This window comes from Culicoides brevitarsis, chromosome 3 (assembly GCF_036172545.1).
Source record: "Culicoides brevitarsis isolate CSIRO-B50_1 chromosome 3, AGI_CSIRO_Cbre_v1, whole genome shotgun sequence".
Lineage (NCBI taxonomy): Eukaryota > Metazoa > Arthropoda > Insecta > Diptera > Ceratopogonidae > Culicoides > Culicoides brevitarsis.
Window position 1 is genome coordinate 26,648,358 of NC_087087.1, and position 141,073 is coordinate 26,789,430.

General features: G+C 29.4%; 15 protein-coding genes across 20 annotated transcripts; 6 read left to right on the plus strand and 9 right to left on the minus strand.

The window, feature by feature from the left end:
* Positions 1 to 516: 516 nt before the first annotated feature.
* On the minus strand, positions 517 to 3,581 carry LOC134833770 (bifunctional phosphoribosylaminoimidazole carboxylase/phosphoribosylaminoimidazole succinocarboxamide synthetase). Its single transcript, XM_063848211.1, has 4 exons — positions 3,428 to 3,581; positions 3,163 to 3,366; positions 2,794 to 3,051; positions 517 to 1,391 (listed from the first exon to the last, which is right to left on the minus strand). Exons 1-4 carry the CDS (start codon positions 3,444 to 3,446, stop codon positions 586 to 588), a joined length of 1,287 nt encoding a protein of 428 aa, XP_063704281.1. The 5' UTR covers positions 3,447 to 3,581; the 3' UTR covers positions 517 to 585.
* Positions 3,582 to 4,074: 493 nt separating this feature from the next.
* On the plus strand, positions 4,075 to 11,003 carry LOC134833768 (amidophosphoribosyltransferase-like). Of its 2 annotated transcripts, XM_063848207.1 has the most exons (5): positions 4,075 to 4,228; positions 6,535 to 7,038; positions 8,412 to 8,498; positions 8,716 to 9,646; positions 10,441 to 11,003. In XM_063848207.1, exons 2-5 carry the CDS (start codon positions 6,541 to 6,543, stop codon positions 10,590 to 10,592), a joined length of 1,668 nt encoding a protein of 555 aa, XP_063704277.1. In that variant the 5' UTR covers positions 4,075 to 4,228; positions 6,535 to 6,540; the 3' UTR covers positions 10,593 to 11,003. The 2 variants fall into 2 exon arrangements, with proteins under 2 accessions (XP_063704277.1, XP_063704278.1); XM_063848208.1 differs by lacking the exon at positions 4,075 to 4,228 and having other exon boundaries at positions 6,475 to 7,038.
* A 415-nt stretch (positions 11,004 to 11,418) lies between these two features.
* Positions 11,419 to 13,665, minus strand: LOC134833769 (fumarate hydratase, mitochondrial-like). The gene is made up of 4 exons (XM_063848209.1): positions 13,619 to 13,665; positions 13,525 to 13,549; positions 12,956 to 13,465; positions 11,419 to 12,896 (listed from the first exon to the last, which is right to left on the minus strand). The coding sequence occupies exons 3-4, from the start codon at positions 13,385 to 13,387 to the stop codon at positions 11,820 to 11,822; spliced, it is 1,509 nt and encodes a 502-aa protein (XP_063704279.1). The 5' UTR covers positions 13,388 to 13,465; positions 13,525 to 13,549; positions 13,619 to 13,665; the 3' UTR covers positions 11,419 to 11,819.
* A 3,227-nt stretch (positions 13,666 to 16,892) lies between these two features.
* On the plus strand, positions 16,893 to 18,296 carry LOC134834835 (pre-mRNA-splicing factor RBM22). The gene is made up of 3 exons (XM_063849625.1): positions 16,893 to 17,012; positions 17,077 to 17,130; positions 17,185 to 18,296. The coding sequence occupies exons 1-3, from the start codon at positions 16,959 to 16,961 to the stop codon at positions 18,256 to 18,258; spliced, it is 1,182 nt and encodes a 393-aa protein (XP_063705695.1). The 5' UTR covers positions 16,893 to 16,958; the 3' UTR covers positions 18,259 to 18,296.
* Positions 18,297 to 18,926: 630 nt separating this feature from the next.
* On the minus strand, positions 18,927 to 20,472 carry LOC134835437 (uncharacterized). Its single transcript, XM_063850316.1, has 2 exons — positions 20,299 to 20,472; positions 18,927 to 20,244 (listed from the first exon to the last, which is right to left on the minus strand). The coding sequence occupies exons 1-2, from the start codon at positions 20,470 to 20,472 to the stop codon at positions 18,937 to 18,939; spliced, it is 1,482 nt and encodes a 493-aa protein (XP_063706386.1). The 3' UTR covers positions 18,927 to 18,936.
* Positions 20,473 to 20,639: 167 nt separating this feature from the next.
* On the minus strand, positions 20,640 to 21,696 carry LOC134835438 (histidine protein methyltransferase 1 homolog). The gene is made up of 3 exons (XM_063850317.1): positions 21,654 to 21,696; positions 21,103 to 21,488; positions 20,640 to 21,047 (listed from the first exon to the last, which is right to left on the minus strand). The coding sequence occupies exons 1-3, from the start codon at positions 21,694 to 21,696 to the stop codon at positions 20,640 to 20,642; spliced, it is 837 nt and encodes a 278-aa protein (XP_063706387.1).
* A 1,528-nt stretch (positions 21,697 to 23,224) lies between these two features.
* Positions 23,225 to 48,760, minus strand: LOC134835439 (mucin-2-like). Its single transcript, XM_063850318.1, has 9 exons — positions 47,588 to 48,760; positions 37,324 to 37,384; positions 34,563 to 35,263; positions 34,314 to 34,499; positions 33,711 to 34,239; positions 33,426 to 33,651; positions 27,494 to 32,159; positions 26,518 to 26,611; positions 23,225 to 23,895 (listed from the first exon to the last, which is right to left on the minus strand). Exons 1-9 carry the CDS (start codon positions 48,758 to 48,760, stop codon positions 23,564 to 23,566), a joined length of 7,968 nt encoding a protein of 2,655 aa, XP_063706388.1. The 3' UTR covers positions 23,225 to 23,563.
* On the minus strand, positions 23,886 to 24,938 carry LOC134835716 (X-box-binding protein 1). Its single transcript, XM_063850642.1, has one exon. It carries the CDS (start codon positions 24,728 to 24,730, stop codon positions 23,921 to 23,923), a length of 810 nt encoding a protein of 269 aa, XP_063706712.1. The 5' UTR covers positions 24,731 to 24,938; the 3' UTR covers positions 23,886 to 23,920.
* Positions 48,761 to 55,988: 7,228 nt separating the features above from the next.
* Positions 55,989 to 58,271, plus strand: LOC134833614 (KAT8 regulatory NSL complex subunit 2). Its single transcript, XM_063847991.1, has 2 exons — positions 55,989 to 56,821; positions 57,390 to 58,271. Exons 1-2 carry the CDS (start codon positions 56,142 to 56,144, stop codon positions 58,189 to 58,191), a joined length of 1,482 nt encoding a protein of 493 aa, XP_063704061.1. The 5' UTR covers positions 55,989 to 56,141; the 3' UTR covers positions 58,192 to 58,271.
* A 2,742-nt stretch (positions 58,272 to 61,013) lies between these two features.
* On the minus strand, positions 61,014 to 67,105 carry LOC134835715 (uncharacterized). The gene is made up of 8 exons (XM_063850641.1): positions 66,799 to 67,105; positions 65,844 to 65,940; positions 64,885 to 65,785; positions 63,937 to 64,395; positions 62,958 to 63,245; positions 62,104 to 62,903; positions 61,188 to 61,434; positions 61,014 to 61,122 (listed from the first exon to the last, which is right to left on the minus strand). The coding sequence occupies exons 1-8, from the start codon at positions 67,075 to 67,077 to the stop codon at positions 61,059 to 61,061; spliced, it is 3,135 nt and encodes a 1,044-aa protein (XP_063706711.1). The 5' UTR covers positions 67,078 to 67,105; the 3' UTR covers positions 61,014 to 61,058.
* Positions 67,106 to 77,409: 10,304 nt separating this feature from the next.
* On the plus strand, positions 77,410 to 82,876 carry LOC134833320 (ceramide kinase). Of its 5 annotated transcripts, none has more exons than XR_010162119.1 (5): positions 77,410 to 77,581; positions 79,053 to 79,499; positions 79,580 to 79,777; positions 80,861 to 81,947; positions 82,755 to 82,876. XR_010162119.1 is itself a non-coding variant. In XM_063847604.1 (4 exons), exons 2-4 carry the CDS (start codon positions 79,064 to 79,066, stop codon positions 81,838 to 81,840), a joined length of 1,614 nt encoding a protein of 537 aa, XP_063703674.1. In that variant the 5' UTR covers positions 77,410 to 77,581; positions 79,053 to 79,063; the 3' UTR covers positions 81,841 to 82,245. The 5 variants fall into 5 exon arrangements, 2 of the variants coding, with proteins under 2 accessions (XP_063703674.1, XP_063703675.1); XR_010162120.1 differs by having other exon boundaries at positions 80,861 to 81,943; XR_010162121.1 differs by having other exon boundaries at positions 80,861 to 81,943; positions 82,797 to 82,870.
* Positions 82,877 to 82,918: 42 nt separating this feature from the next.
* On the minus strand, positions 82,919 to 83,350 carry LOC134835440 (protein UXT homolog). Its single transcript, XM_063850319.1, has one exon. It carries the CDS (start codon positions 83,348 to 83,350, stop codon positions 82,919 to 82,921), a length of 432 nt encoding a protein of 143 aa, XP_063706389.1.
* Positions 83,351 to 85,742: 2,392 nt separating this feature from the next.
* On the plus strand, positions 85,743 to 87,557 carry LOC134833294 (surfeit locus protein 4 homolog). Its single transcript, XM_063847566.1, has 6 exons — positions 85,743 to 85,900; positions 86,322 to 86,462; positions 86,530 to 86,652; positions 86,716 to 86,946; positions 87,003 to 87,182; positions 87,241 to 87,557. Exons 1-6 carry the CDS (start codon positions 85,850 to 85,852, stop codon positions 87,325 to 87,327), a joined length of 813 nt encoding a protein of 270 aa, XP_063703636.1. The 5' UTR covers positions 85,743 to 85,849; the 3' UTR covers positions 87,328 to 87,557.
* A 1,414-nt stretch (positions 87,558 to 88,971) lies between these two features.
* Positions 88,972 to 89,472, plus strand: LOC134835441 (calcium channel flower-like). The gene has a single exon (XM_063850320.1). It carries the CDS (start codon positions 88,972 to 88,974, stop codon positions 89,470 to 89,472), a length of 501 nt encoding a protein of 166 aa, XP_063706390.1.
* A 1,292-nt stretch (positions 89,473 to 90,764) lies between these two features.
* Positions 90,765 to 91,383, minus strand: LOC134834954 (uncharacterized). Its single transcript, XM_063849787.1, has 2 exons — positions 91,005 to 91,383; positions 90,765 to 90,944 (listed from the first exon to the last, which is right to left on the minus strand). Exons 1-2 carry the CDS (start codon positions 91,332 to 91,334, stop codon positions 90,924 to 90,926), a joined length of 351 nt encoding a protein of 116 aa, XP_063705857.1. The 5' UTR covers positions 91,335 to 91,383; the 3' UTR covers positions 90,765 to 90,923.
* Between the last annotated feature and the right edge of the window lie 49,690 nt (positions 91,384 to 141,073).

Sequence of the window (141,073 nt, forward strand, 5' to 3'; positions counted from 1 at the left end):
TTGCCAATTATTTTATTATTTTCTCAGATTTTTTGAAAATTTAACGAATTTTTAGAAAAAATCAAAATAAAAAAAAAATTAATAAAAAAAATAAATTTAAAAAAAGATAATTATTTTTATTTTTTAAAGATATTATTTTTTGGTTTTAATAATTTAAATTTAAAAAAAAAATATTTTTTTTGATACAAAATAATTAAATAATTTATTTAATTTTTTTTAAATTTAATATTTAGATTAATTATTTTTTTAGTTTTTGATAGTTTCAGTTCAATTTATATGAGAAAATTTGTTTACAATTTTCTCACGTCCCAAGTTTAGACTTTTAATTTTTATATTATTTTTTTTTTATATTTTTTTATTAATTTTTATATCATTTTTTTTTTATTATAATAATTATGATTCCAATTTTAAAAAATTATTCAAATTATTTTTTTTAATTTTTATATCAAATCTCACCTATTTTTGCCTCAAAAATAATTTTTTTTAGATTTTTAGAAAAATTAATACCCAGTTAAATAATTTTTTAACAAATATATTTTTTTATTTAAAGAAAAAGAAAACAAATTTTAAAAAAGATTCAATTTTTCACTCAACTTTTCTAACGCCACGCAATTCCTTGTCGCCCTTCTTCAACGTCAACAAGTTCTCGTTCATTTTGACGCGCAATTTGGACCAAATCAAGTAATTTGTGAGTCCCAAGGTTTGTGCGGCATTCAAGGCAGCCGCTTCCGGATACAAAACAGTTCCGCAACCCAATCCGCTTGGCACATTCAAACTCGACCACAAGTCAACTTGCATATTTCCCGCATTAACTGGCGGACAATTGATCACGGGATACGACGTATTGCCCGAAAGCACGGGTCCCAAGCCATTCGAACGTCCCGCCACACAAATAAAGACCAAATTATCGAACAAACTTTCGTATTCGGCGACAATTTGCAACGTGCCAGCAGTTCCTTTGTGCGCCGACGACACCCGAAGTTCCGTATTCAAGCCCAAAGCCGCGCAGTGACGCGCAATTTTCTCGCAATGTTCCTTGTCCGAAGCACTTCCCATGAGAATGACGACAAGATGATCGTTTTTCGGCAGGATGTTGTCAAGTTGCTCGCTCACCCAGTTGAAATTCCGCTTGACAGTATCGAGTTCCGTTTGTGTGACTTCAACGAGATTCCGGTAAACTTGTTTGTCGACCATGAGACGCTTGTCGCCGGCGGGCCATAAGCGCCACGAATCCGAATCGATGACATCGGCGACGAGAATTTGGCCTTTTTCGTCGACTCCGAACTCGATTTTCATGTCGATGAGGGCGCAATTGCGCGTTTTCCAGGCCTTTTCGAGAATCTCGAAGACGAGAATTGTCGTTTCACGCATGATATCAACTTCATCTTGACCTGAAAAAGGCGGAAAGTAAACAAATTTAATGACGATTAGATAGACGACGGTAGACAACACCCGTTCCTTGGCAACGTCATATCAAGATGTTTTTCGTGTGTGTGAGGAAAAAAACAAGAAAACGCAAATAAACAAAGATTCGGGTCAGGCAGGTTAAGAATTGATAAGATGTTGCATCGGAAAGTATTTACATTGCCAAGTTACAAGTTACAACAGTGACGTAGCTGTTAGTTAAAAAAAAGGGCAAAAAAATTAAACTTTTTAAAGATTTGACAAAAAAAAGTAAATTTTTTTCCGGACTCTGAGTCGAATTTAGCAAAATTCTTTCAAAAAAAGTCAAATTTTTAAACAAATTTTCTAAATTATTTTAAAAATTTTGAAAAATTGCAAAATTTTTAAAAAAATGTTAATATTTCTACTAAAACAACTACAAGTTTTTTAAAAATTGGTTTCAAAATTTATGAAAAACTGATTAAAAATTCTTGGAGAATTTTTTTAAAAATTAAATTTTATCAAAAAAAGGCTCATCTCGAGTAAAAATTTGTTTAAAATTTACAAATTTTTATAAAAAAAGGCAAATTTTGAGTCAAAATTTAAAAATTTATTTAAAAATTGGCACATTTTATGACAAACTTTATAAATTTTTATCAAAACTTTCATGTTTTTTTAAAGTCGAACTCATTTTTTAGGCAAGACAATAAAATTTTTTCAAAACTGGACTCTTTTAGAGTCAAAAAGTATGAAATTTTTTAAAAATGTTTGAATCTTTATCAAAAAGTATCCATCTTGAACTATGTTGAAGCAAATTTTATAAGCTTCTATCGAAAAGTATCCAATTTATTTCAAAACTTGAACAAAAAAAAATTAAAATGCACAAGTTTCCATCATAAAAGGTTCCAATTTAAACAAAAAATTAATAAAAACGGCTTATTTTAATCAAAATTCTTATAAAAAAGGACAAACTTTTAATCAAAGTGTAAAAACTCTTCTTGAAAACGATTTTTGAGACAAATTTTTAAAAATATTCTATTAAAAAGAACCAATTTTGATTTAAAATTTATGAAATTCTTTTGAAAATTCCAACTTTCTATTCAAATAGATCCATTTTTGATAAAAATTTACTAAAAATGTTCCAAATCTTAAATAATTTTTTTTTTAAAAAAGTCGCAATTTTGAGTAAAAATTTATAAAATTCTCATCAAAAAATAAATTTAAAGTTAAAAACTTTCAATTTTTCATTTAAAATAGGCACATTTTGAGTCAAAATTTAACGATTTTTCTCAAAAATTAAATTTTTGAATCAAATTGCATTCTTTCTACCAACATAGGTACCATTTTTGCCCCAAATGCCATATATTTCTCAACTACGTCACTGAACTAATGTTATCACTCATCACTTACCAATAACAAGTCCGTTGACTTTAAACCCGGCAGAGACAATTTGCTCTTCGCACCATTGCGGATCGTGATTTTCGTCGTCTTTGAAGAAGGTTTCCTGCTTTGGCGGTGCAAATCTAAATCCCTCTTTGATGCCCGGATTGCGTTTCAAGTACGACCCGGTTGCCAAGCGACGCGTTACCCATTCAATTGGCACCATGTCACATTTCTTCGCTAAAAAGGCTTTATCTGAGACACATTTGACAAAAGCCGTACGAACCCCTTTAAATAAAAAAAATTTTTTTTTTTTTGATTAATTTCGAGTTCAAGGTCGTCAAGGTCGTCCGAAAATTGAATGAATCACATGTGCGATAATTTTTTTTTAAATCTTACCGGCAGCATTTAAAATTCCAAAAACTTTTGCATTAGTTTTGTTGGAAATTTCAGCTTTTCCTTCCAAATCGTGGGCACGAGCACCATCGCCAGCGGTAATGCGATCCTTGTTCAACAGCAAAACCAATTCTGGGTTATCGACTAACTCGAAAACTTGCTTCGTTTTTCCTTCGTAGACTTTTTTGCCGAGTTTGTAACCAGCGACTAATGAAAAAAAAAATTAAAATAATTTTTTTTAAATTTTTAATGAATTTGAAAGACTTACTTTCTTTGGGAGTTGCCATGATTCTTATTGGAATGTCTCGAAAATTCGATTTTAATTGAATATTTAAATTAGAGCGTGTAAAATATGCTTCTTCTCACTCCGAATGCTGTCACAACAATAAAAGAGTACTCAAAACCAGAGGTTCTCTTTATTCAAAAAACATGTTTTTATTATCAACATCTTATTTGCTCACTTCAAGCATGTACTTTACATGCGGAACATGTTTTCCAAATACCACTACACTCACTTTTTGAAGTTTTCTGGAGTTACAATGCGTTTCTCTCTTCCCAAACTGCTCGAAATTTCAATTTCTAATTGGATTGAAAGCAGTGACATCTCGTAATGACTTCCAAATTTGACCTTCACGTGACCTTGAGACCATTTCAGGACGTATTTCGTCATACAAACTCATCCAAAGCCGGCATTTCGTCCACAGGACTCACGAAATGTGCGTTTGTATTGGTTTTCGGCGCAACTTCACATGGCACGATCATCTATCAGTCACTCAGTTCTCGTGTTTACTTTAAATAACGCTACATATTATTATTAATAAAGTGCCCGTGCGAGTTTTATGTTGTATGTGTACTCTCATTTATCACTTTTTTTTCGGAGTATTTAATAGTTGTTGTCTCGCATCGCCATAAAATTCGATTTAAAGTCATTCAGGAGCTCGTCGTGGCTAGTGGTTGATTTGTACTGCGAATAAATCGAATAAAATATCAATTAAAAAAAGAGTGAAAAGTGTAATTCAACGAAAAATCTCAATTTTATAGATTATTGTTTAAAGTGAAAAGCAAATATGTGAGTAATTATGAAATATTTAGAACATTATCAGTAAAATTTAATCAAAACAAGCCTACACGTGATAAAAAATATTACAAAAAATTAATTACAATGTTCAACATAAAAAAAACCTGTCTAAAAAATCTATTTTTAGTAACAAAAAGTGAACTTGTTGATATTTATGTAGGTCTCAAATGTTGTCAGACAGTGTCAAGCATGTAAACATAAATAAATTTATTTAAAAAAAAAAAGTGAATTTCAACACTTTACATCATTTTTGACATTAAAAATGGGAACAAAACATTTTTTGTTTGATTATCACGTGCAAAATTTTTTCTGTCTGGTTATTTCTCTAAAAATTAAAGATCAAAGGTCGATTTTTTTCTTAAAAATAGACAACATTTTTTGTTGTTGTTATGAGGGACAATATTGTGCGTGCGTATGCGTTTTCTCGTATGTTCTTCACAGATGTTTGTTTTTTTTTTGTGTTGAAAGCTGTTTAGGTAAATAGACTCATTTATTAGGAAAAAGGTTCCAAAAAAACTGGATTTTTGTTTACAGTCCATTGTTTGTGGTGAGAAGCCGGATTTTACCGGTTTAATGATTTTTTGAATGATTTATGAGGCTCAAAAGTTTCCATTTTATTATTTTATTGGGTGAGGTTTCAGGGTTTTTGATAAAAAGTTTTATATATTTTTTTAAAATTTAATTAGTCAAATTTTTAATTAATTTTATTTTAAATTTGCCTGATAATTGCTCAAAAAGAATTTTATTTTTAAGATAAATAATTATTTTATAACCGATTATTACCGATTTGAATTAGCGGGTCAGCGATTTTCAAATTTTTACGGTTATTTTTATCTGGAACCAATATTTGTTTTAGTTAGAGATTTTCTAAAGTTTAAAATGTTCAGAAAAAAATTATTTATTAAAAAATTTAACTAAGCCTGAATCAATAAAAAATTGATTTTAATTAAACAGAAATTAAATCATTAAATATTTTGAAAAATTTTTGAACGATATAAGTTGTTTTAGTTTTATGTTCTTCTTCAAATTAAAAATTTAAATTTTTTATTTTTTTTTTCTTGTAGAAACTTTTTTTATTTTAATTTATTCAAAAATTTCAGAAAACTTCAAGCTTCAAAAATAACCGTAAAAATTTGAAAATCGCTAACCTGCTTATTCAAATCGGTAATAATCGGTTATAAAGCTTTTTAACTTTAAAAATAAAGTACTTTCAAAGCTTTTGTGTATTTATAAAATTAAATTTACTTTTTATTCAGATTTTAATTATCAAAATTCAAAATTAATTTTTTAAATTTTTTTTAAAACCAAAATATTATTTAAATTATTTAATTAAGTTTTAATTTAAGAAATTTCTTTAAAAAAAATGAAAATAATTATTTTTAACTTAAAAACTATTTATAAAAATGCCAAATTTTCATCGAATTGTTTTTTTTTACATTGGATGAAAAATTAAATAATTTTTTAAAATTTTTTTTAGAAAATCTAATCAAAAATTATGCAAAAATTCCTGTTCATTACATCATCAAATAATGAAAATTTTGCATTTCTTATCGCCAAGGAATGCTCGAGAGACCTTCTGACTGATGTTTAGTCTCCTCTCATTAAACGCTGATCAGCTGAAAGATTTAGCGATAATGCAGCATGACCCCAATTATTCAAATTATTTTGATTTGTTGTTCGAATTATGCAAGAATTTGAGTTGGTAACCGAAATGCCCTTTTTGAAAATTTCTCACAAACAATACGATTTGAAAAAAAAAAAATCATAAATAATAATAATCTCTTGTGACACTTGTTTACATTCTACTTTTACAAAAACAACTAATTGTTTATTATTTATTATTTTGCTTATTGAGCATTTTTTTCTTCCACTATTTGTTTATTCGTTCTGAATTCTTTATGTTTTGATGCTTACTTGATACTTTTCCATCAATAAAAATATTTTTAACGTCGCTTATCACTGCGAGTTTCTAAGGGGAATGCCTCGTTATGGTCGAAAAATGCGTCATCAAGTTGTTTTTCGCTCCAATTTCAGCAAAAAAGACAGTTTCTAGATCAAGGAATGATCATTTTTGAGTCTAAAAAAAAGTTTGCTTTGCAAAAGTGATGATCATGCGCGAATCATGAACCACAACTTCGTATTGGAAACAAGATTGACGATGATAACTTGTTTTTGCGACAACAACGTGTGTGTTTGTGGAAAAATTTTACTGATAATACCGTCGAGCCCCTCAATTTTTGCTTAATTACCGTCGAAACTTCAAACTAATCGGACGGATTTTGATTATTTCGCTGCAGATTAACATGGATTCGTGCAACAAGTGTCCCGCAAGTGGATGTTCCTCAACTGAAAACTCGTCGTTGGCTGAAAAGAAATTCGAAATTAAGGGAAAACGGTTTGGGCGAGGTGCCGTTCAGTCGGGACTTACGCACGAATGTGGCGTTTTCGGTGCCATCGGTACAGGTGAATGGCCTACGGAGCTAGATATTGCGCAATCTATCACGCTGGGCTTGGTGGCCTTGCAACATCGTGGACAGGAATCCGCGGGAATTGTCACGTCAGAGGGAAAATGCGCGAAACACTTTAACGTGCACAAAGGCATGGGAATGATCAACAATATTTTCAACGAGGAAGCCATCCGGAAGTTGAAGGGAAATTTGGGAATTGGTCACACGCGTTATTCGACGTCGGCGGCATCGGAAGAGGTCAATTGTCAACCCTTTGTGGTCCATACGGCACATGGAGTACTTGCTCTTGCGCACAACGGAGAGTTGGTGAACTGTGAAAGTTTGAGAAAACAGGTGAGTTAGTGAAACATTATTTTGAAATATTTTTTTTTAATGATTTAGAAAGTTAATGAATATTTTTTAGTTGATTTTAAAGATTTTTGCAATAAAAATATTAAATAAGAAATATTTTAGAATAATATTCAAGAAAAATTTTATAAATTAACATAAAATTGGGCCAGTTTTTAAGAAAAAAAAAATTAAATTATTTTCTAATCTTTTTAAATTAAAAAATTTAAGTATTAAATTTAGTCGAAAAATAAAAAAAAATCTATCAAAAAAATTTAAAAATTAAAATAATAATAAAAGAACTGCATTTTAAAATAAAAATATATTATAAAATTTCTATCAATTTTTTATAATTTAAACTAAAAAAAAATAATTTAATTTTAAATTATTTTTTTTTGTTATCAAAATTTTTTGTCCAAATTTTAAAGACTTTATTTAATAAATTAAAAAAAATATTTAATATAATTTCTGAAATTTCAGTAATTTTTAATCATTTTTTTAAGGCAATCTTATGACATTTAAATTTTTAAGAATTTAAATTGAATATTTTTTATTTAATTTTCTTATTCAAATATTAGAAGTTTAAATTTTAAATTATTTTATTTTTTATTATTAATAATTAATAATTTTATGTTTATTTTGTGAACATTTTCAAGTGAATACATTTATTTTTTTAAATCGCATCTTTTTAATTTCTAAAAAACTAAATTTTTCAAAAGCTTTTTTACGAGCTAAAAATTTATAAAAAAATTAAATTGAAACTTTAATTTTTTTTTTTAATTTGAATTAAAAATAAGGAAATTAAATAAAATTCAAATAATATTAACAATAACAGTATTTAAAAATTGAAAATATTTAATAATTTTTTAATTAATAATTTTTTAATTTAATAATTTTTAATTTTTTTTATCAATTTTTATTTTTTTTTTTATAAATTTTTAAATATTTCATTATTTTTTTTTAAATTATAAAAATTTTATTTAAAAATCCATATCAAATTTCCATAATTTTTATCATTTTTTTTTAATCCAAAATAAAATAAAATTTACTTTTTTTTATTTTTTTTTTATCGAATTTTTATCAATTTTAGACATTTTTTATCACAGTTTGATTTTTAACCACAAAATTTACCGTTTTTATTTATTGTTAATTTTTTTTAAATTATTTTATTTTATTTTTTTAAATTAAAAAAAAAAATAAATAAAAAATATTAAAAAAAAATTTTTCATAAAAAAATAAAATCATTTTTTTTAATTTCGACTTCTTGAATGTTAAAAAATAATTTTAAATAATTATTTTTAATTAAATTTAATTTCATAATTTTATTTTTTCATAAATTCGAATATGTCGCAAAAATTAATTTTAAATATTTATTTTAGGTACTTGCACGTGGAGTCGGCTTATCAACTCACAGCGACTCAGAATTGATAACGCAAGCGTTATGTTTGAATCCACCAGAAGGAGAAGTGAGTAATATTTCATTCCTATAAAAATCTAAAAAAAAAAATAAATAAAACGGAAATTTGCGTCAAAATGCGTCACTGAACTACTTGTTGATTGATTAAACGCGTTACGATGCATCGTAATTATTGACACAAAATAAATAAATAAATAATAATCACATGATATTGGCTTCGTTCTGAAATAATCAATGAACTTTTTTTTTCTCTCTCGTAAAATTAGGTAAATGGACCAGATTGGCCTGCACGCATTCGTCATCTTATGACGCTCGCTCCCTTATCGTATTCCTTGGTAATCATGTTGAAGGACAGAATTTACGGCGTTCGTGACCCCTACGGAAATCGTCCTTTGTGCTTGGGAAAAATCGTGCCTCTGAAGAAATCCGGCAAATATTCCAACGGCACATCGCACACAAATGGCAGCTCGAATGGGCATCAAAACGGTCAAAATGGACACGACATTAACGATGACGATGCCGAAGGTTGGGTCGTTTCGAGCGAAAGTTGCGGCTTTTTGTCGATTGGCGCTCGTTACGTTCGCGAAGTTTTGCCCGGAGAAATTATCGAAATGACACGAGATGGCGTTCGCACTGTTGACATCGTTGAACGTCCCGAGAACAAAAAACAAGCTTTCTGCATTTTCGAGTACGTTTATTTCGCACGCAGTGACAGCATCTTCGAGGGACAAATGGTTTACTCGGTTCGCATGAATTGCGGTCGGCAGTTGGCACGTGAAGCTCTCGTCGATGCCGATATCGTTAGTTCCGTGCCGGAATCAGGAACTGCAGCAGCTCATGGATATGCGCGTGAAAGTGGATTGCCCTTCGCGGAAGTTTTGTGCAAAAATCGGTATGTGGGACGTACCTTCATTCAGCCGTCAGCGCGTTTGAGACAACTTGGCGTCGCGAAAAAGTTCGGAGCTTTGTCGGAAAATGTCGAGGGAAAGCGTTTAATTTTGATTGATGACTCGATCGTTAGAGGAAACACAATTGGACCGATTATTAAGTTGCTGCGAGATGCCGGAGCACGAGAAGTTCACATTCGTATTGCCAGTCCGCCACTTTTGTATCCTTGCTACATGGGTATTAATATTCCGACGAGACAGGAACTCATCGCTAATCGACTTGATAACAAACAACTAGCGGAATATGTTGGTAAGTAAATTTTTTAAATACTTTTTGAGGAAATTTTCTGCCCTATTGCACATTTTTGAATTTTTGACCCAATGCAAATTCTGAATTTTTGTCCCAATGCACATTCTGATTTTTAGTCCCAAAGCACATTTTAATATTTATATGAAAAATTAGACAAAAAGAAAAGATAGCGTTCTATATTTTTATCGGATTTGAAAGAAAAAACTTTACCCCATTGCACATTTTTATTTCTCGGCCCAATGTACATTTCGAAATTTCATCTCAATACACATTTCGATAGAGGAAATTGTATAAAAACCCATAAAAATGAAAAATGAGACTAAAGGAAAGCATATTTTTCAATAATTCTTGACAAATTTCGAAGAAAAAATATTTCCCAATGCACATTTTGAAATTTTACTTCAAAAAATTTAAAATTTTTGAGCTTTTGACATTATGTACATTTTATGTTCTTTAAATTTTCAGTTTCTGACCCAAAAAAAAAATTTTTTTTTGCCCAAGTGCAATTTTAAATTTTTAACCCAATGCACATTTTGATTTTTTAAAATCCCGATGCATAATTTTTTATAAAAAATACGATAAAATATGAAAAATTAGATTAATTTTAGATTTTTACCACATTTCGAAGTAAAAAAAATAACCTAATGCGCGTTTTAAACATTAGTCCCAGTGCACATTTTAATAATTTTTTTAACCCAATGCACATTTTAAACTTTCTAATGAGCTAAAAACACATTTTTATAATTTTTAATTTTTTTCAAAATAATTTTTAACCCAAAATTTCCCTCTTTCAGGTGCCGACAGTTTAGAATATCTCAGTGTCGATGGTCTCGTAAAAGCCGTCCAGCAAAACATGAAGATCAAAGATGCATCGCAAGCTGGTCATTGCACAGCCTGTCTCACCGGCGAATATCCCGGAGGTCTTCCAGAGGACTTGGATTGGTAGAAAAGCGAAAATTAATATTTAAAAAAAAATCAAATGCAATCAAAAAATTATGTTTAATTATTATTTTATATTATTAGAAGTAGTTTTCTTTTATTAAGTTTAAGGGAATCTCTGAATCTTGAAATTTATTCGACAAAAAAAAACCGAGTAAATGCTCTTTAATTGTATAATTTTTTATACCAATCTAAAAAAAAACGTTGTAAGAAGTAATAAAATAAATTTATTTAATAAAATAATTTTTTTTCATCGTCTAACCTTGTCGGGCAGCTTGGAGATAAGAGTGAAATAAAAAGATGAGAGATATTATAAATAAACATGAAGCTTATGACGAAGTACGATCAGGGATGAAAAAATTTTTTTTTTTTTTTTTTTTTTTTTTGAAAAAATTGAGTTTACATTTTTAAATAATTTTTAAAGCATTTAAAGATTTTTTGTATAAAAATAAAATTATTGCCTATTTTTTTTAAACGATGAAAAAAATTCTTAAAATATTTTAATGTGAAAATTGAGATTTAAGTAAAAATATTTAATTCTTTGAAAATATAGAAAAAATTAATATTTTTGATTTAATTAAATAATTAATTTTTAAATATTTTTTATGACAAAATTCTTAAAAAAATGCCAAAATATTTTATTTTTTTAAAAATCCAGTTAAAAATTTTTTATCTAAAATTTTTGAATTTTATTTTTTTTTTACTTAATTTTTAAATAATTTTTTTTTTGTAAGATAAGAAAATTTTTTTAAATATTTTTATTGTAAAATTTTACAAAAAATGCAAAAATATTTTTTTTCTCTAAAATTTATTTAGTTTTTTTTTTTAATATATTTTTTAATTAAGTATTTAATTTAATTTATTTTTTTACTTAAATATTTTTTCAATTTTTTTAAAAATATTTATTTAAAATATTTATTTTTAAAAATTAATACAAGTTTATTTTTTATTTTTTAAATAATATTTTTTTAATTTAATTTTTAAATATTTTTTTTTTAAATTAAATTTTAAAAATTTTTTGAAATATTTTTTTCCATCCCTGTTAATGACGAACACAGCAGACTTTGCTTCGTAACAACAATGATTGGAAGACAACAGTTGCTAATAAAAAAAAAATTAACACACTTTTGTCACATTTTCAAAATCTATAATTTATTTGTTTTTTGACTCGAAAAAATAATTTAATTTAATTTAAAGCATATCAAATGAAAAATTCCAACAAAACTTCAGTTTTTTACTTGGGTCCCAACATATTTTCGGGCTTGACCCATTCGTTGAATTGTTGTTCGGTCAAATATCCCAATTTCAAAGCAGATTCCTTCAACGTTGTTCCCTCTTTATGAGCCGTTTTCGCAATTTTCGCGGCTTTATCATACCCAATGTGCGGATTAAGTGCCGTCACCAACATCAAACTCTCATTCATGATCTTCTTAATATTTTCTTCGTTCGCTTGGATACCAACGACGCAATTTTTGGTGAATGCCTTGCTGCTGTCGGTCAACAAACGAATCGACCGCAAAACATTCGACACAATCAATGGCTTAAAAACGTTCAATTCAAAGTGTCCGTTTGATCCGCCGACTGAAACAGCAACGTTGTTGCCCATAACTTGAGCGCAAACCATCGTAAGAGCTTCGCATTGCGTCGGATTGACTTTTCCGGGCATAATGGAGCTGCCTGGCTCATTTTCGGGCAAGGAAAGTTCTCCCAAGCCACAACGTGGTCCCGATCCGAGGAAACGAATGTCATTGGCGATTTTCATTAAACTGCAAGCGATCGTGTTCAAAACGCCCGACGCTTCAACCATGGCGTCTTTTGCAGCCAAAGCTTCAAATTTGTTGGGCGCCGTCTTGAAAGGCAATCCCGTGAGTTTGGAAATTTCGTCGGCGCATTTTTCGGCGAAACCGATACGAGTGTTCAAGCCAGTGCCGACAGCGGTGCCTCCTAGGGCCAAATAATAAACGCGCGGCAAACAAGCGTCGATACGTTCAAGAGCAAAGGCAACTTGTTGCACATATCCCGAAAATTCTTGACCCAGGGTCAATGGAACGGCATCTTGGGTGTGAGTTCGACCGATTTTGATGATGTCCTTGAACTCGTTCGACTTTGCTTGTAGGGCGTCATGCAATTCCTTCAACGCTGGCTTCAAATGTCCCGTTAATTCACGAGCGACGGCGATATGCATGGCAGTGGGGAAGGTATCGTTTGAACTTTGACTCTTATTCACGTGATCATTGGGGTGAACGGGATCCTTTGATCCGAGTTTTCCACCGAGCAATTCAATCGCACGATTACTGATGACCTCGTTGACCTTGAAAAAGCAAAAAATGTCGTTAAAATACGAAAAAATCGAATTTTCTCGAAACTTACGTTCATGTTAGATTGCGTGCCAGAACCTGTTTGCCAAATAACCAACGGGAAATGCTCTTCATACAATTTTCCCGAGATAACGTCGTCAGCTGCCTTGCTAATTGCATCGGAAATTTTGGGATCTAAGCCATAATCCTTGTTAACAATCGCAGCAGCTTTCTTCAAAATGCCAAAAGCTTCGACGACAGGTCGTGGCATGCGTTCCGTCGGACCTCCAATGGGAAAATTGATCGTCGAACGGACCGTTTGTGCTCCGTAATACTTGTCATTTGGTACTTTGAGCTCCCCGAAGGTGTCGGCTTCCGTGCGATAACCCACATCTTTTGCAGTTGCCATGGTTACGTGAAAATTACGGCGAGACTGAAGAGTAGCGACTTGCTTCGTTAAGCGAAGAACGCGATCTGCCGTCTTAATTCCACGTCTTATCATCATGAGAGGTGAGCTTAACTCGTTTTACAACTTTCAAAACAACACGCACCGCGAGAGAGAATGAGAATTTTTTTGGAGTTCCTGAGTGCAAAGGAATTTGTTAGATGAGATTTTTTTTGAATTTTTAGCGAGTGGCTTACCTGAGATTATGGGCAGCTTGATTTGCTGAAAATAAAAGGGAAATTCAGGAGGAAAATTAATTTAATGGAAAATCGGCAGGAAAATGTTACTTACATAATTTGGAAAAATCTCCTTCTGCTTATTCAAAATGTTAAAAGAGGCGTTCGGAAATGTGAATTTTATCGTATTAGGCCGTTACAATATTCAAAAATGTTTCTTCTTGATATTTTTGAAAGTTCAATTTTTGGTACATTTATGGGTTCAAAATATGAAAAATTGACAAAATTTGTTTCAAAAGTCAAAATTATCTTGCTTTTTTTAAATTTTATTAAAAATCTTTAATTTTGTAAAAAAAATTATTCAAAAACCTTTAAAATCATAATTTTGAAAATAATGAAAAATTTAAATTTTTTAGTTAAAATTGTTCGAAAATTTTAATTTATACCTTTATGGTAGGTAATTGAAAATGTTTAAAATTACTGAAAATTTTGAACTGCAAATAATATTTTCTCTGATGTAGTTTTTTTTATGAAAACCACATCAAGAGCAATATTTGTGTAGTACAAGTAGTAACAAGTAGTTATTTTGTGAATACTGTGTCAAAGCCATTTTTGTCAAATCTTGCTCCAAATGGATAAAAATTTGTCAGAGGCTCTAATTTATCATTTTTAATCATTTTATAACTCAAATTTAAATCAAAAACTGTGTCAAAAACTGTGTCAAAGCCCAAATGGATAAAAATTTCAGCAGAGTATCATTTTTTTTTTAAAATTGAAATTTTTTTTTCTTTGACATAGTTTTGTTTTGAAAACTAAATCAAGAGCAAAAAAACTGTGTCAAAAACTGTGTCAAAGCTTTTTTTTGTCAAATCTTGCTCCAAATGGATAAAAATTGTCAAAGGGCTCTAATTTATCATTTTTAATCATTTTATAACTCAAAAATGCCAAAAAATTGAAACTGAAAAAAAATTTTTTTTTGACATAGTTTTGTTTTGAAAACTAAATCAAAAACTGTGTCAAAAACTGTGTCAAAGCTTTTTTTTGTCAAATCTTGCTCCAAATGGATAAAAATTCAGCAGAGGGCTCTAATTTATCATTTTTAATCATTTTATAACTCAAAACTGCAAAAAAATTGAAACTGAAAAAAATTTTTTTCTTTGACATAGTTTTGTTTTAAAAACTAAATCAAGAGCAAAAAAACTATGTCAAAAACTGTGTCAAAGCTTTTTTTTGTCAAATCTTGCTCCAAATGGATAAAAATTCAGCAGAGGGCTCTAATTTATCATTTTTAATCATTTTATAACTCAAAACTGCCAAAAAATTAAAACTGAAAAAAAAAAATTCTTTGACATAGTTTTGTTTTGAAAACTAAATCAAGAGCAAAACTAAATCAAAAACTGTGTCAAAGCCATTTTTGTCAAATCTTGCTCCAAATGGATAAAAATTCAGCAGAGGGCTCTAATTTATCATTTTTAATCATTTTATAACTCAAAACTGCCAAAAAATTGAAACTGAAAAAAAATTTTTTCTTTGACATAGTTTTGTTTTAAAAACTAAATCAAGAGCAAAAAAAAACTGTGTCAAAAACTGTGTCAAAGCCATTTTTGTCAAATCTTGCTCTAAATGGATAAAAATTTGTCAGAGGGCTTTAATTTATCATTTTTAATCATTTTTTAAAACTCAAAACTGCCAAAAAATTGAAACTGAAAAAAAAAGTTTTGTTTTTTTTCTTTGACATAGTTTTGTTTTAAAAACTAAATCAAGAGCAAAAAAACTGTGTCAAAAACTGTGTCAAAGCTTTTTTTTGTCAAATCTTGCTCCAAATGGATAAAAATTCAGCAGAGGGCTCTAATTTATCATTTTTAATCATTTTATAACTCAAAACTGCCAAAAAATTGAAACTGAAAAAAAATTTTTTCTTTGACATAGTTTTGTTTTAAAAACTAAATCAAGAGCATTTTATAGCTGAAAACTGCAAAACAATTGAAACTGAAAAAAAACTATGTCAAAAACTGTGTCAAAGCTTTTTTTTGTCAAATCTTGCTCCAAATGGATAAAAATTCAGCAGAGGGCTCTAATTTATCATTTTTAATCATTTTATAACTCAAAACTGCCAAAAAATTGAAACTGAAAAAAAATTTTTTCTTTGACATAGTTTTGTTTTAAAAACTAAATCAAGAGCAAAAAAACTGTGTCAAAAACTGTGTCAAAGCTTTTTTTTGTCAAATCTTGCTCCAAATGGATAAAAATTCAGCAGAGGGCTCTAATTTATCATTTTTAATCATTTTATAACTCAAAACTGCAAAACAATTGAAACTGAAAAAAAATTTTTTCTTTGACATAGTTTTGTTTTAAAAACTAAATCAAGAGCAAAAAAACTGTGTCAAATTTTTTTCTTTGACATAGTTTTGTTTTAAAAACTAAATCAAGAGCAAAAAAACTGTGTCAAAAACTGTGTCAAAGCTTTTTTTTGTCAAATCTTGCTCCAAATGGATAAAAATTCAAATGGATAAAAAGCAGAGGGCTCTAATTTATCATTTTTAATCATTTTATAACTCAAAACTGCAAAAAATTGAAACTGAAAAAAAATTTTTTCTTTGACATAGTTTTGTTTTAAAAACTAAATCAAGAGCAAAAAAACTGTGTCAAAAACTGTGTCAAAGCTTTTTTTTGTCAAATCTTGCTCCAAATGGATAAAAATTCAGCAGAGGGCTCTAATTTATCATTTTTAATCATTTTATAACTCAAAACTGCCAAAAAATTGAAACTGAAAAAAAATTTTTTCTTTGACATAGTTTTGTTTTAAAAACTAAATCAAGAGCAAAAAAACTGTGTCAAAAACTGTGTCAAAGCTTTTTTTTGTCAAATCTTGCTCCAAATGGATAAAAATTCAGCAGAGGGCTCTAATTTATCATTTTTAATCATTTTATAACTCAAAACTGCCAAAAAATTGAAACTGAAAAAAAATTTTTTCTTTGACATAGTTTTGTTTTGAAAACTAAATCAAGAGCAAAACTAAATCAAAAATTAAAACTGAAAAAAAAAAAATTCTTTGACATAGTTTTGTTTTGAAAACTAAATCAAGAGCAAAACTAAATCAAAAACTGTGTCGAAGCAATTTTTGTCAAATATTGCTCCAATTGGATAAAAACTTAACAAAAATGTATCATTTTATCATCTTCAACATTTTTATAACTTAAAACCACTTAAAGATTGAAATTGAAAAAAATCAACTTTTAAATTTTCAGAACATTTTTGACGAAAATTATTTTATTTACTTAACTCTTTTTTTTAAATTTGTTCAAAAGTCTTAAAAATCTTATAAATAAAAATTAAAAAAAAAATAAAATCTGAAACATTTTTGACTTTTGTACCGGCCTCATCACTTTCAGTCGTCTCACCAAACACTTCAATTCCCAACAAAGCTCCCGTAAATAAACAATATTTCCTGAAAAATGGCTATGTCAAAGACGACCAACACCTACAATCGTCAAAATTGGGAGGACTCGGTAAGTTTTGAGCATAAAATCATCCCCTAAAATGCCCAATTAATTCGTTTTTTTCGATTTTCAGGAATTTCCCATACTTTGTCAGACTTGTTTGGGTGACAATCCCTACGTGCGAATGGTAAACATTTAATTTTTTGTAATTTTTCATCATTTTAATTGAATTTTTTCGCAGATCAAGGAGAAATTCGGCAAAGAATGCAAGATCTGCTCGCGTCCCTTCACCGTATTTCGTTGGTGCCCGGGAGCTCGGATGCGTTTCAAGAAGACCGAAGTGTGTCAGACGTGTTGCAAGCTGAAAAACGTTTGTCAAACGTGTCTCCTTGACTTGGAATATGGCTTGCCAACGCAAGTACGTGACGCAGCGCTTAAAATTCAAGACGATTTACCACAAAGCGATGTCAACAAAGAGTTTTACATTCAAAATATCGACGCGCAATTGGCGCAAACTGATGGAACTGTCGCTGCGGGCACCGTTGGGAAATCTCTCGCTGCCAGCGACATGTTGGCAAAACTGGCACGAACGCAACCCTACTACAAACGGAATCGGCCTCACATTTGCTCCTTTTGGGTCAAGGGCGAATGCAAACGTGGCGAGGAATGTCCCTATCGTCACGACAAACCAAACGAACCGGATGACCCGTTATCCGAACAAAACATTCGCGATCGTTATTACGGCGTAAACGACCCCGTTGCGGACAAATTATTGAAACGGGCAGCTTCCTTGCCACGCTTAAACCCGCCCGAGGATAAAACTATCACGACGCTGTACGTGGGAAATTTGGGCGAACACATTACCGAAGTCGACATTCGTGACAATTTCTATCAATTTGGGGAGATTCGAACAGTTTCCCTTGTCCCGCGGCAACAATGCGCCTTTGTTCAGTTCACGAAACGAGCTTCGGCAGAAATGGCAGCTGAAAAAACTTTTAATAAACTCGTGATGGGCGGCAAGAAACTCTCCATTAAATGGGCACATTCACAGGCGAAACAAGGACCGCCGAAAGTTCCCAAGGGAAATCCCGCTGTGGAAAATATTCCGGGATTGCCGCCACAAATCCCACTTCCGCCGCCAATTCATGCGTCGGATTATGTCGTAATGCCGTCGGGCATGAAGCTACATTCTCTGCCGAGCTCTTATGGCGGCGCAGGACCAAGCACGAGTTATGTGCCCCCTATGGAAGGACAAGGACCGGGGATTCATTATCCGAGTCAGAATCCGAATCGACTTGGCGCGACACAAAAGTAACTTTGGACGAATGAATTCAATAAATTTATTAAAAATTAGAGGACCCATTGTATTCATACCATGGAAGCCAGAGACAAGAAAGCCAATTGAGCCTTTTTCAACAATTTTGGGGCCTATTTTAAAGAATTTTGTTCTACAGAATGCTCGGAGCCTAAGGCTGTAGCCTTATTAGCCTATGCGATAATGACTCGCACCGCGGTCTCTAAAGAGTCCTATTGTACTTCATACTGTGAAATCGTAAGCTTCCTCAGTAAACGCCGAGAAATGGGTTTTAGCTTTTTACCTGTCATCCCAAGCAAGCGCCCTCAAAATTCACTCAGCTCCTCCAAAAGATCCCAAAGAGTTTCTAAAAGATCTTAGTAAATTTTAAGCACGATTGGAGTCAGAAAAATGTTTCATGATTTTGAGTCTCGAACCTCCCTTCAGGATCCCATGACTTAAAAAAATGCAATTCTTAACGAAAATTCTATTCTGAGCCTCCTTTGGGTATGCAATGAACATCACTTACGTTTTTCTTAATTTTCCACGAATTTTTTAAAGCTTTTTCCAATTTTCTTGCACAGAAACCTTCTCATAGCTGATCTTGACACACTACAAAAAACCCCAAAGAGTATTCGAAAAGCAAAATTTGAGTTATTGCGTTACAAAATTTGTACGAATTTTCCGTTTCAACTTTAATTATCTAACTTTTTTGCTTAAATTTTCAACTTTTTCATGCAAAGGACTTTTGCTGCGTCTCTTTTTTGATCCTGAACTGCCGTCAGTGTCACTTCCGCTTTGACCTTTTGCCAAAAGGACACATTCTTTGAGATCCATGAAGTCTCGTGAGCTTAACAGGACATCAAGTTCATCGTCGCTGTCATCTTCAATGACTATCACATCTTCATTTTCAACGTCGTCGTCACTTAATTCGCCCGATTCTCGACTCGCATTTGAACATCGAGACGCAGGACGTGAAGTTTTTTCAATTTTTTCCGTTTCATCCAGGAGTTGATCCAAAATGTCAATATCCCCTAAAATTTCTTTTTCTTGTTTAGTTTTGATTTTTGCTTCTTTTATTGCTGTTTCGATCATTTTTTGTTCCGCTAATTCCGTTTCTTCTTTAATTTTTGTCTCTTCTTCCAGTTTTCGTCGGTTTTTCTCTTTTTCAAGTTTAATTTTACTCGATATCCGTGGATCTCCAAAGTGTTCCTTGCCTTTTATGAAACTAAAAGGATTAACAAGTAGCCGTGGGTCACTCTGAAGGTCAGAAAATATCGGAGATAAACTTCTTTCTCGTGTTTCTTCCTGCAATCGAGGGTCTAAAGGATCCGTAGTTTTGAGTTTTCTCATAATTTTTGTCAATTCTTCTTGTTGTTTCTTGTGCTGATAGGCAATTATGTCGTCAACTTCGGGTATTTCTCGTTTTACGGGTCGCAAAGTTGATAAATCGAAGTGAACGGGTTCTTGTTTGATGAGAATCGGATTGACAGGTATCGAAATTTGTCGTGGTTCGGATCCAAATTCGGTTTTTATGACAAAATCTTCAGAATTTTCATGAATTTCTTGTTTAATTTCATCTTTTTGTGATGTTTCATCCTCAGAATTGCCATTTTCAAGCCTTTCTATTGGTTTATTTTTAATTTCTTTCCTATTTTTGAGGTTTTTTCGCTCATTGCCGTGTAAAATGAACTCTAAATCCTCTTCTGTTAGTGTAATTCTACCTTCCTCAGCATCCATGATCATTTGTAGTCGCTTCTTTTCAAAATTGTAGAATTGTCTTTTCTCATTTTTTGACCCTCCAATGATTTTTCGAGCAAATGGCTTACAAGCATTTACAATTTTTGGGTCATAACCACCTTTTCCAACCATATCGTCCCAATTTTCATCATCTTTGTACTCAGGAATGACAATTTCTTTTGGTTTTTGTCTCTTCCATGGACCAATTTCGATGTCATTCATGTATTTTTCGAACGCTAATCGATCAGGGCATTGAATTTTATGAACCTAAAATGAATTTTTGGTGATATTTTTGCAAATTTTTGAAGCACAATTACTTACAGCGAATAATTCTGGCTTAATGTGATGCGTAGAATTAAAGGGACAGACTTCCAATTTGATATGAGGATGCTGCCGAGCACATTTAATGATGTGTTTTTGGTAACGACACGGAATTAGTTGATGAGTCACATCGTAAGGGCATGAAATTAGTCCGGGATTTGTTGTTGTACTCATTTTTTGAGTAGAAAATCTTAAAACTAACTAAAACTATGAGGTAAAAAATTGTTTTTGTTTACTTTTTGATGAGCGCTAATACTTGACATCTGTCAAATTGGCAAAAATATTCAAATTTTCTAAAATTGCAAAAACCGTTGCGAATTTAAATCGCAAAAAAATCATTTTCATGAAGAAATTTTATTAATTTTTAATATTTCTCGTAAAACTCCGACCTCAGATTTCCACACAACGTCAGATTTGAACTCTTTTGTGTCTGTCAAGGCCTTTTCGAAGGATCTCATGCCTCCGCCAACTCCAAAATAAATCGTTTTCGCAGCCAAAAATACCGTTCCGTCATCCGCTAACAGCTCTCGGAACACATTCAGCAGTTTTTTGTAATATTTCTCATTATAAATCGTCTCCGATGTTAAAATATAATCAAATTTCGTGCCCGCATGCTTTTCTTTCATCACGTCTACGAAGCTGTCCCAATCGCCGGAAAAGAGATTAACATTATTCAAATCCATTTCTTCGTAGATGCTCTTGTTACACAAAATCGTAGAGATTGTCGTTGTCTCGATGACCTCTTTGTTCTACAAAAAAGTCGCTTTTAATAAAAATTCTTTTAAAAAATAATCAAAATCTTACATAATCCTGAAACGTCACGCATTTCGCGTTATGAGTCATCGCCAAAACCCCCAAAACGCCAACGCCGCATCCCAAATCCAAAATTCGTTTCCCCTCAAAGTCGGCTAGTAAAGTTTTTTCCGTGTCATCGTCACTTTTGGTCAAGAAATCCGCCAAATCTTGTGTGCATTCCCAGATTTTTAGGCCTCCTTCGTAGACGCCGCTCAGTAAATCCGAATGGGAAGTTTCCGTCGCTTGACATTCGACTGGTTTTGGGTACCAAATTTCGTAATGGTTGCTTGAGAAATTTGTCAATTCGCGTGATTCATCTTCCGTTTTCCCTTTTAACGGGATTTCGTCACATTTGAAGAAAGTTTCGTTGCTGTCGTCATCTACTGGTTTTGAAGCTGCGGAAGAAGGTGAAAAAAGTTAATGGAAATTTCCGTAATTGAAAATAAAATTATTGACTAGTTTGAAAGTTTTCTAGTGAAATATTGATAGGAATGAGTGGATTTCATAGAAAAACGTAAAATAAGTAATTTATAGATAAATGTTGAAATTCTGAGTATTACTCAAGGCTGATGCAATAGTCGAAATTGTTTTGTATTGCGTCATAATTTATTATTATTTTTTTTGCATATTCTCAGGTTTTGAATTTAAGGCTCAAAAACATTTTTTAAGGATCTCGAAATGAATCTTTTCGTTCTCGAAATGAACTTTGTAGTTTTCGAAATAAAATTTTTCGTTCTCGAAATGATGTTTTAAGTTCTCGAAATGAATTTTCAACTAACAAAATTAACTTTTCGATCTCGAAATGAATTTTTAGGTCCCCCAAAAATTTTTTTTTGTTCATGAAATGAATTGTTCAGTTCTCGAAATAAACTTTCAAGATTCGAAAAAAAATTTAGCTCTCGAAATAAAATTTTTCGATCTCGAAATGAAATTTTTAAATCTCGAAATATTTTTTTTAAATTTTAAAATGAACAATTTTATTCTCGGAATGAATTTCTAGGTCCCGAAATGAATTTTTTAGACCTTAAAATGAACTTTTTTGTCTTTTAAATGAACTTTTCAGTTCTCGAAATCTATTTTTCGATCTCGAAATAAAATTTTTTGTTCTCCAAATATTAATTTCAATTCCAAAATCAACAATTTCATTCTCAAAATTATTCTTTTAGATCTCGAAATGAAATTAGATCTTTAGTACTTGAAATGAATTATATGGTCTCTAAAAAAATATTTTTAGTTCTCGAAATGAACTTTCAGGATTCGAAAAAAATTTAGCTTTCGAAATTACTTTTATAGATTTCAAAATTAACTTTATTTATTCTCGAAATGAGTTTTTGTTCTAAAAATGAAAATTTTAGCTCAAAAAAAAAAATTTTTTCGATCTCGAATTGAAATTTTTAAATCTCGAAATAATTTTTCTAAATTTTAAAATGAACAAGTTTATTCTCGGAATGAATTTATAGGTCCTGAAATGAATTTTTTAGACCTTAAAATGAACTTTTTACCTCTCGAAATAACATTTTTTATCTCGAGATGAACTTCTAAATTTCTTTTTAGCTCTTGAAATATTTTTTTTAAGTCTCGAAATGAACGTTTAAATTCTCGAAATGAATTTTCAAGTTCATGAAATGAATTTTTGAGTTCATCAAATGAGCTTTTTAGTTGTCCAAATGGATTTAAGTTTTCGAAATTTAATATTTAGATCTCGAAATGAACTTTTAACTCTAAAAAATATAATTTTCATTCTCAAAATCAACTTTTTTATTGCTCAAAATTTCTCATTTATTTATAAAACCATCTTTGCAATCAAAAAAAAAAACTAAATTATTATATCCACCTAATCAAATTTGACCCAAAACATCGCATGAAACAACCTTCAAACAAATTGTTTTCTCTATAAACTTAGAAATTTCACGAAATTCAAAGTTCGTTGAATTATTGTATGTAATAAACAGTGAAATAAGTAAAAAATAATCAAAAAAAAAATCCCGCTGATAAGAAATTCCTACGAAATCTCCACACATCAATGTTGCCAACTTGCGATAAGAAAACAAAAACTTTTTAAATGTTAGGACAGCATTTTTTGTTTTTATTTATTTATTATTTTTTTCTTATCAAATTAACAAATAAACTTTTTTATAATAACATGCTTCGTATATATTCAAATATTTATGATTAAAATTAATCTTTTTTTTTTTTGTTATATTTATAAATATATATCTTGTTTTTACAACTTACATTCTATGCGACTTGTGACAAAAAGTAATAAATTGTGTCATTAAATTAATAATAAAAATAATTAAATTCTTGTAGGTACATAAATGGGGGGCAACTTAAAACCTAATATTTCCAAACTTTTTTGTGTTTTGTGACTTTTAGATCATTATAAGTAAAAATTTTTTTAAAGCTTTTTAAGCAAGCGACGGAAAGAGTTCTGTCAGCGAGTCATCCCAGAACGCAAATTCGTCCAGATTCAGTAATGGCATCTCGTCGATACTGCTGCTGGGCGAGTTCTGTGACTCGTAGCCGTAATCGGATCTCGATGACGTCGAGGAAATGGGTGAGAGCGGTTCGACGAGTGTCGTTTGCGTGTCGAAAATGGGCTTGTTGTAACTGTGGTCGCCGGTGATGATGAAAGAAACGGAATTGTCGTCTTCGAGGTCGTCCTTGGCGTTGAGAAGGTCGTCTTCGATGTCGGAAATTTCGACTTCTTGCTGGAAATCGTCGGTGTCCTGTTTGATGTGAAGCAGATCGCAAGTCGGATAGAATGTGGAGTCGTCCATGTTATTATCGTCGATGGGGTTTAATGCTGTTGTTGCGGCTTTTGGTGTTACATCAGGATAATCGGTAGTTCGGCTTCCATCGGTTGCGGTTCCCACTTCTTCTCCTCTTGCTGGAATGCATTCGTCTTTGATGCGGGACTGATCTTTTTCAATTTCTGCTGCAAGATCTCCCAGTAGGCTGTCGGCAAGTTGCTCAAGTTGCGTGACGTCGCATCCTTCGATCCAGTCTTGTATGCCAAGCAGAGGGTGATTAGGCTCAGGATTCGTTGGATGTTCTGACTTGACGAGCTGTTGTTTGCGGCTGTTGCTTGCACGCGACGAACGATTGACTCGGCTACCAACTCCAACTGCTGTGGATTATAGGATACTGCTGATCCGTTAAATTTGGTAGCGGAGCCAATCGAACGTTCCGTTTTTGCGTTTGCCGCTTCGAGTTTCTCCTGTTGCTCCTGGAATTTTCGCTCCATGTTGCTGCAACGTGTCTCGAGATCTTTGCACACCTTCTCCAACTCATTCCGTTCCTTCTTCAGTTGCTTGCACGTATCGGTGAGTGTCTTTATTTCTTTTGCCTGCGTGGCAATTTTGCATTCCATCTCCTCCATCTTTGCCTTTTTCCGGTCGCGTGACGTTTGAGCTGCCACGCGATTCTTCAACTTTTTCCGCTGGATTTTTTCCTCGACCGTCAAGTGGTCCAGCTTCCGTTTACGCCCCACTGTCGTGCTGCCATTCGACGACGATTCGCCATCCGTGTCGAGCGGCTCCGATTTGAACTGCAAAAATTCATCCATCGGATTCGGCAGCGAGTTTACCGATTTTGCGATCACGTAACGTGGAACAATTGCGTTTATTACACTCATTTTTCCAGAACTTTCTTTCGATGACGAAAAATCAATAAATGCCTTTGTGTTTATTTTTCGAGACAAACTTTTACGGTTCACTCTTTATAAACTTTTTTTTGTTTGTTTATTTTTTGTAAATTATTTTTCTCTTTAACGCATCTTTACTTTGTGAGTTTGTTGCAAGGATTGAACAAAATTCTCTCAGATATTTACGAGACTCGACATTTTCTGATGCAATTCAAAACTACAATGAATTGCCGTTCACTGAAAATTCAAGAAATGAACTCTTTAGAAGTAACGGCGAAGTATTGCGATCGTTAAATAACAAAAGTTGACTGAACTTCGAACCAAAATGACACCGAAATTGACGCAGTTAGGGTGTTACGATTTTCGAAAATGTTTTGGATTTCTCCTTTTTAATTATTTTGAATTTTTTTTTTGAGGAATATTAAATTTTAAGTATTAAAAATTAAGAGATTTGGTAAATTTTTTTTATATTTTCGACCAATTTTGAATAAAAAAGTAAAAGTTTTTGTTCAATAAAATTAGATTTTTGGTATAAATTTTTTTTTTTTTTCAAATTTCAAGTAAAAATGTTCAATTTTATTTTAGGCCGTTCCAAATTTGTTTTGAACTTTTTGTCCCATGCCCCATTTCAGAAGCCGAAAATCCAATGGGGCAAAATAAAATAAAAAGTTAAAAATTTCATCAAAATTGACCGTTTTTTGGGCTTTTTTCATATTTTTCAAGGAATTTCCCTATATTTTTTTTAAATTTCAATTTTTAAGAATTTTTGCATCAAAAATCATATTTTAACATGAATTTTCTTCTTTAAAATTTTTTTCAAAAAAATTATTTTTCAAAAATTTTTGACAGTTATTTTTATGATTTTTTTTTTGTTTAAATTTTTAACTTGAGATAAATTTTAAATTATTAAATCTCAATGTAGATACCACAAAATGAACTAAAATATTGATTAAAATTTTGTAAGAAAAAGTATTTCAAATTTTTTTTATTTTACAGAAATGTACGGCGTCGTAAAAATATGCCATATTCACGATTTAAAAATTTTTCGTTTTGAATTATTTAAAATAATTTTGATAAGTATTTTGGCAGTTTTGAAAAATCTGCACTTTTAGAAATTTTCTACCGAAACGACAATATTTTTTTTATAATTTTTTTTTTCAAATTTTCATTAATTTGAGTTTTTTTTTCAAATTTTTCACGAGCTTTCATTGAAATTTAAACTGGTACTAAAAATTTCCTTTTTAGTGAAAAATGTTAAAAAACACGTCGTAAATTATGGGGGGTTGTTGGATTTCGACGGTTTACGATCATAGAGGGGTGGGGGTCAAAAAATGCCCTATTTTTGCCGACGCCTTTAATGGATGACGCCTTATCAAAATTGATGCGAAATTATGCGAAATATTAAAAAAAAAATAATTTTTTATACTGTTAGATATTCCGATTTCTCAATGCTTTGGATATCTATGATAAAACATTTTTGAAAATTGTATCAACCTTCCCTTTAAATTTGGGTTTCACGCGTTAAAATAACGGTAAACGCCCGTAAGAAGTCAACTAAAGGTTCCTAGCTTTCCAAAAAAATTGTTCAGCGTGTCGATTTCTGATTGGTTGATTTTTGTTTGCTCATCGAAAGTGTCATTCTCATTGGGAATTTCTTGGGTTTCTTGCTCATTGGGGATGTTTTCACGTATGTCTCGTACAGAACGTACCGAATAGTTTTAAAGTAACATGCGAGCATGAGTAAATTTTTACTTTTTTAAAGAAATTTAGACACTGACCTGGTTGTTCTTCGATATTTTCACTCGTGGGTTCTTCCTCCTCGACTTTGAAGTCAAATTTAAACATTTTTAGAGCTTTTAGTAATTTAAAAACCTGATAAAATGATGTGAAATTCAAATTATTGCGGCAAATTTTTTGTTTTGAATGCATGAGTATGCCTACCAGACGATCTTGATTAACGATTTCAAGTCAAAATATGAATAAATTGTCGTTAAAAAAATTATTTCCATGCATATCTGGTCGATTTTAGATGAAAAAAAATTATCACCATTTTGACACACAAATGGTGATAAATTTTTCAAGTCAAGTTTTAATCAACTTTTTATGGATTTCAAAGCTAAAATTGAATAAATATTCATTCTAAAGATGATTTTCATTCCTTTTGGGTCAATTTTTGACGAAACAAAAAATCAGCGTTTGGAAGTTCAAACGCTGATAAATTTAACAAGTCATTTTTTGACCATTTTTAAGCCTAAAATTGAATAAATATTCATTCTAAAGATGATTTTCATTCATTAATTTTTGAAATCTCGTCAAACGCTGATAAATTTAACAAGATTTTTTTTTTGCCTATGATTGAATAAATATTCAAAAGAAAAAATTTTTCAAGACCGTTTTTTCGAAAAAAAAGAAAAACGGTCATGAAATTTTTCAAGTCAAGTTTTAATCAAATTTTGATGGATTTCAAAGCTAAAATTTAGTTACCTTCTATAAACCTCCCACCTCTTTTGACTTTTTTTTTATAATTTTGAATTTCCATCGCTTAAAAAAATTTCGTAAAAATTGAAGCCCTCTTCACGTGTTTTTACAAATAAAAAAAAAAATCAAAATTTATTTAACTCTATTTTATCATTTATAATTTAATTATCAAGCAAAATTTATGTACAAAAAACAATTATTGGTCCTTATTTCTTACAAATTACATGACTTTGTTCAACTAACTTCTTTTTTTTTCTCTAATTTCTAATTCGTTGCCGTCGCCGAATATCCTCCCGACGTAATTATGGTTGGCTCAACTTTTTGCAACGTCACTTTGTCCAAATTCGCTATCGAGATGACGAGCGGATCTGTATCGTCGGGCCTCAGAAGACTCAATAACGATGGAACTGGCTTCTCTGTCGTCGTCGTCGTCGTTGTTGTGGTCGAAGGTGTCGTTGTCGTGCTTTCTTGCGGCAATTCCGTCACAACTTCGGTATTTGTGACAAGTGCCGCCGGCGTAATTGTCTCTTCCGCGGGATAAACCAGCGTCGTACTTGGCACATTTTGACGCTCAAGCAGTTCTTTTGCCTCGCGTTCCAACTCGAAAAGTCTCTCGAGCGGAATTGTCGAAGTTTCTACCTTAAAAATGGCATCCGAGGACAAAATTCGCGAACGTTTCTCGTCGGATTCGGTTGTGCCGTGCATTAATTTGATCACCGCAAGTCGACTTATCTCGCCAACTTTGTGATTTGTCGGTAATTTCTCCAAAATTATCTCTGACGAGTTTGTTCGTTCGCCTGATTCGGATTTTGCTTTTTTGTTGTACTTGTGTTTTTCAGTGCGCGTGTTAATCTCTTCGATAACGTTGATTTCGACGAGTTTCTCAAGACGTTTGCTAATTTCTTCGGCTTGTTCGCTCGGATCTGTCGGCTTGGGAGTCGTCAATTCGTCTTCGTCGATCGCAAAAACGTGCATCAGCGTCGTGGATTTCGGAGTTGTGGTTGAAACTGATTCGATTCGCGTCGTTTCGAAGGGCCTCTTACCTCGGAGAGTCGTGAGTTTGCCATCCGTGATCGTGAAACGACCTCCAATCTCGTCAATTAGCGTCGTAAAGGTGTCATCTTCATCTTGGGACGTCGTTTGAGCTCCAACAGTCACCGTTTCAATTTCATTTTCAGCGTCTTTTTTGTCTTCACCTTGAGCCTTGAACCGTCCCGGATAGTTACGAACGCGGGTACGCTGGAAAATATTTGCATTTTTCGCTTTCGTAGCGAGCTGAACGGGAGTTTCGGTCGTGCTGGTTTGTTGTCTCCCGAAAACTGGTCGATTACTCTTGCGACGATACGAAGCAGGAGCTTTCGATGAAACTCTTTGTTCGACTTTGTTCTCGTTTTCGACTTTTTCGTTCTCTGCGGGTCTCGGTCTCACACTGAATCGGCTTGCGGGACGTAAACTAGGGCGCTGGGCTGGCGCCGGTCTTTGCGGTAAAGTAGGACGAGAAATGCCAATGGAACTAAGGATTTCTTTGTTTGAAACTGTAAAGTCATCATCGTCTAAAATTCCGTCACTTTCGTTGCTGTTGTCTTCGTCGCCGTAATTTTCCGGTAAACTTTCCGTGGTTCTCGACGGAATTGGGCGCGGACGAGTGATTGGGGTACGTGTCGCATACACAGGTCGTCGAATTTCAACTTTTTCTTCGTGAACTTCGTTTCGGGTGACATCGTTACGTTCCCGGGTGCTAACCTGGAAGCGTCTCGTGGGTCTCGAAACCTCTTGCGGATCGGAAAATTTGCTCGTGGACTGTTTCTGGATGTTATTGTCCAAATTAATGTCTAAATCAACGTCTTCATAGAGGTCGTCCTTGTCGTCGGTGAAGGGCGTCGTACGAGTTGTTGTCGTCAGAGGGCGTTTTTTCACCAATCGACGCACAGTTCCGCGAGATCTGGATCTTGATACGAATCTAGGAGCACCTGTCGTTGTTGGGACCGGAGTTTCTGTCGTCGAACGACTTCTTGTCGCCGTAACTCGACGTCTTGTGGTTTGAACATCATTTTCAACGTCCTCTGTTTGCTTCGTGGGTCTTGTTAATCTGATTTTTTTGATGCGACGAGCACGTGACGAACTCGGACTCTCAGTTGTGGTTGTCGTTGACACTCTCGAATGCTGTCTCGAAGGCCTAAAAGTCGTTTGAACCTCCTCAAAAGCGGTTGTAGGTACAGCTTCTGTCGTAAATTGCTCACTAATCGTCGTGTAATCTTGTTTCGTGTACTTCGAAGGTACTCCGGTGCTCAATAAACGCGCGATTGTTTGCGTGATTTGCTCTTCCTCCTCTTGCTCATCAAAAACTGTCGTTGCTGCAGGCGTCGAAAACTCCGTAGGTGCCAAAGTAGAGGATCCTCGACTTGTGCGATCGTAAATATTAGCTCGGCGTGTCGAACTTCTCACATTTTCATCCACAACAGTCGTTGATTCGGTCCGGGATCGACTCGCAGGACGACGACGGGTTGGTCTATCGGTTGTTTCGGGCTCTTGTGGGGCAATTGTCGCTCTCGTCGATGATCGGAAACGACTGGGACGAAGTGTGGTAGCTGCAATTGGACTCACAGTGGTTCTTTGTTGAATGCCAAGCACTTCGTCGTCATCAATATTTGAAATTGTAACCGAATATGGAGCAACTGTATCCAATAAATCGTCTTCCGGTGCAACTTCACTCACTTTACCAGCGTTAATTTTAGCTAGTTCCTCATTAATTCGGTTTTGCAGCGAATTTTGAGCAGCAGAAGAAACTGCTAATTGCCCGCCGAGCGTCAAAATAACGGTATCTTTGTTGATATCAGCTTTGCTGGGGAAGGGAGTGACCGTTGGTTGACCAAATCCAGTGCTTACGTAACTGAAAGCCTTTGGACTCGAGCTGTAATTGGGATTAGCGGTGTCAATATCGAAAACTTCATCCACTATCGGTCGCGGCGTCGATTTTCCGTTGAATCCAAATTTGCCGCTTAACGTAAAACGGTTGTTTGGATTGATCGCACGATCAGGCACGAGGAAATTTTGTATGGAAAGTGGTTCTTGATCGTCTTTTTGCTCCGTAACTGTCGTTGTCGAGCTCGTAGCTGTCGGTAACAAACGTTTTCTTGTCGTTCTCGTTCGTTGACTAGTCCGGGGCGACACAACTTCTTCAATTTCTTCCTCATTTTGGCCATCAACCACCGTTTCTTCGTCATTTCCATCGCCAAAAGCCTTACTCGGGCCTCGTCTCACGTATTTATTGTTAATGTTACTCTTGAAATTGGCATTTCTCAAGGCATTGATCGTTGGATTGGTGAATCTCGCTGTTCCCCGACTACTGGAACGGATGTTATACGGACGACTTGTGGGGAAATCTTCATCATTTTGGATCTCGTTGTTGTTATTTGCTGAATTGAAGCGATTTCGGTTGAAGGGACGTGGCGCATAAACCGTCGACGATTGAATATCACTTGAAAAAGTCTCTTCCGTGAGTAATTGAGGTCTTGCGGTTCGTGTACGGGTCGATTGGCGGTATCCAGGACGTGTTCGAGTACTTGCTGTTTGTCGTTTTGGTTCAATTTCTTCAGTTTTTTCCTCCGTTTCGAGCAAATTCAGGGTTTGACGACGAGTAGGCCGTGAACTGCGACGTCGGGAAGGCGTTCGAGTTGTTTGGCGCTCGGAAATTGTGCTCGTTGCTCGAGTTGTGGTCACGCGTTTTGTAGTTTCAGGTGCCGGAGTTTCTGTTGTGAATGGTTTTGTCACGATAAAAATTGTTTCCGACACTTTTGGATTCACAGTTTCAATTTCCCCATCAGGAATTTCCGTTTTTGTCTCTTCCGTTGTTGTTGTTGTCGCAGATCCGCGATTTATTGAAGCATATTGCAACGTTGGCTTTGACGTAATAATTTCCGCTTCGACAAAATCTTCTTCGTCATCGTCGTCGTTGTCCTCCCCGATGTACTTGTAACGCGAATCACCAAAGCCCCGATCAGGAATTTGCGTTTCCTCTTGAATTGGCAAGACGGTGCTAGCAGTTCTCGTGCGTTCGATCGTTTTGTATTTCAAAGTTGTTTGATCGGCGGTTTCTTGAGGCGCTTCCGTGCTTCGGGAACGTTGTCGGTTGATCGTCGAATACGAAAATCCTGAAGTTGCTCTCTCAGTGGGCTTAAAAGTTTCTGTTTCTTCGTCTTCTTCCTCGTCAGCTGGAACAATTTTCGCTACTTTTTGCCGCGATCGGTCCAGAGAACGTAAAACATTGGCGTCGATGTAGCGAACGCGATTTGTGGTGTCATCAAGTCCCGAATTTTCCTCTTCTTCGTCTTCGTCAACTTGCGAATTCAAGTTTGGACCGCGATTTCGTACCAAAGTGATGTATTTCGGCTTTTCTTTGAAGCTGTTTTCGTACTCGGGTAACTTTTCGATGCCGTCATTTTGGGGACGTGGGCGACTATTGCGATTTACGCTCGAATATTCCTTCTTGCCAGACGGTTTTTCGGTAGTTGTTGTTGTTGTAGTTGTCGATACGGAAGCTCTGCTTACCGTTCGGTACGTTGGAGTCGTTGAACGAACAGCAACTTTTGTGATTTCGTCATCAATTTTGTCGCGGCGATTTGAGTTTAAGGCAAGGGCTTTGTTCAAAACTCGTTGATACAAAGACTTATTTTTGGATAAAGTAGCGACAGTTGGGTCGGCACTGAGTTCCTTTTCGCCGTTGAAGGAGAAGTGTTTCTCGAGTTGCTCCAAGCCGCCAGCTTTTTTGATTAAACTGATCAATTCTTTGATGATTTGGGGATCTTCTTCGCCATCGGTGTCTTCGTCTTTTAAGATGACAGAAGCGGGAGTAGTGGTTGTACGAGCTGTTGTTGTAGGACGTCCTGTAGTTGAACGAAGGGACACACGAGATGTCGTTCGGGCGACGTTGGCGAAAGTTGTTCTAAAAAAAAAATAAAATTTAAAAATTTTTTTAAGTTTGTTAAAAATTTTAATTTTTTTTTTAAATTTAAAAATTTTAATTTTTTTTAATAAAAAATAAAAAAAAAAATTAGATTTAACATTAATTTAAAATAATTCAAAAATTATGCCTTAATTTATTAATTTTAGACATAATGGATTTTTAATTTTTTTTTCAATTATTTTTTGCAAAATTATTTTAGTTTAATGTTAAAAAAAAATTTTATTTAAATAAATATTTTTTTTTCTAATTTTTTTTTTAAATTACAAAATAACTGTACCACAAATTTTTCAAATGTAAAAAAAAAAATTCGAAAAAAATTATTCTAGAACATGCGGGAAAATATAAAAAAGATAAAGAAAAATATTTATTCTATTTTAATCTTAAATTTAGGCCGCTCCAAATTTTTTTCTATGTTTTTGTCCCCTGCCCCATTTTAAAAGTCGAAAATTCAATGGGGCAAAAAAAAAGTTAAAAATTTCATCAAAATTTACCATTTTTTGGTCTTTTTCCATATATTTTCAAAGAATTTTCAAAAAAAAATTAAAATATTTTCAAATTTAAAGAATTTTTGTATTGAAAAACGAAATTTAACATGAATTTTCTTCTCTAAAAATATTTTCAAAAAAATTATTTTTCAAAATTTTTGGACAGTTTTGGAAATTTTTAACTTGAAATACTCTGAGATCAATTTTAAATCATCAAATCTCAATGTAAATACCACAAAAACTACTGAAATATTCATTAAGGGCCCAAATATTGTATAAAAAGTATTTCAAAAAAAAAAAAATTTTTTTTTGTAAAATGTTTTGGGACAAAAACATCGGAAAAAATTTGGAACGGCCTTAATTGGATTTTAATTTATTTTAATAAGTAATACCTATATTTTAATAAGATGAATTTAAATTTTTTTCAATTAATATAAATAAATTAAGACCAAATTATTTAACGAAAATCAATATTTAATTTTTTTTAAATTTTTCCGAATTTTCTTGATTACCAATTTAAAATAAAAATTCACAAAATTTTTTTTAATAAAATTTTAAAAATTTCAAAAATTTTTTTAGGACAAAAAAAAAAATAGAAGAAAATTATTAAAAAAATTCGAAACTGTTCGAATTCGATATTTTTCTTAAAAAATTGTGTCTCTTCTTAATTTGTTTAATTTTTGAAATAAACTAATCATTTTGACTCTAAAAAGCCTAAATTAGATAAAAAAACTCTTACCTAGAAGTCGTTGACGGTAACGTGGTAGGAGCTTCCGTCGTTGTAGAAGTTGTTGTCGTCGTCTTTTTGCACAAAACGTTCCTTGTGTAATCACACGAGTCAGCTGCTGGATTGAAATACAAGCCAGAAGGACATGTAAACTGATGCGCAACTAATCCCAAGCCTGATGCGCCGCCATCGAGACACCAATAATATTTTTTGCAATCTTTTGGATGCGGGAAGAATCCTTCGTCCTCACATTTGAAGTCTAAAAAAAAAATTTAAATAAAATTTCTTCTAATTTTTTGAAAATTTAAAATTTTTTACCTCCTTCAGAGCTTGGAGTCGTTGGAGGAGCAGGCGTCGTTCTTGTACTAACTTTCCCAGAGCTCGCTGTCGTTTTCGCTTGACCACTTCTTGTTCTCGTGGTTGGACTTGCCTTGAATGGCGTAGGTTTTCCCGATTCAACTGCTCCAACTTTCAAGTCTTCCGGCTCCAATTTTGTCGGTTTTGTGGGTTTTTGTCTCACAACTCCCTTATTTTTGGCCGATTTTGGTGCTTCTGGCTCATCTGGATACGAAATCTCGGAAATTCCCAAGGCATTGAGAAGAGCTTCTTTTGCAGCTTCAATGATGGGGAAAGGCTTTCCGTGACATTCGCCGCGGAAATCGTCGTTGTCAATGGACCAAAACATAATTCCGCCAAGTCCTAGTTTTGCGACGTATTCGGATTTTTTACGGGCGATCGCTTCATCGTCATAACCAACCCATTGATCGTCTTTGTAAGCATAGGGCCCAACGGCATTCGGATCGACATCAACTACGGTCCAATCTTCCTCTTTAATGCGTTGACAAATCTAAAAAAAATTAAAATTTCATGAAAAATTATTAAAAATGTCCTTTAAATATTAAAATTTTCTTTAAAAATTACCTCATAATAAGCTAAATAACCCTTTTCTTTTGTAAATTCTCCTTTTTCTCCCGGTTCATCAGCTGGAGAGCCAATATCGGTTGATTCTGGATTAACCAATGTGTAAGAACGGCCATACGTGGGAATACCAAGGACAATTTTATCGGGATCTGCTCCTGCTTTCAGGTAATATTTGATGCTATGATCCTAAAAAACCACAAAAAAAGTTAAATTTCATAAAAATTTTCTTAAAAAAATTTTTTTCCTTACAATATTTAGCTCTGCATCATAATTATATTCCGATTCTTCGTCCAAACTGTACAACGGTGCATGATGATTGACTTGCGGCTCATGCGAACTATGGAAATCGTAGCTCAAAATGTTGAACCAATCCAAATATTTGTTCAATTTTGGGATATTGTAGCCTTTTTCGATGTAATTTGTGCCTGCAGGCGCTGCCATTGTCAACAAAAGTCGACTTCTGCCCGTTTTTGATGCTTCCCGATCGAATTCCTCACGTAATTCCTGCACAAGTAACGCATAATTTTCCTTGTCTCGTGATTTGCCGCCTTCACGTGCTGCTGGGTATTCCCAATCCAAGTCGAGACCGTCAAAGTTGTTTTGTCGCAGGAATTTTACGACATTTTTAGCGAATTCCTTGCGTTTGTCGGCATTTGCGCTCAACGACGAGAACCGGCTGGAGCCTTCGTTCCATCCGCCGATGGCGATCATCACCTTCAAATGCTTGTTGTACGTTTTGAGTCCCGTAAATTTGGCATATCCACCCTTATCGATGTCCTGGTACTTGTCGAAGGGCTTCATCGTGGCATCTTTCGTGAAGCCGCCAAAGGCGTAAATTAAATGCGTGCAAAGGTAAGGATTGATGTTCTGCGGCGTGAATTTCGCAGATCCGGCGCGATAAACGCTCCAATTTGTGTAGTAGCATACTACGCGTGTTTCGGATGTTTTAGCTGGGGAAAGAGAAAAATGAAATAAAATTAGGATTTAAAAACTAAAAAATTCATTTCGAGACCTAATAATTTAATTTCGAGATCAAAATTTTTTAATCAAGAACTAATCGAGAACGAATCAAGAACTAAATCGAGAGCTAAGAAGTTCATTTCGAAAACCAAGAAGTTCATTTCGAGATCTAAAAAAAATTAAATTGAGAGCTAAGAAGTTTATTTCGAAAACTGAGAAGTTCATTTCGAGATCTAAAAATTTTCAATCAAGAACTAAAAATTTTAAATTAATTTTAAGAAGTTCATTTCGAAAACTAAGAAGTTCATTTCGAGATCTAAAAAAATTTAAATTGAGAGCTAAGAAGTTCATTTCGAAAACTAAGAAGTTCATTTCGAGATCTAAAAAAAATTAAATTGAGAGCTAAGAAGTTTATTTCGAAAACTGAGAAGTTCATTTCGAGATCTAAAAATTTTCAATCAAGAACTAAAAATTTTAAATCGAGAGCTAAGAAGTTCATTTCGAGATCTAAAAAAATTAAATTGAGAGCTAAGAAGTTCATTTCGAAAACTAAGAAGTTCATTTCGAGATCTAAAAATTTTCAATCAAGAACTAAAAATTTTAAATCGAGAGCTAAGAAGTTCATTTCGAAAACTATGAAGTTCATTTCGAGATCTAAAAATTTTAAATCGAGAGCTAAGAAGTTCATTTCGAAAACTGAAAATTTTTAATCAAGAACTAAAAGTTTTAAATCGAGAGCTAAGAAGTTCATTTCGAGAGCTAAAAAAATTTAAATTGAGAGCTAAGAAGTTCATTTCGAAAACTAAGAAGTTCATTTCGAGATCTAAAAAAAATTAAATTGAGAGCTAAGAAGTTTATTTCGAAAACTGAGAAGTTCATTTCGAGATCTAAAAAAATTTAAATTGAGAGCTAAGAAATTCATTTCGAAAACTGAGAAGTTCATTTCGAGATCTAAAAATTTTAAATCGAGAGCTAAGAAGTTCATTTCGAAAACTAAGAAGTTCATTTCGAGATCTAAAAATTTTAAATCGAGAGCTAAGAACTTCATTTCGAAAACTGAGAAGTTCATTTCGAGAACTAAAAATTTTTATTCGAGATCTAAAAATTTAAAATCGAGAACTAAAACTTTTTTTATGAAATGAACCCCAATACCTTTTGATTCACAAATCGCGTTTTTACATAAAAAAAAAAGTATCTTGCGTGATAAAGAAGAAAGAAAGTGACGCAATGACAATTCTGAATCTTTATGAAATGATGAGAGATTGACGTGGATGATGTTGATGATGATGAAAGAGACTAGACACTTGTTTTCAATAATAATAATTACGAAATCGCGTATCCAACCAGTATGTTACCGAAACGAAACTCTTTCTCTCTTTCGCTTCAAGGAGATGGTTTGCAATTTTTTTAAACGCAACAAAAAAAGATCGACGAAAGAAAGAAAGAAAAACCGGTTCCCATTATATCATTACATAAAAAAAATGTTAAATAATTACACAGATATGTGCGATTTATATATGGGCTTTAAAGAGGCAAAAAACAATAATATTAACTTGTAGTGCGGTTAGAAATGTATCATTATCTTAATCCAATTGTGTTCAAAAAATAAACAACAACAACAACAATGTTAACTACTTCGTTAGTTGGCCTTATCCGACCGACAATCTCTCATCTCGAATCACCTCGAAGCACTTTATTTCTTCCTTTCACAGCCTCCCATTGAATTAAAGTAACAAAGAGACAAAATAACTCTCCCTCCTTTAGTTACACCCAAAAATAATTCAATCGTGAATAGAAACATTGACCTTGCTAATTATATTTATTATTTCATTAATTTGCTCTTTAACATTTTTTTTTTTCATTTTTTCGTTTTAGATGATTCGGAGAAAATTATAAATGCAAGAAAAACGGAAATGGAAGAAGTCACCGGAAATTTTTAGGTCAATCTCAAGTCAATGACTGTAAAAATGTTTTTTAATGGGGTTTTTACGCACGTTTCTCACGAAATTGAAGATTTACAAAAAAAAAAAATATGAGTAACAAAACTTACCAATTACAAACTTGTTTAGCAGAGATATGATTAAAAATATCCATGTGGCCCTGAGACATATCTGTGAATGAAAAAAGAAAGTTGATTAGGAAACATGTGGGTTAAGCTTTGTGGTTGAATAATAATTTTAACGACAAAAAGGAGCAAGGTTGAATTTGGTTACAACTTTTTTTTCATCGCGGGAGTTCACAGGTAAGTAAGCTTTAACTGACCTTGGCAAAGAGAAAATACAAAAACGATGAAAGATGATAGTTATTTTTTTTTTGAGATATTGATCAGTATATTTTGCATATTTTCCCATGATTTGAGACTTATTTTAACGCGATTTTTGTCCTTGTAAAAATTTCAATTAAAAATTTTAGCACTTTGTTGTCCTAAATTCCCAAACAAGCCAAAAATTTGTCCCAATTAACACTTGGTTGTCAAATTATCTGACAAAATTTTTCACACACGATTTTGAATTCACCCAAATTTCTTTTTACTGCAGCGTCATAAAGCCATAAAAATGTGCAAAATGTTTGATTATACGATTAGTTTTGGTTTGTTTTGTTGTTTCATTTTAAAATTCCATGTTTTTGCGCCTAACAGACTTGTCTACTCTGTTATTTATTATAAATAATGCAAATATGATCTGTTTAAAACATTCATTTTTCCCACAAATATTAGGTCAGTTGCATTTCATAATAATATGTAACATGATAATTTTTTTTTTTCATCTAGTGACTGACAATAAGGGCTGCGGAACGAGTTTTGAAGTTGATTTAATCCAAATCAAGTATATTGAATATTTTTTTTTATCTCGGAAACAAAGCTGAAGAAGGAAGCTCCATATTAGATCAAAAATCTGTATTTCCTTCAGTTTTTTTGCCTAAAAAGAAGTAAACAATGAAGCATGGTGAGCGCATGCAGAGAACAATGGTATGAATTTGCCTTTTTTTTTATCTGTTTTGTTCTTGTTTTAGGTAACTCGTACAAGTAGTGAGTTCATTGATATCGCAAGTTGCAGACAATTGGTGGGAAGTAAGTTATTATTGCTACTTATTATTATTTACAATTCGAACTCGTATGCAAAAATTGATAGATTACACAATTTTTTTTTCTACAGAAATACAAAGTTGGAACTTCCCTTCGAAGATCGGTATGTGATTAATTGTATTCATGTTTAATTGTTATGCTGGTTATCTCATGTAGGAGATCAATTCTTTGTTTGATTTATTCACTCACTTTGTTTCGGAAGATAATTCCAGAAGTTTTTTTTTGTTACCTAGAAGTTTTTTAACAATTCTTTTTTTTTTTCAGGAGTAAATATTGAAAGCTATCTGAAGACCTTTCGAGAAAACTGAAGTAAGTATTGAAGATGAACTCCAGAAAATACAAAACAGAGCCTTGAGAGTAATGACAAGAGGAAACAGATATAGCAGGATAAGTGAAATGCTCCATCAAACGAATTTGCTAAGTGTCAAACAAAGAATAATGTACAATGTACTGATAATGATTAACAAGTGCACCAAGAACATGCTACCTGAATATTTAAGCCTGACATATCTGAAAAGATCATCAGTCTACTACTACAAGCATTTGAAATGGACTGATATCATGAAGCTCTTTGATGAATTGAGGCTTTTCAAATTAAATTACTTCGATCACAATAGGTCTTCGGACCGCGGTGATGCATCCTCGAACCTAACCTAATTAAATTACTTTAGATTATGGGATATACTTGTGAATATTGAAAATGATATACTCCTATTGATGAGGATGATTATATAGTGACCCACCTAAGCACACAAAAAGGGCTCTCTGTGGGTTTTCTTTCTTCCTAACCTGTTCTATATTCTTCTTTAACCATGCTGACACTCTTTAAGAAAGAAAAGGATCCATAATGTCATTCGTGCTACCTAAAAGGCTAAAAGCAACATTCTTTTGTGTTCCAAACAAGGACAATCGCATAAAAGGTGCTTTGCTGTTTCTTCTGAGTGACAAATTCTGCAATCTGTTGAATCCCTATAACTCAATCTACTCATCAATTTATTCAATCTAGCATGTCCGGTTAGGAAAGCAACTATGACTCTAATTTGAGTAATATTCATGTTAATCAGCTCTCTTGTTCTTGTCAAAGATCTGTTTGGTGCAAAACTATTGACATGTTCTGACAACCTCCTTTCTTCTAATTCCCAGTATTAGTTCCTATTAATTTTAACTTGATTTTTTTTAAAGTTCCTTTAAAGCCTTCAAAGATACTTTTAGGCTTATTAACTTCAAACCTGAAACAACAAATCATTTAAATTACACCAAAAAAGACCTTTTAAAGCTTCAAATTCAATTATTCCAATTAATTCAAACCAAGCAAAAAATTCAACAAATTCATGAAGATCATTAATTACCTGATATCTCAAAAATTTTACCTTATATGATGAATCTCAATGAATTATCAACATGAACCACTGATGGGACGAACACCAACTTAACATTTCTCATGAGGATTTCTTTCATAACCTCGTAATTAATGGTCATGTTTTTACTCGTACTCATGCGACGATTACCAAAACCGCATAAAAACAAGTCTTACATCATTTTTAAAGCCGTTTATCATTACACGCACTTTTAATTAACGTCCAAAGAAACTTGTTCTGATACTCGTTTTCCATTGCTTTTTAATGGTCGACACTTTGCTAGAACACTTGTCTTTAAAGGTCGTGCCATTCATTTCCGGGGGAAGAACAGCAATTAAATCCTGTTTTCATTACAATTATTTTTTATCCAAAACCAAAATCGAAGCAGGAAAAGATTTTCTTTCAATTGAATATTCATAAGTTACGTTAGTTATGCAATTTCAACACACTCTTTGTGGACAACGACCGCATTCCGCACAAGCTTAGAAATTAACATCGTGATGATACAACTTTTCAAATGTTTTATTACTCTTCTTGTCATCATCTTTATTCAATCATTAGCTCAAGTGAGTAGTTGACACATCAAATTCTTGACCAGTTAACCAACTTTTCATGCATAAATTTGCATGTTTTTCGCCATGCTTGGAATACAATCGCGGGAAATATGAGATAATGCGAAAAAAAAATTTAAATAAAAATAACGGTGATGCATGATTTTGAGACACTTTTACCTTCAATATCGGCGACCTTGGTACAACAACATTCTTTATAGTTTACTTGTTTACCCGACTGAACGAGTGAGTGATCAAACAGAAGCAGAATTGTTTTGTTTTGAATCCATAACTCGTGAGTTTTATCAATTTGCAACGTAATTTGTTGGCAATTATGCATCGAGTACTTTTCAAGGTTGGAATGCAACATATTGGCTTTGTCTTGAGCGCAGCATAGCAAAAAAAAAATGGGGCAAGGAGACGTGATACGAAATTTCGCTTGATTTTATCAATTAATTGCGATGCTGGTCGTGAAATTAATTGTTTTGTTGTTAAAACTGACTTTTAATTGAAAATAGACCGCTCCCAATTCAATTGATTTAGACGTTGAGAAACCTTCGAGTGGCAATAATTGACTTTAAAGCTCAATGATCTCGCAGTTACTCTCAATGTTAATGACCTAATCACCTATTAATTTGACATGGGCACTCCTAATGATGGCGGTTTGGCTTCCGTTGAACTTTTATCAAAGTATCATGTATTATTAGAATTAAGAAATAACCATTAAGAGGAAATCAAAAGATGGGTTTTTTTGCCGGCGGTCATCTACCAATGGCTTTTTCATCCCAAATAGTATAAGACTGATACGACTTGAATTGTCGAAATAAATAAACTAAACTAAACTAAACAAGTAAATCGATAAAAAATAGCAGATTTTTAACCTGTGAAGTCCTGAAATCTCAACAAAATCAAAAATTTTCCACTAAACTAGATTTTTTTACCACAAAGTTGTCTTCATTACAGTTCAAAACATCATGATGTCTCACAAAATGTCAAAAAATGCTCCAGATTCAGGTCGTCGTGACCAATGCTAGCATAGAAACTGCATTTTCTGATTCACTGCGTGACTCTCATATGACTTCTTTTTGTGTGTGATTGCATGACGTGGCAAGTTTCTGTGAGAATTTGGTCAAAAAACTTGTCTTGCCATGCAACAAAAAATATTGCAAATTGAAATTCCTTGTTGTTTATGTGACAAAGATTAACATCTCGAGTGAATTTCGTTAATCGTGTGGAACGACGTGGTGTTTTTGAACTTTGTAAAGCAGTAAAACAGAAATTTCGAAAGAATTTCTCAACACAAAAAAAAAATTCTCTGACACGCGAATTGAAAAAATAAAAGAAATGAGGATATTCACCTTTTCGAAAAAATATCATCATTATTTTACGCGATATTTTGAGTTAAATTGATGGTGCAAAGTACCAATTGAGACGTTTTCCTTGAATTTTAAATTAATTGCAGTTCAGTTGGAGAGAGAAGAATTTTTAAACCGCTTTTTTTAATTTTTGTTTCGATCTTTTTCATGTTTAATCATTAATTTTGCCGCCACATATGAGATGTTTTTGCCGCAAATTGCATGCGGAGTTGCAGAGCGACAAATTAAAATGCAGAAAAAAACAATCATAACTCATTTGCTTCGTAAAGTTGCAAAATGACGTTCAGTTTTTTGTCTGGTTTGCTCTCATGAATTTGCGTTTTAACAGAGGTAAATGGTAAATTTATGGAGTTTTATGTGAATCAGTTGTTAGATTTTTAACTCATTCGGGGTTGATGGTAAAATTTCTTGAGATTTTAACAAAAATTTTACTCAAAAATGTATTTTTTTTGTTTTTCATTGAAATTTTTGGGGACAAAATGACGGTTAAAGTCATTTAAAGTAAATTTTTTAAGGGTTCATCGATATAATTTTAACTAAAAAAATAAGGCTTTAAGATTTTTTTGAATATGTCAAAAACGAAGATTTTTAAATTTTAAGTCGATTTTTGTCAAAGGTTGTATTTTTTTTTTTTTTTAAATTTGAGACCAAATCGGACTTGAAAATCGGACTTGAACAAAAAAATTACAATTTTTGACAAAAATCGATTTAAAATTTCAAAACTTCGTTTTTGACATAATTTTTTCTAAAAAAAAAATCTCTACAAATTTTTAGTTAAAATTTTATTTATGAACTCTTCAAAACTTTACTTTAAATAATTTAAAGCGTCATTTTATTCCCAAACGAAAAACAAAAAAATTAAGTTAAACTAATTTAATTAAAAATTGCATTTTTTAATTAAATTTTTTGTTCCTTAAGATTTTTTTCTAAAAAAATTTTAGAGCGATTTTTAAAATTAAATAAAAATTTAAAAAGATTAAAATTTTAATAAAAAATAAAATTTTGTGTCATTTAAAGTCTTAACCAGTTTAACTTTTTTTTTCAAAAAATTTTTTTTTTTAAATTTAAAAGTTTGAAAAATTTTTTTTTCGAAAAAAATGTGCATCAAAAAAATTTTTTTTTAAAGTAATTTTTCAACAATTCTGATAAAATTTGGTCCCTTTCAGAAGCTCTTTTTCCTCAAAAAAGTCTTTTAGAGTAATTTTCAGTCCATAAATCAATCATTAACGCATTAACAAGCCATTCCACAAGTCCCTCGTTGAATTGTTGATATTTCCAAACCATCTCTCAACGGGTTACTTTGTACCAAACTACAAAAAAAACTAACCACACAATGCTACAAGATTAAATGAAACAAGATTAATCGGCATTTTGTCCATGTATTGCGCTTGCTAGCCTCTGCGTAGTAAATGTTCATGGGTTGTTATAAAATAAAATATAATAATTGTTGTATTACTATGTAAACTTTCTCCATCATTTGCTGTTTTTTTTTATTATTTTTGCTTAAACTCCGACTCTCGACTATTAGGTGCTCGCAACTCCACTTTTCGCATACATTACTGGACTCATAATAAAATTGAATTAAATTTTTGCTGCATGTACTACACGAATCGCCAATGCAAACAAAAATAAATAAATAATAATAACAGAAGATAAATGTGGCCATTTACAGAATTCGCCGAGAGAAAGAGAGAGAATTGCATTAAAATTGAGCAACAGGTACTCCGCTAGTTTTTGTAATTTTCCAGTGAAATCGAAAGTCGATCTACATTGTTGATACCGCAAAAAAAAAAAATCGCGTAGAATTTCCGGCTCGACGAATCAAACAGGTTCTATCTATCTTCAAGGTTAGTTTAAAAATAGTTTTTGTGTCACTTTCGCTTCGTCTTCATTCATCTCTATTCGCGTGATTGAATACAATGAACAATAACAGCTGTTGGAGCAAAAAAAAAGAAGAAGAGCAGCGACACGATGACGAAAATGCTTTAATTGGTCGCTTTATCTGATTTTTTGGTGTTCGTTCCTCCGTTTGTTCAGCAAGAAAACAATAAGATTTACATATTGATTTGTAAAATTTATGTGACGCATCTCGCACGTTACCGATTGCGATGCATAAAAATGCTATTCAAATTCAAATAAAACACTTTAAAGTTAGTTCAAGGTCTGATTCCACTGCTGCTTAATATTATCATGTAAAGTTTGCGGCAAAAAGATGTGTTTGGGTTTCTTTGTAAAGCAAAATAAATTAAATATAGTTTTTATTTTGTGTATTGTTTTCTATAAAAATATAAATTTGCGGTATTAGGGTGACTTTTTGTACTAAAGTTGAAATTTGAGGAACTTAACGAAACATTTTTAGACGTTTTTTTAGAAAAAATTTGAATAAATTTGAGAAATTTTCATTTTTTAGCAAAATTCGATTTTCGTTAAGTTTTTTTCTTTGAGAGAAAATTTTCGTTAAGTTATTGACTTTTAAAATTAATATTTTTCTAAACTTAACGAAAGTTCTGTACCATCAACTCCAACAGGAAAGAACTTAATGAAACATTTAAAAAAACAATTCTCTTTAAAATTAATGATTTTATTCAAAACTTAACGAAACTGTTGTTATATTAACTTTCGCAAATATAGAAAGAAACTGAACGAAACCTTAAAATCTTGTAGGTAAGATTTTTAATGAAAACGAGACTCATTTTGAACAAATTTTTCATTGAAAAGTAATTTAGAACGAAACTTAACGAAATATGAATAACATCAAATTTAAGTAATTTGTCAAACTTAAACTTAACGAAAGTTCAGAAAATCTTCAAATTAACATTGTCAATAGTCAAAATTTGATTGAAATATAAATTTTGAAAGTTTTCTTAACTTTCGTTAAGTTTAAAGTTGACAAATTGCTTGAATTGTTATTCACATTTCGTTATGTTTCGTTCAAAAGTACTTTTCAGATTTGTTGAGAGTTGGTTTCATTTTTTTTTCGAAATCTTACCTTATTGAAAATTTGATTTTTCGTAAAAAAAATAATTTTCGTTAAGTTTTTATTGAGAAAAAAAAACTTTGAATTTTTATTTTTCTGCTCAAAATATAATTTTTCATTAAAAATCGACTTTCGTTAAGTTTCATTTCAATATTTCTTCTTTGAAAAAAAAGAAATTTCTTAAGTTTAAATATTTCGTTCAGTTTCGTTGTAAAAATTGGAAAAAGTTGACTTTCTAATACAAATTTGGAAAAACAGTCTCATTTTCTTTCAAAAGCTTTTCTACAAGGTTTCAATGTTTCGTTAAGTTTCATTCTATAAATTTGCAGGAGTTGATAATATTACAGCCTTTTCGTTAAGTTTTAAATAAAATTATTAATTTTAAAGAGATTTGTTTAAAAAAAAAAAGACTCAAAGAACGTAGCTTAACGAAAGGTTTCTCAAAAACGAAACTTAACGAAAGTCGAAAAAAGAGCAGAAAAATACAAATTCACAATTTTTTTTCTCAATAAAAACTTAACGAAAATAATTTTTTTTACGAAAAATCAAATTTTGACCTGAAAAAACTCAAAATTTTAGATTTCACAAAAATTTTTATTTAGAAAAAACTTAACGAAAACTAATTTTTCGTTAAAATCGTATTTTTAGTCACTCTAATTTCCAACGTGCCATCCACGCATTTTGTAACAAACTACAAAATCTTCAACAATGAATCCAAAATCGAATTCGTAAAAAATATGTAGGTTAGTATATATGCTAATATGTAAAAATAAAACGCATCTCACACACAAACATATTACAAAATCACCGATTTTAGCTTTTATTTTTTTAATAAAATCACTTGAATAACATTATTTTTCTTGAATTTAATAGTAACGGCTCGTGCATCGTTCGTATGTGACAAAATCTGTGTGCGAAACAAATATCATTCAAAGTCAAAGGTAAATAGAAAATTACATAAGAGCCCGTTAAGCTGACAATGAATAGCTGTTTATTTACGAATATTATTGGCGAAACGAACGAACGATTGATAGACAAGACATTTTATTAATAGACGTTCATCTGTCACCCTTTTCACTTCTACGATGCGGAACGGGAGAGCGTTAAGGTAAAAAAAAAATAATTTTTCCTCATTAAAATGTTACCGCGGTTATGCAACGACGTGTCGAGGAGGCCTGACGAATGTTTTGGTATGTAAATAAATAATTTTAATTTTTACGCTTTATTAAAAATAAATTGTTGGTAGGAAGCTATTTTATGATGATTATCATCAGCATGTGCATAGATCTTCCTCTAAGCATTTTTTGCTGCTTTACAGAATTAATCGCATCACGTAACTAACGACCAAATTATCTTTTATTAATAAATTACAATTACGCTCAAGTGTCGTCGTCATTTACCATTACGCAAGTCTTACTTATTAATTTTGTCATTTTTTTGAGGAAATTCTGTTTTTGAAACAATGAAACCGCCGAAAAAACGTAAAAACTTAAAATAAGTAATCAAAATCTGTGTGAATTTCTCCCAAGACTCAAACAAAGTAACACAAAAAAAAAGTGTTACGCATTTTTCGATGCTTCGAACGAAAATTCACTTTCTTGCAATAAGGCGACGCGACGCGAGATACATTGCTCCAATAGTATTATACAATTATGTAAATTTCGTTGTTGTTGTTGTACATTTAATAGCGATGCGATAATATGTTGTATCGCGTTTCTTTCTCCGCTCGCACTTGCACACGTACGTATCCGAAAAAAAAAACTGGAAATTATCACATTTTTTTATTATCTCATTTTTTTTTTGAATAAAATTCACGAGATGGTCCGGTTATAATGTAATCAGATATTAACACACTTTTTCGCTTTATTTTGTTTTTTTGTGACTTTTTTTGTGGATTGTCATTTTTTTTATTGAGTTTTCGTGGGTAATTGTTAATTGTTTTTTTTTGTGGGTAATTGGGTGCAATTGTTGACATAATCGGGGGAAAAAATGTGGTGAAGGTGCATTTGACGAAAATAAGACGTCAAATGAATGATTTTTTTTGACAGATAATTTTTTTTCTCGGGATTAAAATTTTTAAAAATTTAAGATTTATTTAAAAATTTTAAGTTTAGGTAAGTTCGTTGTAATTAATTTTATATAATTTTAATTTTTAATTTAATTTAATTTGTATTTTAATTTATTTTTTTATTTTCATTTAAAAATTTTAATTTTCATTAATTTTTTATCTTAGTTCATTTTTATTTAAGCATTTTAATAAAATATTAATTAAAATTAATTTTAATTTAATTTTAATTTTAATAAAATCTAAATTATTTAAAATCTTTTGAATTAATTTGCTACTTTTTTAATTCTTAAAGCTTGAAATCTTGATTTTTTTTCCTACAAAAATTAATTTTAATTTTTTTTTTTAAATTTTAATAATTATTTTTTAAGTAAAAATATTGTTTTAAAAGTTCAAAAATTATTCAAAAAAAAAAAATAAATAAATAAAAAAATAAAAAAAATAAAAAAAAGTTAAAATTAAAAAAATAGAAATGAAAAATATGAAAAAATAAATTAAAAATATTTTACTTAGAGAATTTCTTTAAAAGAGGTTTAATTTTTTTAAAGAGCTCTTTAAGCGTCAAATCTATTCCAATTAATCCAAACCAAGCAAAAAATTTAACGAATTCATCATTTTTTAAGGAGATGAGAATGCAAAAATACATTTTCCAAACATTTTTCTGCGTCTTTGGGTTCATTCAAGCATACATCACGTCACATTAAACATTGACATTGACCAAAAATTTCGCAGATTTTAATCTCAAACAGGCGCCAATGCATAAAATTTGTCACATTTTCACGTTTTTTTTTTGTTAAAAGATCTTATCAAAATCTTTGAATATTTTTATTTATTTTATCAGGAAATTTTTGAATTTACTTCCTCTTTATGTTTTTTTCATGTCGTCACGTTGTTGCATTCACTTTTGTCTTAATTTTTTCCAGTTGCTCCGTTAATGCCGTCATCGCATTCTGAATTGCCTCCATTGTCTCGCTCAATGCTGCTTGATTCTTATCGACTTGTCCTTGTAAATTTTTCACCTTTGTCTCGAGTGTCGACACATTTTTCATGATTTTATTGTCGCGATCCGTCTCTTCGCGCTTAAACTTTTGAAAATCTCGTTTCATTCCCGCCACTTGTCGATTTGTCGTTGCCAGCTCGGTTTGTGTGTGATTGATGCCTTTCGAGAGATCTTTAGCGGTTTCATTGAAATTTTTGTCTAATTCAACCAAATTTACGTGATTTTCTACCGTTTTCTGTCGAACTCTTGCCAAATCTTGATTCAAGCTGGCATTCACGATTTTGGCTTGTTTTCGAATCCACATTGTCTCGTCTTTGATCGCGGCGATTTTTGTATTGTCCGAACAATCGGCAGGTCCTTGATTGATAAGGCCATAATGGCGGTATTGTGGATCCCAGCGCGTCACTTGAACTTTAGCCGCTCGCAAGTGTTCCAAAACGGCTCGGAGTCGCGAACAATCGAACGGATTGTCATTCAAGTAAATAACCTCCAAATTCGGAAACTTTTGCGTCAATTCCTGCTCATCCAAATCCGTTATTTCGTTCGTGTCGAGAAACAATTTCCGCAACGACGGAATGCGATCCATTTTGAATACCGGAAATCCCGTTAGTCTGTTCTCGCTAAAGTCCAAAATTGATAATTTCTTCAGATGCGTGAAGGTTTGCGGCTCAAGTTGTTCCACGCGATTATTTTGGAAGTGAATAGCTTCCAAATTTGAATTATACAAGAAAGTATCTTCGTCAATTTCGTTGATTTTGTTCACCCAAAAGCCAATTGTGTGAAGTTCGGAACACGCATCGAGAGCTCCTTTCTCAATTTTCTCCATGGACAAGTCTTTCAGTTCCAATCTCTTCAAATTTTTGAATGTGTCACAAATTTCGCTTGATAAAACGCTCATTCGGGAGTTCTCAAATTTTATCGTGATAACAGCATCAGGATCATCCGCGGTTGGATTGAAAAGCCCATTTAGTGTGACAACGCCATAAAAAGTGCACAAACCATCAGGACCAAGAGAACATCTCGCAGCGTAAGTAAAATTGATGAAAATTGAAGAAATTACTACAAAAATCAACATTTCTGAACAAAAAATGGAAACTTACTGACTCAGAATTGAAGAAGCAACTTTGTTCTTAAAAGCTCTCACGATACAGGATGTGCAATATGTAAATTTTATTGAGAATTTATTGGCGTTTTATCCGTATTGTTTCAGATTTCATTGAAAAATTTCGCTGTTAACATCATTTAGGACGGTACAATAATGGAAAATGTTTCCAATCTCTACCAAATTAACGAAATTTTCGATATTTGGTGCACTTTTGACATAATATCAAAAAATTTAGAAGGTAAGAAATTTTTAATTAAAATTTTAAATTAAAATATCAAAAGATTTTAAGTTTTTGGTACATTTTTGTTAAATTGATTCAATATTTTTAAGTTTTTCTCAAATTTTAATTCAAAAATATTTAATTTTATTTAAAATAATTATCAAAATTAAGAAAATTTTTGATACATTTTTAACAAAAAGTAAAACAAAAAATTAAAATTAATTTTCAAAATTCTAACAAAAAAAATTAAAAAAATTTAAAAATATAAAATTTTCAATTAAAAATTTATTTTGAAAAATTAGAAAAGCCTTTGATACAAAATTATTAATATTTTTTTTTTTAAATTTTATTTATTAATTTTTTTTCATCATCATGTGTAATATGTAATCCCAATAGATTAAAAATTTTAGTTAAATAAATTAATTAAATTAAATTTAAATTAAATTTTAACTTTAATTTTAAATAATTTTAAATTTTAATTTTATTTTTTTTTAAAAATTAAATTAATTAAAACAATTTTAAATTTTAGATACATTTCTGATTAAAATATCAAAAAACGATTAAAATTTCATAAAAAAATTTTAAATTTTTATTTTATTTTTAAATTAAAATTAAAAATTATTTAAAATAATTATTGAAAAAAATAAAAAAAAATCATTATTGACGTTAAAATTTTTAAAAAGTAATTAAAACTCATAAAACTTTTGATAATTACATCTGCCTTTACACTAATTTATCTTAATTTCCATCTCAATAGTCGCTTGAAAACTCCCACCGCGACTATTCGTGCACCTAATTACCCTCCTTTATTGTTTTAAAAAACTTTTTTATTATTTGAGGTAATTTGAGTGCAGTTACTCCATTTGAGCATTTGATTTAATTTATCATTCGTGTCACGCAACGATTTTCTCGAAGAACTGAAACAACGGAGAACTTCCTCTCTCGCGCAGTAGTTCACTTAAAAGTCGAACTTTTTGCATATTAATCATAATTTTACCATTATTACGTGTTTTTTTTGTGAGTGTGACAGAAAAGGAAGAAAGTCGCACATAAAAAATTGTCGTGCCCATTAATTTTTTTTTTCGAACTAATAATATTACAACAACGCGGTGAAACAAAAAAAATATTCAATAGAGTATTTATTTATTAATATTTATTGTTAAATAACAATGTTTCAATAATATGTGACATAATAATATTAAAATAACACATGCTTTAAATGTAAAAAAAATGAGTTAATGAGCACACTTTTGTCTATTCAACCGAAATATAATTAACTCTGAGGCATTTTTATGTCATTAAGTGCTTCTCAAGTGCATTGCTGCCGTCTCAAAACGGATGCGCACGATACATAAAATTATAATTTAATCACACAGAAATGTATCAAAAACGAATAAAAAATGTGCGATGATGATGGAGACAAACAAAAATGTGGATAAATAAATTTTATTATTACATCACATGCATATGCATATAAATTCATACCAACTACATAATATTCAGATATACAAAGTTATTTTCTCCTTGATGACTTCTTTTTGGTCATCGTTATTTTTTTTTTCAAGTAAATCAAATTAATTTTTTTTTGGGGAATGAATGAAATGGCAATAATGTACATGCCCAAATATTGTGACTGACGAAAAAAAAATGTTGCGTGAACAAATATTTGTCTCAAATTGGGTTGCAAAGCGTTTTGTTTATTAGGTGCGTTATTTTGACGTGACGTGAAGTGATGGCAAATATTTAACACTTCAATGAGAGGATTTTGATTGGAATCATCAAATAGCCCTTATTGTGATGTCAGTAGTAGACATGTGGGGCAGATTAACGTGGGCGATAAGCGGAATTTAAATTAAAGTTTTAGCGGATTTTCAGGTTTTTTTGGATGAGTAAATATTGGAGTGTTGGGAAATTGAAGGGAATTTACTTCAATTGTTATTTTAAAGAAGGTAAGTGAAGCTTTAATTAACTTTTGTTTTTTGAAAGTTAAAAATTTGATACGCATTTTTAGTGAAAGAGCAATATTGTGACAGAAAATTAGTTTAGGCCGGTCCAATAATCAAAACTGTTTTCGATTTTATAGATTCTAAAAATAAGAGGAGGGAGGTAAGGTAAGTAATAATTACTAAGTATATTTAATAAATTTATAGAGTAATAAGCTTCGAATAATATTTTAATTTTTTTTGCAGAGATAAATTATTTAAAATAAAAACAAAAAGAAGATGCAAAGTCTATAAATATGATTTAAAAGTTCGTAAGGCACTCAGAGTACGATATCTACTGACAACCGACCCCAGAAAAAATAAAGGAACAAAGGAACAGAAGAACAGTAACAGTAGAAAGAGTCCAGTAGTGACTATGAGAGTAGTTAATTAATTTAAATTCATACGTTTTTAAATTCATGCAAACTTTGCCTGAAACATTTTACAAGTTTAAGTAGAAAAGTTAAACAAAAATCAAAGAACACATGGATCCGTATCAACAATTAAATGCTATGAAAAATAAAGTATTAGTAAATCGAACAACTCGATGGCGAGAACAAGCTCGCAACAAAATAAATATAAAGATCCTGGAAATCTGCACCTAGTAAAACAGATCCGTATGGAGTGTATTTTGATGCCAAGCACTAGAAGATTTATACGATTTAAACAAAAAATAAAGCGTAATGAGCTCTTAGCGATTTAGTGATGAATTTTTATATAAAAAAGTATGAGAGTTTTTGTGTTTTGAACGTCATAGGTTTAGACATTTGATTAAGGCAGTAACATTAAGAATTTACAAGAGGAAATTCGTTATTTAAAAAGTAAACAAATTAGTATAAAGTAGCAGGGTAAAATAAAAAAAGTGAGATATTTAATATTTTTTGATCATTACAAATAGTTTTTTAAGTTTTAAAAATACCTAAAAATAGACTTTAAATTGACTTATTAAAATTAAATTTAAATATTTCTGAGACAAAAACTTTGAAAATTATTTCCAACGGGTTTATTTGTTTTCATTCCAATTTTATTTAACATTGACTTTTTACAAGATTGAATAAGTAACAATCGACACATGTGCTGAGACATATTTCTCAGTTGTTTCTACCTAAACATAAATTCTTTTTTTTATGAAATGTTCAAAAGACATCATTTCACAATAGAAAACGAACCTTTTTTCCTTTTTGTCATTAAAAAAAATCATAAAAAAATCTGTTAGACACTTACCAACATCTTGCGATATAATTATTTATCCTACTCGCCAATGACAAAAAAATCTTCTTTTTTTCTTAGCACTAAATCTCAGTTGTTATCAGTTTTCATCGAAGTCACTCGCTTTTCATTTCTCTTCGTGTCGTTCGTTTTTATTTTTCAAGTTGGAGTAATAAAATATTCATTAATTGCACATCACTCTCTCTTTCTTCTTCTTCTAGTTTTTCTAGATGACCAATGTGTATTTATTTTTTTTATTTTTATATGAGAAACACTGGTTTTCTTATCAATGCTGCTACACTTTCAGCTTATCCGGCTATAACAAAGTCAAATAATAATAAATAAAATGAAATTAATTTCAAAATTTTATACGAGAGAGTTGCATGCATAAAATAACTTATTGGCAAAAAAGATGCGTTCTTCGTATAAATATTTTTCTAATACGGAATTATTCACGATAAGACTAAAAAAAAATAAAAACGAGTAAAAGCGCCATGCTGATTGAACATCTAGGTGATTTTTTTTTATCAAATTCTCTGTTTGGCTGCATTTTTGTACAAAAATAACAAATTTTGCTTGTTTTTAATTATATATTATTAGTAGTTTTGCGGATTTTTGTTGCAATATTTGTTTGAATGTTTTTTTTTAATAACAGTATTCGATTTGAAATTCCATTCGAGTTGCGGTAAATATTATTTCATGACCCTTTATGTCATGACTAGAAATCAAAAATTTGTATGGAGTCGTTAAAAAATTCTTTTTCATTATTAGCATGGTAAAAATCTGTCATAAAAGTAATTACGAAGAAAAATGCCTTACTAAACTATTTGCTTAAAGACCATATAATGCAGCGTGTAATCTACATAAAATTAATTGTACTCCACATTTTTTTTTCACACTGTGCACTATTATTTCACTGGCTGCTTAAAAACAATTTATACGAGAGAGATAAACAATAAAATATTTCTAAATAAAAAACAAACGTAACAAGCGAAAAAATTGTATCTCATTTTTGCACACAGCTTCGAACGAAAATTAAACAAAGGTTAAGAAACTCTTATGATTACAGAGCAGCAAAAAAAAATATTTCTATCATAATATAAATATATATCACTTTCCTACTACCTGGCTACGTGCCTTTTAGTATAAGCACCGAGACCCGAGCACGAGACTTCGTAACCTGCATACTAATTTCCTATTGTTTGTTATTTTTTTTCTGTGCTAAACAGGAATTGTAACTTAAGGGTTTTTGCTCTGTATGGGAGTCGCAATTCATTTCAATCACAATCGATTGATAGATAGAATAATTTAATGCTTTGCGGTTTTAACAACGTGGAGAATGTCGTTTAATAAGTATTAAAAAAATAGCATGAAAATGAGTCATTCGGGGTTTAACGGACTCTTTATATGAACAACGTGTGGAATGTTCTAAGAAAATTTTTATGTTGAAAAAGTTATTGTTTGAAATAAAAAAATTTATATTCAGGAGAGACTTTTGACTGTAAAAGATTTAATCTGAATTTGAGGGATTGTCAATCCGCGAAGGAAGGTGTTTGACACTCCCTTGTGTGAAATCAGTTGACAGTCATTAAATGAATTTTTTTTTTAAAAAATATTTTTTTTAAGTAAAAATTTTATTTAAATATTTTTTTTAATTCAAAAAGTTAAAAAAAATCAATTAAAATTATTTAAAATCGTTTAAAATAAAATTATTTATTTTTTTAAAAATATTTTATTAATTTATTTTTTATAAAAAAAATTATTATTATCATATATTTTTGATAAAATAATTAACTAAAAATTTTATATTTAAAATAAAAAGATATGAAAAATAATAAATAAATAATTTTTGAAAAATAAATAAATATTTATTTAAATAAATAAATTAAATTTAAAATAAAAAAATAAAAATAAATAATAATTAATAAAATTTTTTTAATAAATAATAAATAAATATTTTTATGATTATTAAGTATATTTTTGATGAGTTAATATAAAAAATATATAAAATTTATAAAATTTATTTAAAATATAATTTTATTTTTTGATCATTTTTTAAAAATTATTTTTAATTTAATAAATAACTTTTTTTCAGTAAAAAAGGTGAAATTTAATTTTTATATAATTTTATATATTTTTTTTTATAAATTTTTAATATTCATTTTTTGACATGTCAACGTGAAAACTATAAAATTAATTTAAATATTTATTTTAAATTCCACACATAAATATTTATTTTAATTTACTGAATAAAATTTTTTGTTCAGTAATGTCACGCTATTAAATTTAATTAAACTTTCATTATTTATTACTAAATATATAAATTTTGCATGGTGCATCACCACCGACCACATATTTTGCCAATAAATTATTTGATTGATTGTTTTCTTTTCATTTTTTTTTTCAACATTTTTTTTCTATTATATCATGATTTTTTGCACTTTTATGTATTATTATAACATTGTTGATGAATACTAATTATTCAAAACTCGTAACTGTCGTCGTTTAATAACACAAAATGTTGCTACGAGCGTTATTTCTTTTTCCCACCTTTTAAATATATTTTATTTAAAATAAAAATAAAATTAAACTCCAATGTTGTTAATGCCTCAACAGTTCACGACAAACTAACGCAAAAATGTTTCACTGTTGTTGTTTGCGGCGCGCGGCGGCAGCAGCACTCTACATACATCTCTCGAAGGCGAAAACTGGTGTGTTACATGATTTTCACATATATGGTGCATTACTGCGGGACAACGACGACGACGATCGACGTGTAGCGACAGTTGTTTGTTTATTTTCGTTTGTGCTGCGAGGCTTATAGATAGCTCTCGATGTTTTTAACGAATGTGTATGGCGGTTGCGTATTATTACCAAAAATATTGGATTTTTAATTATTTTTATGTTGTTTTTTCGAATGCAGGTTGGATTTTTATCTTGGAATCTCGTAAAAAATGTAAGACAAGTTGTACTGAAGAATCGTAATTGACATGGAAAAATGTACCTGATCGATTTTGGTGCGGAATGTCGTTCAAGAGGAATTTCAAGTGAGATAATCAACAAGAAATTATTTAAAATTTGTTTGAAAAATTTAAAAAGAAATTTTAAACAATTTAAAAAGTCATGATTTTTCATGAAAAAATTAGGTTTTTAAGATTTTCATGAAAATTTACATTAAAAAAGGCCGTTATTTGATGAAAAAATGAAAAAGCGCCATCTATGCAACGTTGTGAAAGCTCTAAAATTCAAAAAAATATTATTAAGGCATGTGCAATTTTAAAAATATTTCACTTATTTTGACATTAAGATTTTTTCAATTTTTTTAAAATTATTTTTAGAATTTTTTGCCTCTTTTGTGCTTAAAATATTTTTTTAATCTTTTGAAACAATTTTTCGATGAAAAAAATTTTTTAAATTTTTTAAATAAAATTTTTTGTTTTAAAATTTAGTCAAAAACTGCTAAAAATTTACAAAATATTAATCTTCGAAAGATTTTAAATTTTTTGTGTTAAAATTAGTAACAAAAATGGTGCAAAATATTTTTTAAAAAATTAAATTTTGACCAAAATTTTACGATTTTATAAAAATTTTCAAAATTTTTGACCTAAAAAACCGGAGATTATTTTGACCTCTTCAAATTTTTGTTAAAATTGAAGAAAATGCAATGAATTGTGAAACATTTTTTGAAGTTGCACTTGCCTTATCACTTTCATTCGACTCAAACTTATTAAAAATTGAATTAACATGAAGGGAAATTAGTTTGTAGAATCAAAACATTTCAATTTGTGGCGTAAGAAAGACGAAAAATCCAATTTTCTCCCATTAAATCTCGAGAAAACTTGGAATTTTCATGAAATTTCATCGAATTCAACAGCAAAAACCATTAATTTAGTGAAATTTCATCCTGAAAACCCCCAAAAAGACGTCAAATCCGTGAAAAATGTCTGTCACGAAGAAACTAACCCCATCAAAGTCCTCTGCGACGGACAACGAAAAGGCTTTGCGCGAACAATTGCACATCGAGATCGAGAATCGGACAAAACCGTGCGCCAATCCGACCTACGAATGCAGCTTAACGCGCTTGGATGGCTTTGAGTACTGCATGAAACACATTTTGCTGGATGAATCGGGACGAACGCCCTACAAACAATGCTCCTTCATGTATCCAAATTCGAAAAAATGCACAGAACCAGCTCCGAAGCACAGCACAAAGAAGGATATCGGGATCAGTAATTACTGTTTCGAGCATAGTCGGTTGTCACAATTGAATAAACTGCGGACGACAGTGGGAAAATGCAAACCCATCGAGACGCCCGAGACAATTCTCAATGATTTGAGCAAATATGTGAAGACAGACAGTTATAATGCGTCGCAAAGTGCCCAGCGGATCACGGTGCATGACGATGGATATGATGTTTCGGAGGCGCTGACGCCCTGTGTTGATCCCATGATCGATGTGGAGCGAGTTTTGCCTTCGGATGGACAAAGAAGCATCTTGGACTATGCTTCGGATAGTGATCCGGAGGAAGATCCGCCGAATTTGAGCAATACTCAGCGGAATTACGAGTTGGATGACTCGGATGCGGAAAGTATTGACTCGCAAGGCGATGATTTGTTGAAGTAAGAAATTATTTTTTTTTTAATTTTAAACTTTTAGGAAATTAATTTAAATTTTTTATCGAAATTTTATTTTGAAATTCAAAAATTAAAAAAAAAAAAAAAAAATTTATTTTTTTATTTTTAAAAAATTTTCGAAAATTTTATTTATTTTAATTTTTTTAAATTATTTAATTATTTATTTTTAATTATTTAAATATAAATTATTAAAATTTACATTTTTTTAATTGATTTATTTAAATTATTTATTTTTTTTTAAATAAAATTTTTTTGATTATTTTCAAAATTTAGGCAAACTCTTATTTACATTGATTTTTTCTTTGAATTTTTTTTTCATAAAATTTTTAAATTTAATAATTTTTCAAAAAAAAAAAAAAAATTAAATTTAAGTGCTACGAAACTATTTCAAGTAAAAATTTATTTAAAAAATAATTATAAAAAATTAATTAATTAAAAATAAAATAACTAATTAATTAATTAAAAAATAAATAAATTTTTAAAATTTAAATTTAATTATGAAAAAACTTAAAATTAAAAAAAAAAACTAACGAAATTTCGATTTTTTTTGCAGACATGCTGGAATTTACACCACCGAAGAAGCAACTTCGATCACAAAAGAGAAGCTAAAACGTCTCCAAGGCCTCTACATTGACCAATTCCAAAGATTACAACATGTGCTAAAGGAAAAACGTCGAAATTACCTCCATGCCTTGAAAAGAGAGAAGGAAACTTTGTCCAGCATTTACAACCAAGTCCTCGATACACCCGAAGAACGTGAAATGTACGCGAAACTCAAAGCGCTCAATCATCACCATCGAAAAGTCGGCGTTCATGCAATTCTCGCGAAGAAACTGCACGAAAAACGCGCCAAAATCACCGACGGCATGCAACAAAAGATGCCCTTTTACAACAAATGCGTCTTCACGGAAGGCGGCGTCAAGTGCGGAGATCGTTCCTTGCCCGCAACCAAATATTGCCGCAAACACATCCTCGAAGACAAGAAACAAGTCCTCTTTCGGGCATGTGGCATCGAAAAATCCAACATAATTTGTCAGGAACCCGTTTTGACAGTTTTTGAGCATTCCACGTGCGTCCTTCACATGAGTTTGCCGACGCAGCGACTTTACACGCACAAAAAGTACGAGTCGACAGACGACGAAGACGAGCCGCCACAGCAAAAAGTGCGAAAAATGGAAGATGTGAAGAAGGAAGAAGTGAAAACTGAAGCGCCGGAACAGAAAATCGAAGTGATGGAAGAGCAACAAGTCGTGGCGCAAGAAGTCGAAGTAGAAGACAATCCGTTGATGGATTATCAGACGACAGATGCGATCGATACAACGGGGGATGTCAACATAACGATAGAACATTCGTAAATTTGGATTTTTTTAAAAGATATTTTGATGAATTTTGGTTAAAATAATAGTCAATAAAGTTGTGACTTTTTAAGATAAATTTTGAGAAAATTTGATTTTTTTTTAAATAGGATTTTAAGATTTTTACTGTCTTTTAGAAGCCTTTTAAATTTTTCTTGATTTTCAATTTCATAAAAACAAAAAAATTGTCTTTAAAAAATGAAATTTTACGGTAAACGATTTTTTAAGGTTTAAAATTTTAAAGTTTTTTTTTTAAATATTTTGCTCTACATCGTTTTTTTTTTTTTGATGAATCAAAATTAAATTTTTAATGTAAAAAAATAAAATTAAAAAAAAAATATTAAGTATTTTTGTTTATTATCCATTTTGGGCATTAAAATTTTTACATTTTTAATAAAAAAAAATAATTTTTCAATTTTATTCTGTTAAAATATTTTTTTTTTTTTTGATAAAATAAATAAAAAGCGACAAATGAGAGATTGTTCAAAAATTAAAATTAATTATTAATAATTAATTATTAAAATTATTTTAATTTTTTTTTTAATTAATTAAGGCCGCTGCAAATTTTTTTCTATTTTTTTGTCCCATGCCCCATTTCAAAAGTCGAAAATCCAATGGGACAACATAAAAAAAAATTTTAAAAATGTTATCAAAATTCACCATTTTCTGGCCTTTTTCCATATTTTTTCAAAGAATTTTCAAAATTTTTTAAAAATATTTTCAATTTTTTTATTAAAAATCTCATTTTAACATGAAATTCCTTCTTTAAAATAATTTTAAAAAAAAAAAAAAAAAAAATTTAATTTTTTTTACTAAATTTTTGACGTTTTTGAACGTTAATCGTTAATTGAAGACATTAAAATAATTTTTACTTTTATTATTTTAAGTTTTTAAGTCAAAACTTTAATAAAATTTCACAAAATAAAAATTTAAGAAAAAATAAAAAATTTGGTCACATGACTCAAAAATTTTTTCATAATTTTTTCGATAGATAATGCGTTTTTAAAGCAAGTTATAAGTTCATATTTAATATAATTTTAATTTTTACTGGAATTATTTTCGTTTTTTAATCAAAAAGTTCCAAAAAATGTCAAAATTTTTCCTTATTTTTTTATTATTTTTATTTTTCAAATTGTTTCGGCAAAATCGGAAACATTAAAGTAAAATAATTAAATTTAATGGCCTTATTAGTAAAAAAAAATTTATTTAAATAAAAAAATATTAATTTTTTTTTATTTTATTTTTTTTTTCATAATGAGCAAATTAAAATAAAATATTTTTAAAAAATATCGTTTAAGGACAGGAATAGAAAAAAAAACTTTTTTTTAACATTTTTAATAATATGTATTTATTTTTTATTATTTTTTTATTTACTATTTCGATTCACTTTTCTTCTACATTATATTTATTATAATTTATATATAATAATAATACGTTATACTTATATACTTTTTTTTTCTTAGTTTTCTTATATTTTTTTTATCTTTTTTCTTATAAGAGGTTTAACCTTTTTTAATCCACTCTTTTTTTATTTAAACATTTTATACCCAATAACATTATTATTTTTTTTTTGTTGATATTCATTAATTTTTATTTATTATCATTTACTTGTTTATATTAACTTTATTAATATTATGTATATAATTAAAAACTTTGTTTTTAATCGTTTTTCTTTATTTTTTTGTCTTACAGCAACAAAATATAATATAATATTTTTATATCACCAATTTTATTTTTTTTTTCTATTTATTTTTAATATTTCTGATCACTTTTTAGTCCTAAACAACATTTCTTTTGGACATTTTTTGTTTATTTTTATTTATTATTATTTTATTTCAAGAGTCACCGACGACAGAAAACATAAGGAATTCAGGTTAAAAAACAGTTTTTTTTTAGAATAAAATTAACATCGAGAATAGTCTTTTTATATTTTTTTACAGATTTTATTAAATTTGATTAAAGACAGAATTTTAAATATTTTTATATAAATTTTTTTGTAAGTGATTTGCAAGTGCAAGAAAAACTTCTCCACACTTATTGTCCTGTTCGAGTATTTTTATAGCCTTTGTGCTTTGTGCTCTTCTATAGTTTTTCTCTTTTTTTTGTTAGTTTTCTTAATTTATTTGAATGTTAAAATATGAAAAATTGCAAAATTTTTTTATTGAAAAATTTTAAAAATTAAATAATTTTTTTAATAATTTTAATTTGAAATATTTAATTAATTTAAAAAAATTAATTTAATTTTTAAAAAAATTTTAATAAAAATAATTTTTTTTCTTTAAAATATTATTTATAAAAGTAAAATATTTTCTTAGCACTGCAATATTTTTTTTAAAAGGCTACAGTTTTAAATTTTAATTATTATTTTTTTTGTGTGCGTTTGAACCAAAAAAGAGTTGTCTTGCTTAGAAAATTTCTTGAAAAAATAAACAAAATTTTTTATATATTTTTTCATTATTTTATAATAATTTTTTTTGATAAATTTACCTTTTTTTCTTGTTAAACTTTTTTTTTATACGCAAACGAACTAATGTTATCATTAAATATTTTTTAAATTGTTTTACATGGGTGGGTTAGTAAGTGTTTTTTTTCTTTTTGTTCACTTTTGTGAATATTTTATTTTTAAATTTTTGTATTTAGTGCCATTTTTCACTTCTCACTAATAAAAAGCAGCTATGATTAGGTTTTAACAGTTTTTCATCACTTATTTGATTATTTTTTTTTATCTATTTCTTATGAACAACATTTATTCTGCATTCGGATTTTTTTTTGATCAAATCTTTGTTAGATTTACAAAAGTTCTTTTTTTGGAGTTAAAAGCACGATTATAATGGATTTTTGTCTTGTCTTGTTGTTTAATAATGGATCTAAAGATAGCCGAGTGTTGCGTAAGTTTTTACAAATGAGCCTTCCGTTTGTGTTGTATCGAGACTAAAAATAAAATTTTAAAAGAAAAAATTAGGATTTTTTTGAGTTTTAAAGAAAGTTTGACTTACTCATCTTCCCATGGACACACTGGATTCCCTTTAAGTGGCTCGGAATCCTTTTTCGTAGCCGTTGTTGAAGACGAAGCAGCTGCTTCTGGTTTCTTTTTTCGGCGTTTTTCCTTCTTTTTGTGCTCGCAAATGATTCGGGGCTCAATTGGACGAGTAATTTCATCGGCAATAATTGTGGCGTTTTCGTCATCTTCCTCATCGTTGTCCATTTCTGCGAGTGGTGCGATTGATGGTGCAGGTGTGGGAGCTAAAATTTGTTTAATTTTTTTGTTTTTTTTTATTCAAGAATTTAATTTAAAAATGAAATACTTTTAAATTAATTAATTAAATAAATTAATCTTAATAATATTAAAAAAAAATAATTAAAAAAAAATAATTTAAATAAAAAATTTAATCCTTCAAAAATTAAAATTAATTCAAATATTGATAAAATAAATAATTAAATTTGTAAATTTAATTTAATTAATTTTTAAATAAAAATTGAATTTTCAAATAAAAAAATAATATAATAAATTAAAAATAATATATTAAATAATTTAATTTAAATTTAAGCAAATATAAAATTTAATTAATTTAAAAATTAATAAAAATTTATTTAATTAATTTAATTAAATTTAATTAATTAATTAAAAAAATATTTTGATTAAAAAATTATTTAATTTTTTTATAAAAAAAATTTTATTAATGAATTACTTTTTTTTCATTTTGTAAAAAAAATAATTAAAAATCCAATAATAAAAATAAAAATTTAAGTTAAATTAAAACTTAAATAAATTATTATTTAATTAATTTGTAAGGAAAATTAAAATTTTTAATAAAAAAAATAAATAATTATTTTTTTATAAATAAATAATTATTTTTTTATAAATAAATAATTATTTTTTTATTTAATTTTTTTTTCAAGGATTTTACTCACCTGGCGCTACATATCCTGGCACAAAACTACTATCTGAATCGTCATCCTCATCATCTTCAGTTTCTTCTGTTTCGTGCTGTTTTTCAGCCTCTTCGTGCACGGACAACTTTCGCATGACATTCGGAATGTTCTCCTTCGAAATAATTTGCTCTTCCGGAGGACTTGGTTCCGCGTGCGTTTCAATCTCAATCTCGATTATTTGTACATGTGGATTATTTTCACAAAAGTGATAATTGGTTTTTGACACAGAAGTCGAAGGAACCACTTCCTTAACGGCAACATCGCTCTGGATTTCCTTTTCTGTCGTTTTTTCTTCAGTTTTGACTTCGACCGGAGTCACGGGCGTAACGGGCGACATTTCCGCCTCAAGACTTTCTTTTTTTGTCTCAACCGGAAGCAAATCTTCTTCTTGCTCCAGCACAAGATCTTCCGTTACGCCTTCGTTATCGGTCACATTGATGACGGGCAGTGACGATTGCGACGAACTTTTATCGACTTCCGACACGGAAAGATCCAAAGAAATTTTTTTCGCCGACTCGCTCGACAGTTTCCGTTGCAAATCGACTTCGCTGTTGGCGCGCGACGACTCTTCGGGGATTGTGGCACGCTGAATGTTGCGCGTTTCGATCGTCAGAAGCGGCGTACTCGAGGAAATTGCGAGTTTTGGGCCTTGCGGTTGGATAAATTGCGGTTGTTGGTGCTGCAGAAGCGATGTCGCGCTCGACGATATCATTGTGGCTTCCAACGATTTTTTGTCACTGAAGGACGATGTGCGTTGTGTTAATTGAGAAGCAGAAAAACTGCAAATGAAAAGAATTTTAGCGAAATTTTGATGAAAAATTGACGAAACTTACTCTGTAATGTTCGTCATTGAAGCTCTTCGATGCTCCGTGACGCAAGTTTGTAATTTTTTTGAGCTGTGAAAGTCAGAGTCGAGCGTATTTTGTTGGATGAGACGACAGGAACGCTTCATTTTGTCTAAAACATCGTGAATGGCATCTGATTCCGTTGGATTTGTGCTCGCCTCGCTAACGATAATTGGAACTTCGTCTGTGTCCCAAGGGCAAACCGCGTCGATGTTGGATGGTAATTCGATTGAAATGTCCAATTTGTTGGCGAATTTGCTCGTGTCGCTGCTTAAGCTGTGGAAAATATAAAAATTTTTGATTTTTTATTTAATTTTAATTTTAATTTTAATTTTAATTTTAATTTTAATTTTAATTTTAATTTTAATTTTAATTTTAATTTTAATTTTAATTTTAATTTTAATTTTAATTTTAATTTTAATTTTAATTTTAATTTTAATTTTAATTTTAATTTTAATTTTAATTTTAATTTTAATTTTAATTTTAATTTTAATTTTAATTTTAATTTTAATTTTAATTTTAATTTTAATTTTAATTTTAATTTTAATTTTAATTTTAATTTTAATTTTAATTTTAATTTTAATTTTAATTTTAATTTTAATTTTAATTTTAATTTTAATTTTAATTTTAATTTTAATTTTAATTTTAATTTTAATTTTAATTTTAATTTTAATTTTAATTTTAATTTTAATTTTAATTTTAATTTTAATTTTAATTTTAATTTTAATTTTAATTTTAATTTTAATTTTAATTTTAATTTTAATTTTAATTTTAATTTTAATTTTAATTTTAATTTTAATTTTAATTTTAATTTTAATTTTAATTTTAATTTTAATTTTAATTTTAATTTTAATTTTAATTTTAATTTTAATTTTAATTTTAATTTTAATTTTAATTTTAATTTTAATTTTAATTTTAATTTTAATTTTAATTTTAATTTTAATTTTAAATAATTTCCAAAACTTACCCAACCGAAGTGTCATTCAAATTACTCTGACTATGCGAATGCGGAACTCTCGTCGTTTCTTTCGTCCCATAAACAGCTAGTTCGCCTGCGCTTCCCGTTAAACTGCGATCACTGCCACGTCGCCCCCGTATCGAGCCAATTGTATTCATTACTTGCGGCCCATGCAGCGTATTTGTGTTCGGGCCTTGCGACGTTGAGCCCTTTTTCTTTGCCGCACCGCCACCGAAACGGAAGAAACTCTTCTTCGATGACGGCTGCACGGCATTGGCAACCAAATTTTTGTAGTGTTCCGAGCGCACGAAACGCGGATAACAGTCTTTTTTGAGTAGTAATGCATAAACGTGTTCCGCTGCCACGTCAAATGCAAAACGCGATGGATTCTTGAGGCCGGCTTGCACTTGTTCCATCGTCTTGCCGTCGACATTTATCTCGCACGGCGCATTTGGTGACAGAAATTCACTAAAAAAAAAATTTTTTTTGATTTAATTTATTTTTTAAGAATTTAAAATAATTAATTTGATTAATTTCAAAAAAAAAAAAATAAAAAAAATAAAATAAAATAAAAAAATAAGAATTTTTTTTAAATAAAAAAAAAAAATAAAATACCTAATTCGAATTTAAAAAATTAAAAAAACCAAAAAAATAATTCAAAATTAAAAAAATAAAAATTTAAACAATTGTTTGAATTATTAATGAATTATTTAAAGGATGTTATAAATTTTTATTCCAATTTTATTTTTTTAAATAATTAAAATTATTCTGATTTATATATTTATTTTAAAATAATAAATAATTAAAATAAAATAATTAAAATTGAATATAAAAAAATAGAAATTTAATTAAAATTTATTGAATAATTAATTAATTAAATAGAATTAATTATTTTTTATTTTAAAATTTAAAATTTTTAATCAAAAAAGTGAAAAAAAAATTTAAAAAAATTCTTACTCGTAAATTGCTTTGACTTTTTTGACGACACTCGATGCCGATGAGCGTCGCAAGTCCGTAACAGCTTCCCAAAATCGGATATTTTCGTGCGAATATTCCTTCTTCAGGTATGCCGTGAATTCTTGCAGACCCATGGGATCCGCGACGCAATCCTCGATGGAGATTGCCCATTTTTTTACCCGTTTCTCCGAAAGCACTTCAACGTGCGGCGCATTAAATTGCCAGAACGAAATGTCGTCCGTGACCCAGGGATTTGTCGGTTGAGCTGGCGTCATCATCGGATCGAATTCGCCGTACGTCTCGTAATATTGCACCAACAAGTCGCACGCCTGCGACATTTTCATCCGATTTCGCCCAAAGGAATTCCTCAGCATGGCAAGCTCCCGATTCCAGTCTTCTATTGTCTTCTTGCGCGGTTTGCTGCGTGACGGCACCGGACACGGCTCCAGTGGCGTAAATTGCCCGGGCGGCGGACGATGAACTCGCCAGTAAGCCCGTTCCTGCGAATCACTAACCTGTTTGTCGCCCTTTTTGCGTTCCTTTGCCAGCCGGATTTGCTCTTCCGCCTGCAAATTTATGAATTCCCACTTGCCCTTGAGATTTTTGTGCAAACTATTGAGCGCTTCCAGTTCGTAGTCCTCCAAGCCGTGCTTCTGTTTGTTCCGCAGCGAGCGTTTTACCAAGTAAATCGCGTATTCGACGTTATCGGGAGGCTTTTGCTGCCATGGCCAGTAGTAAGGGGTTTGAAAGCGATAAAAAGTCGAGTCGTCTTTCACGAACAAGTTCTTCCAGTCGTTCACGGGAAACAAGTAACCGTGCAGACACAGCTGAAATGCAATATTCAGCGCTTCGCATTCTTCGACGCCGACACGTGACATTAGCCATTCAACTAAATCGTAACCTAAAAAGGAAAATTATTGGTTAGAAGAGGAAAATTTGAAGAATTAACAAAAATTTACCCATGAAGACCGATGGAATAGACGTGAAAATTTGCTTTTGACTCCGCACAGGAACTCCGCATTCGCCGTCTTGCATTTCGCGTACCAAGCTTTCCATCTAAAAGTAAAAAAAAATTTTTTTTTGAAGAATTTTTTAATTTAAACGAGGTAAAACATTTTTGTTTAATTTTTTTTCTCAAAAATTCGAGTAAATTAAAATTTTAAATATAAAAATTTGATAAGTAGTTTAAAAAAAGTTAAATATAAAATTAAAAAAAAAAAATAAATCGGAATATTTTTTTATAAGTAAAAAATAATTTTTTATAAAATTAATTAAAACTTAAATAATTAATTAATTAATATTTAAATTAAATTTTATTTTTATTAATTTTTTAATTTTTTAAATTTAATTTTGAATTTTCTAGTTAAAAATTTTGAAAAATATTTTCATGCATTATTTTTAAAACGAAAATTTTTTATTTTAATAAAAATAAATATTAAAATTTAGTTCAAAATATTTTAAAATTAATTTTTTAAAAATCTTTTAAAAAAATGTTTAAAATTAATTTTCATTGAATTAATTAGAATTTTTAAAGTAAAAAAAGTAAAAAAAAACTTAAAAAATGTAAAAAAAATAAATAAATTACATTAAAATCAATAAAATGTGTAATTAATTATTTATTTAAAATACGAAAAAAATTTTTGTTTTTATTTGATATTTAAATCTCAAAAAAAAAAAAAATTAAATTAATTATTTTAAAAAAAAAATTAAAATAATTGTTAATTTAATTTTAAATAAAATTTTTAATTTTAAAATAATTTTAATTAAATTAATTTTTAAAAAAAAAATTAAAAAAAAAATAAAAATAAATTAAAAATAAAAAAATTTTTAATATTTTTTTTTTATTTTCAGGTTTTAAATTTTTTTTAAGGGACAAAAATTAAAAAAAAAATAAATAGAAAAAAAAAATCTTACTTTATCGAACGCCATTGGTCTCGACAGTTTTTCAATTACTGTGGGCTTTGCACTTCCGCCACTTCCTTGCGACGATACCGTCGAGGTAGATGAGAACGATGATTGTTGGATGTCCTGCAGTTGATGCGAACTTTGCGATGCCGCTGTCGTGATAATCGTTGGCGGGGGTGGCAATTGCGGTTGTGTGACAATGACGTTAAACGTTGGCGGCGGCTCACGCACGACAATTTCCGCTGGCACAAGAGGTACAAGAGCACGAGATTCAGAGATGCGATCCATTTTTTTTTCTTAATATTTTTTTTTAGTATTTTTGGAGAGTTTTTTTTTTAGCAGAAGATGAAATTTAGCAGAAATAGACTTTTGTGTGATTGATTGTGTGTGTTTGTGTTGTGGATTAACTATTCTATGCGGCTTGGCGATAGTTAACCAAACTCCATCATGGAAAATTTGCAAGTATTTTAGAGAACGAATGACATTTACTTTACACTAATTACAACAATTTTCACTTATTTTTCCTATTTTTTTAGCTTAAAATTTTATTATTACTGTTCTTGCATCACCGTTCGTTCTTTTTTTTCGGGATTTGACAAAAAAAAACTAAAAAATACTGCTTTAAGGACTTCACAAAAGGGATGAAGTCAGTTTGGGACGAGACTGATGTCGGGGGCTACGAACGACCGTTTTACAGAAGACGACACACGATTCTCTGCGAATTGTGGTCCGAGCCCCTTATCCATCTGGACGTCACCCCCACATTGAGCTGCAACGAGAAAAAATAAAAAATATTTCAATTAACTTTCGAGTCATACAAATAATGAGAATAATGGAAAATGTGATGAGGAAGGAGAAAAAAATGAGAAAAAATGCACGAATAGCCACAAAAGAGGAGAATAATCAACCAAAGTTGAACTTCCGTTGCCTTTGACAACAGCACAAAAGGGAAATAAATAGACCATGATAAATTGAGAATCGAAAAATCAATTTTTCCGTTTTATTATCGTTTAAGCTCCTCTATTAATTCGTATGATAAACACACACACACACACACGCGAGCTCTGTGGAAAGGAATAAAACAAAAGAACGCTTTAGTTTGCCAATATATCCCGTTCAAACAATAACTTTTTTTTCTATCTATCGAGCGCGTTTCAGGCCGAAAATTGGATTTAACAGGATGTCTGTCATACATTTTTTTAATGATTTTTTTCAAGACACAAATTTTTTCTCATATTAGGTAAGAAAAAAAAAATTTTTTTTGAAAAAATTTTAAATGAGAGCTTAAATGAGTAAAATATTTTTTTTCAAAATTTTTTGTTAAAAAAATTTATTAATTTTTTTTATAAATTTCTGAATTGAGGCAAAAATTTAATTTTTTAAAATTAAAAATTAATATCAAATTAAATTTTTAATTTTTTTTCAAAGAAAATTTTGACATTTAAAGCCTTGGAACAATATTATTTTTTATTTGGGGTATTTTCATTTGGAAAAATCAAAACTTTACTAAAATTTTTAATTTTAAATACTCGAATTCGGTAAAAAGTAGAAAAAAATTGAAAAACAACTTTTTGTTTAAACAAACAAATTTCCATTTTAACCTAAAGTGAATTTTTGTATGAAAATCTGGCTTGAAAATTTTTATACCTCTTTTCTGAATTTAAAAAAAAATATTTTTTCTTTATAAAATATTAATACCATTTTAAGTCTTAAAAAAATTATAAGAGTTTTTTTTTTGTAAAAATTCTTTTGTTTTAAGAATTTAAGTGATTTTTGCAAATTAATTATTTTAGGTAATTAAATTAAATTAAAAAAAATATATATTCAAAAAAATATTTAAAAAAATATATTTAAAAAAATATATAAAAAAATATATTAAAAAAAAATATATATATAAAAAATATGTTATATAAGAAGTTTTCAACTTCAAAAATAGATCATTTATATTCGTCAAGTTAAAAACAGAAAAAAATATTTAATTACAAATTTATAAAAAATTAAATAATTTTTAAAATTTAAATTAATAAATTTATTTCTTAAATATTAAATATTATTTTTTAATTAAAAAAAAAATATATATATAAAAAATAAAGAAAAAATAAAGAAAAAAATAAAGAAAAAATTAAATAAATAAAAAATAATTTAATTAAAATAAGAAAAACAAAAATAATTAAAATTTTGCAAAAAAATCAAACTGAACAAAAATGAGAAGTTAAAAATTATTTTATAAAATTTTAAACTATTATTTTTTAAAATTAAAGAAAAATAATTAAATTAATTAAAATTTTTAAAATGAAAAGAAATAATTTTTATAAAATTTTTTTTAATTAAATTAAATTTTATTTTTCAAACAAAAAACAAATATAAAACAAATTCTATTCAAATTTATTAAAAAACTAAAATAAGAAAATAATTTTTAAAAAACTTTCGTATATGAAATTAAAAAAAAAATAATTAAATTTTATTTTATTAAAAAAAATATAGGTAGATAAAAAAATTAATGAAAATTTTATGAAAATAAACTTCTATTGAACATTAATAAGAAAACGCTCACATGTTCCAAAAAAATAATAAAGAAAAAATTTTTTTACTCTCAATATATATTTTTTTTGTTCATGTTATTATTAGTACAAATACGAATTCTGCTTGTGACTGCCTCCAATATTGTTGTGACACAATATTGATCATTACAAACTGGAGCAAAATAACTTGGTAAACATTTTCCATTGTCTTCTATCGACATTCGCCAACTTCTCTGTTTTTGTCGTTTGTTGTGTCATTATGTGATAGTAGTAATAAAATTATGCGCCTCGTGTCTTTTTATTTCGACGTAAATATTTTTTAAGTAGTTTTCAAATATTCGTGTCAAAATTAGCAAATAATTTTTATTTTTGTGCGACGTAACACGCGTACACTCATGTGCGTTTACACACGTAAAAAATACAAAAAAAAAGAGAGAGAAAAAAAGGAAATCTAAATAGGAAATGTAAATGGGAAGTTGAAAAACACGCACATCAATTTTTATTAGTAGTCGGAGCTTTGCTGCTGCTTTTGTGTTTCGTCGCGTTCTTTTTCGCAGGTTAACTACCTTTTGCCATCATCATCAGTCGTCGTCATAAGTTCATGATGATGATAAGCGGAATTATGGCAAAGTTTTTTTTTTGTTGACTATAAACGAAATAATAAAATGAATTATGGGAGCTTGAAAGGCGAGCAAATAACGAGGCAAGTAACGTCACACACACACACAAGGAAATGAAATTAAAGAAAATTAACATTTTTTTTTAAGGAAAAGTGGTCGGATTTGAGCGATAAACGGCTTTTATTGGCAATTATGGAATTTTTGACCGATTTTGAGTAAAAAACTAGGCGTCTCCACGCGTTCAACACATTATCGCCAGAGTGAAATGAAAAGTTTTTAATTAAATTTTCACTTCTGGCTGGCAAATGTGAAAATTTGTGTTGTTTACGAGACAATGGGCGAACAAAGCAAATACAATTAATCAACTTTTTAATAGAATTATTTTGGAATTTTATGCATTTTCGACATATTTCGCTAGAAAATTCAATGATTGTGACAGTTTTTGCACTGAATGCTGTCCAGACAAGAGAAAAATGGCAAAATAATTTCATTAAAAATTGGTAATTCGATGAAAAAGACCTTGAATTACACGTTTGGTGGTTAGTGACATGAATTTTTATCACAAACCAACATCAACAGTCGTAAAACTATTTTTAACAATCAAAATTTGGGGGGAAATTCAAATTACCCGCATGTGATTTTAGCATCTGTCATTGTTAAAAAGGTTGTTAGCGAATGTTGAGAGTCAATAATGACATAATTTTACTGAAAATTCGAACATTTGAACCAAAAAATTGACACAAAATGATGTAAATTTGATTTCAAAATTTGTTTTTGATGAAAAGTTTTGAATTTTTGTTGGTTTTATTTAAAACTAGCATTACCAGTTGACTTCGTTCTACATATCCATCAATATTTCAAATCAGTGATCAACTCTCGGAACTATGCAATCAATTTGACTTTTAAAAATACCGTAATGTAGATAATTCTTATGGAAAAAAATATTCCGTTCTATTAACGAAAAAAATTTTTGAAATTCGTTCTATTAACATTTACGTAAAACTTTTGAATTTTTAACGAAATTTCAAAATTTTTCAATATTCTGAACAAAATTTTTGAGAATGAATTATTTTAATGAATTTTTATTAATTAATTTATAGATTTTATGACAAATAGTTTAAAATTTGTCTAAAAAATTGCTAAAAACCCAAAAATTAATGGAAAAATATTGTTCTTTTAACTTCAAAATTGATGTTCCATTAATTATTAGCAATTTTTGAATTTGTAACGGATTTTTTCCATAAGAATTATCTACATTACGGTAGTATGCAATTTTTGCCAAAATTTATGCAATGAGTTTTACATCATTTTAGAACTCTGAGTCACTCACAGGTATCTCGTTGGTCACTCAGTAATAAAGTTTTTCTCAATATTAAAAAAATTCTCATGGGTTTCACTTCAAGAGATTCACGAAACTGAATTTTTTGAAAATTTTTTATGGATTTTGAGTTACCACTCAATTTTGAGTGACCACTCAATTTCATACATTTTTCCGCTTAAAATAACTCAAAAACGGTCAACCTTAGCGACTTGGTCATAGAGATTAAATTTGTTCATTTTCGTTTAGAGAAGGTTTTAAAACCAAATTCAGAGAAAATTAAGAAAATTTTACTAATGAGTGATCATTGAGATACCTGTGAGTGACTGATAGTTCTCAGAATGAAATAAAACTCATTGCATAAATAAGCGCGAAATAGTTTTTTAATAGGTAAAAATAATTTTTTCCATATTTTTAACGAAATTTCTGAGAATGAATTATTTTATTTGTAATTTTTATTAATTAATTTCATATTTTATGAACAATTTTTATCTGAAAAATTAAAAAAAAAAAAAAAATACGTGAAAATATTGTTCTATTAACTTCAAAATTGATGTTAATTAATTAGGTAACATTAAAATAAATTTTAACGGATTTTTTTCCTCTAAGATCAATTTTGACAATTATTCAATGAATATTTAATTTTTTTTCGACTTTTCAAAAAAATTTTATCATTTAACAATTTTTCATAAAAATTTGGTATTTTTGTAAATTCTCAACAAAAAATTTCCGTTATTGTACATTTTTGATGATAAAATATTACAAAATTTGATGACATTGTATAGTAAAAAATTGAAATAAGCCACCGATTATTAAAAAATTGGCGGCAAAAAATATTCTTAGAATACAAAATTGATAAATTTTAACAATATTCAAAGAAAAAGTCGAAAAATGTTACTTTTTGTTCCTAAAATGAACTAAAAATTAAAAAAAAATCGATTTTTTCGTATTATGACGCATTTGCTCTTCCTGTGAATATTAGTGACATTATTCCATTGAAAAAATACGAGAATGACACTTCCGAGAATCCATCCGTTCACTTTAACTTCTCGGAATATTCAAAACAGATGAGTGGCAGACGACAAATTGCATTTCCCGTAACTTTAAGTATTTATGTATTCAGTTTCCATTCAATTCTCGGTAAAGTTTGAGTCAAATTGTTACAAATTAAGGAATTTTTAATCAGACGTTGCATTAAAAATTTCGTTGAAGAAGGATTTTAATCAAAAAAAAAAAGTAGTACGAAATATTGACAACAAGTAAAAAAAACTGTTCTTTTCGCCTCTGAGCTACTAAAATTTCCTTCTGTGTCCTTTCACCACGAGCTAAATAAACAATCGTCGTGTGTGCGCGCATTTGTACGATTATGATGATGATGATGATTTCTTTACGGCACACTTTTTTTTAGTATCTATCACAAAATTTCTTTCGCTCCGAGGAAGAAGAACAAGATCTGATGCTCGTTTGTGGTGCTACTGCTGCTGCTGCTGCTACGCGTGCTATGCGCATGAATGTCTCTCCACTACACGAAATAATAATAAAAATAATGATATACGCGCGCTGCATAATATACCATTTCGCTCACGTCGTCCTCGTTCGTAGCTGATATGCGGGAGCGACAACGTTAAATTGTGTGCGAAGGCAGAAAACGAGAAAATGTGTGATGTGTCTTACAATTTCCTGGTTAATGCTTCCTACTTTTTTTTGCCTTCTTCTTCTTCGTTTCTCTAAAAGTGTCTCATTATTAGTTTTCTTTTCTCGCATAAACTTTTCCGTGACGCGTGTGTCGTTCGGTCGTGCACAAACTTTTCAAGATGATGATGAGCAAGACAATTGAAAAGTTTCGCGGCCCATTGTCAGTGTGTGTGTGTGTGTTTGTGTATTTTAAATTGAAATGAAAAGTTTTTGCGGTACTCTCACACTTTTTTTTTAATTTCTATTGTCCTTTTTGTTCAATTTCATCATCATTCATTCTTTCTTTCAAAAACACAAGAGACAATAGAATTTAGGGAAGTTTTTGTAAGAAGATCGAATGCATTTGGATTTTAAACTAAGTGACATATGTAGCCCAATGCGTATTTTTAATTTTCATCCCAGATCACATTTTTAGTTTTTTTCCCAGTTTACGTTTTATTTTTACTTCCAAAGATTTTTATTAAAATTTCTTTTAAATTCTTTATTTATTCATCAGAAAATTTTTGACCCAGTGAACATTTTAATTTCATCCCAAAGCATATTTTGCATTATACTCCCAGTTAACATTTTTGGCACATTTTTGAAAATCTCTTTATAAATTCTTTTATTTTAATCAGAAAAATTTTGACCCAGTGAACATTTTAAATTTCATCCCAAAGTATATTTTGCATTATATTCCCAGTTAACATTTTACTTTTACTTCTAAAGCACATTTTTGAAAATTTCTTATAAATTCTAGAAACTAAAGATTTCTCTTTAGAAAAATTAAGACCCAGTGAGCATTCTACATTTACATCACAATGTATATTTTGAAATTTTTCCAATACTCCTTAAAACTTTTTACCTCAAAAAGTATTAAAATCATTTAAATTTATAAATTCTGACCCAGTGTACATATGAAAATTTTTTACCTAATGCATATTTTCATTTTTTTATATTTTCAATTCAAAATTTGGATTTAATTTTAATTTTTGCCCAAGTACAATTTTGACTCAGGAATTATTTTAAATTTTCAACCCACTGCACATTTAATTTTTTTTTTCAATTTATTTTTCGTTAAGTTTCGTATTTTTTGCCCTAATGTACATTCTAAATTTTACCCCAATGGACATTTTATTGTCTTATTCCAATGTTCATTCTTAATTTTCACTCTAATACACATTTTATATTATGTTGCAGTAGAATGTGCATTAGGGCGAATATTAAGAATGTAAATAGGGATGCAAGTAATTAGAATATGCACTGGGGAAAAATAAAGAATGTATATTGGGACAATATTTAAGTCTGTAAATTAGGTGAAAAAAATAAAATTTGTATTGGTATGAAAATTTAAAATGTTCACTGGGTCAAAAACTTATGAGAAGAAAATTTTTAAATTTAAATTGACTAAAAAATGTGCCTTGGGGGATAATCTAAATGTCCACTGAGGAAAAAAAATAAAATTGTGCTTTGGGATGAAATTCAAAATTTATTCCCACTGCACATTTTAAAAATTTTTAAAGTCTTGCATAAAATTTTTTCTCCGAAATGAAAATTTAATGATTTCTTGGCAAATAATTCTCATTAACGTAATTACTTACCAATCAACGAGATTTAGTCTCATGCCGCTTGTCGTCGTGAACAAATTATTATCTTTTCCTCCAATTAGCACTTTAATGTCTCCGTTGGTTGAATTTCCACAAATGTAATAATAATAAACACTAGTTGCTTTGAATATCTATTCTTATTCAAATAAATCAAGTAAATTTTTCCTTCACTTCTTCTTTCTTTTTCCAAATGGAAACGCCGCCGAAAAAGCGTTATTTACTATTTTTAGGAACAAAATTTAATTATTTATGTAATGATTTGAGTAAACAAGTTGTTGCTTTTATTTTATTTAATTCATCGTCGTCGTCGTCGTTTGAATTTAATTTTGTGACACATTTACACTTCCTTTAATACTTTTTTTCATTTCTGGTGCTGTATCTGTGTTGCCGCTGCTGCTCCGTTGTTTTCTTTATTTATTTTTCGGCGTATGAATAAATTAATTTCTGTCTATTTATTAATGTTATTGCGTTAAATGGAGCACTTTCTTGTTTGAAATTCGCCCGTTTCTGCGGAAAAACACGAAAAAATATGGATGAAAAAAAATTTATGGAGATCTCTCAAGATTTTTTTCCGCAGTCATTCACGTAAAATGGCAGAAAATGAAAGAAAACTGACGTGAGATGGTTGTTATGTGTGTTATAAATAGGCAGCAAAAGGCAAGCGAGCAAGCAAAAAGGAAACACTTCACTTCACATTTCACGAGCAAAGACGAGAAGAAGAAAAAAAAACAAGGAATTGATTTTTTGTCTCTTCTTCTCCTTGCTAAAGTGACTGAATGTGTGTGTGCTGCTGCACCATTACACATAACAAACTTTCCGTCGTCGTCGTCGTCGAAGGAGTCGGGAAAATCCATAAATTTTTTTCCAAAAAACTTTTCTTCTGGCACTTTTTTATCGATTCGTCAACGAGATTCACTTCAATTTTCATTTACCTCTGAGTCGCACTATTTTATGAAATTGTTTTTTGTTGTTTTTTTTAGTGTTTAGGGGAAAAATTTTATTATGTAATACATTTTTCCAGCACACAATACCTTGTGAAATGAAAGTTTCTTGATGACTGTATGGAAATATTTGAAAAATGAAATGTTCAGTATATGCAATATGTGTGAAATTTTGTGCTGATTTTGCTTTGTGTGTTTTTCCAGAGATAGTGGCAGGGAAACCGAGAGAGGGAGAATGAGAGGAGCATTTTTTGCGATACACGAATATTTTGAGTGAAAGGGAACTTTTACTAAAAAAAAATATTATTTGACTATGATAATATTTTAAGAAATATTTTTAATATTATTCTTTAAAATTTCAAACGAAATTTCAACACAAAATCTTAAATTTTTTTTTAAATTATTTTTAAAAAATGAATTTTCAATTTAAAAAATTTTAATTTTTATTTTATAGTAATTATCTTCAAATACCTTTTAGTATTTTTTTTTCAAAATTTTATCAAAAAAAAAAAAAAAATAAATAATAAATAATAAAATAAATAACAAAAATTTTATTAAAATTTCTTGTAAATTTCAAAATTTATCTTAAAAAATTTTTTTTAAAATTTTTTTAAATTTCAAAAAGCTTTTTTTTTAAAATTAGTTTTTTGTTTTTTTTATTTAAAAAAATTTTTAAATCAAATTTTAAAGTTTAAAAGCTTTTTTCTTAAAAATATTTATAAAAGAAAATAAATTAAAGATTTTTACTCAAATTATTTTCTTTTTAATTTTATTTAAAAAAAAATTTCTTTTAATTATTGTTTTTTTATTTTAATATTTTTTAATTTTAAAAAATTTAATAAAATAATATTTTTTTTATCAATTAAATTTGTTGAAAATTTTTAAACTTTTTTCAAATTATTTAATTTTTTTTATTGAAATTATGAAATTAAATTTTTAGTTATTTAAAATTTTTTTTCGAAATTATTTAATTATTTTTTATTTTTTTATTGAAATCGTGAAATTTTTCAATACTTTATTTTAAAAGTTTTTTTATTTTCGAAAATATTTTTTATTATTTTTTTTTAATTTTAAGTATTTAATAAATTTTGTTTTGAACGAATAATTTTTTTTATCAAAAATTTTAAAATTTTAATGAAAAATGTTGAAATTTAAGAAAAACTTTTAATCAAGTTGAATCTCTTGAAAATTTTAACGATTATTTTATATTTTTATTATAAATTTTATGTTATTCTAAAAATTATTTATTTAATATTAAATCATAAAATTGTCAAAAAAAATTTTTTTTTCCTAGACTATTTATATTTTATTTATTTTTCTAAAAATTATTCGATTTATTAAAAAATTCTAATTAAATAATTTTAAATTCTCAAGAAAAAACTTCTTTCACCGTAAATGTCGAGCCCCGTTACTTCCCCATTAGATGCGCATGCGTCACATTTGCTACCAGCATGTATTTGCCGATAACAACTGACGAGAGCGCCGCTGAAACCTCTCTTGTGCGCTTTTGGCCACACAGAGAGCTTCCGAGCTACGCATGTTTGCCAAAATTTTTCACACAGCGTCCTACAAGTTGTAGTCTCGAACGCGTCTTGAATATGAATGAAGTGTGAGAGAGAAATATCGCAATGAATGGAGACACATGGCGAGTTTTTTTTTATCAATTTTTAACAACTTTTATTTTTGACATCATTGATGGTCAATCAAGCGATCATAAAATTATGTGAAATTTCACACAAAAATATAAAAAAATTATAAAAATAAAAAAAAATAAATTTGAAGATTTTTCAACGATTCACGTGACTTTAGAACTTAACGGCATTCACGATAAAATTTTTTCAAACGAAACTTCTGTCAAACTGTTCGTTCGTTCTTCTGGAAATGTTTACAAAATCCATGACAGCAGCAGTACAAAAGAAATTATTTACAACAAAAAAATTCTCTTGCTCTTCAATATTCCATTGTATTTTATTTTTATCCAATTTTTTAATTTTTAAGTTATTTTTCTTTACCAAAGTCCTTCAAGGACGAGTGATTTAACGAAAAAAATGTTGTAAAAAAGTGAAATTTCCAAAAAAATAAAAATTTTTGAATTCCAAACCATTAAAAGGTGAGATAGACTAGAACAATATTTACGCAACAAAAACACGAATGAATCAATATCGATAGCTACAGTAAATATTTACGTTGAAAAAACCAAATAAACCATTAAAAGAAGAAGTTTATTAAACTTTTGCGACCTTGTTGCTCTAAATCAATACACATAATAAAAAAATCAAGAATATTGATTTGTATGTGCGACTTGTGAATATCCGCATATCCGACTGTTAATACTTAATTATCTACGGAACGAGTAGAAAAATATTTTATTTCATTTTTATGGAAACTTGTTTTTTTTTAATGTGAGTCTGTTCGTTGTATTTGTGATTTTTTTCTGGGATTTTGGATGCAAAAACTATACTTGTGAGAACAAGTTTTTGCTGAATTAAACACGTTTCTATGGAGTAGAGAAAAGTATTGAGAATTAAATTCATTCAAGATTTCATAAAAAAAAATAAAAATCTATGTGGTTTGAAAAAAATTTGAAGAAAAATATTAAATGAAAAATTAAAAAAAATTTTTAAATTAAATTTTTTAAATTTTTAATATTTTTTGAAGAATATTTAAATTAATTAAATTTTTATTTTTAATTTTTTTTTTTTAATTTTTAAAAATTTTAGTTTTTAAATTTTTTTAAAAATTAATTCAATATTTTTAATTTGTGAAATTAATTTTTTTTTTATTTTTATTAAATTAATATTTTAATGAAAAAATTGGTCTAAAATTATTTTTTTTTTCAAAAATTAAAAATAATTTTATTTAAAAAAAAACTTGAATTTCTTAAGAAATTTTAATTAATTTAAAATAAATAAATTAAATTGATAAAAATTAATTAATTAATAATTTAACGTATTTAATTTTTTATTTAAAAATTAATAAATAAAAAAAATTATTTAAAAATTATTTTTTTTAAATAAAAATTAAAAATTAATTAAAAATTATTTTTTTAAAATTAATTAAATAAAAATTAATTAAAAATTAAAAATTTAAATAAAAATTAATTAAAAATTTAAATAAAAATTAATTAAAAAATTAATAAAAAATTATTAAATAAAAATTAATTAAAAATTAATTGAAAATTAATTAAAAAATAATATAAATTAATTAAAAATAATATTAAATTTAATTTGATTATTTTTTAATTTAAATTAAATTTAATATATTTTTTTTTTTTTGTAAAAATACATTCAAGTAATTTTTCCCACAAAACTTTGTAAAATAAAAAATTCACACAGAAACAATTCTCGTTAAAACAATGCCTCGCACATTCGTCTTCTCCATAGACACATAGACGTCGACTCAACTAGCGTAAAGTAGAGACAAGGTCCATCTAGTTATATCGTTTCAATACTGTTTCAGTGCATATTCGACCGTCTTTCGTGTATCTGCTCTGCTCGTGTCGCGTTAATTTCCTCAATTTTCGCTGTTTATCGCGTAAAAATCCAAAATAATAACAAAGTCACTCTCATTCGCGACTCTAGATGCAATTGTCATGGAGCAACGATCAAAACAAACGGGAGACGACGAGGTTTTGCTCAACATCTTCAACGTGGGCCGGAAACGCTTCAAGGTATATTTCCATCAGAATGTCGTAAAGTGGCAAAGGTTAGAGGCGCGCGGCAATGCCGAGAATACGGAGAAAAAAAGCACGTCAATTTCGATGAATGACATCATTAATGTGACCCTAAAACCGTCAAATGGCAGTTCCGGTGCCCAAATTCATCCGTCGCTGGACATTGGAAGTCCGAGTGCTCTCACATCGCCCACCGCGAGTGATTTTAAGACGTTCACCATTCACTATGTCACGGAGCTACGACGACATGGCAAACGTGACACAGCTGAATTGAAACATAATTCTATTAGTTTTTGCTCAAGTGATTTCTCGCTCGTTCGTCATTGGTTTCTTGCATTGCACGAAAGTCTCAGAGGTGAGTGTATAAGTGGTTTGAAAGTTGCGCTGAGGCAATACTGATTTTTATTTTTTTGTTTTTTTCGTTTTCAATTTCAGTTTTTAGAGAAACACGACCGAAGAACTTGCTGCTGTTTGTGAATCCGTACAGCGGCAAGCGGAATGCATTGATCGTTTACGAGAAATACGCAAAGCCGTTGTTCCAAATTGCTAATGTTAATGTTACGTGCATCATTAGTCAAAGAGCCGAGCAAATTAGTGACATTATCATGGAACAAGAGTTGGAACGATATGACGGTAAGAATTTTTTTAATTAAAAAAATTAAATTAATGAGATTTGAACTAAAATTTGCTAAATTATTGAAAATTTTAAATTTAAAAAATTAAATAAATAAAAAATATTTTAATCAGAAATAATTTAAAATAAAACAAAAAATACATTTAAATTTAATGCGAGAAAAAATTAAAAAAAATTATTAAATTTAATAATAAATTAATTATTTCATTAAAAATAAAAAATTTAGTTTAATTTAAAAAAAATATTTTTAAAAAATTATTTAAAACTTAAAAAATAATTAAAATAAAATTTTATTTAAAAAATTCAATTAAAAAAATAATTTTAATTGATTCAAAAATTCAAAAAATTCAATGAAATAAATTTTTTAATCAATTAAAATTAATTTTTTAAAAAAATTTTAAAAAATAAAATTTTTAAATAAAAAAAAAGAGTTTTTTAATTCAAAATTTTATTTTTTAAAAAAATTTATTAAAAAATTAATTTTAATTGATTAAAAAAAATTATTGAATTTTTGAATCAATTAATTAAGTTTTAGATATTATTTAGATTTAAATATTAATTCAAAATTTAATTAAACAATTTTTCAAAATTTTATCTTATCTGAAAAATTAAGATAAAATTTTGGTTAAAATGATAAAAAATCGACACTGATAAAAATTTTTTTTAAATAATATTTTTTGTTCAAGGTTCTATTGAGTTTTTGTGGCACTTATAACAAAAAAAAAATATATTTTAATTTTTTTAAATAATTAAATAATTTTTTTTAATTTAAAATTAGTTAAATATTTATTTAATTTAATATTTTTTAGAATTATTTTACTAAATTTTATTTGAATAATTTAATTTATTAAATGAAATAATTGAATAAGTAATTTAAAAATTAAAATAAATTAAATTGAATAAATTAATTATTTTAAAAAAATATTAAATTTTATTAATTTAATTAATTTTAAATAATTAAAAAATAATATTAATATTTATTATAAAATAATTATTATTATTATTATTATTAAATTATTATTATTAATTATTAAACAAATTTTTAATAATTTTTTAAATAAATTCTTAATTTTTGTTTGTAGGTTTGGTAATCGTCGGTGGCGACGGCACATTCTCGGAAGCCTTTAACGGCCTTATTAGAAAATATTTGAACCAGAATCTCCATTTACGACTTGATGACGAGGCCTTTTCCCGCATCTGTGACATTCCCATTGGCATAATTGGCAGCGGATCGACAGATTGTGTCGCCTACAGCTTGTACGGGTCCTCAGATCCCACAACGGCAGTTTTAAATATAATTCTCGGCACAAAATACGGTCTAGATCTCGCAAGTATTCGAAATGAAGACGACGAACTCGTGAAAATGTATTGCAGTGCCCTGAGTTACGGCTATTTGGGGGACATTATTCGAAAAAGTGAGAAATATCGCAAATGGCTCGGACCGCGCCGCTACGAATTCACCGGATTTAAGGAATTTTTCAAGAATAACGGATATAATGTGGAAATTACGTACCTGATGGACGATCATGCGTCGACGGAGGACCGGCAAACGTGTTGCGGCACGACAAATTGCTCAAGATGCACGAAAGTGGCATCGAATGACACGAAAAACGACAGAAAGGAACAATGGCGGACGATAACAGGGAAATTTTTTATGATATCCGCGGCGAATATCAAGTGTGCTTGTAAGAAATCTCCGAACGGGATATCGCCGTCGTGCCATTTCAGTGATGGATATATCGATATAATTTGTGTGAGACACACGACAATTTTTAATAATATCAAACTCTTATTGACTCTCTCGAAAAATGACAAAGATATCGCGGATCTGGCGTTTGTGGAGCGAATTCGCACGCGAAAATTCAAATTTCGCGCATTAGAAAAGAACCGAAATGACGACTTTACGAACACAAATTCCACGCAAACGATTGAAAGATCGTCGATTGAGGGACTTAGTTCGTTTAATTGTGACGGAGAGTTATTGTTAGATCCCTATGTGACGGTTAGTGGCCACCGACAAATATTAAAAGTATTTAAGAAATCAACATTTCCAAGCGTATGAGCGCTTTCGCGTGTTTTTTAGAGGTGATCAGTATTTTTAAAGCTCAACATCCCAAAAAAGGAGATTTTAAATTCCTTTGCACTTTTGTGATTCTCATCATTATGTAGGTAGAAGTATAGGAAATTATATTGTTTTAACTTAAAAAGGTCGATTTAATAGTTGAAAATGTTTTGAAATTCAAAAACCTCTCAAAATTGGTGCAAAAAAACTGATTTCGAGATTGAATTTTTTTTTCGAAATTTTTAGATAAATTTCGAGAACTAAAAATTTCATTTCGAGATCGAAAAGTTCTTTAAAAAATCGAAAAATTTCACTTCAAGAACTAAAAATTTCATTTCGAGATCGAAAAATTCTTCTCGAAATCGAAAAATTTCACTTCAAGAACTAAAAATTTCATTTCGAGATCAAAAAATTCTTTTCGAAATCGAAAAATTCTTTTCGAAATCGAAAAATTCTTTTCGAAATCGAAAAATTCTTTTCGAAATCAAAAAGTTTCACTTCAAGAACTAAAAAGTTCTTTTCGAGGTCAAAAATTTCTTACCGAAATCGAAAAATTCTTTTCAAAATTGAAAAATTCTTTCGAAATAAAAAAATGTCACTTCAAGAAGTAAAAATTTTATTTCGAGATCAAAAAATTCTTTTCGAAATCGAAAAATTCTTTTCGAAATTGAAAAATTCTTTTCGAAATCGAAAAATTTTACTTCGAGAACTAAAAATTTCATTTCAAGATCGAAAAATTCTTCTCGAAATCGAGAAATTTCACTTCAAGAGCTAAAAATTTCGATTCGAAATCGAAAAAATTTTTTTTCGAGTTCTAAAAGTTCATTCCAAATGCTTTAAACTCAGTTTAAAGCGGATTCAAAACATTTTCAACTATTTTATCGTCCTAATTGGTGCTGTTAAAATCCGTTTAGCTGCGGATGTTAATCTACAAAGCGGATGACATTAATTTTTAGATAAAATCTAATTTTTTGCTGTTTTTAACTTGTGTAACGAGTTTCAAGCAGCTCGCTGTGACATTGAATTACTCAATATTTTAAACGTTAAAGAATAAAAAAGTATTTTAAATCTATTTAATTCACAGTTCTTTATTCCTCAGTAGCTGAGTTTTGTCTCCCATCGCCAACAAACACAACTTTATGTGAGCTTTTATCCGACAAACTTCGTCTCTCACAATCTCTGCTTGCTTATCCAAAATATTTATCTTCATTTGAGCGAACTTCAGAGCCTCATCAAGTGTGAATTCCACAAAAACATTCAAACCGATGTTCACTAAAATTGTCTCTTTGGAGGGAACTTTTGCCTGCATGAAAAAATCGCCGCCAATGTTGACTTGTGTCTTGAAACTGTCACCCGGCAGCGTTTTTATTGTCGTGATTTGATGTTTTAATTGTGTGTATTCGAGATTTTCGGCGGTAAGTTGTTGTAAATGTTGCTCGTAGTACTTGAGATCTTCTTTGAGCTTGCCATTGATGAATTCTTCTAATTTTTCTGTGGTTACTTTTGACATTTTTCAACCTGTTGAAGAGATTTATTTGTGATTTTAAAAAGTTTTTAACGGGAATTTGATTGATTTTTACCTTTTTTCGTTTAGCAAGGTTCAAATTTTAAAAATTTTGGTTTGAAAATCTTGAAAAAACATGAAAATCAACGGAAAATGATGAAAAATTGGAGATAAAATCCCGGGTTTGTTTTGAAAATTTAATTGACTTGAATTAACTGAATGGCGAGTTGTGAGTAAGTTTCAATTTTAGTGAACCCTTCAATTGATTTCTCAAAATTTTGAATTTTTTCCTGAATTTCTTTGAAATATTTAACAAAAATATGATAAAAATGCAGTTTTTTATGACTTTATTACAGAAAATATTAAATTACATAAATTAAATTGTTCCAAATTGATGGATTTCGTCGTATTCCATTGCCCAAAAAATTCTTCGAGTTCCAGATTTTTACTGATAATACAATTCCAAGTTCATTCCGTCGTGAATTTCATCTAAAAATAATAAATTATTCAATAAACAACCATTTTTTTCATGAAAAGTTATTTTAAAACTTACAATCTGATAGCTTGATGTTGTCTTTGTAGATTGTGTACCACTTTTTGAGGACAATTTTATCGTATCTCGTTCCTGTTTGAGCCGCAATCAATTTTTTCAGGTCTCCAACTGTGTCGTCAGCGTTGCATTTCACACGGACCTGTAATGTTGAAAAGGAAGATTTTGTATAAAACTTATTGAAGAGATGCAAAAGTTCTAGAAAAAATTCCTTACTTTCTTGCCGAGACGATCGTTGCAGGTGATTTCAATCATTTTTATTAGTTGTGAAATGAGATTTTATTCCAGAATATCTTGAATGTCTTTTAAAATGCAATTTTTGTGCTTTTTTTGTAGAAATGTTTTGATTTTAATGCAATTTCAACGAGAACCGCAAGAAACTTAGCTGTCAAATCGTTTTATTTACGTTTAGTACACTGAAAGACAATTTCATACCGGAAGTTTGATGACTAAGGGAAGACTTCAAATTCTGAAAAAGGTTAATTAATAAAAAAAATTAATAGAGCTCATTCAAAATTCGGTTTGGTAACAAAAAACTTGAGCTCGAATATCAACAGTTCCAATAGCGGAATAAAATGAAAATCTTTTCTTTAAACTTTTCATCCAAAGTGACGAAACAGGATCATTTGCAACTTTAGGTAAATCATAATACAATACAACTGATAATTATCAATAAGAAAAATTTTCGACAATATATGCCGAAGTATGCAGCAGTCAGATGGTACTATGTTTGAAGGGCTGCAAGGAAATTTAGTTGCATGGTAATTTTTTTTCTTGTTACCGTTTTGCAATAAAGTTATCCGAGAAAACGATGTTCGTTGCTAAGATGGTAAGGAATGACCAAAGTGCAGTAACTTTCATACAAATGCACCTATTGAACATGATGATGGTTAAAATTTGAACTGAAACTAAATGGCATGATCTTATTAAAATTTTAATAAAAATTAATGATAAAAGAGATATAACAGATGAAGAAGTAAAAAATATTAACCTAGGAGAAAAGAACCGAACTCATAAGAAAAGATCCCATTACATGCGCATGTTACTTTGATCATCGTTTTAAAGAAGTTAAAAAAACATGGTATTCAGAAAATGGTCCATTTGCAAATAGTAAATTTGAACATTTTTACTAAAGAATTGAATTCCAACATAGGGGGTCACCTCATGTACATATGTTAATATGGTTAAATAATGCACTAAAATATGATTCAAATGACAACACAAATTACGATAATATATAAGAATATATTGACTTAATAATTTCAACTGATTCTAATGACCCAGAAATAAAAGATTTTATTTCATAGCCTACTAGCCTACCAATAAAAAATACGATATTTAAGTATTTGAACCATTTATGTGATTTTCTTGTCGAAAGAAAAAATATTTCCTCTTGAACAAAAATATCAATTTTTTTGTTATCCACTCGAGAGTTCATCTTGCAATAAGTATTTAACAAGAGCTCACGCCGAACATTTTTAAAATGAAGTTTGAGATTGCTCATGTGAAAAAAAAATTAATTTTCGTTAAAATCGTAATAAATGTTTTTTAAAATAATTCTTGAGTAATAAAATTGAAAAGATTTAATTTTTGATTAACATATTTCAGTTGAATTCAAATTTTTTTACAAATATGAAAAAAATAAGAGCTACTCTGACGACTAACTATTACAAAAAAATTAAAAAATTTCAATTCAAGTCAAAATTTAGATCAGAGCTTTTCTCAAAAACTAAAACTTCTTAAACTACTAAAATTCGATTTTTAAAATTACCTGTTGCTATCAATTTCCACTCCGAAATCCATTTACAGTGCATCCCATATAGCAAACCAAAAGACCCGTTGTTTGACGTCAAACTTTTTGAATTGTTCTCTGGTTCAATAACACCGCGGATCCAGTGGCTAAAGACATCCACTATTATTTTTTGTTGTTATTAGAATATTTAGTTAAATAAATCATGAATATTCCAAACGAATATATTGCGAAGACAGAAGATGTCGCGGACCAAGTAAGTCCCTTATTCTCCAGAATCTGCAAGTATTGCAAGCGTGACGTGCAAAAAAAACTACGGAAACATTATGTGTACAAAAATTTCGTCTACGTCACCTAAATATCACAAAATATTCTCTCTCTCGTCGTGTACACATAATAATTTTCGACCATTTTCACACATATTCGGAAGATTTGAATTGATCCGATAGCATATCGCTGCTCTTTGGTGTCTTCGTGCACGAACTTCTTTGTCGAAATCTCTTGATTAGCTAAATTTTGTAACATTTAGAATTGATAAGGCGATTTCGGACACACATATGTGAAGACATGTAAATGAGTAGTCTAGTTTTTTTTCGGACTTTCACTTTTTCGGTTACTTACGTGGAACTTCTTATTAGATTTTTTAATGAAATTTTAATTTTTTTGTAATTTTTTAGGTGATCCGTAAGGGAAAACATGTTTTGCCGACAGTCGCTCGTCTCTGCTTGATTTCGACATTCCTTGAAGATGGCATCCGGATGTTTGTGCAATGGAACGAACAGCGGGAGTACATGGACATGAGTTGGGGTTGTGGCAAAGTAAGTTGATTTTATCCGTTTTTCATCGAATTTCACAGGATTTTCATTAAAAATTTATTTTTTTTAGTTCTTGGCTACAATTTTCGTTCTCGTCAATCTTTTTGGACAACTTGGAGGTTGCGCTCTTGTCATCGCGCGCTTCAAGGTAGAAATTGCTTGCGGAATTTTGTTCTTCATCGTCGTTTTGCAAGTGAGTTCTTTCAATTTTCCCTTGAAAAAAATAATTTTAATTAATTTTTTGCCATTTTTACAGACAATTGCTTACTCAATTTTGTGGGACATTCAATTCTTGCTGCGAAATTTGGCGTTAATCGGTGCTTTGTTGCTCGTACTTGCCGAATCGCGTAGCGAGGGCAAGAGTTTGTTCGCTGGAGTGCCATCCATGGGCGAAAATAAGCCGAAAAATTTCATGCAATTAGCCGGACGTATCTTACTCGCATTTATGTTCATCACTTTGATCCGATTTGAATTCAGCTTCCTTCAAGTAAGAATTATTTTTAATTTTTCAGTCAAAAATTCTCATAAAAAATTAATTTTTAGATCTTACAAGACATTGTCGGCTCAATTTTGATGGTTTTGGTAACAATTGGATACAAAACAAAATTATCAGCACTTGTCCTTGTCGCACTCCTTACTGTCCTCAATTTGTACCACAATGCATGGTGGACAATTCCCGCCTACAAGCCACTAAGGGACTTCTTGAAATACGATTTCTTCCAAGTAAGACGAGAATTTTTCTTTTACAACATAAAAATTTAAATAAAAAAATCTTTTTTAGACTCTTTCCGTCATTGGAGGTCTCTTGATGATTGTGTCTCTCGGTCCAGGCGGTGTTTCGATGGATGAGCACAAGAAAAAATGGTAAAACGGTGAAACTGAAACGATAATTACTTAAAAAAACATTAAAGTCAAAATTACTAAAAATGTTCCAATAAGAAAAAGTTGTACGGACAAGAACCAGACACACATTACACATTTCACAAAACAACGTTTTTCAAATTAACTTAAAAAAATGATAATTTTATTTGTTATTTAAAGATTTACAAAAATGCAAAAAATTGGAAAAGATAATAAAAAAAACTATAAATTCCTTTTTTAATGAAAAATTGTGTTTTTTAATTTTTTTTAAAAGAATAATGATGAAAAATCCTTCAAAATAGGCTTCAAAATAAAGTTTTTATACCAGACAACTACTACTGAAAAAATAAAAAAATAGATTAAAAAAATTCAAATTTTTCTTCAAAGACTTAAAAAAAAATAAATTTAATAATAAAAAAATTTAAAATAAAAAATTTGCAAAATAAGAAATTAAAATAAGTCTTAAAAATAAGAAATTTTTGAACAATTTTCTCATAATTTTTAATCTTCATAATTTTCTCATAATTTTTTTTTTTGTTTTTTTATAATTTTTTTTTTATTAAATTAATTAACTAACTTAAATTAATTTTTAATTAAATAATTTAATATTTTTTCTAAATGAAAATATCGACTTTGGGAGAAAAAATTTGTTTTTTTTTCTTAAAAACTACAATTTAGAAAATTTATTTTAAAAAATTCAGTAAAAAGTGCTATAAATATCCCAAAAATTGCTCACTTTAAGCATATTTTAATTTTTTTTTCTCCTATTATTTTTTTTTATTTTTAATTGGGTCATCGAATTAATTTGAAACCAAAAAACCAGAAAGAATTGAAAAAATAAAACTGAGCATCAAAATGTTTGCTACTAATAGTTGATCTACTCGCCACATCTGTTAATGGCGCTTTAAACTGAGCAAATTCAATTTTTTTATAATTTCCGTTACATTTCTTTAAGAAATAGAGAAATTTAAAATTAAATTTGAGTTTTTTTTTATTTTGATTGATAAAATTTCAAAAAAAAAAATTCGAATCTTTATTAAAAAAATGTCAAATCACAAGCAAAAAAATTATTTTTTTTATGTTATTCTTGCATATGTAATTTTTTGGCAAATCTATAATCGATAAAAAAAATTTAAGAAAATTTTCAAATTAGAATTAATTTTTTGAATACCTATTTATTATTTTTCATTTATCATTTTTATGGACAAAAAAAATAAAATTTAGGGTTTTTTGTCAAAAAAAATTATATTTTTTATTCGATTGAGCTTAAAAGTTTGAAAAAAAATTAAAAACTCAAAATATTCAAAGTTTGTTAAAAATTGCGAAACTCACCAAATTTAAAAAAATTAAGTAAATTTTTAAAATTTTTTAACTTTTATAAATATTTAAAAAAATTATCAAGAATCAATTATAAATAGCTGAATATAATTAATATATAGATTAAAGAAAGACTTTTTTAGATTCCGCATGACTCACTGATAAGCATAATCACTTCAATTTGATCTTAACTTGCACATCAGACGAACGAAAGTCATTCAAACGTGAAGTCGCATTAAATTTCACAAAAAAAAAATAATTTTCTGAAATTCAAGGAAACAATTTTAAGACATTTTTAAGTTAAAATTCACTTAAATAATTAAAAAAGCAGAAAATGGCTGAAAAACCTGAAAAAATCACTTTAACAACTGAAAAATCAGAGGAAAATCGCATCAAAAGTCCTTCTTCATGGCTCAACTTCAACAATTTCCTCAAAGGAATCGGAATTACCGGAGCTTTTTTGTGTATTTTATTCGGATTGTGGAACTGCCTCAGCATATTATTCGCAAATTGGATCTGTTTCGCTTCCGGAATCGTTCAATTTACTCTTGGAATATTCGTAATGGGCATTGAAGCACCCGGATGTTGCAAATTCTGTAGCTGCATGAAAGTTTTATCGTCCAAAGTTGAGGAACGGCCCTCGTGGAATCGAGCTTTGGGCTATTGTGTCTCTGCCTGCGTTCCAATTTTGCTGTGTCCTGCCCTTGCGAGTATTTTACCGTGTGGAATCGTCTTTGGATATGGGATTTTCTACTGTTGCGGATGTAAATGTGGAAAGAAAGTCAATGAAAAACATCAAAAAATGACAAATGAGGGTCCTGAAAATATTGTTTAATTAAAAAAATTTGTTAAAAATGTACTAAAAATAGATTGAAAATATTTAATTTTAAGAAAAAATTAATAAAAATCGAAAAATAATGAAATTGAGCAAATTTAAATTCTCTCATTTTACAATTTCCGTTACTCCAAGTCAATTCAAAACTAAAATTTTTGCAAATTCCATCATTTTTGTTCAGTAATTCATTCAATCAACACCAAAAATGAAGTTTTTCGCTGTAATTCTGTTCGTTCTTTCGTTTATTTTTACTTACGGAGCCGATTTCGAGCAACGTGAAATCCTATTAAATCCCGAAATCGCAGAATTTCCCAAAACGGATGGATATGGAGCGATTTTTGGTACTCCAGAAGTCCCTGGTCAATGTCCGGATGGCGCAAAACGAGATGTTCGAGGAAGGTGTCGAGTTACAATTCAATAAAAAATTAAAATTTAACAAGAATTCAATTGAGGTCATTAAAGATTAATAAAAAAAATACAAAAAATTAAGAATTTCTGTTTAAATTACTGATAAGAACAAAAAAAAATCTAAAATTAATTTTTTTCTTCAGTTTTTGTCCAACTTTCATCCAGAAAGTGTCGTTTTCCAATAAAAAGTCATGAAAAACTTAAATTTTTTTACAATTTTCCTTATTATTTTACTAAGTCTCGTCACAGAAGGAGTTTTTGCCGCAAAATTTCACCACAAAACCCGAAGACGCTTCAAATCCATCTTTAAATTCAACGAAAATCGTCCGCAAAATCCAAATTCCATCATTGTCGCAACCGAAAGAAAACTTTTTGATGTTCCTCAAATGTCCAAATCTTGTCCATTTGGCCAAAAACGTGACAACAAAGGGCGATGTCGATCATTTATGAGCTAAAAAAACAATTAAAAAGTGTAATTTACAAAATCCCGACTCGTGCGGAAGAATTTCTGACATAAAAACTGATAAGACGTCCCCGATTACTTCAAAAGTCGCTTCGTAAGTTGCGCATTAGACGATTTAAAGACATCAAAAAGCAAAGTCGCAATGAAATTTCGTAAAATTTTAACGTTTTTAATGATTTTTGTCATTTTTGTGGGTGTTGCAAGTGCAATGTCGCAACCTGAAGCTGCGGAACAGACAGAAAATATCATCGGAGGATCGGAAAATAATGAAATTAATCCATTTTTGAGGAGAGTTCTTGCATCGCCAATGTCGGGACAGTGCCCAAATGGCGAAAAACGGGATCGGAAAGGAAGATGCAGGATTGTTTTTGTGTAAAAAGTGAATTTTTGTGAAATAAATTATTGAAAAATTATCAAAAAATGTCTTTTCAGACACAAAATGTCGAAAAATTTTAATGAACTTGTCGAACAAGTTGTCGTTTGTTTGAAAAAAGACACTTGTTGTGCGTATTTTGATCAAATTTCGATAACGAAAAAACTTTCACCTGTTCCCTTCTTTCATGTTCTGTTCACACTTTTGTTATTTTTGGTCGTTCCTTATCTAAAAATTCAATATTTATTGCTCAACTTCAAAATTATTTCATTTTTGTTGTGTTTCAACCTCGTTTTCCTCACTTTCGGTGCTCTCATCTGCCGTTTTTGGGGTCGTTTCTTCGCCACATCCCACTAATTGGAGCGACACAATTTTCCGGCACTTTCCTTCCTCGTCACGTGGCGCCATGGGATGACAAAAAACGGGATAAACGGGCTTATAGACGAACTTGCAGTTCTCGTTGCGACGTCGGATGACGAGATTTCCGGATTCGACCACATCTGACAAGAGAATTGGTTGTTCCGAGACATCTGGAACGACTTCGGGTGCTTCAGCTTCGTCGGGATTGAGAGCTGCGGTGAGACCGACGACACAGAAAAATATTAAAAAATATTTCATGATGATTCGCCGATGAATTTCCGACTTGAAATGAAAATAGAGAAGCTCGTTCAGTGAAAAATAGTCTCGAAAATATTAAATCAAGGTCAATTTTGAACGCTGATAAGCGCATAAGGTTCAATATTAAGGTCGAAAGTATTTGTAAAACATTCTCTCGAACGATTTTGAGGTATTTTAGACGAAAATTGGAACATTACCACAGACACCTGATACTTTCTTTATCGATTAATCTCTTACTTTCTTCTTCTCAGACGATGGAAGTCCCTTTTTTGTCGCACTCGCTATCAGGTAGGTCAGTTTTGTGTGTTTTTATTTATTTTTTTTACCTTTTCTTAATTGTCATTTATTTCTCGTGCGATAAAAAGCCACTTAATCATCCTCGTTCCTCTCCGAAATTAATGAAAAATATTTTTTTTTGTTTGGAATCCAATACTTGTTGATGTTGTCATTCATTCATCAATAGCGCGAGATCAAGTCATTAACTGTCGTTTTGTGAGAAAGATGTCCAAATATTTTTAATTTCTGGAAAATATAAATAAAATAAAAATTAAATTTCTGAAAAAGAAATATTAAAAAATAAAATTTTAAATTTAAATATTTAAAAAAAATAATAAGATTTTTAAATTAAAAAAATTAAATTTTTTTAGTGAAATCATGAAATTAAATAATTTTTTTTTTAAATGGAAAAAATATTTAAAATTAATGTTTTATAAAAATTTTATATTTAAGCAGACTGAAATAATTTTTGAACAATTTATTAAGAAAAAAATAATAAAATATTCAAAAAATATAATAATTAAAGTTCAAATAATTTTCATAACAAAAATTTAAATGAAAATTTTTTAAAATTTAAATTTTCTTGAAAAAATAAAAAAAATGTTTTTTTTCACATATTTAGATAATTTTCTTTTATTTATTTTTATTTTAAATTTTTATGAAAATTAAATTAATTTAATTTTATGAAAAACTTTTGAACATTTAAAAAATTAATTAATTAAATAAAAAAAAATAATTAAAATAAAATAAAATTAACAAAAAAAAAATGAAAATAATTTCATGAGAACAATTGTTAAAAAAAAAATTAAATTTTAAAATAAAAATTAATTTTTTTTTCACAAAATAAACTTTCGAGAGAAAATTGTATAAAAATTTTGAAAAATTTTAAAAATTATTCTTAAAAAAAAATTTCATAAAATAAAATTAATTTAATTTTCATAAAAATTTAAAATAAAATTAAATAAAAGAAAATTATTTAAATATATGAAAAAAAAATCATTTTTTAAAACTAAAAATTGATAAAAATCTTAATCAACTTTCATCGTAAAAAAATATGAAAAAATAAATCAAATAAATAAAAAATAAGTTAATTTAATAAATATGTTTTTTTTTTGTACAAAAATTACCTAATGAAAAAATTCTAATGAAAAAAGTGAATAAAAATTAAATTAATAAAATTAATTAATTAATTAAAAAATTAAATTTAAAATAAAATTAAATAAATAAAAATTTAAATTAATTCCTTAAAAAAATTTCTTTTAAAAAATAATCGTTTAAAAAATATTATTTTTTTTTTAAATTGATGAAAAAAATTTATTCCACTTTCTCACAAAACAACAATTAAATGTCGTTTAAAATCGAACATGAGAAATCATTTAACTCTCTTTTACATTTTTCAACATGACTTGAATAGAAAGACCGGAGACACAACAAAAAAAAATTGAATTGTTATGATATCTTTATGAATTCATCAATCGACGACGACGCAACGAGAGAGAATGAATTAAACAGAAGAATGATTTATGGTGTCAAAACTATTTGAGATAAAGATTTCACCGACCGACCGACCGAAACATGTCTTTATCCTTCGTCTTGCGTTTCATTCATAAGATCGCCATCCGCCGATGAATCATAATTTTATTTCTTTTATTCAAGATTAAGTAAGCGAGCGCTTCTTTTTCGTCTTTTTTGCCTGACAATTGATCGCACGATGACGAAAACGACGCGACGAGAGAGAGAAGAGTTTATTAGCATTAAAAAAATATATTTTTATGTCCAATAAATTTTTATCACCTCATAAATTTCACACCTCGCATAAATATTATAAGTGTTTGCGTTTGTTTTTGTGTCTTACCAGAAAATGGAAACGGAGCGAGAGGAAGAGAGACGCGATAAATGTTATCGCCGAGACACAAATTAATTGATAAGAACGAAATTAATTGGATAATTGGTTCGATTCCATTTTTAATGATCGAAAAAAAAAATTTTTTTTTTTTTTAGATTTTTCAAGAGCTTCAATTATTTGCGGTGCATTTGAAAAAAAAAACCGGATAAACAAACATTTTACCGAACAATAACAACAAAGAAATGAGAAATGAATCGAAATTATTAGATGATCATCGTAAATTGGCTGTTTTTGGTTAACTATTGTGTAATCATGGGATCCAAATGAATGGACGATGATCGAAACAAATTACAAATAGGGCAAATTTTGGTTAATTGGCGTTTTCTGTGCAGTCAATGGCGATGATCTGACCCAATAAAAATGGATGACTTGAGGTTTTGGGCCGGAACAAGATGTAAGTTGTTGTGTAACATGTGGTTGAAAGTCGATTTTTTGTTCTGAAAATTTTTTTAAAGGCAACTAAGCTTAAAGTTTTGTTTGAAAATGAACCAAAAGTAAATAAATTTTGATGCTAATTGATTATTTGAAGCTAATTGATTAAAATTTATAGTAAAATTTTTAATAAAAATCACCTTTTACAGCTAGTTACGGATCATTAAAGTACAAAATGTCAACAAAAGCTCTGATTTTAGCAGGATTTTTGTTTTTTAACTCCATTTTCGGTGAACGTCGTTTCCATTATGGACACAATTCAACAGTAGCTGATGAGTTTTTTGCTCCAATCCTGCGAAAGCCGTTTCTTTTGTGGTCTCCTATGGAATATGTTTGTGGCGGAGTCTGGATTTCTTCGTATTTTGCATTGACAAGTGGATATTGCGTCACGTAAATTATTATTTTTCCTTAAAAAATAATTTTAAAAATTAAAATTAACTAATTAAATTAAAAATTTAATTTAAAAAAATAATTAAATTATTATAAAAATTAATATTAAATATTAATCTAAAATTTTATTTTTTTGTTTAATATTTTTTAATTATTAATTTAAATTTTTTAAAAAATAATTAAAAATATTTACTTGATTTAAAAATATAAATTAATTAAATAAATTAATTTTAAGTTTAATTAATTTAAAATATTTATTTGATTGTTTCAAAAATTTAATTTAAATTAATTTTAATTTTAATATTTTTTAAATTTAAAATTTATTTTTTTTAATAATTTTATTTATTTTTTAATTTTTGAATTTATTTTTTAAAAATTTAATTAATAAAATTTATTTAAAAATAATTAATTTTAATTAAAAATATTTAAAATTTATTGATTAATTTAAATTAAATTTATTTTTAAAATATTATTTAATTTTTTTTATTTAATATTTTTTTTTTAATTTTTAATTTTTTTTATGTAATTTTATTAATTTTAAAAAATTTAAATTATTTATTTTATTTTAATTAATTAATTAAATTTAAAAATTATTTTAAATAATTAAAATATTTATTTAATTAATTTAATTTTTTTATTTAATGAAAAATTTTATGTTTTTGAATTAATTTTTTTAATAATTATTTTTTTTTTAGCTATCATTCCGATATAAATCGCGTTGGTTACTTAAAATTCAATCACACCGAATGGCAAATGCGCGAAGAACAGGCTTTTGTAATCGAACGCACTTTTCACTACAACGACTACAGCTACAAAGGCAACAAACATTTCGAGAACGACATCGGCTTGGTGCGAATTTCCAAAGAGGCCCGTCGTCGTCACAACCCTTTTGGATATTTTCCTGAAATTTACAACTCCTGGCCTGCTGATTTAACGGATCTCGCAAGTCGTCCTCAGGTGATGTTCGGTTTTGGTCGCACTGAAACGGGAAAATATGCGAAAAAATTGAAGTTTATGAAGGGTCGGGTTCGGTTTTTAGGCTCTGGATTGGCTTGTGATGTTCCAGCTTGCAGTCAAGAAATGGCTTTTCGGTTTGTGCCAGATGAAAAAAGTGATCGGATTGACAATGGCGATATGGGAAATCCCGTTTATTATGACATTCATGATCCGGAGCAAATGGGAGCGCAAGCAAGAGTTATTTTGGGCATCGTTAGTTATTTTTATAAAGATGATCCGAGTTATATTATTTTGACGAATGTTTCGCATCACAGGAGTTGGATTGAGAATATTTTGAGGACGTTTTCATAAAATTTATTGAAAAATACTAAAATTGTAAAATTTTCATATCTGTCAATTTAAAAAATTATCCGTTAATTTTTTCTTTATTTTAAATTTTACTGCAAATTTTTGAGAAAAATTTTAAAAATTTTTCAGAAAATTATTTTTTTTTTGTCATCTGATAATTTGAAGATTGCTTATTATTTTTTTTTGTTCTCATTCTAAAATTTTATGAATTTTTGTGAGAGAAATGCACGAAAAATGTCTAAAAAATGAAAAATTCTGTCAGTCATTTCAGAAAAATTTTCTGTAATTTTATTCCAATATTTCAAGTTTTCTGGATTTTGATATGAAAAAATTTTATTAAAAACTTTATAATTCTTTAAAATTTCTTTTATAGTTATTTCAATTTTTTTATTAATTTGAAAAATTTATTACAGTTTTTTTTTGCAATTTTATTTTTTTTATTCTAAAATTTCAACATTTTTTTGACAAAATCATCATAAAAATTAAAATTATTAAAAAAAATATTTTAAAATATTCTTTATTTTTAAATTTTAATGCAAATTTTTGAGAAACATTTTAAAAATTCTTCAAAAATTTATTTTTTGCCAGTTAAAATTATTCAAAATTTTCAAATTTTTATTTTAATTTAAATTTTATTTTTTAATATTTTTTAAAACTATTTTTTTTTTCAAAAAAAAAAAAAAAAAAATTAATTTACCTATTTTACTGAAAAAATTATTTTTTTTTAATTAAAGATTTCAAATTTTTCTCAAAAATAATAAAAATTTTAAGTTTAATTTTTGCTCTATAAAGCTTTAAAAATATTTTAAGGCAAAATGAAGGCAAATAAATTAAGTTCTTTTAAATTAATTTCACTATAAAAGTAAAAATTGAAAATATAAATTACAAAAATCCAACGTTATTCCCCCTCAAAACGAAAGAAAGTTTAAAAACGATCCTAAATAAAAACAAAAAGTTTTAATTTAATGAAAAAGATAAACAGACAATAAATTTCTCGTTTTCTGTACTATTTAGGAAAGTTAATTGGTGATAATGATCGGTATGGTACACACAAACTTTTGTACAGCCATAGAAAAAAAGAAACAGACAGACAGAAAAAAAATCGTGTTTGTCTTGCATTTGTTACCCTTACTTGCTTTTTTTCAATTCATTCATCCATTCACTGCAACTTCTGAAGAGCAGGTAAGAAGAAAGGTGTCCCGTGTTTTGTTGTCGGTTTTCGGCTCAAAACAATAGAAAGGAACACAAAAAAGTTTAGACCTAATTAATTTAATAACAATAATTATATGATTTATCTATGAGTTCGCATTTTACGAGCAAATTGTCGAATTTTGATGATGATGAGAGATAAAAGGGCGGCAAATAGCGACTAATGCGGCGCCAAATACTGTTTCAGACACTGGACGACGAGTTGGCAATAATTAACAAAGGTGAGTTATTTTTTTTTTCCGTAGTTTAGCACAGTTTTGTTCGAATGAGTGAACGAAGGAAATCACGTTTCACACACAAAAATGCAAATTTTTCGTCATTTTACACATAATTTCGTGCCATGTTGGAACTAAACGTGCCTCGCCATGTGTGTCTCCCTCGCAATTGCCGGGAAATTATGTTGCTAGTCTGAAAAGGAGCGAAGTTAATGACAAAAATTTTTATATAAAATACATGCATTATAATAAAAATAATAATAAACAAGACACGAACAACTAATGGCCTACAACGAGAAAAAATTCCACTTCCACGAAGCTAAACACTCTTATAATTGTTTCTGGTGTAGAAAAATTATAAAAACATTAGTGGACATTTGCATAAATTTGAATTTATATGAGTTTGATAGCGATTGTTGTTTATATGAGGTGACTAAAAAGTAATTTTGGCGTCGAGTCCGGTAAATTTATGGCAAATATTTTGAAGTTTGTCATGATAAAAGAAATTCCTCCTCTTTGAATTTATTTTAATTTTATTTATTTTGATAAATATTTGTTCAAAAATAAAAACAGGAATTATGTATGATGATTATGATATGCTAATGTTGAAGCTTTTTCTATACAAAAAAAATCAAACAAACAAAAGAGAAATGAATAAGAAAAAAATCAAGAAATAAAGTGTGCGATAAGCGAAGATATAATTTTTAATAGCTCAATAACTATTTTGACATTTTTATTGATTTGTCCATTATTTATTAATAATAATGATGACATTTATATTTGATTTCATTAAGTTTTGTAATGGAGAGTAGGCAGAGTCGTTTCGATAAGAAAAAAAGTTTGACAATAATTTTAAATTATTTTTTTTTAATTTTAAATATTTTTTTTTTCAATTTTTTAAAAATAATTCTATTTTTTTAAGAAAAAAAAATTAAAAAACGAAAATTGAAAAAAAAAATATTATAAGAATTAAAAAAATATGATTAAAAATTTTTTCGAAGATTTTCCAAAATTTTTCACAAGCTCTTAAAAATTTTTTAAATTTTTATTGAATCAAGAGTCAAAAAAATAATTTCCAAAAATTTTTCAATTTTTTCTGAGTTTTTTACAATTTTTAAAGGCCATAAATATAAACATAAAGAACTCATATTTTAATCATATTTAATCATATAGTTAATCATATTTTTTTTAATTCTTATAATTTTTTTTTCAATTTTTATTTTTTAATTTTTTTTTCTTAAAAAATTAGAAATATTTTTAATACAATTTTAAGAATTTATTTTAATATTAGTTATCAGGAATTTTCCACTTTTTTTTTTAATTTTGCCTAAATTTTTCAGAATTTCTCTGAAAATTTTTGAATTTTTGATTTTTTTTTATTTTTTAGTGTTTACGTTGAAAAAAATATTTTTTGATCTATGAGATTTATTAATTTTTTTTTCATTTTCCAAGATTTTCGGATTTTCCTCGAATTTCCCCAGAATAACTGAAAATATCATAAATTTTTGAAAGTTTTCAAAATATAAATTGAAATTAAAATCTAATATAAAAAATCTAATTTCTCAAAAAAAATTATTTTATTTTAAATTTATTATTTATTTTAGAAAAAATTTTAATTATTTAATTTTTTTTTAATTTTAAATGATTTTTTACATTAAAATAGTTAACTTTTTTTTAAAAGAAGGATAATTCAAGTTTTAAAATTTTTATATTAAAATTCTCCTTCTTTTTAAAAAGTTAACTATATAAACGTAAAAATTATTTAAAGTTAAAAAAAATTAATTAATTAATTTTTTAAAATTAATAAAAAAAATTAATTTAAATTTAATTTTAAAAAAATAATTAATTAAATTTTTAAAATTTAAAAAAAAAATATTTTAATTTTTTTTTATTAAATAGTTTTCCAAATTTTCCTATATTACCAACAGAAATTTTTCAAAATTAATTTAAAATCTAATAAAAACCTTAAAAATGCTCACTATCCCTTCCTACCAAGTCGTGTTTAGCTCTCCGATTAAAGCATTAAAAATTTAAAAATGTAAAAGATTTCATTAATTTTGACTCTGAGCGGCGATAAACGCACGACGACGACGACACAAAGACAGGCATTTACCGTTCATTCCAATTCATAATGTGACGCGATAAGAAGTTGAAAGCCCATTCCATTTTGTCATATCATTCTGCTGCTTCGTCAAATAATAAAAAAAATCAACAAATCGTATTAAAAATATATAAATACATCTAAATCTAGTTTGACATGATTAACGTAATTATTTACTAAAAGCAGTATCGAATTTCCTTTTTTAAAAATTTTTTTCTTCTCATCTTCGTCAACCGCTCGGAATATTTTTAATACAAATTAATGTGCTGCTTTGATTAACATAAACGAATCTATTATCTTTATAGTTGTAACTTCAAAATTGAATTTAATAAAAAAAAAAATATTTCTTCACTCCACCCAATAAAAAAAATGCTTATCGCTAAAAACGAACGTTGACGCCTTTTGAAACAAGACAAAAACTAGCCCAAAAATGCATCTTGCAGACATGTTTCTGTCATGTACGAAACTCACGCGCCTACACTCCGTTCATGGCGAGATAATATTGTCTAATAAAATATAAATAAACTGCTGTTATTTATTTCAATTTAATGGAGAAACATGGAATAGTTTCGTAAAAGTGTGCGCCTCATGTTTTGAATTTTTTTCATTCATTTTTTTAAAATAAAACGAGAAAGGCATTCTCAATAATTAAAGTCGAAACAGGGGCAAATTTGAGTAGTGTGATAAGGATCGCACGATAAATTTCACGAAAATTATTAAAAATTTTGTAAATTAAAAAGTCAGTCATTGTCCGAGAAATTACTTTAAACGCTTGGATAATTTGGATAAATGGTGTCATTTCGTCGTTTTGCATTATGGTTATTTTAAATGTGAAATATTTTAGTTAAATTACATTTTTTTGCAGTTACCCAGCAGTAGGGCGACAGTTATTTCTTCATTATGCCCAAATTATGTCTTCTTCGTGAGATTTTTGTAACATTTTTTTTATTCCTACAGTTGATCAATTTATTTGAGAAATTTATTTTTAAATTTTTATTAATTTTTTATTTAAAAAAAATATTTTTAAGAAAAAAAATTGAAATTAAATTAAAAATACCAAAATATTTAATATCAAATTGATTTTAATAATTTTTTTAAAAATAAAATTCGTTTATTTTAATAAATCATTTAATTAATAAATTAATATTATAAAAATTAAAAATAAAAAAAATATTTAAATTATTAAAATTTAATTTTAAATTAAATTTAATTAAAAATTAATAATTTAAACTTACATTTATTTTTTTATAATTTTTTTTTATTAATATTTTAAAATTATATTTTACAATTATTTATTTCAAATTTATTTAATTTATTAATTTTTTTAAATTAAAAAAATTAGATAAAAAAATTAAATTTAATAATCAAGGTAAAATTTATTAAAGTATGAGGCTTTTTGAATTTTACAAAATTAAAAAAAATATTTTAAAAAATCGTGACATGACCAAAAATTTGATTAAAAATATGTCAAGGACATTTTTGAAGATTTTTGCTAAAATTAAAAAAAAAGTTGTTAATTTTAAATAATTTTTTTAATTTTTGACCTTAAATTATTAAAAAAATTAAATTTTAATAAATAAAATGTCAAAAATCTCTCATTTTTCTCACACAACGTGAAATTAAAATTTCAAACCGATTCACATCGAATCATAAATGTGACTCACTCTTGCATTCCACTAACCACGCAGATTATTTTAATTGTTATTAAAATTTTTCGTGGAACAATTAACTCGCATTGCATCAGTTCCTCCCATAATTTGGTGACAAAAATTATTGTTTTTAATTTCATAATTAAATAATTTTTTTTCCATAATTTTTGTCGCATTTTAATTGTCTCACGTTTGTCTATTTTCGGTCTATTAACTCGCAACTCTCCCTTCTGTTTGTATTAAAAATGTTACCAAAAATTTAAATATTAATTATTATGCCGTTGTTTGACATTTTTTTTTCTTTCACAATTAAACAAATCACTCATTTAATTCACACATGAGGAAACTTTTAGTTTGCGCGCCTTTCTTTCCTGCTGCAGAATTTACGAAAAACAAAAATTTACATTTTCTAGCACGTTCTTTTGCATGTTGCTTGTCCAGGTGTTTAAAATGGCGAAATGTGGCATTTAACGAAACAAATTAAAAAAAACTTGCGTGTCACATTCGAAAATGAATCCTTAGAACATGCAAAAATTCATGGAGAAAAACGTTCATTCATAAAAAAGTTGTTAAAGGCCAATAATGCACGAAAGAAACTGAAAAGAACAGAAAATAAAACGAGGCAATATTCAAATCACGAGCTATAAAATTGTCTTGTTATTAATTTTTATTTCTTCTTCAGCGTTGTGTACTCGTGAGTCAAATGTAACACCTTTTAGTACAAAATAATCTTTTAACAAACAATAATTTTAATCCTTATCAATTTTGTAAATAATATAAAAACAGAAAAATTTTATAAAAACATTAACTCTTTCCTCATTTTTCGATAAAAATAATAATAAAAAAAATAAAAATAACAAAATAAAAAGAGCAAAGTCGATGATACGAGAAGATGAAAATTGGTGCAGAAAAATGAACATGAGCGTATTTTAATATTTTAAACGCCAAAATTAAGAAAAAAATATTTTCTTAGAACACAATTTTAATGTTTGTAAAAAAAATTAAAATTATAAAAAAAAATAATAAAAAAAAAAAAAATAAAATAAATTTAAATAAATTAAACACTTTTTAGACTTAATTTAAAAAAAAATTGAAGAAAATTTTAAAAAAATAATCAAAAATTTTTTAGATTTAAATTTCTAGTCTTGATTTTTAAAAAATGTAAAGAAAACTTCACAAACAATAATTTTTTAAAAATGAAAACCCTTACTCTTATTGTCTTCAAACTCGTCAAAAAACGTATAAATTTTTTAAACAAGTTCAGATTTCAATCTTCAATAAATGTAAAATTTTATTAAAGAATTTCTTTTTTAATTCAAAATTTTGTACTTCGAAATTATAATTTTATTTATAAAGTTTAAAGAATTTTTTTTTTATTTAATTTTAATTGATTTTTAAATCCATTTTTTTAAGTGAAAAATTAAAAAAAATGCTTTAAAAATTAAAAATAAATAAAATTTTAAAAAATTAATGAATTAATTAATAATAATAAAAAATAAATTAATAATTTAAAAAAATTAATATTTTTTAATTTTATTATTGGATTAATTATTAGAATTTCTTCAAAAGAAAAATTTTGAAAAATACAAAAATAAGTAGTAAAAAATTCTCCAAAAAAAATTAAATTTTACAAACTTTTTTTAAAATTAAAATCTCATCTCTTTATTCTTCATAATCATCAAAAACGTTAAAATTTTTCAAACTTTAAAATTTTTGAAAACACATTAAATTCAAAAATTGTTCTTCTAAAATTTAATTTTTTTTAAAATTTAATTTAATTAATTTTTAGTTTTAATATAAGACAATTTTAAAAATTTTGTATTTCGAAATTATAAAATAAAGTTTTAATAAAATTTTAATTTCTGAAATTTCTAAAATTTTAAATTCAGTGAAAAATTAAAAAAAATGCTTCAAAAAAATTCAAAAACTGTAATTTTTGAAACAAATTTTTAAATTTTTCCTAAAAACTTCTCATTTAAAAATCTTCTGATACATAAATTAAAAACCATGGCCAAAGATAGTAGTTTAAATTTCAAAAATACACCTCGATGTGTGAGAAATTCGAAAAATTAGTAGGTGTCGTGTACACTTCTCGAGTGTTTATGGACTTTGTGGACAAGATTATGGTAAATATTTAAGTGTAAAACACATCACGTACATCATCGATATCTGTATCAGACGATGACTGCAATAAAAATACAGCAACAACAAGACGATGCTGCGAAGAGAGCAGATTACAATCCAATTTATCCAAAAAGATAAGTAAAAACATGAAATTAATCTAATAATAAACAGGAAAATTTTCTTTCTTTAATTTTTTTTATAATTTTTTTTTGATTTAGAGAGCACGGCAATTAAATCGCAATTACTGTTTAAGCAAACAATGAACCTGCGAAAAAAAATTAACCTTGCACGACGACGACGAGCCTAATTGGTGTTGCTATTGTTTTGCTGAAGTAATTTCCTTAATTTGAACGGAAAATACATAAATAAACATTTTCCATAAATTATTTTCCCTTTTTTTCCACAGAGCGGCGCGTTGCAGTGAACAACATTCCTGCCTTTTGTTAAAAAGTTGTTACAACAATAAATTTCTGCTTTTCATTGCAATTAGCGTGTGGTAAAGTATTTACGTGTCGAATTAAGTTAAATGCATGATGGATGACCGACAGAGTTCACGACACGTGGTGCGTCCTTTTCAGTGCCGGACAAGGCTCCAAATAGCTCAAACTTGAGAAATTAAACTAAAAATGTTATAAATTAATCCAAACCAAGCATAAAAATTTATAAAAAAATCCTTTTTGGGACTCAAATCCACCACTGCTCCAAGAAAAATCACGTGAAATGGAAATGTAGCGCAATTTAAGGCGAAATTATTATTTTGATTCAACTACAATTTTCACCCATTAGTGGTCATTAAAACAAAATCAACTGTGTAATGTTCGGCGCGTAGTTATTCATCATTTTTCGTTTCGTTCGCATTTCATTCATCGTCTCATATTTCTTTTCATTTTTTTTAGGTTCAACCGCTTGACAACTCTTTTCACTTAAAAACGCGTGTTTGAAATGTCCGATAAAATTAATAGATATGTGTGCTGGATGATGCCGCGTCGCAAAAAAAAAAAAATAAAATAAATTTAGCAACATCGTTTATTGCCTCATTAATAATCGCAGTTTGTGGTGTGCCTTACTGAAAGTTGTTGTTTTTTTTTCTGTGGCAAGCTGCGAGCTGAGCACTACTGAAGTCGTGATGTGTGTTAACGGCGAAGAAGAGAGGTAAAATGATACCATTTCGAGCAAATTTATTGCCATTTTTAAGTTAACAAAATGTTTTGACACTTTTTTCGGACTAATTTATAAAATTAGTTCGGGTTTTTTTTTTGTTTTTTTTTTAGGTAGTAATAGTTTGGGAGTGAGGTTAAAACTGGTAATTTATGAGTTGAAGGAATTTGAAGATATTAAGAGAAAAATTCATTTTAAAGCGAATTTTCTATTATTAGAGCAAAAATTAGAAGTTTATTATAAATTAAATGTGCATTGGGTCGACGTTTTCAAAATTCGCTTTGGGATAATTTTTAAATTGTGTATTGAGAAAAAAAATAAAATTTGCATTGGTTCGAAATGCTAACTGGGTCAAAAACTCTTTTAATTTTTTAAAACCTTCATTTTAAAAAGATTTTAAAGTTAAATGTGCATTGGGTCAAAAAAGGAAATTTTAAAAATGAAAACTGGGCCAAAAATTCAAAAACTTTTAAATCTAAAAAGAGTTTCGAAATTCAAAAATTCTTTATTTTTATTTAGATTTTGAAGCACAATTTGCATTGGATCGAAAATTTATTGGCATTAATTTTTTAAGTCGTTATTTTGAGAAAAAAAATTTAAATGTGCATTGGGTCGAAATCTTGAGATTTCGCATTGGGATATATTTTTTAAAATTTATATTGAAAAAAATAAAATTTGCTTTGCTTCGAAATGCAAACTGGGTCAAAAATTCATAGAAATTTAAAAGAAAAAATTTTTAAAATTCAAGAATTTTCATTTTAAAAAGATTTTGAAGTCGAATGTGCATTAGGTCGAAAAGGGAAATTTTCAAAATGAAAACTGGGCCAAAAATTCCAAAAGTTTCAAATAAAAGTACCTTGAATTAGCAAAGCAAATTCGAATTGTAGTATATGTTTGTAACATAACCCGTTTGTGTACCGAGTCATTGTTTAGTTTAAGAGAAATTATTGCCAATTCTTCATATGCTGGACAAACATATAAACACAATGTACTGAAAATTACAAAAAAGACTTTTTCTAAATTTTGCGTTTTCGATGTACAGGAGCCATTTAAAGATGTTAGCGAAAAAAATTTAAGTCAAAATCCTTTTATTATGAGGGCTCACATACCGATTTTTCAAAATTAAGCTAGATCACGGTTCTCCGTCTCAAAATGAAGGTTTTGATGTTAGAAACAACTTTTGTTTTGGACTTTTTCTAAATTTTGCGTTTTCGATGTACAGGAGCCATTTAAAGATGTTAGCGAAAAAAATTTAAGTCAAAATCCTACCGATTTTTCAAAATTAAGCTAGATCACGGTTCTCCGTCTCAAAATGAAGGTTTTGATGTTAGAAACAACTTTTGTTTTGGACTTTTTCTAAATTTTGCGTTTTCGATGTACAGGAGCCATTTAAAGATGTTAGCGAAAAAAATTGATTAAAAAAAAATTTAAGTCAAAATCCTCTTATTATGAGGGCTCACAAACCGATTTTTCAAAATTAAGCTAGATCACGGTTCTCCGTCTCAAAATGAAGGTTTTGATGTTAGAAACAACTTTTGTTTAGGACTTTTTCTAAATTTTGCGTTTTCGATGTACAGGAGCCATTTAAAGATGTTAGCGAAAAAAATTTAAGTCAAAATCCTTTTATTATGAGGGCTCACATACCGATTTTTCAAAATTAAGCTAGATCACGGTTCTCCGTCTCAAAATGAAGGTTTTGATGTTAGAAACAACTTTTGTTTTGGACTTTTTCTAAATTTTGCGTTTTCGATGTACAGGAGCCATTTAAAGATGTTAGCGAAAAAAATTGATTAAAAAAAATTTAAGTCAAAATCCTCTTATTATGAGGGCTCACATACCGATTTTTCAAAATTAAGCTAGATCACGGTTCTCCAGCTCAAATTGAAGGTTTTGATGTTAGAAACAACTTTTGTTTAGGACTTTTTCTAAATTTTGCGTTTTCGATGTACAGGAGCCATTTAAAGATGTTAGCGAAAAAAATTTCAGTCAAAATCCTCTTATTATGAGGGCTCACATACCGATTTTTCAAAATTAAGCTAGATCACGGTTCTCCAGCTCAAATTGAAGGTTTTGATGTTAGAAACAACTTTTGTTTTGGACTTTTTCTAAATTTTGCGTTTTCGATGTACAGGAGCCATTTAAAGATGTTAGCGAAAAAAATTTCAGTCAAAATCCTCTTATTATGAGGGCTCACATACCGATTTTTCAAAATTAAGCTAGATCACGGTTCTCCGTCTCAAAATGAAGGTTTTGATGTTAGAAACAACTTTTGTTTTGGACTTTTTCTAAATTTTGCGTTTTCGATGTACAGGAGCCATTTAAAGATGTTAGCGAAAAATTTAAGTCAAAATCCTTTTATTATGAGGGCTCACATACCGATTTTTCAAAATTAAGCTAGATCACGGTTCTCCGTCTCAAAATGAAGGTTTTGATGTTAGAAACAACTTTTGTTTTGGACTTTTTCTAAATTTTGCGTTTTCGATGTACAGGAGCCATTTAAAGATGTTAGCGAAAAAAATTTAAGTCAAAATCCTTTTATTATGAGGGCTCACATACCGATTTTTCAAAATTAAGCTAGATCACGGTTCTCCGTCTCAAAATGAAGGTTTTGATGTTAGAAACAACTTTTGTTTTGGACTTTTTCTAAATTTTGCGTTTTCGATGTACAGGAGCCATTTAAAGATGTTAGCGAAAAAAATTGATTAAAAAAAATTTAAGTCAAAATCCTCTTATTATGAGGGCTCACATACTGATTTTAGAAAATTGAGCTTGAACACGGTTCTCCGTCTCAAATTGAAGGTTTTGATGTTAGAAACAACTTTTGTTTTGGACTTTTTCTAAATTTTGCGTTTTCGATGTACAGGAGCCATTTAAAGATGTTAGCGAAAAAAATTTAAGTCAAAATCCTTTTATTATGAGGGCTCACATACCGATTTTTCAAAATTAAGCTAGATCACGGTTCTACGTCTCAAATTGAAGGTTTTGATGTTAGAAACAACTTTTGTTTTGGACTTTTTCTAAATTTTGCGTTTTCGATGTACAGGAGCCATTTAAAGATGTTAGCGAAAAAAATTGATTAAAAAAAATTTAAGTCAAAATCCTCTTATTATGAGGGCTCACATACCGATTTTTCAAAATTAAGCTAGATCACGGTTCTCCGTCTCAAAATGAAGGTTTTGATGTTAGAAACAACTTTTGTTTTGGACTTTTTCTAAATTTTGCGTTTTCGATGTACAGGAGCCATTTAAAGATGTTAGCGAAAAAAATTGATTAAAAAAAATTTAAGTCAAAATCCTCTTATTATGAGGGCTCACATACCGATTTTTCAAAATTAAGCTAGATCACGGTTCTCCGTCTCAAAATGAAGGTTTTGATGGTAGAAACAACTTTTGTTTAGGACTTTTTCTAAATTTTGCGTTTTCGATGTACAGGAGCCATTTAAAGATGTTAGCAAAAAAAATTGATTAAAAAAAATTTAAGTCAAAATCCTCTTATTATGAGGGCTCACATACCGATTTTTCAAAATTAAGCTAGATCACGGTTCTCCAGCTCAAATTGAAGGTTTTGATGTTAGAAACAACTTTTGTTTAGGATAAATTTTGCGTTTTCGATGTACAGGAGCCATTTAAAGATGTTAGCGAAAAAAATTGATTAAAAAAAATTTAAAATGTCAAAATTTCAGTCAAAATCCTCTTATTATGAGGGCTCACATACCGATTTTTCAAAATTAAGCTAGATCACGGTTCTCCAGCTTTGAAGGTTTTGATGTTAGAAACAACTTTTGTTTTGGACTTTTTCTAAATTTTGCGTTTTCGATGTACAGGAGCCATTTAAAGATGTTAGCGAAAAAAATTGATTAAAAAAAATTTAAGTCAAAATCCTCTTATTATGAGGGCTCACATACCGATTTTTCAAAATTAAGCTAGATCACGGTTCTCCGTCTCAAAATGAAGGTTTTGATGTTAGAAACAACTTTTGTTTTGGACTTTTTCTAAATTTTGCGTTTTCGATGTACAGGAGCCATTTAAAGATGTTAGCGAAAAAAATTGATTAAAAAAAATTTAAGTCAAAATCCTCTTATTATGAGGGCTCACATACCGATTTTTCAAAATTAAGCTAGATCACGGTTCTCCGTCTCAAAATGAAGGTTTTGATGTTAGAAACAACTTTTGTTTTGGACTTTTTCTAAATTTTGCGTTTTCGATGTACAGGAGCCATTTAAAGATGTTAGCGAAAAAAATTTCAGTCAAAATCCTCTTATTATGAGGGCTCACATACCGATTTTTCAAAATTAAGCTAGATCACGGTTCTCCGTCTCAAATTGAAGGTTTTGATGTTAGAAACAACTTTTGTTTTGGACTTTTTCTAAATTTTGCGTTTTCGATGTACAGGAGCCATTTAAAGATGTTAGCGAAAAAAAATTTTTTAAGTCAAAATCCTCTTATTATGAGGGCTCACATACCGATTTTTCAAAACTAAGCTAGATCACGGTTCTCCAGCTCAAATTGAAGGTTTTGATGTTAGAAACAACTTTTGTTTTGGACTTTTTCTAAATTTTGCGTTTTCGATGTACAGGAGCCATTTAAAGATGTTAGCGAAAAAAATTTCAGTCAAAATCCTCTTATTATGAGGGCTCACATACCGATTTTTCAAAATTAAGCTAGATCACGGTTCTCCAGCTCAAATTGAAGGTTTTGATGTTAGAAACAACTTTTGTTTAGGACTTTTTCTAAATTTTGCGTTTTCGATGTACAGGAGCCATTTAAAGATGTTAGCGAAAAAAATTGATTAAAAAAAATTTAAGTCAAAATCCTTTTATTATGAGGGCTCACATACCGATTTTTCAAAATTAAGCTAGATCACGGTTCTACGTCTCAAATTGAAGGTTTTGATGTTAGAAACAACTTTTGTTTTGGACTTTTTCTAAATCTTGCGTTTTCGATGTACAGGAGCCATTTAAAGATGTTAGCGAAAAAAATGTCAGTCAAAATCCTCTTATTATGAGGGCTCACATACCGATTTTTCAAAATTAAGCTAGATCACGGTTCTCCGTCTCAAATTGAAGGTTTTGATGTTAGAAACAACTTTTGTTTTGGACTTTTTCTAAATTTTGCGTTTTCGATGTACAGGAGCCATTTAAAGATGTTAGCGAAAAAAATTGATTAAAAAAAATTTAAGTCAAAATCCTCTTATTATGAGGGCTCACATACCGATTTTCAAAATTAAGCTAGATCACGGTTCTCCGTCTCAAATTGAAGGTTTTGATGTTAGAAACAACTTTTGTTTTGGACTTTTTCTAAATTTTGCGTTTTCGATGTACAGGAGCCATTTAAAGATGTTAGCGAAAAAAATTTCAGTCAAAATCCTCTTATTATGAGGGCTCACATACCGATTTTTCAAAATTAAGCTAGATCACGGTTCTCCAGCTCAAATTGAAGGTTTTGATGTTAGAAACAACTTTTGTTTAGGACTTTTTCTAAATTTTGCGTTTTCGATGTACAGGAGCCATTTAAAGATGTTAGCGAAAAAAATTGATTAAAAAAAATTTAAGTCAAAATCCTCTTATTATGAGGGCTCACATACCGATTTTTCAAAATTAAGCTAGATCACGGTTCTCCAGCTCAAATTGAAGGTTTTGATGTTAGAAACAACTTTTGTTTTGGACTTTTTCTAAATTTTGCGTTTTCGATGTACAGGAGCCATTTAAAGATGTTAGCGAAAAAAATTTCAGTCAAAATCCTCTTATTATGAGGGCTCACATACCGATTTTTCAAAATTAAGCTAGATCACGGTTCTCCAGCTCAAATTGAAGGTTTTGATGTTAGAAACAACTTTTGTTTAGGACTTTTTCTAAATTTTGCGTTTTCGATGTACAGGAGCCATTTAAAGATGTTAGCGAAAAAAATTTCAGTCAAAATCCTCTTATTATGAGGGCTCACATACCGATTTTTCAAAATTAAGCTAGATCACGGTTCTCCGTCTCAAAATGAAGGTTTTGATGTTAGAAACAACTTTTGTTTTGGACTTTTTCTAAATTTTGCGTTTTCGATGTACAGGAGCCATTTAAAGATGTTAGCGAAAAAAATTGATTAAAAAAAATTTAAGTCAAAATCCTCTTATTTAAGGGCTCACATACCGATTTTTCAAAATTAAGCTAGATCACGGTTCTCCAGCTCAAAATGAAGGTTTTGATGTTAGAAACAACTTTTGTTTTGGACTTTTTCTTAATTGTGCGTTTTCGATGTACAGGAGCCATTTAAAGATGTTAGCGAAAAAAATTGATTAAAAAAAATTTAAGTCAAAATCCTCTTATTATGAGGGCTCACATACCGATTTTTCAAAATTAAGCTAGATCACGGTTCTCCGTCTCAAAATGAAGGTTTTGATGTTAGAAACAACTTTTGTTTTGGACTTTTTCTAAATTTTGCGTTTTCGATGTACAGGAGCCATTTAAAGATGTTAGCGAAAAAAATTGATTAAAAAAAATTTAAGTTAGAAACAAAAATTTTCCGATGTACAGGAGCCATTTAAAGATGTTAGCGAAAAAAATTTCAGTCAAAATCCTCTTATTATGAGGGCTCACATACCGATTTTTCAAAATTAAGCTAGATCACGGTTCTCCGTCTCAAATTGAAGGTTTTGATGTTAGAAACAACTTTTGTTTTGGACTTTTTCTAAATTTTGCGTTTTCGATGTACAGGAGCCATTTAAAGATGTTAGCGAAAAAAATTGATTAAAAAAATTTAGGTCAAAATCCTCTTATTATGAGGGCTCACATACCGATTTTTCAAAATTAAGCTAAATCACGGTTCTCCGTCTCAAAATGAAGGTTTTGATGTTAGAAACAACTTTTGTTTTGGACTTTTTCTAAATTTTGCGTTTTCGATGTACAGGAGCCATTTAAAGATGTTAGCGAAAAAAATTGATGAAAAAAAATTTAAGTCAAAATCCTCTTATTATGAGGGCTCACATACCGATTTTTCAAAATTAAGCTAGATCACGGTTCTCCGTCTCAAATTGAAGGTTTTGATGTTAGAAACAACTTTTGTTTTGGACTTTTTCTAAATTTTGCGTTTTCGATGTACAGGAGCCATTTAAAGATGTTAGCGAAAAAAATTGATTAAAAAAAATTTAAGTCAAAATCCTCTTATTATGAGGGCTCACATACCGATTTTTCAAAATTAAGGTAGATCACGGTTCTCCGTCTCAAAATGAAGGTTTTGATGTTAGAAACAACTTTTGTTTTGGACTTTTTCTAAATTTTGCGTTTTCGATGTACAGGAGCCATTTAAAGATGTTAGCGAAAAAAATTGATTAAAAAAAATTTAAGTCAAAATCCTCTTATTATGAGGGCTCACATACCGATTTTTCAAAATTAAGCTAGATCACGGTTCTCCGTCTCAAATTGAAGGTTTTGATGTTAGAAACAACTTTTGTTTTGGACTTTTTCTAAATTTTGCGTTTTCGATGTACAGGAGCCATTTAAAGATGTTAGCGAAAAAAATTGATTAAAAAAAATTTAAGTCAAAATCCTCTTATTATGAGGGCTCACATACCGATTTTTCAAAATTAAGCTAGATCACGGTTCTCCGTCTCAAAATGAAGGTTTTGATGTTAGAAACAACTTTTGTTTTGGACTTTTTCTAAATTTTGCGTTTTCGATGTACAGGAGCCATTTAAAGATGTTAGCGAAAAAAATTGATTAAAAAAAATTTAAGTCAAAATCCTCTTATTATGAGGGCTCACATACCGATTTTTCAAAATTAAGCTAGATCACGGTTCTCCGTCTCAAAATGAAGGTTTTGATGTTAGAAACAACTTTTGTTTTGGACTTTTTCTAAATTTTGCGTTTTCGATGTACAGGAGCCATTTAAAGATGTTAGCGAAAAAAATTGATTAAAAAAAATTTAAGTCAAAATCCTCTTATTATGAGGGCTCACATACCGATTTTTCAAAATTAAGCTAGATCACGGTTCTCCGTCTCAAAATGAAGGTTTTGATGTTAGAAACAACTTTTGTTTTGGACTTTTTCTAAATTTTGCGTTTTCGATGTACAGGAGCCATTTAAAGATGTTAGCGAAAAAAATTTCAGTCAAAATCCTCTTATTATGAGGGCTCACATACCGATTTTTCAAAATTAAGCTAGATCACGGTTCTCCAGCTCAAATTGAAGGTTTTGATGTTAGAAACAACTTTTGTTTAGGACTTTTTCTAAATTTTGCGTTTTCGATGTACAGGAGCCATTTAAAGATGTTAGCGAAAAAAATTTCAGTCAAAATCCTCTTATTATGAGGGCTCACATACCGATTTTTCAAAATTAAGCTAGATCACGGTTCTCCAGCTCAAATTGAAGGTTTTGATGTTAGAAACAACTTTTGTTTAGGACTTTTTCTAAATTTTGCGTTTTCGATGTACAGGAGCCATTTAAAGATGTTAGCGAAAAAAATTTCAGTCAAAATCCTCTTATTATGAGGGCTCACAAACCGATTTTTCAAAATTAAGCTAGATCACGGTTCTCCGTCTCAAAATGAAGGTTTTGATGTTAGAAACAACTTTTGTTTTGGACTTTTTCTAAATTTTGCGTTTTCGATGTACAGGAGCCATTTAAAGATGTTAGCGAAAAAAATTTCAGTCAAAATCCTCTTATTATGAGGGCTCACATACCGATTTTTCAAAATTAAGCTAGATCACGGTTCTCCAGCTCAAATTGAAGGTTTTGATGTTAGAAACAACTTTTGTTTAGGACTTTTTCTAAATTTTGCGTTTTCGATGTACAGGAGCCATTTAAAGATGTTAGCGAAAAAAATTGATTAAAAAAAATTTAAGTCAAAATCCTTTTATTATGAGGGCTCACATACCGATTTTTCAAAATTTTTTCAACTTTTGTAGATCACGGTTCTCCAGCTCAAATTGAAGGTTTTGATGTTAGAAACAACTTTTGTTTTGGACTTTTTCTAAATTTTGCGTTTTCGATGTGAAGGGCTGAAAGGATAAATCGCACATACGCACTTTTTGACAAAATTGAGTTAAGAATGAGAAAATATGCTTAAAGACGAGTACTTTCAGATACATTAAGAAAATTTCAAATTTATTTCGAAAATGTGTGTTTTATTGCAATATGCCAGATCGCACATATGCAGAGTGAAAGGATAAATGACACATAGCCATACAAACGGGTAAAAAGTCAAATTTTCAAATTGCTTCAAATTAATTTTTTTTAACTTTTTTGTGTTCTTTATACTTTTTTAAGGCATAAAAAGTCATTTTGAACCAAACATTTCGAGAAAACATTGAAATTAGAAGACCTTAAAAATCAATTTTTTGGTTCATATGTGCGATTTATCCTTTTTTTCGATAAAAATTGCCCAAAACGCCTCCTTATTGTTGAGTTAGGAAATTTTCGAGCATGAAAATCGTTTTTATTGACCATTTTTCACTAAATATTAGCTCAAACATCAAGAAAATATGTAAAAATCAAATTTTACAGCTGAAAAACAGAGAAAAACTTAAAATCGCTTTTTCTCAGTTTGTCAAAAAGTGCGTATGTGCGATTTATCCTTTCAGCCCTTCATGTACAGGAGCCATTTAAAGATGTTAGCGAAAAAAATTTCAGTCAAAATCCTCTTATTATGAGGGCTCACATACCGATTTTTCAAAATTAAGCTAGATCACGGTTCTCCAGCTCAAATTGAAGGTTTTGATGTTAGAAACAACTTTTGTTTTGGACTTTTTCTAAATTTTGCGTTTTCGATGTACAGGAGCCATTTAAAGATGTTAGCGAAAAAAATTGATTAAAAAAAATTTAAGTCAAAATCCTCTTATTATGAGGGCTCACATACCGATTTTTCAAAATTAAGCTAGATCACGGTTCTCCGTCTCAAAATGAAGGTTTTGATGTTAGAAACAACTTTTGTTTTGGACTTTTTCTAAATTTTGCGTTTTCGATGTACAGGAGCCATTTAAAGATGTTAGCGAAAAAAATTGATTAAAAAAAATTTAAGTCAAAATCCTCTTATTATGAGGGCTCACATACCGATTTTTCAAAATTAAGCTAGATCACGGTTCTCCGTCTCAAAATGAAGGTTTTGATGTTAGAAACAACTTTTGTTTTGGACTTTTTCTAAATTTTGCGTTTTCGATGTACAGGAGCCATTTAAAGATGTTAGCAAAAAAAATTGATGAAAAAAAATTTAAGTCAAAATCCTCTTATTATGAGGGCTCACATACCGATTTTTCAAAATTAAGGTAGATCACGGTTCTCCGTCTCAAATTGAAGGTTTTGATGTTAGAAACAACTTTTGTTTTGGACTTTTTCTAAATTTTGCGTTTTCGATGTACAGGAGCCATTTAAAGATGTTAGCGAAAAAAATTGATTAAAAAAAATTTAAGTCAAAATCCTCTTATTATGAGGGCTCACATACCGATTTTTCAAAATTAAGCTAGATCACGGTTCTCCGTCTCAAAATGAAGGTTTTGATGTTAGAAACAACTTTTGTTTTGGACTTTTTCTAAATTTTGCGTTTTCGATGTACAGGAGCCATTTAAAGATGTTAGCGAAAAAAATTGATTAAAAAAAAATTAAGTCAAAATCCTCTTATTATGAGGGCTCACATACCGATTTTCCAAAATTAAGCTAGATCACGGTTCTCCGTCTCAAAATGAAGGTTTTGATGTTAGAAACAACTTTTGTTTTGGACTTTTTCTAAATTTTGCGTTTTCGATGTACAGGAGCCATTTAAAGATGTTAGCAAAAAAAATTGATGAAAAAAAATTTAAGTCAAAATCCTCTTATTATGAGGGCTCACATACCGATTTTTCAAAATTTTTTCAACTTTTGTAGATCACGGTTCTCCAGCTCAAATTGAAGGTTTTGATGTTAGAAACAACTTTTGTTTTGGACTTTTTCTAAATTTTGCGTTTTCGATGTACAGGAGCCATTTAAAGATGTTAGCGAAAAAAATTGATTAAAAAAAATTTCAGTCAAAATCCTCTTATTATGAGGGCTCACATACCGATTTTTCAAAATTTTTTCAACTTTTGTAGATGACGGTTCTCCAGCTCAAATTGAAGGTTTTGATGTTAGAAACAACTTTTGTTTTGGACTTTTTCTAAATTTTGCGTTTTCGATGTACAGGAGCCATTTAAAGATGTTAGCAAAAAAAATTGATGAAAAAAAATTTAAGTCAAAATCCTCTTATTATGAGGGCTCACATACCGATTTTTCAAAATTAAGCTAGATCACGGTTCTCCGTCTCAAAATGAAGGTTTTGATGTTAGAAACAACTTTTGTTTTGGACTTTTTCTAAATTTTGCGTTTTCGATGTACAGGAGCCATTTAAAGATGTTAGCAAAAAAAATTGATGAAAAAAAATTTAAGTCAAAATCCTCTTATTATGAGGGCTCACATACCGATTTTTCAAAATTAAGCTAGATCACGGTTCTCCGTCTCAAAATGAAGGTTTTGATGTTAGAAACAACTTTTGTTTTGGACTTTTTCTAAATTTTGCGTTTTCGATGTACAGGAGCAAAAAATTGATGAAAAAAAATTTAAGTCAAAATCCTCTTATTATGAGGGCTCACATATCGATTTTTCAAAATTAAGCTAGATCACGGTTCTCCGTCTCAAAATGATGTTAGAAACAACTAATGTTTTGGACTTATTCTAAATTTTGCGTTTTCGATGTACAGAAGCCATTTAAAGATGTTAGCGAAAAAAATTGATTAAAATTAAGTCAAAAAATTCACATATCGATTTCTCTTAGATCACGGTTCTCCGTCTCAAAATGAAGGTTTTGATGTTAGAAACAACTTTTGTTTTGGACTTTTTCTAAATTTTGCGTTTTCGATGTACAGGAGCCATTTAAAGATGTTAGCGAAAAAAATTGATTAAAAAAAAATTAAGTCAAAATCCTCTTATTATGAGGGCTCACATACCGATTTTTCAAAATTAAGCTAGATCACGGTTCTCCGTCTCAAAATGAAGGTTTTGATGTTAGAAATAACTTTTGTTTTGGACGTTTTCTAAATTTTGCGTTTCCGATGTACAGGCGAAAAAAAAAATTTTGAAATTTTGAAAAAAAAAAAAATTTTTTTAAAAAAAATTTCTCGGCTATAAAAATAAGGATACTTTTTTGCTCAAAAAAAGCCATGTTTTTGTCATTTTCCCAACTTTGAGGCCTGGGCCCCAGATTTTTTTGTTCAAGTCGGGAGATTCTTTGCCTCAATTCGAATTCTTTGGAATGTTTACTGTCGTTTAGCACCTTACCGCCTTTGATTCTGACAATTTTTCGATGTTTTTAGGCCGGCGTTTCACAAAATGGGCCCTTTTTGTGCGGTAAAAACAAAGTAGTATATGGAACATATACTACAAAAATAGTTTTGTAAATTCGAAAAATCCTTTATTTTTACACAGATTTTTAAGAAAAATTGCATTTAGTCAAAAGTCAGCATTTTGAGAAAAAAAAGTAAAATGTGCTTTGGGTCGAAATTTTTTAGGGAATTTTGAAAATGAAAATTGGGTCAAATTTTGAAATTGCAATAGGAAGAATGTATATTGGGACAAAAATTTAAAATGAGTGCGAAACGGACAATTTTAGAACGGGATATAAATTTAAAAATGCTAACTGGGTCAAGTCACGTGGTCAAAAAATTTAAATTTTCTTAAAAATCTTTAATAACATTTTGTTTTTAATTTTAGAATTAATTTTTATCCACTCTTAGTAAACATTCGATCACAAATCTTTAAACTTTATTAGGTTAAAAACTTGTATCCACATGGCGATTAACATTTTGCGATCGAAATTCCGAACGCATAAATTTCGCCAACGTTTAACACGTTTCTTGTGTCCCTTCTTGTTTAATGATAGAGGCAATCCATTTACATTTTTTTCACACTTTTAACGTTTATTTTTTTTTTGTTATTTTTGCCTGATTTGATGTTTATGTTGATGTGCTCGCTCAACAACTTGGTTCACTCATGTATTTTGTTCGTCAGCATCGTGAACTTTTATCGCCTCGCAAAAAAAAAAAAACATAAGACAAAGGAGAAAAATTTCGCTTGCGTGTGTTTTACAAGAGCAGGACACATGAATCAATTTGTTTCTTCAATGTTTTTTAAAAAACCCTTTTATTTTATCAGTTGTTGTGCTCGCTAACAATACGAACATGTTTGGTCCAGAAAATAAAAGACATGGAGTATGAGAAAGAGAAAAAGAGGAGGAAGTAATTTATGAGGCGCCTGCAAGAACTCAGGTAAGTCTTTCATGAAAATAAAACAAAAACACCTCAATCAACATATCAGGTACTTTATGGGTTTCGAATTATTTAAATGCCTACAAGAAAGACACAAAAAACGATAAAAGACATTTTATTAAATTCGATTATTAGTCGAGAGAGGAGAGAAAGGAAACCGGAATCAAATCAAAGTTTATTGTTATGTTGTTACACGTTACCTTTTTTAATGAAATTATCAAATTGAATTAAAAATTAAGTTCGAGACACTTTTTTCTGTGTTTATCGGAAACAAAAATAAAACCAATAAAAATAACTCTTTTAACACCTTCGGTTGGTAGATCGTTTGGTCAGTTGAGTCGGCATCTCTTGCTCGACATTTAATATTAATGATCTGTTTGTTTTTTATGATTATTTTAACGCGACTCTAAAAAGATCTAAACTGTCCGCGGCATTCGTCAAAAAAAACAAACTTTTAATGTACGATTCAATTTATATTTGTCGTCGTCGTCAAACATCATTCAATGTCTTGTTCGGCTAGAAATGGTTCAAAAATATGACATCAAAAGGCGTGCGGAACTCTGATTAAGATCTTCAGCGATCCGATCTGATTCAAACGAGTATCTAAAGGTATCAGCGATGAAAATTCCTTAAAAGTAAAAAGACACAGATAAAGCTGGTGATAATTAATTGCTGCCATTTACGAATCTCATTGAGTTTTATGTTAATGGTTACATGGTTAAAACATTTAAAAGAATCACCTTATTTGATGACGATAGTGGCAATAAATTTAACTGCATCCAGCATCGGGTTCTTTTCTGTTTTTAATGAGGTGTCGCACACGACAAATGATGACGACGACGCAGGTGCCTTGCGGAAACTTTAACAGAAAGAATGAAATATGTGCAAATCACGAAGCAGCAGCAATCTGGAAATCGAAAAAAGTTGTAATAAATAAAACAATCAAGCTTTGCAGTACGCGAGGTACAAGTACAAGAAATTAGGCTTAACGATGTAATCCATTAGGTAAATTACAGTTCTAGCGAAGAAAAAATGTTTATTGTGACCTTTTCAGACATTTAAATTATGATTATTATGATTACATACGAGATTTGTACAAACAAGAGGAGCTCGCTGGTCGTTTTTCATCGTGTAAGCCACCCTTTTACAATTACTTTTATAAACACACAACCACCCACCAATGTTCCCTATTTATTTTTTAATGTGGTTTCTTTGCGAAAATATGGAATTCAAAGGTTTTTTGATGTCTGTCTGTTAAAGGTAAGTTGCTTGATTTATAATTTTTTAGCAGATTTTCTTCTTCAGGTTACTTTAGTTTAAGTCTTTATTAAATAATTACTATTTAAGAAATTTTCGTTGGTTTAAGTTTTTGTTTTTTGAACCAAAGGGTAAGTTTAACTTAATGTTCTGAACCAGCTTTAATTAATTTAGTAATCTTTTCAGGATACCCAATGTAATCTATTAAGGAGAGCCATATCAGAAGTTAAAAGTCAATGTAAACAAAAATAAATGATATTAACTTCGGCAGACACCGGGATTGGTTTTGGGCTTTGCAAGGGTGTCAACTGTTCGGATTACGTTTTCAATTTTGAATTTTTAAATGGGATTCTGGTTAAAGGCTCATTCCCCGTGAATCAAATGAAATTTAATGAAGTACAGAAGTTAGAGGAAAACCAGTATTTAAAATCAACAAAACTGTAGAAAGTGTTAGACCAATGAAATATCTTGGTATCATAATCGACAAAAAGCTACGTCAGAACCTTAATGCGGATCTTGCCGTAAGAAATTTTTGCTAAGAAAGCTTATACACATGTAAAAGATTCTGATGCGAAAAACTAAAGTCACAATGCTGATGAAAGATGAAGATATGAAGGTGATACAAAAGGTCTTCAAAAAGGCTCTGCGAGAGTTTTTACTTAACATACAAATATGCGATTGTTAAGAGTATGCTGAATGACACAGAGTTACTTGATGTAAAGCAAAAAAGTTTACTTTAACGGTCTTAACCTTTTTTGCCACACTAAATAACAAAAAAAAGAGAACAGAACACTAAAACGAAATATTTTGGTCATATCTGAAATTCATAGATTAAAGAAGAATCGAAATAGGTAAAATGCGCTCTCATTACTTACTTGAAACTCCATCAGAAAGTTTTTGTAACATTGCGATTAGACTGCGGCGTATCGTAGCTCCAGCTAGCGAAATGAAAACGCGAAAAACATTTAATCGTTTAATAATCGCTTTCGCGTGCTTCCTATTGACATAAACTTACACGGAGCCGCCTGACATGCAAGTGGCAAGGCAGGGAGACGCAAAGAACGTGATTGTTGTTCGCAGTAATGTACAATGTCCGAAGGAAAAGTGTTATCGCAAATGAGCAATCAAAATCGTGTTTTATGTGCTCGTTTTTCATTTTTTCGGATGAACTAGCAATTTAGTTCATTCAAGGAAAACGCTTGAAGCTTCTCTCTCGAAGGTTGTGTTCGAACCTTGTTAAGTAAACAATGCGACAAAATCCTCACCTGAGGCCATGGAAGCTAGACAATAAATCGTTGAATGAAAACTCGTAACCTTGCTCGATGATGAATAGTCGATTTGGTATTCAAATGAATAAATAAAATATAATTTCATTCATCAATTCGTCGGACGATCGTCTTCGCACTAGAAACCACATATCATCATTAAATCTGTATCTTGGCCTCTTTCTTGAAAATTAGTTATGAATGAAGTTGAACAAGTAGTAAATCCATTCAAGTAGTCCTCAACATCAACAACAACACAAAAAATTAATAATAATAAGATAGAGCCGCAGGAATTTATGTGATTAAATATAAAATATTATTTATTAAATTAGCTCTCTCATGAATGAATGCAGCGATTGAATGAATCAAAAATCTGTTTTTTTTTGTACAAAGTAGTGGTTTGGTCATCATTATTAAATCTTTTTCTTGAATGAAATGAAGACGAAGAATAGAAAATTATGAATGAAATTAGTGAGTGTTACGTTGGACTTGTGTTTTCTCGGAAGGTTTGCAAACTTAAAAATGCTGCATAAGCGTCAATTTTGTATCAATTCCTTGAAAGAGACTTTTCTTTCATCGATCAATCAAATGGAGAACGGCACTTTTTACTTCCTAGATCAAAATTTTTTGATGTCATGGTCAGAAATTAACTGCAATTTTGAGAGAATTTCGGACAAATTATTTAAACATCAAGAGGTTAAAAATTTGAAGTTCAGTTTTTGTTGATTTTGATGAGAGTTCGTGAAAAATCCCAAAAATGGTAAGTAAAGATTTTTTAAAAATAATTTCTGAAGTTTTAAAGTTTAAGTGTTTTTTTTTTTGAAATTTAATTGAAATTTAAATGAGTTTTTAAGAAAATTTTTTAAAAATGATCAAAAAAGTGGATAATTTCTCACAAAACCGCAATTGAATCGAAACAATTATGAGCAATAATGGAAAAAAAGGGATACCGGTTTCGATAAGCATCAAAGTCGAGTTAAGTCCCGCTTGCCATTAAATACTTGCATTACCCCACAGAAATTGCGCTCCTTTATGCACAAATGACAATAATTATTATTTTACATTAACGTTCTTTTTTTCCGCAGACACACACTCACATGACACAACGAAGCGATTGAGAAACGAAGATAAGACAAACGCAAAATTGTATTCAACATGCAGGCAGGCAGGAACAGACAAGTAGAGTAATTATATTATGAAAATTTTTGTTATAAAATAAATAATAATTTAATTAGCTGAACGCTAGGAATGCGCATACATGTGGGATTGGATCAAATCAAATCAAATCGAGGTAATTAATGATGCTTGATCATAATTTTGCTATTTTGTTTCAAAATTACTGCAAAGTAGTGGATTTATGAGGTAATATAATTGATTTGGTTAATTAGCGTTGTGCAAAGCTGTTTGTTAATTTTTTATCTTTACGAGGAATTTTTCGGAAAGTGATCAAGTTATGCTTTTCCTGTAAGTAGTTTCTCTATCGGCGTGGAAGAATCTCCAGTGGCATCCATGAACGGTCATTAAAATAATGACGAGAGTTGATATATAATTACACCACCATTTTTCTTGTTGTTGTTTTGTTTTGCCACAACACACAGAGAATTAAAAAAAAAGTAATAATCATCATCTGTTTATCTGGTTGCAAGCACGTTGTGTCTCCGTAGCATCGTCATCGTCATAATCAAACAGTCCAATCAACATGCAAAATAATTATTAATGTTATGTTATATCGGCAGGCAGGCAAGCGAGCAGCAAATGATTATTAACGACGACAATCATCGCAGTGCTACGTATATATGATGAATGTGTGGAATGAGGAAAAATGGATGGCAATTCAGAAAAATTATGTTTCTTGATTGCTTGCATTTGTACGTGAGACGCGCTACTTCTTCAGCATGAGGTAAGAATTGGTAAAGAAGGAAAAATGTTGCAATAAATATAATTTTAGGTCTGTTATCAGCAATTATGGACGAAAAAAATGCATAGCCTCCATATCGATTGATCGATCATTAAGTTTTGCTAACCGGTGATTTGTGCAAATGGCTTGGAGCAGTTTGAATTGACATATAGCCGGAAAAGAAGTCTTCGCCACGAACTCAAAATGATCTTCATGGGACTCAGGAGAGTTTATGAAGTTGGTAAGTATTGTCACAATTAATGTGGCATTGGTTGACAAGGTCAAAACTGAATCTCGTAGAACATACCATGATATGTTGGGAAGATGAAGGAGGAAATCTATCAAGTCATGTGCCCCCATATGTGCATCGTCTGAATTTACTCAACATGACAACTATTGAGGACCGTTTCCGAATGAATTGCGCCACTTTCACTCACGACATACTGAGCTCCAACATTTTGTCAAGCGTCATGAAAAATAGATTCGTTGAAGGGAACCTCCAGTATGTCCTTAGAAATCCAAGACCGCTTCAACAGTCAACCACAACAAGGAAATACCTCGATAATGCCCCAATCTCACGCTGCATTAGATTTTATAATGACTTTTCTAACGGCATTGACTTTAACGCTCTTCAGAAGAAATTAGTGATCAATAACGAATTAAAAAGAATTGTTAGAATTAAGTATAAATAAGAAAAGATGAGGTTTTTGTGGCCCTAGTCTTTTTCCTCCAAATGCACAATGAGATACAGGATCAGCTGAATGCAGAATTTGCTTAGAAGCAGAGAAAACAGCAATACACCTTCTCCATTTCCAAGGCGACTGAAAGCTCAAACAGCCTTAACTTGTGGAAAAAATGGGTACAGAAGTCAAACCTTGGAGTAAAGTTGACTGAAGCGCAATGCTGATCACATCTTATAGAAAGATCTTTCAGAGATCTTTCCTCTGTTACTTCTTGCTCAAAATTGGGGATCTTCCAAATAACTCAAGGTCTTATAGAAACCTTCGATAGTCTTACGTTACTCCAAACCCATGAAAATTTAAGGCAAATAAATAGCATTTAGTGTTTAATGAGCAGGATACTAAAGCAAAAAATACAACAAAGTTGCTTAAAAATCACATTCGTCGACCCTTAATTCAAAACAAAAATCACTAATTGTCTCTACAAACCAAAAAACAACAAAAGGGACTAACCAGATAGCATTTTAGATAAACAAAACACAAGATTACCCACGTTTAATTTTTTATTTCATTCCCATTTTGATGGCAAGTCAGCGCGAAACAATGTCATCGCTCTATACAAAGTCAACAGTTTTTCGCATGTTTACTTGCAATAAATGCGTCTTTTTTATGCACGATGACGATAAAAATCATCACACACGAAAAATTGACAGTGAGAAACGAGAGAACAGAGGGACCGGATATGACGGAAATGACCTTGCGTGACGACGACGACAAAAACTCCCGAGAACAAAAAAAAAAACTTTAAAATTGATTCTTTTTTGTGGGTTTCTTTCAGCAGAACTCACAGTGAATGGGCAACGAGGGAAACGCCTCTGCTGCCGATGATCTGTTTGACGGTCTTTTACCCGCAAGGCATTCTTCGTTGCTGCTGCGTCAATTAAGAACACGAAAATGTTAAATTTATTAACTTTCAACTTGAATTTTTTTTTCGAAAGGTGGCCTGTGAGTGCACACCGTATAATTATGTTGTCTTCATTTGAATCGTCGTCGCATCATGTTTATTTGTTTGGAGATCCGCTCCCGGAACTTGCAGCTAAGTATTGAAATTAAATCGATTTGTGAGATCTGGCATGGAGTCCATTGCGTGTCAAAAATGAAATAGAAAAAAAAACAATAAAAGATTTCAAAACCGCACCACGATCGATCAAGTGCGAGCTTCAATGGCGTCTATTTTGATTTATTTTTCAATAATACATTTTTTATTACAGTGATTGACATTTCTGTGTTTGATTGAATTGGTCGATGATGACGACGACGACGTGGTTTACCACAAAATTGCTAGAGATAACAATACAAAAGTACAGACAGTCTCCATGTGCGCCCCAGTTCGATAAATACAAAAAAAAATAAAATAAAATAAAAATGGGAAAAAATACATTAAAATGAATGAGTTATAAAACATGAAAAATTAACATAATAAATCAAATATAAAATGCTTTTTAAAAAGCGGGCGTACACATGCTGTTTATATTTACTAGAGGAAAATGGAAAAATGGGAAATAAGCACTTAATGATGATACCGAAATATGTGTGTATATATGTGATTGCTGTACGTCAGGAGGAAATTGTTATCATTTTATATTTAAAATGAAATTTTTCGAGTACAACGTATGTACGGGAAGTATATGGCGACACGCAGAATTTAATGGAATGTTTTACTCCGGATTTCGAGAACGGGGATTTTCATGTCAGAGACTCAAATTTTGATTTTTTTTTAACTTCAAGATGGATTTTCGTAAATGATCAAAAATGGATTTAAAGGACATTTCATCGAAAAAAATGTGACATGCGATTTTTTGATAGTCTTGTGTTAGTTAGGCATGAATAGTCGAAAAAAACCTAAATTTGAAACTCTGAAGTGAGCTGCGGTGTTTGTAGACATTTTAAATTTGATTGGGTAAAGAGATACTTTTAAACCCACAAATTTTTAAAAAATGTTTAAAATCTTAAAAGCTCATTTCAGGATTTTAAATTTAGGTTTTTTCTAATATACTTCAGGCCTAACTAACACAAAACTATCAAAAAATCTCATGATACTTTTTTTTCGATGAAACGATAATCGGATAATTTGAAGACATTTTTGAGACATTCTAGACATGAATTCAAGAGTTTTCAAGTTTATGTCGAAATTGAGGATTAAAAATTGAGCTTCAAATCAAATTTGAAACTTTAAAAATATTTTGTAGAAGCAAAATGGAGTTCTAAGGACAATTTTAGAAGCTAACAAGACTTCCAGAGTATTTTTTCAGAGCAAATTTTATGAACGAATTTTTTTTTATAAATGGATCCAAGTAATTAAAAGGTACTTTCAGAGCTAATTTCGACCCAAAGAAGTCTTATAAATCTATTTAAAGAACAATTTTTGAAGAATAAAATTAATTTCTTGAGCTAATCTGAACAGCCAAAGAGACTTTCTAACCAATTTTCAAAAGTTCAAAATTAAACTTTGGGAAAAAAAATAATTTTTAAGTCAACTCTTGAATAACAAATGAAACAAATTCCAATTAATTCAAACCAAGCAAATCAAAAAACGAAGACTTCGACCTGATTCGCACCACCCTGCTCTCGAACAATTTTCGTTTTATTACCATTTTATTGTACATTTTTGTACGTCATACACACAGCATAAATTTAAATAAATAATTTTTGCAGTAAAAGTATAACAACAACCATCATCATCATCCTGCAGCCAAACAAACCGACATTACGAGCTGTAGGCATTTCACGAGGAGAGGAACGTATGTACATCATTATGAAAATATAAAATTTAAAATATAATAATAAATAAATACATGATGATTATCACGCAAAATATAATTTTTGACTGATGTCGCCATGTACGTATTTTAATTTTTAATAGGATCATGTTTTTTTGGCATTGGAAGAGAGGAGAGCAGATGCATATTAAATGAGGTAATTAAATACTTTGTGTTGAAAAAAATCGATTTTTAAAATTTTTTCAGGACTTTCTCGACTTTCGTAGAAAAGCAAAGTACGTGAAAAGCACATAAAATGGTAAATGGATAATTTTATGTCACTTTGAGAAACGCTTTAAACAATTTATTTTTGTTGGCTGTCATCTGCACGTTCCACAGAACCTCCTGTAACGCTACGAGACGACACGTACAACCGTAAAAGGACACTTAATCATCACTAATTTCCGTCTTTTAACCATTTTCACACTCATCATCACCGCGAAACGGCATTTGTCTCTTTTCCTCTTGTACTTTTCCAGATAAAGGACAGTAGAAATACTTTTGTTTCGCGTTACAAAGAGCTTTTACACACACTCGTGTAACAAAGTCGTAATTGGTGCACGACTCAAAACTGAGAGAATTGAGGAAAAATGAGAGAAACACGCCCCTCGCGTCGTACAGCGGTACGTGAGTGTGTGGTAAATTGCCCTATTAAAGTCCATTTACCGACTCCCTCCGTACCGTGTCATCATGAACGTTCATGCAACGCATGAATTGCGAAAAGCAAGCAAGACGAAAAAAAAAATCCGGAAACCGAACGAGTTTTCTGAACGAGCTTGCAGTACGAAATAACGAAAGAAATGAATGATGATGATTAAAATGTATCGTTTGCATGTGTAGAATACCTTATAATGGGCCAATTTTGCTACACAGGCATCTCGCGCGCATTAACACACAAAAAAGGGAGACATTGGAAAGGCATTTTATATTCATTTGGTTTAGTGGGCATGTTTATATTGTTGCTATTATTATTTATTGTGTGTGCGCGCTATATGCCAACATACACGCTGACATAAACAATTTTATCGCATTTTTAGTACTCGTTTGACTTTGATAAGTATCACACAAGCGGCAAAGTTTGTTTTTCCGATTTTTCCGAGATTTTCGTCATTTCGTGATGATGATAACCGACGGTTCTCTCGAAACGCAAATTCATTAAAAAGAGATAAAATTTAGCTAATTGTTGCAATTTAATTCAATAACTCATAAAAAAAAACTTGTTAGATAATTGAATGCAGTTAATAATCGCCGAGCTTCAAATTAAATTGCTAATTATATGCGAAGAGCGATGTGTGCATGATCATTACTTGTAACATTTTTTTTTCAAGTTATGCAAGAAAAAAAAAGTGATTAAAATAATTATTGATAATATTAAAGTGTTCGATTAATAAGTTTCATATAAGATTAAATAATAACACGTGAGGTTGCTGCAAATGACTGTACCACCGATGCATCGCAACACATCGATGGCTGGACTTCTCCAACCACCGCGTTCGCGTTTCATGATAAACGACATTCTGGCAGGAAGTGCCGTTAACGCTTCGTCCATTTATGATGATGGGCGACATAGTCCGGGTGCAGGGCAACCACGTGACCTGAGCTTGGGATTCAATAACAGTGGCGGGCATCATGTGCATCATCACATGATAGACGATAGCGATACAGATTCGAGCACGGGAATGGATAATCACAGTATTAGCAGTAGTGGTAAGTGAGCCGACGGAACTTTTTTTTTATGAATGTGTGTGACATTAAGTGACGAACCTGAAAATTTATTGAAGAGTAAAGCATGAACAGGCGTGGAATTGATTTAACAAATTTTTCCGTATCTTTGGTAGTTTTCCAATTTTCCATAGTTTTCCTCGATTTTTCACAATATTTTCACTTTTCTCAGCTTTTATCTGGATTTCTTCAAAAAATTCCTGAAATTAAATAAGTTTTAAAAATTTTATGGTCCTTTTAAATTTTTTACAAACATTTTTGAGTTTTTCAAAATATTTTGAATTTTTCCAAAAATTTTCACACTTATTTTTAATTTTCACATTTATTTTTATTATTTTTTAAAGTCTTTTGAATATAAATAATTGTCTGATACTTCAAAAAAATTTTTTATGTTTTTCATAAATTTTTCGAATTTTTCACAATTTTTTATTATTTTTTAAATTAATATTATTTCACTTATTTTTGATGAAAAATTTGCTTAGTATTTCAACTTTTTATAAATTTTCTGGATTTTTCACAAAATTTTCATAAATTTTCGTTTTTTCACTAAATTTTCTGGAGTATTTGTCACTTTCATAAAACCAAAATCATATTTTAAAATTAATTCAAAATACGATAAAAATTCAATAAAACAATCTAACAACACTCCATAAATGGCTAAACAATATAAACAAACAAAATTGTGATTAAATTCAAATTATTAAATATTTTCGACGAAACGTAGCCATTTAATAACGTTCGAGTGAAAGACATGAATCCCACTCAAAAGGGCGGGCGTTTCAGCAAATATTTGGCCCACACATTCAAATTATTTAAATCAAAATTTTTTTTTTCTTGTTTGTTTATTTTTATTTTTTTATTTCGATAATTTTCGAATGTCAGCAGCTCAGCATGACTTTAAACGAGGAATTAAAAATAAATTAATCGCCCGTTTATTCAAGGCTTAAAAATTCGTATAAGAAAATGGGTAACGGGTAAATATTTATTTGAAAAAAAAAAATTATTTTAAATTCGATCGATTTTAAGCCGATTGAACTATTTTTGAACAAACAAAAGTTATTTAATTGAAAGCAGCTTAAAAATATTTGTACACCTCGCGTCAAAAGAAACAAAATAGGTGACAAGAAAACAATTTACCTTCAATTTTTTTTTCGTTTCACGTTCAATCTTTAAGTGACTTTAATCGATTATATTATTTGCGAGGAGATTGATTTATTTTTTCAATTAAATTTTTAGCAGGACGCGAAATCAATCAAGAGCAAAAATTAATCCGATTACGCGAATTTTTTCAACCCTTTTCGTGTGTGATAATGATATCTGGATTAAAAATCATTATTAACTGAAAAATAATTTCTTAAAGGGTTCGTTGCGACTCAGCTGGGTTCATTTAGTGACAAAATGCAATAAACACTGGCAGTTGATAGCCTGCGGGTGTCATGCTGGGAAGAACATATTTTAAAGAATTTTATTGCCCGAAACCGGACCAAAATCGATGGAAAAGTACTCGAGGCTTCAAAGTGCGTCAATCGCGCTTCATTTCATAACAAAATGATTTCGATTCGATTAAAAACCCATTTAAACACTATAATAATTCTTCATTTAATTTAAATGAGCAGCAAAACAGAACAAAACAATTGTTTAATAAATTCATTTAATTTCGCGATGCAGAATAAATAATAATAATAACTCAACTACGAAAACACCTTTTTAATGTAAAAACTGTTAAAGTTACTTTTTTTCTTCATATAAAGTGAATAAATTAGCAAAAAAAAAAACCAGCAGACTCAAGCAATCAATTAAAACGATTAACATGCGATAAACTACCGAGTTTCTGCAAAGCAGGCAAGCCAATGATTAAATTCTTGATGCATTTAATTCGTATTTGTATTAAAAAAGTGTTTTTTTTTTGCTCATATATTCTAGATTGTGAGGGAAAAATTACGCACTGCGCGCGATCACTGAACCGAATTGCTTAAGCGAATCATTAAAATGAAAAATTTTCGTAATCGTTCAAGTTTCATGCATTGCTGATTCGCAACCATCATTTGCATTTTTCTCGCTGCACAAAACGCGTCAGTAGAGAACTTGAGAAAAGGATAAGAAGAAAATTAGTTGAAGCAAGTAATTGAACAATGAGGCAAAGTTTAATTAAAATATAAAAATAAAATGATAATGAGCGAATTTAATGAAAACAAAAGAACAAAAAAAAATAATGCATGATGATAGCTTGTGTTAAATGTTGTTGATCGTTATGTAAAAGGCTGCGTAATTGGTGTGCAAAAAATTGCAAGTTATAAAGGAAGAAAACAATTTGTTCGCGTTTAAGAGCGATTGATTTCAGAGTTTATCATTTACTTTTTTTTTGCGTGGAATAAGGAGAAAAACGGGATATTTAATGCTAATTGAGGATTTAACGCCTTTAGTTGTTTCTAAAAGTGGCAATTTTAAGATTTAAGAAATGATGTTGATATCACTTGAGGTCGATTAATGAAGGAATTTGAACAATTTTGAGTCAAAATTGAACTTTAAATAATTAAGCCTCAATTCTAAAGCTATTTAATGATTTTAAAGAAAAAATTTAAAAAATTTTTACCCCATTTTATGTCTTAGTGGATAAAAAATCCTACAAAAAATGTTTATAATTGACACTGTAGAAACATTTTTGAAGTTTAATTAAGAAAAATTTATTTTTTAAACTTTTGAGCGAAAAGTTTGTAAGAGAAAGTCAAAATTTTTCTCACTAAGATGAGAAAGAAGATCAAAATTTGCTCAAAAAAGAAGATTAAAAGATCATTGAATCAAATATTTGAAGAAAAAAAGCCTCGGGACACAAAAAACCTCATCTTTTCTCATTTGTACTTAATTCTAAAAATGCTTTTCAATTCGTTCTTAATTTCAATTCTTTTCTGAAGTCCATTAAAGTCGACAAGGTTGATGAAGTTGTTGTTGTTGTTGTAGCGGTAAGTCAAGCAGTTGACTCTTCCGATTCGAGTCCCAAGAATTTTGCCACTTCCAAAGGATTCTGCCATAGGTCAATGACAGAGAGGTCCGTTGGCTTTTCTTGACAGTTGAACAGGTGGTGTACGTCATGCGGCGTTTCGTCGCACAAGTCGCATTTGTCTTCAATGCTGTCATCGATGCGGTGTAGATAGTTGTTGGTTAGTCTGCTGTATCCTGAGCGGAGTTGCGATAAGGCGGTTCTTGTACTTCTTGTACAAGAACAAGGTTTATGAAGTCATTGTAGTTTCTGATGCAGCGAGGAAAAAAGTTGAGCATCTGATCACTTAAGAGCATTTTTGAACTCTTCAAGCCACATTCAGCAATCCAAAAGTCCTTGATCCTTCAGATCTCCCCTAAAAAAGATAAAAATTCTTCAATTAACCCTCACGAAATTCGATTCATAATAAAATTCCAACATAATTTTGCCTACCTTTTGCAAATTTGTACCATTCAAACCATTAACTTCTCTTTTTTTATGAACTTCATTGACAAGATATACAAAAAAACAGCACTTCATCATAACAATTGAACATAAGGACACCCTCTGCGATGAAGAGTCCCCTTCTACCGAATCGAAGTGAACTTCTTAAAAGGATGATAGCGCACTTTTCATTGTTTTGCTCCTTTTTTCATTCATTCATTTAACTTCTCTTTTTGTTCATATTCAATTTCACAAGTTGCATGAAAAGTTTTTTTTTAAAATTGTTACAAAGTTGCAGTTTTTTTTATTGATTTCGTGAACATCATCAAATATTCATTACTCAAAAAAATTCATACAAAAAAAAATTATTTCATAAATTGTTTATTTTTTTTTTAGTACAGAAGTAGAAGAAAGTTGTCTGTCATCGCATCGACTCTTTTAATAGTTATATCATTTGTCGTTCATACGTATAAATAAACAATAATTGAACAACATACAACTCAATTATATTGCTCGATGATGATAATAATGGTCGAGTACCGTATGTGTCACAGTACAAAAAAAAATGAGAGAAAAGGGCATACAATTACCGGCAATAATTGTTGACATTTAAAGTCTATTAAGCGTCATTACATGGCAAATTTTTCTATTTTACTTTTTTTTGTTGTATTATCTGCTGCTTGCCTGCCACACATCGTTGATGCGACATAAAAAACTTTTTTTTTTTTTTGATATAGTTTGATGAGTAATGAAGTGGATTTTGTCAGCTTTGCTCTTTCTCCCTTATTTCTAATTTTTTTATTTAATAGAAATGTCAAATAAAGCAAACGTCATTGTTTGAGATGCGATGTTTTAAAGCGTTTAAAATTGTTTATAATTTTTATTTAATTGTTAAAAAGTTGTTTTTAATCTCTTTTGAATTGAAATTCGGAACATATGTCAATGTAAGATGACATTTGACTTTTTTCATTTGTTCGAGTTCCATATGGATACTTGACGACAAATTTTTACAAAAAAAAAAAAAATTGAGATCAGCTTAATTTTCCAGCTAAGTTCGAGACCCAACACTAACTTTTTGGTCAAATAATTGATTTTCTCACGCCATTTATCAATGAAAGTACATTAAAAAGTATTAAGATACGATTTTTTTTTGTGTTTATATTTTAAGAAGAGACAACACAACGCCATTAACTCTTTTATATGACTTTAATCTAATAATAAAAAAGAAGAAAAAAAAAGAGGAAGAGTGTTCCGTTTTATCAAAAAGAACTTTACAAAAGCTGTTTATAACGAAAGAAGACGAGTTCTCATCCGAATCAAGTTGAGAGTGTTGTTAAGTGATACTTAAATAGTCTTTTTTCTTCTTCCTCTTTGAGTTTTTTTTTTGTTTGAAGTATTTAAAGTGGAAGTGAAGGTATTTTCATTCATACATTTATGGAATTTCATTCATTTTATTACACGAGTGAGAGAAAAGTATGCGTTAGCGCCAGTAATTGGCTTTATGAGTTGTTTTTCAATGTTAATAACGGATTAAAAAGAAGACATCACGGTATCAATGAAAATTCAGAAGAAATTGCTAAGGATACTGACGTATATGGAAATAGATATGGCAGTGTAAGTGAAATTTTACAACATACTGAATTATTAAGTATGAACAAGAAATAACCGCTTAAAAACTTAAATTTTCCCGAGTAGCATTAAAAGAATTTTCTTAATGTTAAAAGTCACAATTTAAAAGACAACTCCTCACTTTGAAAGAAACAACAGATGAAATAAGACGTATTTTTTATACTTTCTAAAAATTAGGTGAGGAATTAATGATGATTACTTTTAAGAATATAATTAAAACCCTAAAAATAGGTACATGAAAAACAGAAACTTTGTGACTTCAAATCAAAATTCTAAAATTATTTCTACATTAAATCAAGATCCATCTTGTTTTTTTTTTTGAAATTTCAACCATCTTTTACATTCCTCATCGTTTCCAAAGTAAATGGCTAAGTATTAAACTCTCAATATTTCTTTCAAAATTTCTGACAACCAACATCGAAAAAGTAAGCGAATCCTTAGACCAAAACAAGACATATCGTGCAACGAACAAGGATCAGTTTGGTATAAAGGTTAAAAAAATATTTAATAAACTGTCAAGACTTTACGAAACTTACTGTGATTAATTCAAGAAAAATGCCCTGAAATACGTGAATACTTAATTAGTATGCCCTACCAAATCATCGAAAGACAGACCTATTAATAAGAAAAACAGAAATCAAGCTGACATCTTTTGCAGTTGATCATCTTTAACCCCAAAAAGTCTCTTTTAAAGGTTAATGAGGCTAAAAGGCTCAAAAAGAATGCAAACATATCATCTCGAGTGGCTAATTAGGTTAGGTTTGGTTCGAGGATGCATCACCGCGGTCCGAAGACCTATTGTGATCGCTATGACAAAATGTCATAGCATGCTCAGGTGTAGATCTTATGAGCTACACCTGTCCTGATACCTTAATCAGTCAGTCCAATTTCATTCAAAAACTTATAAATTTTTCTAAGCCGATGTCCTTCAAGTTCAGGTGGATCCAAGAAATAGTTCAGCAAGATTTCTTTCCTTTTGCCACAGAGTTCCATACAATCGCATACCAAGTGTTCTGCTGTTTCTTTTTCCTGTTGACAGTATCTGCAAAGCTCATCATTTACGATTTTCATTCGTTTGAGTGGCTAATTAACTTTCTGAAAAAATTTTTGCTGGAGATGATCATTTTTTCACGACAACAGTACATTTCTTTTACATTTCATTCACAATGATTTCAGTTCAGGTTGCTACATTGGCACATGGATTTGACAAGGTCACTTCAGTATTTAGTTAGGTTAGTTTTATCCTTTAAGTACCTTAAGAGGCTAATTTGATCTTAAAGAGTTCGTTAAATTTTTTGCTTGGTTTGAATTAATTGGAAAAGATCTTGATTCTCGGAGCCTAAAGCTAAAGCTTGAATGCTAAATCTACAATTGCTTGTTGCACATGGGACATTGATATCCCGGAACTCAAGATATTTCTTAAAAACAAGTAAATCTGTTAATAAAGTGTTTTAATTCCTTCAAATTCTCTTAAGATACTTACCGAGCTCTAAGTCTTTATAAATTATCTCAACTACCTCTTAAAGATTTTCAATTTGCCTAAAATTTTTTTTAGTGGAATTTTCATCAATGGATCTCCAAAAACACTTCTAAAGATCTTAAAAAGCTTCAAAAATCCCCCAGTTTTTCCAAGATTTTGCTCTGTAAAAAAAATCAGTAAAATAACTCGTCTTTCCAACCCATAAATAGTTAAAAATACTTAACTCCAGTCTACGATATCTCTCTTAAAAAATTATACATGTACCAGATACATCGAGAACTGAATCGGAGACAAACCTATTAAATTAACTTTTAATCTTAACTTAACTAACATTTTATTATTTAATTTAAAGCGACACACACACTTTCGTTTTATGTCATTTTTAGGTGCGATCGCTTGTTCTGTGGTACATGACATGCTTGTTCAATATGTATAAATATCGAACTTTATCATGAAAAATGATAAATAAATAATATTGTGTGTTCCTCCACAAACAAGCTTATCTTAATAATAACACGTTTTATTTATTTTTTGACTTTTTTCACCTTCGATTTTTACCTCAATTTGATTCGACTTTGTCTCGAATGTCCTTTGATCCCCCAAATTGCCCAGATTTCAAAGAAAGGAAAATCTCTCAACCAAATCCTGCGAAGAAAAGAACAAAAAAAAATCAAATAAAGTCACACCTAATAAATAATGTGTCACACCATCAAAATTTTATTGGCCATGAAAGTCGCATAATGTACCTTTTTCTTTATATTTCGACACCTCAGCAAGTGGTCCGCATTTAAATGCGATCGCAAAAGCAGAAAAAAGAGACATAAAAAACGTTATTATTATATTACCTTATTATTGTATGGACGCCCTCCGAAAAAAAATATTATTTAATAAATGTTTGGCGATTATATGGGTCAAATCTCCCGTTTTCTTTTGAAATCCTCGACCTTCGGCGTCTTTTGTGCAATTTTTTGCTATTTTTTGCAAAAAATGAAGAAATTAAAACGGAAGGATGTCACGACCGCTGCTTAATTGTTTCATTTTATCACGATTTGGTTGCCGTATGTTCTCTTATATTATGACTTTTCGACCGCAGAACTAATGATGAGGGTAAATTTTCGTTAATATTCATAAAAAAATGTTTAATTTTATGTAAGACAAGACATTCTACAAGCATTTTAATGATTGATTGCTGCATTTTAATTCATTTTTTTTTTCGTTCGAGGGAGTGGATGTTGATTTCTGTTGCTTTATCGACGCATTTAACGGCTGGTTGACTCACATTCTCAAGGATTTTGAACCTTTCTCGTGTTTTTTTCTCCCTAGAATGAAATGTTTTGTTTATTTTTTCACACACACTCGCTTTTGAAAAAAAAAATAATTGAAGCAAAATACTGTTTTAAGCACCTAAATGACGTGTTTTAACCTCTCATGATAATTTTGTTTATTCACCGCTCTTTCCCTTTTGAACAAAAGTTCTGAACACTGAATACGAAGAGAAGCAGAAAAAATGCCGTTAACTAGACTAATTATTTATTTATAAGGCTCAAAAAATGCATAATAATAATTTGTTCTGTTTATTCACATTATTTTTTTTTCTCTACCTTTTTTTTCATAACATTATCAACAAACATGCAGTTTTATCGCTCGCGTTTACGTTATAAATGAAAATAAATAATTTAATGAGTGAATGTTGTAGTCTAGCACCTCGCCCGTCGTTGTACAAAGACAATTATTTAATTTTTTCGACAAAATATTTTTTGCACCTGGAATTTTGTTGTTTTTTTTTTAATGCGAAATGCGAGCAAAAATGCAGTTAAGTGCGATAATATCCCTGTTTAATTGACGCCAAGCAGCTATTAGAACGCATTAAGAGCGTAATTGAATTTGCGAGGAGTGATGGTGGTAGCGGGTGACGTGGCAAGTGATGCGAGGAAATGAGGTTAGACAGATGAAGGGAATTTCGAGACCTGTTTTTCATGAAATTTTTGGTAAATTCTAGATCAGGGTTGCCAAAAATTATTTTCTATCTCTACTTTTTGAGACCTGTTTTTCAAAAAATATCAAAACAAAAAAAATAAAATTTTAGTTTTTGGCAGCCCTGTTCAAAATTAACACATAAATCAAATTTTATGAAGTTCAGGGTTGCCAAAAATTTTTAAAAAAATTTTTCTATTTTTCTCTTTATTAGTTCGATTTTAGTGTTTTTTGATGCAAAAAGCTACTTTTAGAGGTAAAATAGTTTCTGGCAACTCTGATCTTGAAATCTGTTAATTTTGAACAGGGTTGCCAAAAATTATTACTGATTGTTTTTGATGGAAATCGAAAATTTTAAGAAAATAACTCCTAAAAGTTTCGATTTTCATCAAAAATTATCAAAAAATAGAGAAATAAAATTTTACACTTTTGGCAACTCTTTTTACAATTAACAGTTAAGAAGAGAATTAACTTTTAAGATCAGAGTTGCCAAAAATCTTGAAAATTCTTTATTAGCTCGATTTTTTGATTGTTTTTGATGCAAAACGAAAATTAAAAAAAAAATCCTTTAAAAATTTCATTTTGCATCAAAAACAGTAAAAAAATCGATCAAACAAATTTGAGGTAAAAATAATTTTGGCAACACTGATCTTGAAATCTATTGATTTTGAACAGGGTTGCCAAAAATTTTAGAATTTGTCTTTTTATTTTATTTTTTATTTTAAAAAAATATCAAGATAAAAAACAAATTTTAAGATATTTGGTAACCCTGTTTGAAATTTGAAAGTTTTTGATTCATGTATTGTAAAAATTTTGATAATAATTCAGTTTTTGATTAATTTAACGCTTTTTAGGCACAAAAACGACTGTTAAGGCTCTTTTAAAGCAATTTTTATCAATCAAAACTTCCCTTATTGAAACATCTGGTCATCGTTCTATTGCTGCAAACCACAAAATCCTATTGACCGATTAAACATTATTCCTTTCTTTTCAAATATTTACTCGCTCGAAACCACTGAAAACGCAGTCACGTCATACAATCATGGCGTATATGCCTTGCATAAGTCATTTATTTTATGAGGGATTGCGTGTTCAAATCGTCATAAAATTTTACAAAAACGGATATAAAATGCGTGTTGTATGAAATTACATTTTCTCTCTCATTCTCTCTATTTCAATTGTTCTTATTGCTCGTAATAAAACGGCGCAATTGTCTTCAATAAATAGAATTTAGACGTTGAAATGATCGTCGTTCTGATTTATTTGTGAATTATTGAGTGGTAAATTGATCAGAAATTGAAGTAAAAAAAAAACTTCGCAGCCAATTATTGAAAAGTCGAGTACAAAATATAACTTTAATGAGGTCGTTTCTCGGAAAGTAATTAACAATTACGTCGTGAACGAGCCCTTTATTGGCTAAGTTCAAGCAATAATTTTTCCTCCTGTGTGAACTTTTGTGTGCAAAACGGTGCGAAGAGAAATCGAAAAGCATTTAAAAAACAGTTACAGATAAAATTGATCATTAACTGTGCTTTTTTTTTGCAATTCCAATGAGTTTTTTTGCACTTTTTTTTTCATAAATGCTAGATAATATTTATTAATATAATAACAGAGTGCATGGCATATAATGATAATAAATGTGCACACAAACGATATATTTATGTTCATTAACTCAGTCGCGTTGATAAATGGTGTTTGCATGTTGTGAGTTGGGTTGAAGTTGAAGTCATATGTGAAAAATTTGCTTTGAATGATTTGCTCTGAGAGAAGAAAAATTACCAAAATTACTCGAAATTTGTATTTTTAAGCAAATGTCAGTTTGAAAAATTATCCGTTAAACTCAAAAAGTTTATTAGAAGTCCAAAAATGTGTTGAAAAATGCTTAATTGACCTACTTGGTCTTACTTAATTTTAAAAGTCCAAAAATGTGTCAAAAAATGCTTAATTCCAAAAACCTGAAAAACTTGGTCAATTTTACTAAATTTCTAAAAGTTACAAATATCAGGAAATGTCAATTTTAAAAATTTGACCGTTAAAATTGAAAAATTTAAATTTTTATGAGAATTCTAAAACTCCAGCGAAAAATGTTCCTTTTTTTGCAATTTTATTCAAAAAATTAGAAACTGAAGTTAAAGTTTAAATTTTTGATCGAATGTCAATTTAAAATTTTGACCGTTAAGATTAAAAAATTTTATGAAAGATCAAAAAAACATCGAAAAATGATAGTTTGGTTCAATTTTAGGCACTAAATTTGAAACTATAGTTCAAAATTTGATTTTTTGATCAAATGTCAATTTGAAAATTTGACCGTTAATATTGAAAAATTATATTATGAGTTAAAAAAGCCATGGAAAGTTTTCTTTGCTTCAGTTTTGATCACTAAATTTAAAACTAAAGTTAAAATTTGAAGTTTTTGATCAAATGTCATTTCAAAAAATTATCCGTTAAAAATTAAATTTTGTACAAATAGTGGAAAATTACCGTCTTTGTGGCAAAAATTATAATTTTTTTTATCATACAATAGTAATAATAGTAACAAATACAAACTGTAACAACTTTTAAACGCTATATTGAGGAATAAATATTACATAAATTTGAATTTTACTCGCATTCAACTCACACAACAAACGTCATCATCGCATCGCCATAAACGAATGAATGCACTTTCCTATGCAATTAAGTGACTAAATTATCATTTTTTACCATATTTTTCTACATGTATGTTACTCGTTTTTGCTGTTTCGTTATTCATTCGGTGAGCAATAAAATTTTTTGACACGCAATTTTTTGCTTATGCGGTAAATTTTTTCATATTTTTTTGCGTTATTCCGAATAATCATTCAAAAATGATACAAATCTAGCTTTTTTTTTTTGTGTTTCTAAAGTTTGTCGGTCGATTCAGGCAACGAACGGAGCGACAAGTGGCCAGCCCCTCCCATGAAACACGATACTCTAGCATTAGTTGCTCAAACACGTGCCTCATGCCAAAGTCATAAAAAAAATCTCTTAAAAACATGATACTCCCAATTATTACGAGTCATAACATCATTCGAGCTATTCATATTCAAAATAGTTCGCTTTTTATCAATCACGCCAGTTAATCGTAATGAAGATGTTCGACAAGAGGTTTTTTTTAAGGTGTGTGCACGATTCACGAGCGCCCTTTCGGAACACTTTTGAGACGTCATTAAAGTGTTAAATCTCCATTAATGGAGGTCGTTTGAGTTTACGGTTATTTGTTGGCGGATGATGGAAGATGAGAAAAAAATCACCGTTCTGCGCATGCCAATGCTTGACAACAATTTACGTGGGACTTTAACACAATTTTTGGTACATTTACAGCATCCCCCTTTTTATTTTAGAAGAATAAATGCTTTTAAGCGCACACAAAAAAAAATGGAAGGAAGTTGCTCGTATTCGTCTCTCGTACTGTCTCTTCGGGTGGTTCGGGTGTTTACGTATGTTATGGATGCGAAATGCATGAAAAATGAGTAAAATACGAGTAAATAGAAAAAGGAAACCATTGTTTTCTTCCTTGTATTGTTTCAATTTTTCCGTGCGGCGTTCGTTGTTTGTCGTCGTCGCCTTGACATGGAATCGGTGTACGAAAATTGAATGCTTGAATTGAGAGGAAGGAAGGGAAAGTGTGCGACGATTTGAGAACAAAAGAAAGTCATGGGTATCGATTACTTCTCCTGCTCTGTGACGAATTTTCTTACGATTGAAAATTTTTCTTGGTTATTTTAAAGTTTGAGACTTGAATAAGAGTTCATTAGGGTTTTAGGACGTTGATTCAGTCAGCAAATTATTTATTGCAATTTAAACCCGAGATTTTTGTCCATTTTATCTCATAAAAAATAAATTCATAATTCTATGGAGGAAAAACCTAAAGCTTAGCTTAAGAAAACCTCAGGTCTTCCAAAAGCTAGAAAGCCCAGCCTAAGTGTCAATTTTGTTGAGTTAATCCACAGATAATACATGCCCAGTCAGAAGTTTGGGTCTTCTTTTAGACACTCAGAGTCTAAAACAAAAATTCTTTAAAGTTTTTTTAACAGTTTTTCAACTTTTTGTTATTTTATTGAAGAGTTTCTTTTGAAAGAGTGAAAATTTTAGTAAATTGAATGATTTATAGCTCAAAGATTCGATTTTACCACGCTAATTTTTGAGAATATTCTTTTTTTTTGAGTTGCAAATCATTAATTTTTCCTAATTTTCATTCTTTACAAAACAATTCATCGAAAAAAAACAACAAAAAGTTGGAAAACTGTTAAGAAATTTTTAAAGGCTTTTATTTTAGACTCTGAGGGTCTAAAGAAGGTCCGATTTTTCCACTGGTATGAAACGAAACGAGAAGCACAAAATAATTGGGCCAATTGGGTAAAAAATTTCTCTCTCATCTGTAAGGCATAAAGAGTAGCTTCAATTTTTTTTTAAAACTAATCTTTGGTAATGTTATGTCGTTCATATCACATGTTGAGTTGAAAATACTGAGGCAACGGCTCATGTTGTTGTAGCGGTAAGTCAAGCAGTTGACTCTTCCAGTTCGAGTCCCAAGAATTTTGCCACTTCCAAAGGATTTTGCCATAGGTCAATGACAGAGAGGTCCGTTGGCTTTTCTCGACAGTTGAACAGGTGGTGTACGTCATGCGGCAACGGCTCATTGTGGAGTTTACCTCAAACTTTATACTCGGTCTTTTTTTATTAGTTAGTTTTTTTTTATCCAAGTTTCTCATGTTTCAGGCAATTAGTCAATTTTTCTTCTTCACTTTTCCTCATTTTATTGGATATGAAGGTAAATATTGCTAAAGAGTCATATTTTAGGGTCCTTCGTATACTCTGGAATCGTAAGTTTTTTTAGAAGGCGCCCTCAAAACTCGCTCCTAGAAGTTCCCAACAGGTTTCTAAAAATCCTAAAAAATGTCAAGCACGATTGGAGTCAGAAAAATTTTTCATGATTTTGAATCTTTAACCGATGACCTTGAATAACCTTGGTTGACTTCCTTCATTTAGGTATCTGTAACTTTAAATGTTTTTCTTTAATTTAATTGAATTCACATTTTTGTCTTACCTTCCTCTTAGTTTGGTGAAAATTCAGGCTTTAATCTTCAAGCAATTGTTCAATGATATGAAGTCTAATTAGGTCCGATAAGGTGGCTTCTTTTGATCCTGAAAGCATTTTATATTAGTTCAATTCTAAAATCAAAGAAAAATCGACTTTTGGGAAAAAAACCTACCAAAAGTTAGGGTTCTCATGATCAACTCGCTAACAGAACTAAATCTCAAACCGCAACAAATTCCAAACAAAAACACTCGAAAAAGTGAACATTCAATTGTTTCGCTGTTTCACTTTTCGAGTACCTTGTTTTTGTTTTTATGTGTGCCATACTTGTCATCATCCTCATCCACTTCACATACAGTACTCGACACGCAAAAAAATCACGTTTCTCAGGAAGTCACCCCGTTGCAATTTTTATTTCATGTTCCATTCTGTTGTTTTAAAAAAATGTTAATAAATGCACAACTAATGGGAAATTTTTTTAGCATTTTAAAACCAGTTAAGGTACATATGTTAGTCTTAA

What these genes read in the sequence shown, in the direction of transcription:
- LOC134835438 (XM_063850317.1), bottom strand. Translation starts at nt 21,696, where the DNA reads ATGACGCAATACAAAACAATTTCGACTATTGCATCAGCCTTGA. An exon ending in GACTATTGCATCAGCCTTGA is followed by an intron (nt 21,489 to 21,653) that starts GTAATACTCAGA and finishes CTTCTTCCGCAG; the next exon opens with CTTCAAAACCAGTAGATGAC. An exon ending in GCGTGACGTTTCAGGATTAT is followed by an intron (nt 21,048 to 21,102) that starts GTAAGATTTTGA and finishes ACTTTTTTGTAG; the next exon opens with AACAAAGAGGTCATCGAGAC.
- LOC134833294 (XM_063847566.1), top strand. Translation starts at nt 85,850, where the DNA reads ATGAATATTCCAAACGAATATATTGCGAAGACAGAAGATGTCGCGGAC. An exon ending in TGAGTTGGGGTTGTGGCAAA is followed by an intron (nt 86,463 to 86,529) that starts GTAAGTTGATTT and finishes TATTTTTTTTAG; the next exon opens with TTCTTGGCTACAATTTTCGT. An exon ending in TGAAATACGATTTCTTCCAA is followed by an intron (nt 87,183 to 87,240) that starts GTAAGACGAGAA and finishes AATCTTTTTTAG; the next exon opens with ACTCTTTCCGTCATTGGAGG.
- LOC134833614 (XM_063847991.1), top strand. Translation starts at nt 56,142, where the DNA reads ATGTCTGTCACGAAGAAACTAACCCCATCAAAGTCCTCTGCGACGGAC. An exon ending in CAAGGCGATGATTTGTTGAA is followed by an intron (nt 56,822 to 57,389) that starts GTAAGAAATTAT and finishes TTTTTTTTGCAG; the next exon opens with ACATGCTGGAATTTACACCA.
- LOC134833320 (XM_063847604.1), top strand. Translation starts at nt 79,064, where the DNA reads ATGGAGCAACGATCAAAACAAACGGGAGACGACGAGGTTTTGCTCAAC. An exon ending in ATTGCACGAAAGTCTCAGAG is followed by an intron (nt 79,500 to 79,579) that starts GTGAGTGTATAA and finishes TTTCAATTTCAG; the next exon opens with TTTTTAGAGAAACACGACCG. An exon ending in AGAGTTGGAACGATATGACG is followed by an intron (nt 79,778 to 80,860) that starts GTAAGAATTTTT and finishes TTTTGTTTGTAG; the next exon opens with GTTTGGTAATCGTCGGTGGC.
- LOC134835716 (XM_063850642.1), bottom strand. Translation starts at nt 24,730, where the DNA reads ATGAGTGTAATAAACGCAATTGTTCCACGTTACGTGATCGCAAAATCG.
- LOC134833770 (XM_063848211.1), bottom strand. An exon ending in TGGAATTTTAAATGCTGCCG is followed by an intron (nt 3,052 to 3,162) that starts GTAAGATTTAAA and finishes TTTTATTTAAAG; the next exon opens with GGGTTCGTACGGCTTTTGTC. An exon ending in AGTCAACGGACTTGTTATTG is followed by an intron (nt 1,392 to 2,793) that starts GTAAGTGATGAG and finishes CGCCTTTTTCAG; the next exon opens with GTCAAGATGAAGTTGATATC.
- LOC134833768 (XM_063848207.1), top strand. Translation starts at nt 6,541, where the DNA reads ATGGATTCGTGCAACAAGTGTCCCGCAAGTGGATGTTCCTCAACTGAA. An exon ending in TGAATCCACCAGAAGGAGAA is followed by an intron (nt 8,499 to 8,715) that starts GTGAGTAATATT and finishes TCGTAAAATTAG; the next exon opens with GTAAATGGACCAGATTGGCC. An exon ending in ACAACTAGCGGAATATGTTG is followed by an intron (nt 9,647 to 10,440) that starts GTAAGTAAATTT and finishes TCCCTCTTTCAG; the next exon opens with GTGCCGACAGTTTAGAATAT.
- LOC134833769 (XM_063848209.1), bottom strand. Translation starts at nt 13,387, where the DNA reads ATGATGATAAGACGTGGAATTAAGACGGCAGATCGCGTTCTTCGCTTA. An exon ending in GCACGCAATCTAACATGAAC is followed by an intron (nt 12,897 to 12,955) that starts GTAAGTTTCGAG and finishes TGCTTTTTCAAG; the next exon opens with GTCAACGAGGTCATCAGTAA.
- LOC134835439 (XM_063850318.1), bottom strand. Translation starts at nt 48,760, where the DNA reads ATGTTGATTTTTGTAGTAATTTCTTCAATTTTCATCAATTTTACTTAC. An exon ending in GTTATTTAGCTTATTATGAG is followed by an intron (nt 34,240 to 34,313) that starts GTAATTTTTAAA and finishes AATTTTTTTTAG; the next exon opens with ATTTGTCAACGCATTAAAGA. An exon ending in CGGGAGGATATTCGGCGACG is followed by an intron (nt 26,612 to 27,493) that starts GCAACGAATTAG and finishes TCATTTTATCAG; the next exon opens with GTTTTTAAATTACTAAAAGC.
- LOC134835715 (XM_063850641.1), bottom strand. Translation starts at nt 67,077, where the DNA reads ATGGATCGCATCTCTGAATCTCGTGCTCTTGTACCTCTTGTGCCAGCG. An exon ending in TATTCCATCGGTCTTCATGG is followed by an intron (nt 65,786 to 65,843) that starts GTAAATTTTTGT and finishes TTTCCTTTTTAG; the next exon opens with GTTACGATTTAGTTGAATGG. An exon ending in TCAATGACGAACATTACAGA is followed by an intron (nt 62,904 to 62,957) that starts GTAAGTTTCGTC and finishes TTTCATTTGCAG; the next exon opens with TTTTTCTGCTTCTCAATTAA.
- LOC134834835 (XM_063849625.1), top strand. Translation starts at nt 16,959, where the DNA reads ATGGCTATGTCAAAGACGACCAACACCTACAATCGTCAAAATTGGGAG. An exon ending in GTCAAAATTGGGAGGACTCG is followed by an intron (nt 17,013 to 17,076) that starts GTAAGTTTTGAG and finishes TTCGATTTTCAG; the next exon opens with GAATTTCCCATACTTTGTCA. An exon ending in ACAATCCCTACGTGCGAATG is followed by an intron (nt 17,131 to 17,184) that starts GTAAACATTTAA and finishes ATTTTTTCGCAG; the next exon opens with ATCAAGGAGAAATTCGGCAA.
- LOC134835441 (XM_063850320.1), top strand. Translation starts at nt 88,972, where the DNA reads ATGGCTGAAAAACCTGAAAAAATCACTTTAACAACTGAAAAATCAGAG.
- LOC134835440 (XM_063850319.1), bottom strand. Translation starts at nt 83,350, where the DNA reads ATGTCAAAAGTAACCACAGAAAAATTAGAAGAATTCATCAATGGCAAG.
- LOC134835437 (XM_063850316.1), bottom strand. Translation starts at nt 20,472, where the DNA reads ATGAGTACAACAACAAATCCCGGACTAATTTCATGCCCTTACGATGTG. An exon ending in TTAAGCCAGAATTATTCGCT is followed by an intron (nt 20,245 to 20,298) that starts GTAAGTAATTGT and finishes AATTCATTTTAG; the next exon opens with GTTCATAAAATTCAATGCCC.
- LOC134834954 (XM_063849787.1), bottom strand. Translation starts at nt 91,334, where the DNA reads ATGAAATATTTTTTAATATTTTTCTGTGTCGTCGGTCTCACCGCAGCT. An exon ending in CCGAAAGTGAGGAAAACGAG is followed by an intron (nt 90,945 to 91,004) that starts GTTGAAACACAA and finishes TTGAATTTTTAG; the next exon opens with ATAAGGAACGACCAAAAATA.